Consider the following 123,519-nt stretch of genomic DNA (forward strand, 5'->3'; position numbering starts at 1 on the left):
AGGATCTGGAAGCCACCTCACTGGGAAAAGATGAAGGGAACTGAGTGCACCCTAAAGTGTGTTCCTTTACCAGTGTATCCATCACCAGCTCAGACTATGCCTCTGTGAAGAAAGTTGTGATTCTCTGGCTCTTCTGTTTTCTCCAGGGCCTATCCTGGGACAAATTTCCTTTCTCTGCAACATCTGAACCAGTCAGCCTTACGCAGGATTACTAGTAGTTTCCATGAGGCATGGAGCTGTCGTTTGTGGCTGTGTACAGCTTTTTCACAGGCAAGAGTTAACATATGCTGTGGGGTTTCCTCTTCTCTTAGATATTTCTCAAATTCATGAAGTTCAGCCCACAAGTGAGGCAAGTTTGGCATTATCCTTTCCACAAATGCTTTGTCCCCAGCCTGGCACACTTATGGGAAGGCAGACAGGCACACTGCATTGGTGCCTGGCTTTCTGTCAGACACAGAGTGAGAAACAGAATAAGAATGGCATATGTCATCTTATTTAGGACAGTTCATGTAGCGTATTAATACTAAGGATAGGAATGAACAAAGCCTAGGAGGTAAAAAGGATTTTCCTTACTGAAATGTACATTTTTCACATCATAGAGGCCCAGTGCCACATGAAAACTCAGTCCTGCAAATCTGCAATGTGTGAATGACCTTACATCTCCATAGAGGCCTTTTGGGTGACTTGAATTAATTAAGCTATGGAATTGCATAATAACTAGTGAAATTCCTCCAGCTCTACTAAAAGGAAAACTTCACCACTAGGGAGCACCAGTAGACAAAGTTTTTTTAGAGTTTTTCTGTGTTGAAATCAAACTACAAATATAAACTACAAAATGCATTTAACAATGTTACAATAAATACTTTAAATTGCACTTTTTTATAAGTACCCACTGAGAAACTAGATGAATCAGAAGTAATGGGGCAAGAGATTTTAGTTTACTTGATCACTAGGCAAGTCCTGTAAATGGACACCTACTAAGAGCCCTGCTGATTCATCTCTGCAATTCATGGATAATTTTTTTGAAGTTTCTGTATGATTGGTAACTTAATCATCATAAAAAACCACTAATACCAGGCAATGAAGGAGTCCTTCTCTACCAGAGATGAACTTTCTAGGTCAAATCCAAAGTACATTACAGAGCCAAGAGAACAAACAGCTTGTTTTTTTCTGTAGCAAATCAAGATCAGAGGTGCCTGTCAGTGTTTGGCAGTGACTCAGAGACAGACAAAGAAAATTCAGAGCTGTAGCTCAAATCTCAGTTCAGCAGAACTAACTGCCTGACCAGAGATGGTGGCTGACAGCTCACCCTCTATGCTTTCAGCTCCTCTTCCTCTTGCTGGAACAAGTCCTCCTTATCCTCTCTTTCTCTCTGAGTTGGTCACAAAACATCAGCATTGCTATAAACACCTGTGCAGAGTGGGATGACATTAAGGATGTGTCAGACTGGCTGTTCTGGTTTTATCTGTGTGCTCCATCAGCCAGGTTGCATCAGGGTGTTCAGGGGCCTCACAACAATGAAATGAAGACAAAGGCTCAAGTCAACAGAACTTTGTCTACTCAATAGCTTTGTGGATAGAGATCAAAGCATAAATAAACTGATCATTAAGAGAATATTTCAAATTTTATCTTCTGTTTCTGACACTAGAAAATGGAATTAGACTTGATAATTCAGGGACTCAGACTGCTGGTCTTCCTAGTCTTCATTTTCCCCAACAACCAGGACATGCACCATTTGAAATACAGCCCTGGTATACCTCACACCAATTCCCACAAAACAGAGGAGGTTCAAATGAAGGCTTTTCTATAGCCACTGCTCAAAGGGGACCTCCTCTGTGTTTGGAGGCATGGCCACAAGGACATTCTCCAAACAATCATGCTTGTGCCATAGCTGTGAAAAGATGGTGATGCAAAGTTCTACAGACCTGATGCAGTGGATGATGGCAAACTGAGCACTCTTGTGAAATCTGTACTGGTTATTTCATGGAAACTAACCTGCATTCATCAAGCCTGCCATGGTAGCCCATTTTCAGTTGGATTAAGGCTCTCACCTTCATCAGTGGCATGCTATTTCTTACCTTGTTCTTCCCAACAGTCACATCACTGTAGTGAATGCACTCTAAATATCACAAGAAGGTGTAATTGAATTCAGTAGGAAAGCTCCTGCTCACTTGTATATTGCAATGGCACTTAGGGTGACATTGACGATCACATATAGAGGGACAGCTTCTGTGCTGTCGTGCTGCTGGGCTGGCCAGGGGTGCCAATTGCCAGCTGAGGATGCCTTAGTCCACCCAGGCACTGTGGGTTTGAGGGAAATGGGAGTGGAAGAAGATGAAGTGGGGTAGCTGAGGGGAAGTTAAACTGAGAACAGTAGTTGCATACCTGATTATGTTTGATGCACTCTACATAGCTGGATAGGAAAAACCATACAGAGGGTGAAAGTCTTGAGGGTTTCTGGGCATTGTATGCACTGTAGAAAGCAGAAATTAAACAATGCCCTATGTTGGTAGACTATAATTATTTTAATTATTTTTTAATAACCTCAACCTCAACCTCAGCTTTGCACAGAGCCTGTGTCTGACAGGACTGCATGCCCTGCAAGGTCCCAGAGCCAGCAAACACAGCTTCAGCAAACAGAGAGAGGGTAAACTGCCAGGTGCACGTGCAGGCTGGTGACCTCTGCTCATTTGCACTCATGTACTGAAATACCCCTGCATGCACTAACACACCCTGCTTGCCTCATTCTGACCATCAGCTACCAGCATCTGCTCATAATTAGCCTTCTTCAAACAAAGCATTATACAGGTCCTACTGCATTTTTCCAAGGATACGGACTCCCCTTTACTGCACTCACCCCCATGGGAAGAAGGGAAATGGACTAAGCCATCTTTGCCAAAGCTTTTGGCTTTCCTGGACCACCCCAAGGCCGGGCCCCAGAAGCAGTAGGATCTGATGCTGGAGACAGGCTGTGTTTCTAGACATCAGCTGCTGCAGGACAGTGCTGTTTGCCTTGGCTCCAGCACTGCTGAACCTGCATTTTGAGACAGGCCCAGGAGAACAGGAGGCAGCCCTGACCTGCTGCTAATGAACTCAGTCACAACTGCATTGCTATAAAACTGTTTCAACACCATTCAGCTCAGATGAGATATTTTTGTTTCATGCTGGTGCAAGTGGGAAATGTTGAACTCTAATGTGCTTGCAGTGATTGACAGGCTCACAAGGGGATCCAAAGATATCTCACTATCTATGTGAGACAGCTTTTAAAATCGAGTTTACAGTAGTCAATCCTTCTTTAGAGACTTAATGAGTTTAACAATCATCCCAGTAAACCAACACTCACTTTACAAAAATAAACCCAGAGGGCAGGGAGTGAATTCAGGTTGGTTTCAGCCCCTAAGAAGGCCCCACTGAAGATGAAGTTTATGGTGTACCTGTTCTGCAGATAAGAAGGAGACTTGAGGTATTTCTATAATTACATGTGTGCCCTTCTCTGGAAGCAGTGGCTATTTTCATACCTCAGCCCAATAAGGGAAATGTGAGAGGCATCTGTGCTTTGTTTATAGCTCCATTAACCTTTCTTGAACTGTAAATTACTTGGCAGTGGCTAAGACAAAAGGGAAAGGCAGGGCTGGATTGCAAAGGAAAAGTTTGAGTTGCACAGCTATTTCAAGCATTTCAGATTTTACTGCCTAAAGTTATAGTTCCTTTGAAAATTTACTCCATAATTATAAAACTCATTAGAGGAAATCAGCACATTTAGTATATGATTAGTTGTAGAACAGACTACTGTAAAACACACTTTTTTCATATATTTTCTTTATAACCTTTCAACTATGATCATTTTCTGTGGCAATCTTCACTCTTCTCTCTTTCTTACTCTTCATCAGTTAGAGAATAAACTAATGAGTTTAGGCTCTGCCTAGCACACTTGAAATTTTCAGAGAGAAGGGAGTTAGGAGCAATAAACTGTATTCCCACTTTCAGCCCCCTGGTTTAACCACAATGACAACACCAGGAGAACATAAAGGCACAGCCTGTGAGGACCAGCAGCAGGAGGCACAGTGCTGTAATGGCATCTGGAGCATTATCAGTAGCACAGTTGTGAGTAATTGCATTAATTGCCTTTAATTACACTCTGTGACCTGAAGCAGGCTGCTTCCAAGAAACATGACACAATACTAATCACAATGGGTTTAGAAAGTAACTTGAACAAGTATGTGGTTAGATGTTTCTAATGAGAGCTGCAGCTGGAATAACAGGCGTGTGCTTGCTGTATTTGTGTACCCATTTTACATGTCACTCATAACACAAGTAGAGGAGGAAGCAGAAGATTTTTCTTCATAGAGTGAACCCTGTACAAAGGGCAAATCTGTACATGATGCTTTGCTTTCCTTTTCCTAAATGTGACGTCTTTCTTCTGCCATTAGTGTCACTATCCCTATAGAAAATCTTTAAAGATGGTGGGTTTCACCACAATTCCTGCTGGATAGTAACACCTTTGCCATGGCCACAATGCAAGTGGTAAAGGACCACAGCTTTCCACAAATCCTGAAAGGATTCTTTTTCTCAAAGTCAACTTTGTCCCCTTTTTAGTTGCAGTTCTGCAAACATGAATAAATGTTTACATGTATGAATTTTTGCATTGAGGCAAATCTGTTCAATGCTGGACAGAACTTCCTGATGCAAGACAAATGTAAGTGGAGTAAATTAATTAGAAAGGCATTCTCTAAGCTCTTCAGCCAAGTCGTGGGATGGACCTAAACTCCCAAAGCTGGGATGTTTGCAGGTGCACACGTGCCTCAGTGCTGGCAGAGAGGCATTTGAGATGGTCTGCTGGTGGAGCCAGCATTACTGTTTCTCTGTAATGACTCTCATGTCCTACAGCAGGATGGAGCTGCTGGTGCTGCCATGCCACCTTTACATCATCCACCTGCAATTATGGGAGAGGTGCTCTTCTCCATGACTCAGAATGTTTTATTCATAATCCATTTATGGTAAGACATCACACTCTGATGATACTGGAACTCCTTTGCATGCTAATGGCAAGGATTTCAGCTGTGAGTCCCTAATTCTCATGCTTTACACTGAAATTGCATGTTTGAAGGAGAGTTGCATTCTGAACCTGCTGCATGTGCACTGACCTGCACATGACCTGCATGCAGAGTGCAGCTGGCAGTGTAAATTTGGTGTGCATGGCTCAGTATGCAAGGGTAACTGCATGCATGACTCCTTGAACACCTGTATGAAGAGGGGGGTTAAAAATTATACATTATGTCTTATGGTTCAGGCAGTTTCCTTCTCACTCTTCCCATCGAGCTCCTTCAGAGTGGTGAGACCCACAGGCTGACCCAGCTCCTAGCTGGGCTACTTCTGAGCTGCACTGTAAAGCCTTCCATACCCAGGAAAATAAAGGGAGATTTATATTATGCCTGCATGATCTACCCATGCTGCTATTTCCTCTGTAGCAGACATAGGTGGAAACCCTTACAGTTAAACTGAAGAAGAGGGAAAACCAGCTTCTGCCTCACCCCTCATTTTGAATGTTCAGGCAGTCACAGGCTGTCCTTTCTCCTGCCCAAGGTGTCAGTAGATCCTGAGTGTGTTCTTTTTGAGTTTCTGATTTTCAGCCTTATCTGTACTGACATATCTTGAGGTGTTCAAAACATGGATCCAGTAGATAATTCTGTGATTTTATTGTAAGTCTATCCATCACATGATTCACCCATTTATTTTTAGTTGTCTTAAAAATGTATTGCAGGAGACATATGTACAGATTTATAAAGGGACTCAGTGGCTATATGCAAATGCCAGCAAACATAACAATCAACTGACAGCTTGACCAGGGTCCACATAATTCTTCTTACCTCCTACTCCAGAAGCAGGAGGCAAATAAAGGAACTTCAAATCCCCATAGCTACCATTTACAAGTAACTGAAATCTTGACCATTCTAATTGGTTTCAAAACTAACAAAATCATGCTGGAAACCAGCAGCAAGTCTCTGACTCCCTCAACTGTCCCTGAAAACCCTAATCTAAGGCCTTGTTCCTATTGTCATTGAAGTAATTAAACTAATGAAATTCAAGATAGGGCAGCAGAGGGAAGCGTAGTCCAGACAACCAAACACTGGGTTAGGAGCTACAAATTACAACACTTAGTCCCATACCTCCTTTTCTATGATTACACCAAGTCACTCACTTTTCTTGACCTTTTCTTCATCTATTTTTAGGCTCAGGGGTTTATTCACCTACTTCAAAAAAGATCTGTTCATCTGTGTATCCCCTACATGACCTTCAAGCTATTAATTTTCTGTGATGAAGACATCACTGACAGCCAGGTCTACTATTCATCACACATTTTGGAACAGCCTGGACTTCCCTTTTCACTGCCTGCAACTGTATGAACTCACACAAGAGACAAGAGAAGACAGTGCTGTGGAGGAAAAGGGAATATACCATGAAGGCTTTTGTTCTGTGCTTGTGAACCACAGGGACAGGATGCAAGCAGACTGTTGATGGAGGAATCTGGTGAAGATTCAAGCCTACAGTGCCCTCCAGGATTTAACCCCACAGGAAGAAGGTCTCATGACTAACACATCATACTTGGGCCCCTGGTGCATCACCAATGCTAACTACAGGCATTTTGAGGCTTGCTTTCCTACCCACACCTCCTCCTCTAAACCCACCTATTTCCAGTGTCTGGGCAGGGACAGCCCTGCTCCCAGATTGTTTATACATTCACAGTATATAACCAGCACAGCTGTAACACTCATCTTTCCTTGCCCAGATAATAATGCAGCAATGACTGCCTGTCGCTGTCCTCCATGGATCCCTTTTTCTCCAGCCAGCCAGTCCTACATGCACTCACTCAGTCCTTTTTGCAGAGAGGCTTGGCACTACTCTAGGCTGCCCTGACTATGGTTTCTCCTTCACAGGAGAAATTCACGCTGCCATCATGGCACCACAAACTTGGCACCACAAGCAGCATGTAGGCCTCGTGGTGATGCCATGGAGAAGTTACCTAGAACAGAGGCTAGACAGAGTTAGAAAACAGTAGGTATTTATTGAAAAGCCTTGGGCAGTGCAGAAGCCTCGCAGAGGCTACACCCAAGAAGGATGATAGTCATGAGTTTTGTCAGATGGGTGTAAGTTTGGTCTGTTAGCATATCAGGGTTTAACTGTTCAATTACAGCTTCAAGTAATGAAGTCACATTCCCTCAGTTTGCTCCCCACAATTCATTTTTGTTTATGCTTTTTGGGTCTGAGGCTGAGATGATGACCTTGGTTCCCATCTGAGAAAGGATTGTTTTGTCTGATCAAACTGTGGAGAGAACTTACTAACACTCTATATGAAGTTCAGAGTTATGCACTAACGCGGTACATGATCTGAAAAATATAGAGGGTAAAACTTAAGGCATAAATGGTGACTATGAAAGGGTATTCCAAGATAGTGGGTTTGGCTATACAGGTTCCCATTTCAATGTTTGAAGTCAGTCTTCGTGATAGAACCTGGAATAAGCCTGATACTTACTGCAGCATCAGCATATTGCAATTGTCAGCCACACAGAACATTATATGAACACTTGCTCAACAACACCTTTGCCCCATAAAGACAGTCATAATGAGAGGGTTTTCAGCACTGCTAATGATGGCAAGGAAAGCTGACTGCATTAGTGCAGTAATTTAGCCCAATGGAACCTGGAAAAACAAATGAGGCAACATATATCACAGATCTGCCTTTTTTCTTCTCCTCTTCACCCTGGCCAACAAGGTCATGCAAAATATCTTTCATTTCATTACAGGCAATTTGAGTCATTAACATCAAGCTGACACTGTAGTGTTAATTCTGCTCTGCAGAGGTAAGAAAATGGCCAGTGACCTGAATTTTGCATAGACACAGAGTAATTGCAATGATGCAGCCAAGATCATTTCCATGTCTGGGTATAAACAGGCTGTATCTTCAGAGGAGGATTAGAAAGGTCATGCTGTATTGGGTCTGAGTGAGGTGAAGTTCACAGCCCTTACAGTGCTGTGCTTTGCATGGGTAGATGAAGAGGTGTTGATAACAGACCAGTGTTTTGGCTACTGCAGAGCACCACTGTCCCTCTGACATTCCTTCCCCCAACCTGGGGTGTGGACACAACCACACAACCACACCAGCTTATGGATGCTAAATTCTGACAGTGCCTGTACAAGATTACAGGCCACACAGCTTCTCAGGCAGGGCCTGAGAAAGTAGTCTGGGAAAAATATGAGAAAGAATTAAAACAATCCTCAGGAACACAAAACAGCCTTGCAGGTGTTGTTATGTGTTCCTTGTTTTCCTTGCAGGAGAAAGTCAGGGGGTGGTGTACCCCACTGACCAATGATGGTAATGTAGCAGTTTACTAACCAATAAGAGTTTCCTTTCTGTACTTTCCACGTATCTGTCTATAAAGCAGGCCTGCTAGCAATAAACTAAAGGATCCTCTTGTTCTGACTCCCTCGAGAGTCTGTGTCGTTCCTTCCAGCCGTTCCCAATCGGAACGACACCAGCTGACCCAAATTAGCCAAAAAGATATTCTATACCATATGAGATGAACTCAAATATAAAGCTAAGGGAGAGAGGAGGAAGGGATGGGGAAGCATTCATGAGTTTTCAATGTTTGCCTTCCGTAGGAGCCATTATGCATGCTGAAGCCTTGCTTCCCAGGAAGTGTTGGAACATCACTGCTGATGGGAAGTAGAGACTGACCTTTGTCCCCTTTAGCTCTTGTGTGCTCAGATCTCTGCTTGTTTCTTTCTTTTTACTGTAATAAAACTGCCTTATCTCACTCTGTTGGTCATTCTCCATCTTATTCTCTTCCCTGTCCCAGTGGGAAAGGGAGTGATAGAGTGACTGAGTGGGCACCTGGCAGCCAGCCAGCATCAACCCACTACACATGCTTACAAGAAAGATCATGAACAGACATTGGGAAGAACAAAGGACCCTTCATTTAAAATTATTTTGGTATTTTGTGATCATACTGGCTGAATTTTTTTTCTTATTAAAAAAGTAAGAGCAAATCAAATTAAAAGCTTCTGTTTCCATCAGACAGACTCAATGAGTGTAACAAAACATGTCTATGAAGAGGAGGGATTAGTAAAGCAAATAGGAGCTGGAAGTTTGGAGAAGCTTATGACAGCAAAGAGGACCACATTCTGTATGACCAAGCTCATGAAGGAATTTTATTTATTTTTGAACAAGATATGTAAATAAAAAGGTTTTGTATCACTACATTAACTCAATTAACTTAGATTCATTTTTCCTTATGAATGAACCAGTCTCCTTGTGAATGAACCAGCTAAGATTCATAAAATCCTGGTGGGAGAATTAGAACAGTTGAGGAAAAAAAGGATCCACAGCTAAAAATAAAAAAATTACCAAAAATATGAGCAATCCATTTAAACATGAACCATTGATATCTCACAGTAGCAGTGCATATACACTGCCCTTTCTAGAATCCTCACAATCTGACTAAAATGAAAGATTATGTGATCCAGAAGGAGTTTTAGGACTACTAGATTAAATAAAGCAAGATATCACCAAAACTGTATATGGTGGATTTGTAAAGACACATTCAGCACAGTGCTGTACAAGAGGGAGCTTGTGCTGAATATTCTCCAAAGAGGAATCACAACTTACTCGGTACAAATATAGCCTTGAGCATGCGTGCATGTTTATTATAGGCATGCTTACTGTTTTCTGCCTAACACAAGACAAGAATGCTGAAGAGGTGCTACTATAATATTGATTTAGTTTCTTAAATGTCACTTAAAGTCTCACTGCACTATTCACTTAAGAATTTATAAATATGAGGAATAACCAATCTTTTTTCAAGTTGTTGGGGATAACCATGAAAGCCAGATTGGTAAGAATTCACAGCAGAACCTTGTTATCTGCACAAGGTAGTGTGATTTGTAGACCCACCATTACTCCCTGTAAGGGAAGGCAAACACTGCTATTTAGTCCCTCTATATTCAGTGCTATGTCCCGGGCTAACATATGGTCAGAATGTATGGATCAGTGTAAAAATTACTGTGTTTCGTAGATCATGGCAATATCACTTTTAGGTCACAACACTGCTGATTTAAGCACTAGACACTTAGAAAACAAGTCATACCACCCTTAACAGTGGCTGGCACTGGAAATAATGCAATGAGCACTTGCAGAGCAAGTTATGGACTTCAGCACAAGACAAGCATATCTTGTGTTTGGCTCCTTAATGTAGGATTTTGAGGGTTGCTGACTGCTGTAAAGCAGCAACTCATCTTGATTTAAGTCTTGATTTGTTCTAAGTATCACACAAGCAGGTTTCAATGTCTGGCTGGTGGCACTGAGGTACATTGTGCCCCCAGCCTCACAGCTGCTCACATCACACATTCTTTGTTTGTCAAAAACCCTTTTTCACCTGATTTGATCCTTGAGGAACACTGGGAAAGGAATTATCACAGACTGATGCAACCTTCTAAATGCTGTCAGAATTCAATGTGTTTTGGTTTCACAAGATTTGGGTAGGAAGAGGATGGAGCAGGAGGGGTCACTGTCCTGAAAGGTTTTCTTGAACCTTTCCCACAAAGAAAAATCTCCATGCTAGAATTACAGTTTGAAAATAGAAGAACCAGTAGAGATGCCTGAGGATAGCTCAGTTCATAATTAGCCACTGCAAAATTCCTGTAAAACTATCAAGACCATTGAAACAATATTTTCCTGGGAAATGCAGGTCAGTCTGACAGGGAGTATTGTGAACCACTGATGATTCCCAGGGGGAAGGATTCAGTTTGATTAAACATAAGTGAGACATAAACACAGATGAGACCCAGACAATAAGCTAATACATGTGCTGCTTCAGTAACAGCAACAGCACCACATGGATTTTATAATAGCTAAGAAGTGGGTTCTTAAAGCATGAGATTTGCACAAGCCCCAGTTTAGTCTGAAGAATGAGCTCATCACAGAGTCAGACATCTCTCCTGAATTTCCTGAAAGTTCTTTCAGTGATGCACAAATATCCTCAGACTTGCACAGTTCATCACTTTCAAAGCAACAGGATCAATGTAGCATGGAGACAGTGTTTCAAAGGAAGTATTCTTTCTGCCATCTGAACACACAGCAGCAACACAGGGGCACCTGGGCTTGCTGTGGAGCCATGCCTATATCCTGACATGACTGGATAGTATCAGGAAGGTGTTACCCAGATAGGAGAGCCAGCTGCACCCTTGAAGACAAACTTCCAGATACAGTGAGGAAATAGAAGAGCCATCTCCATCAAACATAAGCAGTTAACATCTCAAATAACACAGCTTAGATACACAGTCAATCAAAGAAAATGCTGATTTTAAAGACAGCTTGAAGGCATAGAAACTGACTGTCATGTTACATTGTAACACATAATATCTTTTGCAAAATGATGCAAAGCCTCCCCCAGCAGATGGGAAAGCTGTTTCTTCTCTACCTTGGGGAGCTGGGCATGTGCAGAACCCCAAGCCTTCACCACTGCTGTCCCCAGCTGTTTAAAAAATCCACAGAGAAGTTCCAATCCCCAAGGCTTTATGCTTTTTCCAAGTGAATACAAAGTGTTTGCAAATTAAAGCACCCATTTTATCTATGCATTTTGCAGAGGTATAAGTGCCTATGAGGCAAGCTCCAAGGCAAAAGGGCATAACCAGGGCAAAATCCTACTCCAGAAATGCCGTAAGAGGCAAGCACAAGACCATTACCAGTTAAAAGATCACACATGACTCCCCAACAGGGTATGCAAATACATATCAGAATCAACATCTGCTTGCAAAGGGTTTTCTGTTTGGAAGGACAATGTGCTCTGAATCATCTGCCCCAGAGATTTTGTACAGCAATTCAAGGTAAGATATATGAGAAAAAAACAGTAGACCAGTATGTTTTGTCATCTCTTCTCCTTTACTCATCTGAAGCTACCCATCCCCTCTTAATCACAAAATAACAACATGAAGGTTCACAAATAATTTTTCTCCCTTCCAACTTGTCCAATTTTTAGGAGAATATGGACTAGAATGAAGATATTCTATTTTCCACATCTATCAGTATTTAAGTGCTCTATGCAACACTAAAGAGCCACAGAAGGAGAGAATGGAAGAGCTTCAGACCAGTTGGCACATCAGCCTGTGCATGGGGAGTTGCCTGGGGCAGCTCAGTGATCTTGCATAGCAAAGATATTTGTCTAACATAAGACATGCTAACAACTTTGTGTTGAAAAAGCATGTGTTTCTGGAAACAACCTTCAAAACGGAAAAAAACCAACCCCAAATTAATACATAATCTTGTAAATTATAAAAACACAGGACAATTCATCTTTGAAGGAGGTCCTCTGTCTCCTTTAAGTGCATGGAAGTGCTCACACTTATGCACACATGATGCTTACATGGCGGCATCACTGCTTCTTTTTTTCTGAGACAATAAAATATATTAAAAATACACAGACTTACTGACAAATCTTTGTAAATATAGTTTGATTCAGCTCCTTTACATGGCTTCTCAAAAAATTGACAAAGTTCTTGCAACTCAGTAGGATAAATTCCAAATGCATCAAAATGGCACTCAGATCAATAATGTTTCATCTCTTTAGGTAAGAGGGAACTTCTACAAACCTGTGAATATATCCCATTTATGTTTATTAATAAACTATTTCTGAATATACACTGGGTCCCACCATATAAAACAGGCTGAAAGTTAATACTGATATTCTGCCTCCGTGGAATTCCACTAAAATCCTTTCTTCCACTCACCTGATCTAAGCAATTCTAAAACCCTGTAACAGGAGCTGCCAAAAATTTCCATGACACACCACTGGTTAACAGCATAAGGTTTTTGTCCCATTTATGTCCATCATGCACGAGAAAGAGAAGAAAAGAGTGCCTTGCAGCAGTAGCAGGTCCAAGCATTTTGTTTGATATGAAAAGGGAGATATTCCAGTCCAATCCTCTATTATTCTACTCAGTGCTATGGAACAAAAAGTTATTACAAAAATTGTGAGCGTAATTCTCCAAGCTATTTATTTAATTTTTCTTGAAGGTCAAGAGACTTCTTCTGAATTTCTGGGAAAAGGACCAATTAAAAAAAAGTAGTAGCAGATAATTTAGCAAAGTGTATGCAAGTTCTCAGGAACTTGGTCTTTCAAATTAAGCTTCTTTTTTACTCTAAGAGTTGTATTTATTTAATCCAAAAATCTTGTCTTCATTGCACAAAGAGAACAGCAGAGGAAATCTCCTCAGAGCTCTCCTTTGATAAACATTATGATTACAGGCAAATTAAAGCACTTTACACATACATATTTGTTAACTGCAGCCTTTGCACAACTGATGCTTTCAATGTACAGAAAGAACAGTCCTGAAAGCTGAAGAGCAGCTTCATTATAAATTGTTGATTTACATTTCTCTTTGTCAAGTCCTTTTAGTCCTAATTGAGGACTCAAGGTTTAATTAAAAATAAAGCAGAGTGAAAATTACAGACATTTGAGAGCAGCAGCAGCAGCCCTGTTTTCCCCCTCACCAGCAAACAGCACAGGAAGGATGCACTTGCATTTGCTTTTATCTGCTCCTGTTTCAGGTTTAAAATCATCAATTCCTCCTAATCAGGCCAAATTTTATGAAGTCAGAACCATTTATCTGAACCTGTAGAAACTTGAGCTCCTACTTCATGTGTGTTCCTCTGGACAGAGTGGATGGGTAGCCCAGGGCACTAGCTCTTAATAAATTATTTCAAATAGAAGCCAAAAGACTAAATTTCTTGCATCTTAAGTACTCTGTAATGGCTGGCTGGGCTTTTCCTGCTCTTCTGCACTAAATGTAACTAGCCTTAGTCCTTGTTGAGACATCAAGTGTACTTCAGCACTCGCTAGCAACATGTGGTATAACAGCCCCCATTAGCTTTCAGTAGCCTTGACATACACAAGCTTGGCCTTGCTGCTTTCCAAAGAGGGGGCAGCTAATGGCCCTGACCTGTACATCCTGCTCAGCTTTGAGCTTGCAACCTAAAAACACAATGTTCAGACTATGTGGTCAGTTCTTACAGTGGTACTGTCAGATTTTGCAAGAGGCTTTTTGAAAAAGCTTCCTCCTGTCTTCCCCACTACATACAGACCAATTATGCAGATGTACAAAAAGTTTCAGCCAAGTTCAGCTTGTTCATTTAACTGTTGCAGTAATGAGAATATAGATTACCTGATTTTCTTGCAGACTGTGTTGTCTGCACAAACAGATGTACAGAGTAATAATCCTCATATTACAAAAAAGCACCTGATCTGACCATATCAGAGCTTTAAGTGATTCAGTAATTTAAGTACATGACAAACTCTAAAATATTTGATTAATTGCTATTTTGCACAAGTCCATGAATCGTGGATATGACTACCTGTTTGTATAACTATGTAGTTAATCACCCCGAAGTAGTCAATGTGGAAGCTTGCTTTTGATCTGGAAAAGGCTATCATAGTCCTTGTTTACTTGAACATGGAGCAAGAAGACACAATAGCTTGTTAGATTAGACTGTGGAGACAAGGCATGTGGATCGGTTTGGTACCGGGACCTGTGACAAGTTGTGACTCCATCTAATAAAATACTCCTGGCTCTCCACTCTGCTCTACATTATATGCACAAATACTTAGCCCACAAAACTACTGTTACCCAAATGTGGACCGGGTAAATATCCAGGCAATCTTATGAAAATCAGTATATCAAACAGATGAACGAAGACACAACAAATTCTTTTCCTCCCAGAAAGTGTTTCCAGCACCTGATAATCCTGTCTAGCTAAGGGTATTAGGAAGGATTAAATATGGAAATAAATTAAGCTGAAGTATTCTGTGACCCTGTGATAACAAATCAGAAGGGTGCTCAAGGGGGCACTATCCAAGCTTATTTTCACATGCATATAATATGAATCAACTTCTTTTCTATTCATCACTAGACAAGTGAGATTGTGATTTGTGTGAAAGTTTACCTTATTTACTATCAAAAGTAATATTTGTTTCTGTTAAGAAACAACTGGTTCTAAGCACTCCTCCAGCACCAAACTATTCACAGCATTGGAATTCCATGAGATGAAGCCACTGTCACTATATTAGCAACCTTCAGAAAATCTATTTTTCATGAAACTGCCTAATCTTCATTTGGGCTTATGAAAACATTCAACACTCATCATGGTCAGAAGTGTTGTGGTGTAACTATCCAGCACATGAAATGCTCTCTTTATGTCTGCTCTGAACATGCCTCTGGAAAGATTCAGGCGCTGTCTCATCCTGTTGCTTGTGAGCCACCGCTTGCAGCCATGCCACTCATGGTTTGATAGCCAGCTATCCTCCTCATTTCCTGTCCAAGGAGTCCTGACTTCATCTTTCCTGAGCTGGAAATTTGCTGTAACTTTGGTCATCCTTGTTGCTCTGACTGAGTCTTTTCAGGCCTGCCACATGCTTCTTAATACTTGCTAACCAAACTGTGCTAATATTGATGGTACCTGGATGAACACATAATGATGCTCTACTTTGTTCCTATATCTTTCCCCATGATCCCTACTGTGATTTGCTTTTTTGACTGCCAAAGCAAATGAATTTCATTGCTTCATTATTTAAAGTTTGTTTCAGTGCTGATGGTAACAGTCGATAGAGGATTGAAAGGCAGACAGATGAGAAATCCACATTTCTCAATAGCCTGGAAAATAGACTGCAGACATTTGTTGTTTGTATTCACAGTTAATTGCATACTTCATTTCAGTTAAAATATAAAACCAGACACTTACTCTTGAAGCAATCCCAATGGGATTATTAAAATGTACTGGCCACTTTGGGAGCATGCAGTGAATCTATATGAGCAACAAGGTCTAAAGAAGTTAAAAGGGCACCCAGAATATTTTCTTTCTGACAGCTTTCACACTTTCTATTTCTCAATGCTGTAATTAGAGGAAAAGCAGAGATGTATTTTATAGGGTTGCAGATACATAACACAGTGGAAAAGATGTTTGTTCAGATTTTGGGTCAAGTGTTTAATGAACACCAGCAAATCTTTCCATTACTGCAGGAAAATAATGTGGTGGTTTTTTATTAAGCAACCAATCCTCTAAAACCTTTTACAAGATCTCTGATGACAAGTCAGATGACTACCAGGTTGATTAGGACAGCCCTAGAGAAAGGTGAAAGTGGCAAACCCTGGCTGGTGTCAGTGTTCTTGGCCACAGCAGATCACATCTGCTCTGGGGCAGGCAGGGCTTGGAAACTTAGGAACAAGGAATTCATTCAGGTATCCTCCAGTAACATAACTCCCTCTCCTCCTGGATTTGAATGCAAACTGAGAGATGAGTTCCACATTTCTGAGTTTCTAGAAAAGCAAAGCCAGAGGACTTAGTCTGCTGTCTAACAACATGCTTTTTTTTGCATTCTTAGGTAGTATCTATCCTGGTTGTTTCATCAGTGTGGAACCTGACATATCCAAAACATACCCCAGCTCATGCCCTCAAATTCTTCCTTGAAGTCTTTATAAGCTTCAAAAATGTGAAGAAATGTGATGGCTACTTAGGGAATGGAAGTGGTTTGTTCAGACAATAGTTTTGCTAACAAGGGTGGTGCATGCAACCTTGGAAACTGTACACGAACAAGGAAACAGAATGTATCTGCATAGATGGCATGACATTAATGAGAAAGGAGCATGTGTATCCTGTAAATCAAGCAGGAGATTTTAAAAACTCTCTTCCTTTTAATCAGAATGCTGTGAGGGAGAAATGGCTAGCAAGAAGCATTGCAAAATCCTACCTTACCTGCAGATTATTGTTTAGTCTTTTAAGTTTCTTTATTTTAATGGCTTCATCAGGCTCAAGTATTTTTGTTTGAAGATGAAGGTGCTCAGGTATTGGGCTGAATCTGTGTGATAGTGATAGAAACAAAAGAGGGTTGGGTCTTTGAGTGTTCCTCCCCCTCGCCAATAAATCCCCTCTCACTTTCCAAGGTCTCTGGTACTCAGTGTAGTTTGTCTAAGACAGGAACACCAGGTGGGTATTACAGGAGGAATTGTCTGTGTGACTGCACAAACAAAACATACCAGAGATGGGGGAGTTGAGATGTTTGCATTGACTTTGCACATTGACCTGCTAAAGTCAATATAGCGATGCCTATATAACTTTGATCAAAGTTACAAGGTGCTTATATGGCTTGAGTTATAAGATATCAATATCACCTGATATATCTATATAACCTGATATCAATATAATCTAAATCACGACCTTTTATGTATCTGTATAACCTGATACTTACATAACCTGAATCATAGTTTTTTATACCTATGTAACCTGAATCATAACTTTTATACCTATATAACCTGATATAAATAACTTTTTAGACAATGTAATGGCTAGCATATAGTTAACTGAATAGACAAAAAAAAAAAAAAGGAAAAAAAAATCACCAGGTGTATAGCTTTAGAGATATATAAGTATAGTACTAAACAAAAATTGGGAAGTGAAAAGCCAATTAGCCATAAAATAAAGAATTTAGGCTGGTTAGGACCAGACAGATCAAGGAACATTGTGATTGCACATGCTCCTAAGACCAAGTTGAAAAGTTCAGATGTGAAGAAGACCTTGGAAGCCTTCATCAAAGACCCCCCAAGACCCCTTAACTGGGGAGGCACAAGCGCAGTGCAAAAGAACTATCTAATAAACATGAGAGAGAACATACAATTTAAATTGGTTCTGGGATGTATGTGATGATAACACTGAACAATACTTACTGTATAAATAAACCACAGCACTTGACAAAGGTGAGTGAGTTAGGTGGACATATCCCCTTCACCACCAGTGCTGCAGTATACAAATACATCCTCTATAGACATCAGTCTGTGGGGATTTATTTCCAGCCTATCTTTCAGGCATCAAGGGTAGGAAATGCTGCTGGAGACTGGAACACCTGGGTCTTCCAAGATTTCAGACAGCTTCTGTGGGCATATTCCTCTACTAACCCCACCTCCACAGCTCCCTGCCCCTTCCCAGCAGGGATGTGTGTAGAGAACATCCAGCCTGAACATTTGCTATGGGATGTGTGAGTAAAAGCACTAAGAGCCATCATGCTAAACTCAACCCCAGGTTTGATGTTCCTTCCAGCTGACCAGCTGCTGCTGCAATTTGTGCCACCCCCCACATGCTCTAGTACAGCAGCACTACACTACCAAGAGCTGCAGATTTTTACTCCTCTGTGTATGCAGGTTGGCTAGCTTTTAATAACCATATGAAAATTTGGTATCACTTACAACATTTTAAAGAAGAGATAAGAAACTTTGTTGATTGATTCAAACTAAAGGCTACATTTACTGTTTAGTAACCACTTCAGCAATGGCAAAAAATTTATTCTGTGTACTGACCAATTAACATGTTTTACTGTTGGTAAAACAGTACTTAGGGTTTCTGCAGGGAGTCACTGAGAGGCTTGCTCATCTTCCGTGGCCTCTTCTACTGCAGCCCTGCAGCTTACACCTGACTCCTTCACCCAGGCCAAGTGAGAGGTCACAAAGAGTAGGAGGGCACTGCACTTAAGCTGGGTTTGCCTGTGACACAGCAGGAGAAGTGAGCCGCAGAAGACTGTCCTGGAAAACAAAATTTCTGGCCTTGCTAGGAAGATTAAGTAACCCAAACCTTAAACTTCAAGCTTCTACCATGCAGAAAGGCTTTAACACGCCACAGCCAGCTCTTGCAGGAGGCTGAGTTGCTTGCCCTGCTCAAGTGTACAGAGCACTCTTGCCAGGAAGTTGCCTGTGCCCCGTTCTGAGGGGTGTCCCCACACCGCATAGGAGACACCGGGGAGGGAAGTTGGAGGACTCACCTCCTCGCTGGCATGTCCTGGAAATCAGACAGTCTGCTCCATTGGACCTGCAGGCAAGTGGGGTCTGGTTTGCCTCGATGGTGGGCAGTGCTCACCACGGGCAGCAGTGTGCGAGGGCCCAGGGCCCAGGGAGACAGGAGTGCCATCTCCCGCCTTCCAGAGACCGCCAGCGGCGTGAGCCAGCAGGCCGCACCGCGGGGCCTTGTGCTTTGCTGCTTCAGGCAAACCGGGGCTGGAGAGCCCTGCTGGGAAAAGAGGTAGCTAAGAGCTCACTGTGTCTCTGGCAGCATGGACACATCACAGCATCCTCTGGTATTCAAATGTCCCTATAAAAACCAAGTGGAAAGGACACTCTCAGTGCAGTGCCTTCATGGGGCAGTCCGTGTACATCCCTAACAAAACAGCACAGCCTGTGTCTAATATATGGCTCCAACCCATAACCTCAAACTGTGCTTAAAAAGCCTCCTACATGAAAAGCCTTAAATGAAGCAATGAAGCCATAAAACAAGAATACAGGTACCAGAGCTTTATTAGATGTTTCACTGGATACAAAGAAACTGGATTTTATATTACTTTTTTTACTCTAAATACACATTCTTGTCATAAAAATTCACATTTGCTATACAGAACTGTAGGCATTTTTAACACAACATTTATTAAAGTACCATTAAACAGATCCTAAAACGAGAAGGTGCAGCTCTGTGAACCTTTTTGGGCACAACACACAGGGAGCTCCATGTTCTCAGTGTTACACAATCATCCTTCCCACCAAAACGGAGACAAGCCATTCAAATGCATTAATGCTCACTGGGAATAATAAGGCTTCTGTACAGAGACCCTGAACAGTGTCAGGAGGCAGTGTGGCAATAACATGCTAATAATCATCACCTAGATGATACTAAACTACTGATGACTGAGGCAGTCAAAAACTTAACTGTCCTGGCAAGCCCACGTAATTTTTGTGTTTAAAATTGTGTTTTTAACCATATATTTTTATTTTCAGTAATAGTAATTACACAAGTCCAGGATTCTGCTTTAAGGATGCCCGCTTCACAGCAAAACTAATTGCAGCTACTTGAGGAATTTCTTCCAATCAAACTCTGACCTTTGTATGACCAAAGGCTGAAGGAAGAGATTAATACGTGCCATCTTACTGCGGAAACAAAAACCCTCAGTCCACCTCCCTCTGAGGAGATACTCACTGGCCAAGGTGACACCTCTTTAAGAGGATGTGTGTGCATAACTTGGATTGTGGAGATAAACCATCATGGGACATCAGATGAGGCCCTCTACCAGCTTTTAGCCCCACACACTTAACATCTTATACAACCATGTGGACTGCTATGAAGTGCTGAGGCTGACAAATATCTAATATGCACAGCTGGCAGGTAATGGGATGTGTATGCAGAAGTCCAGATAAGCAGCACCGAGCAGAGGCAAAGGACAGAAGGGAGAAGATGCTGCATTTTAACTGGGCAACTGCATAGGCTCTGAAATCAGACTTGTGCCTTCCCTCAGTCACTGTTCAGGTGGATCGGACTGAAGCTGACCTCATACCAGATGTGCTGCTGGAGGGCAGGCACCCTACTCCAACCAGCCAGGCACAAGGTGGAAACTCTATGCTTAGTTAGTACCTCTTTCCTAATTACTCTTGGCATCAGGCATCTTAAACATAAGCCATGAAGGGGGAGCTAGACCTGGCTGTGGGAATAGTACAGGAGTCATACCTGTAGGCAATGTAGAGATTCCTATGTAGATCCTGCAGGAACAGGGAATTATAGTTTTTTTTTTTTATTTGAAGCTGCCACAATCCCTGAAAGCAGAATGCTGTACATGGGCAGGCCAGGCCATGCTGATTAGCCTATGGTATTCACAATTTTTACATAAGGATTTTTTTTTTTTTTTTTTGATAGGTCCAACCTACACTGGAGCAAAGTTCAAAGCTCTTCCTGCAAATTTAAAGCTATATTCCAACACAGGACATGAGCAGTATTGCATAGCATCCAGGCACTTCCTTAAAGCCAGGATATCCCCATCCTCCTATCATGACTATATTCCAGAAGATGAATTTTAGGCCACTCAATTACATGATCACAATTCCTGCTGACATCAGCAGGAGCTGTGTGTGCGCAGAAGTGATTGGATCTGTAACACACTGGAAACCATGTCTTTGCCACCTTGTACAGTCAAGGCAGTTAATCAGGCAAATATTCCTATTCTTTATCTACAAATCTGTAAGTGAGCTCCACGTAACTTCAAGTTTAACTCCTTCGTGCCAGAAAGTGAGGGAGTCAGCTCTATGGACAACCCTTGCTAACATCTGAAACGGAACCGATAATTATGAGATTTAACAATACTATCCTAATGCATTAAGGCAGGTCACATAACTGCCCCTTTCCTTTAGGATTAATTACTGTTTCCTTGTACACTGTAGACAATCCATAATCCGTTTACACACATACCTACAAAACAGCAGCACAGTAAAAACTAAATAGACCACTGAACTCCAAATACTTGTAATCAATACATTACACATACTATACAGCATATTTTAGCCTCATCATTGGGTAAACACATACAATTCAGAACAACATTGACTGTATGTAACACAGAAGCTACCACTGAGATATGACAAATACATCTTATACTATTAGCTTTTACTTCACTGAAAAGTAATTTAGAACTTTGAAATGGTGTTACCCAAACCCTTGAAATCACCAGATGGCCTAATCAGTTGCTAATACCTGGTGTTTCTTATATTACATTGAGGATAAAAAGCACTGGAACTGTGGTTTTCAGGGCACTTTGTTTTCTTGCTTTATTTTTTTTTATTTTGTGGAATTAAGCTCCACAATTTTAAATTTCATTTGCAACACAGCCTATAATTACTACACAGTGACTATCTGCTCACTCTTATCTCAGGGAAAAGGCTTAGTAACTCCTTTGAAGTTAGTAGAAACTGTCTAGATTTGTATCAGTATGACAAAAAGATTAAGCCCAGCATACAGGAGCATACATTCCCTCTCAGCCATGCATGCATATATATTTATATATACATACATGTGTACATTTAAAATAATGTTTTGAAATGGCAGGACCTACAAAACCAGTAATGTATCCAACAGCAAAAGAATGCAAAGAACCCACTAATTCTAAAACTACGCTCCTGTGGTCTGATTCCAATTTACTCCTCACCATACAAGGCAGGAATTGCACTCCAGGAAACCTCCTGTTTGGACTGGATTTCTGCAGGTTAAATCAGTACAGAACGAAGATGTCTCAGTATGTGTAAACTGAAAAATGGAGCCAGGTGGGTTTACACAGCTGAGAAACTCCATGTGTGCAGCACTGTCGCCATCTTTCAATTATGGGTGAAAAGAAACAATCAAGTAATCACATGAAACTGCCAGAAAACAACAGTACTCAATGTATACATGATGAACATACTGAGGGGGGAAATAAGCAGAAGAAGCGAAAAAATGTTTTGGCAGTGAATGACATGACAATTTGAGTAAGTAGAAGCTTATACAGATCAATAGTGTAGACAGGTATTTTTTCTTGATGGGCTGATTACAGTCAACTAATTTCCCATGCAAGATTCCTTGTAATACATGTGAAGAAACCTTCCAAGTTAATAGGATCAGAATAACACATCTGACCCAACCCTGCAAGCACATTTCTGGTTGAAATAAAAGACAATTTTAGCTGCATATGGGTGGCAGAACTGGAATGGTCCAGTTGTGCTGCATAGTACTTTCTGGCTTGTTCTTTTTTGGCAAGATCCCCAAACAACATCAACAGGGAGTGCATCTCTATCAGGACTTACAGTTTTAGGCCCTCACAGATGAAATCTTCAGAAGAGCATGGATAGTATATCCCCACATGCACTTTTTTCTTTTAGTAATTAAGGCAAGTTTGTTTACCTGTTCCTACCATAAAGTGCTGTGCTTCTCCAATAGAAAGATCAACAGCTAAATGAAAACATATTTCTTCTGACCAGAATTTAACATTTTGCTAGTATTCTTCCCAACTAATGGACAAATGATACAATTTGTCTATTCTTGTTTCTTGTCAGAGGACATTTTTTTTTGCTTTGCTTTTATTTTCTATTTATTTCCAATTGAGAATTAGAATAAAACTGACACTAAGCAAACATTTTATAACAATGCTAACAAACTCTAGAAAGCTCTATACTTATTCATATATACAGGCACACACACATACACTTTTTAAAATATAGCAAAGCATTTGCCTTGAGTACACCTCTGAGCAAGCAAAAAGCCTGGTGTGTCTGTGTGTGTGTTTGAGCAGGGGTACCAGCAGAAATCTGGTGTTGATGCTCTCAGATGCAACAGAATTTCAGCCAGAATACAAAAAGAGAGAAACCTAATTTTCACTCTACCCAAGGATTCAGATTCCTTTACTGTATTAGAAGGCTAGATTAATTCTTTTGACTATATTTAAGCAGCTGAAGAATCATAGAAGGAGTCTGGAAACAACCAACTCCAGCTAAATGGAAAAAAGAGCATTTCACACCACACTGCCAATAAATAAGCAAACATTTTTACATTTCTATGTAGGACACCCACATAGGTGTGGGTTCAAAAATTTATTTTCATGTTTCATTTTATATATCTGTTACATAAATTTTACTTGGAGAGCCTGTGGAAACCAGAAACAAAGTCTATCAAGCCACTCTATAACTTGCTTAGTTGTGGATGAAAGCATTAAAGTCATACCCCTTGTTCAACAAAACCATGACTTGTCACTCTAAGTAAATTTTTGGTGCAGTCCGGATGAAGTCTAAATGCCACAAAAAACCTTACTAGCTTAGATCACAGATTTCACTGGGGATGACTCGTACAGTCCTAACCTATACAGAAGAGAATGCTACTGAAAGGGCCATCATGACTTTGTAACAGCTGCATGGGTTTTTTTCAAACAAATTTATAGTAGTCCTGTCCAGAACCCCAAAGATCATTATGCAAGTGTACAAGGATGTCTGTGTTATACACATACATTTAAATGTGTCATTATACTACACATACACTTAAATTATTCTTTATTCTACACTCACATGTGCATACACTTTTTCCAAGACAACCTCTCAGTACAAAATAGCAGGAAGTGTTCTTTTTATTCCACTCCCTAAACTAAAGCAAACAAACCCCCCATAATGCTTGTTATCCATCTGTTCAATATGACCATTTCTGAATTTCTAAACTTTGATGGGAGACAGTAGTCATTATCATCTGACAGAAAATAGCAATGGACTGTATGATGCAATTCTCTCTTCTTGCTCAACTAAAAGTTCTAGTAATATCAACAGAGAATTGACTTTAAATCCATCCCATAAATCCCTGCAATATTTCAAAGAGCATTTCCTTGTAAGATGTTATACTATTTATTGTTTTGTACAGATAAGATGTTTTACTTTCCAAAGTTGGGTATCTGTGTATTGATGTGTCCAGGAGATAGGACTGCCTGTATTTTATCCAGTTAGGTGTCATACAGTTGCAATGCTCTCATTTTATAAATCACTAAGTTTTCCATTTACTTTTTATATATATTTCTTTAAAACTATGATGATCAGTGATTTTGTTGCTGGAACAGTGTCATTCAACAGATTTTCAATCTTATGCTATGCAGTATTATATCCCACAGACAATTTAAGGACTGTAGAGTACTGCTATTACCTAGAATTGAACCACTACACTCTTTAGTACAGGAACTTTTCACTGATGAAACTGGTACTGATTCTTTGTAATCAATGGGAAAGTGTTCTGTTTATAAGCTTCTTAAAGAAAAGCTTAGACTGCACCTATTTTTAAATGCAGTTTCAGTTTTGCAGAAATCAGATTTCTACCATGGGACAAAATACTGCACATCATAAGAGTACACACAACTCACTTACCTTATGCACAATCCACACTAAACACACACTAAATTGAGTTTTCCTACTCAATTCAATGGATATGTGATCAGGCTCTTCCATAAGATTAATCCTGGGAAGAAGTGGTGCTCAAAACTTCCCTAACTGTATTCCTGCTGGAACCAGGGAAAAAATAAGGAACAGCAGCTGTTCCTTAGAGGTTCATATTGTGACCAGTGTTATTTAATATCTTGCTTAATGACACAGATGAAGAAATCTAGTGCACCCTCAGCAAATTTGCAGGTAACACCAAGCTGAGTGGTGCTGTTGACACACCTGAAGGATGAGATGCCATCCAGAGAGACCTGGACAAGCTGGAGAAGTGGATCCATGGGAATTTCATATGGTTTAACAATACTAAGTGCACAGGCAGCCCCTGGTGTCAGCACAGGCTGGGCATGAACAGACCCAGAGCAGCCCTGCCCAGAAGGACCTGGGGGTGCTGTGGGTGAGAGGCTGGACATGCCCTGGCCATGGCACTCACAGCCCAGAGAGCCAAACGTGTCCTGGGCTGCATCCAGAGCCCCGTGGGCAGCAGGGGAGGGAGGGGATTCTGCCCCTCTGCTCTGCTCTGCTGAGACCCAGCTGGAGCATCCAGAGCTGGGGTCTCTGCATAAAAAGGACATGGAACTGTTGGAGCCAGTCCAGAGGAGGCCATGAAGTTGATCAGAAGGATGGAGCGCCTCTCCTATGAGGAAAGGCTGAGGGAGAATTGGGATTGTTCAGTCTGGAGAAGAGAAGACTTTGGGGTGACCTAATTTTGGCCATCCAGTACCTGATGGGAGTCTACAAGAAAAATGGAGAGAGACTTTTTACAAGGACATATAGTGACAGACAAGCGGGAATGGTTCAGGCTGAGAGTAGGTTTAGATTAGATATTAGGAAAAAATTCTTTGCTGTAAGAGTGATGAGGCACTAGAACACGTTGCCAAGAAAAGTTGTGGATGCCCCCATGCCTGGAAGTGTGAAAAACCAGGCTGGATGGAGCTCTGAGCAACCTGGTTTAGTGAAAAGTGTCCTGCCAATGGCCAGGGTGTTGAAATACTTTGTGATTACAGAGTTAGGCCAGTATCACATATCTGCTGGCTTGACCTGAGGCAGAGACACTGGAAAAACCCATTTTGAGAATGAAAAGCAAGCAGGATTTTGTCTGTGCTTTGTGCAAGCTACACGGTACATCATGTTTACTGCCCACTGATTATGGTAACATAACACATCATGTTTACTGCCCACTGATTATGGTAACATAACACATGTTTACTGTCCACTGATTATGGTACATAACACATCATATTTACTGTCCACTGATTATGCATGTGTTAGAAGCATGACTTCGGATTTACATCACAAAGGCATTTAAACCTGCAGCTCATTGATAAATATGATCAGTTAAACCACCTAACAGATGAAATGTAGCAGCTTGAACTTGTCGTGCCAGATATACTGTCCTCAGTCTCCTGGTGCAATGCTCACACCATTTGGAATCCTGCTGTGAGCAGGAAGAGGACAATATATACATCCCCTTGCTCTGAAAACAACAAATTTCTTGGCACTGTTCATAACCACAGAAGACACATGAATCACATTTGGTACCTCATGGAGAACCTGTAAATGGCCTTCTTTTGTCAAACACTGTAAACATGTTTAGTTTTGCTCTTCACATTAAACACAAACATGAAAAAATGATCATAAATGATGAAAACATTTCCCTTATGCCCACCCACTAAAGCCCTAAACACCTCAGTGTGTTACAAGAAGATGAGTGTTTTACAATATAATCCTTTTACAATACAATCTTTCTTTTTTTTTTTTTTTTCAAATTCTGAATAATGCAACAACATACATATCACAGTACTATCAAGTAGTGTCATCTTCACCTTCATCCAGAGAATAGTTGAGCTTTATGACTGTGCTGATAAAGTCACCAAGTTCTACAAAATCTGCAGTGATAATATTCACACCACTTTCTCCTGCTTTCTGAGTTCGGACCCACTCCATCATTGCAGGAAGAGCCCTAAGGAGAAAAGAGGAACAATAATTACTCAAAAAATCAGAGAGACAAGTGTATCGAGGCAGGATTTACCAACAGTGTCTCCCATTGATCTTACTTGGTTCCTAAGGGAAAGAAACCAAGTGAGACAGGATACAGGTTACTGGTTAAGCTTTTTTAAAACCCTTTTTAATTTTCATTCTCTGGGGAAATAATATGTTGATTGCACTTCAGCTTCTCAGTAGGAAAGAATGGAAGGAAGATCATGCAGGCTTAGAGTAATTGTTGATTTTGCCTAAGGCAAAATTGGACCATGGACCAGATACTTTCTGATATCATCTGGCCATACGACTCCAAGGGAATTGCTCATGGAAAAACAAGTAACAGAGAATTCAAGCCATTTGCAAAGTGCGTTTGATAGACTCAAGGAAATGCTAAAAATAGTATTTTGAGGAACACAGAAACAACCATGATTCCTACAAGTATAAGCACAGCATACACCAAAACCCCTTTCTTCACCAGTACTGATACTCAAGCCATGAATTAGACTTAATCATAGACTAGTGGTTGATAACAGAAATAGAAAGCAGCAAAATCATATCAACTCTTTTCTAAGATGGCAGATTTTAATTATGTCAGATCCTTAGCACAGAAAAACTGGCGTCTAAAGGATATTTGCCTTACTGTGTTTCTGAGTATAAAGAAATTTTTCTGACATTTTTCTGTGAAAATACAAACTAGCAATCACAAGAAACATCTGTAAGAAAAATAAAAGGCTCCTTAGTCCTGCTGAGGCTGTCAAGCAGCAAAATCCAGTTTTCAGAAGAAAGAAGTTAACTGAGCTACAAAAAAATAAGGTACATTCTTCAGAGAAAGGGCATTTTTCTGAGAAAGGGTAATTGACCATTGGTATAAAATCCCAATGACTGTGACAAACTCTGCAGCACTTTGAGTCTTTAAATCTAGCTTGGGTATCATTCCAAAATTATACTCTTGGTCTACCTCAAGCTGCTGAGTTAAATAAAATAATCTAAGGTCTGGGCAGGGCTGCAGTCAGTTTAGATGAACATTGTGTTCTCTCTTTGCTCAAAGATCTATAAATCTGTGATTTCCCCTAAACCAGCACAGACACAAGGTACATGGAAAATTTTTGTCTGACAGTTATTTAAATGCAGGTGAACATGCTGAACCTATATCTTCTCTCAAAAGCTTTAGAAAACAGATTTAAAGAAAAGAGAACTATTACCAGACAGAGATTGTACCTGTTAGTGGCTACTAGAATCAGTCCGTTTTAAAAATAATTTAATACAGAATAAAACCCAAGCAGCTAAAATTATTTCTCTCTATGATTTCACAGGAGAATACCAAGGTTTTATTTCACCAAAATGTACTTGAATCTACTATGAGATCCACATATCAGCAATACATTTTATTTCAGTCATTGATTCAGTATGACTGAAGCACTTATATATATGCACACCAGCTAATAAAACCAAATTCAAGCGTTCTGCTGTTTATGAACCCAGCCAGCACCTTTAGATACAATTTTATGTAATCCCGAAAAGCTGCACTCCATAGCACTGTAACAGGGCACAGATCAAGCATTAAATACCTGGCAATGCCTGGCTGCTTGAAAAGATCTGCAAGCAACCAGAACCAGAACAGATCTCAGCAGAATAGCATAGACCACCAAGGTAACAAAAGGCAGCTCAGAGCAGCTGCAAACTCCACTGCATCTTCACATGTGAAAGCTACTGCTGAACTCCATGCAGAACTCATCAAGGTTGAATTTATGAGATGGCAGTACATTGCTTTTGTATTTAATAACCTATTTAAGCCCAAAGAGTTACAGGTCTAAAGGTGAACTGATTCCTCCCTCCCTCCCTCCCCCCCCTCCCCTTTGAGGCATAATTAACTTCTTTTTGTTCTCTTTTACTTGTTCTGAAGATGGTTCTGATGTAATTCTTTCTTCACACCATGGAGTTTACTGTCCATACACTTACCCATATTGACCAAAATACTATTGTCCTTTTCCTAATGTGTTCTCAGTAAGTCAGACTCCACCAAGCAGTCATACCTTCTTTTAATTAGTGCTTTATCCTAAAGTCAGCCTGCGTTGCCATTTCATCCACAGTTGGCTTGGTTAGTTGAATGGGTCATCTTTGTTTTACTAATTTTTCACACAGGACACAGTTGCATGACCCTCTGCTCACACACGAATTGCTAGATAAAGTCATAGAAATCTTTTGTTTGTGGGACTAGAGAGCATTTAAAGATAAGTCAGAAATTAATCACATTAGCAAACAAAAAGCCATTACTTCTGGGTACTCCAGTTGAAGGTAATGCATAGCAAAGCCAAATAACACAATCCTATTTAAAAAAAGATATCTGAAGTAAAGATTCCACCGACCTTAAAGATTTGATGCAGGATCTGTAGCTCTGTTTATGACAGAAGTCAATACAAAAACCATACAGACCATCTCTTCCCCACGTGCCATCTTGAGTGTGGACTACACCAGTGACTCTAAGGAACCACACGTTGCTCAGTTTCAGCATGTATCTCAAATGCCCACAATAATTATTAGAATTAGCCTGCTTTAATATTCCTTGGGACGCTTTTCTGGTAGCAGTACAAACCTTGTTCACCCTGCCTTGTAATTTCCAAATTGTGCCTCAAACGAGTGATTGTTCTCACCAAGGGTTTTAGTCAGGCAAACAAACCACCTACAAGACTAGGTGTCCTTATGTGGTTCTCTGTCAGACATGGGGGAAGCTTCTAGAAACTTCTCATAGAAGCCACCCCTGTAGCACCCCCCACTACTGAAACCATGCTATGCAAACCCAATTTATCTTGCTGGATTGGTCAGAAATGATTTTATGCACAAGCATATACACAGAAGCCTCTCAGCCTGCAAACCCTAAGAGCATCACTGCCTCCGTGTTAGACAGGTCCTGGCTCTCCTATGCAGGATATCTCTGCTTTAGGGTGCCTCCCACAGCTGGTACAGCCCAGCTCTTATGGCTACAATCCCATTTCACACAAGGAATAATTTCTAACCTCTATGGGTTCCAAAGCCACCATGTAACCCAGAACCACATGTGAAGAAGGTGCTGCTTGTCTTTGCCTAGAGCCAAGGAGGAGAGTAGGTGTGCTCCTCCACAAGACCTGTTCCAGGAGAAAGAGAGGAGTCCTCTCCTCTTACCTCACTTCCTGGGGCACTGTTTTCATCCTGCTGCAGCTCCTCTGACCTGGGTTGGAGTTGGCCAGATCTGACCCTACCAGGCTAGTGCAGCACTGCCCCAGAAACCAGTATCTGAAGTCAATTCGTTTTTCCACATCCCTAGTGGAAGCAGAGGGTTTAATGGCACCAGTAGTGTAGGGAGGATAAAGACTCAAGGGTGGGGAGCTTGGGCACTGGCAGGGAAGGAGACAAATGGCAAGTTACCTCGGTTTGACTGTGGATTGAGATCAGTAATCCTGGTGATAAGTTTTCTGGCCTGAAGGAATATGTAGCTTTTTTTCACTAACTGAAAAGTAGGAGGTCCCAGACAGCTGCCCCTCATTGCCAGGATGGTGGGAGTAAAGCCATGTGACTGCTTGATGTGGAAGGACTTCATGGGAAGGACTGTGGTCCAGCCCCAGCCACCACCACTGCACCTCCACATAAGAACACAGGTCCACCATCCATGATGCCCAGCAGTCTTCTGAAGCAGCATTTCCATCTGCCAAAGACTGCATGAGAATGGGGAGAACAGAGAAGATCTGGGACCTACCTATGCTGTACAACACAAAGTCATGCAGCTTTTATCTCAGGTGGCACCTCACTAGGTCAGTCAGAGCTACTCATAATTTATCAGTATGAGGATGGTTTACACCATGACTGCAAGCATGCTCTACACCACCATTTTCAGCCCCCCCCCCCCCTTTTTTTTGAGGAGCCATGTACTTTCTCACATAGCATTGCTACAGCAATTTTCATTTACAACACAGTAAAATCTAGACTCAGCTTTGACACTTATTTTATTACCTCTATTTTCCCTGTTCTGCTTGCCTGCTTACATAAGCAAAAATGTGCACATATTTATTTTTAAGTTTTTCTCTTCTTTCAGGAACCATTTTCTGATGCATTAAAGGAGATCTGCTGAGAAATACTGACCTCAACTACAAAACAGGCATAGCCCTTTTTAAAGTTACTGAATATTCAAGACCTCTTTCTTCTTTTTTTTTTTAATCTATCAAAGCTCTCAAGTGACTTCAGTGGCATTGAATTTTGTTTAAAAAATAATAATTAAGCATTCAAGTTGCATCAGTTTAAGCAGTAAAGTCGTGAGTCCCATTAAAAGCTTTCAGAAAGAAAATATGATCTAATTAGTTGTATTAAAATTTGCTTTTAAAAAACCATTCTTAGGCTATTTTAGTTCAGAAAGAGGGTTGGTTATTTGGTTTTTTTAATGTCTGAGTCATGAAAGCCTGACAATGTGACAGAAGACTAATGACAGCCGTGCTGTAAGACAGGACCTCCCGTGGTGGAACAGCCGTTCCTCTCTGCAGAGCTTTCACAGGAGAGGAGAGGGAAAAGCAACTTCACGAACACAAAACAGAATGGCTATTCACTATTTAACGAGAGTTTGATCACTATAGGCAGAGAACATGTTTTCTTCTGGAGTGCAGGGAGTCAGCACAACCTAATCCACAGAGAGAAATCGGTCCCATTCACAGGGTGTGATGCTGCCAAGCATTAAGTGCCCATTCCCAGTAACACCAGTGAGAACTGCAGCAGGTCTCTATGCTCAGGGCAAAGTGACATGTGGCATTTCTTCCCTCTCCAGTGGAGCACACACCTTGCTCCCTGCAGCCTTTTGCAAATAGGTGTTACTGCTGAACAAAATCAGCACCCCTCTGCAGGAGGCTGTGCTTACACAAGCCTGACTCATAGAGTCCCTATATTCCTTAATTTCCCCCCTCTCTGTTCAATATTACCACTGCCTGCAACAACACTGAATTCCAGAGCCATAATGCAGCATATGCTCACTTTGGTTTTTCAAGGACAAAGAGAATTCATCGCTCCAGTGGGAGCAGTGCATTTCCCGTGTGTCATTGAAGCATGAAAATCATGTCTGGAAAGAACTTTGAAAAGTCATCCAAGTTCATCCAGCCCACCTTGAACAGGATTGACTACACAAAGATCAGTGATGCAGATCAGTGATACAAACCACTTCTGGTTCAGTTTAATCTATTTACAAGACCCCAGAGAGGGAGATGTCACCTTTCTGTGTATTCAGAGCACTCCTCTACAGATATCCCTATACATCCTCATTACCTCCAACTGGAGTACCCAGAAGTAATGGCATTGTGGCATGCTGCTCAAGACTGTTCACCATGCCCTCACTTTGTTCCTGCTAAAGATTTACTCTGCATCTGTAAATAAGTTTCCCTGCAAAAGTTGAGCCTTAGGTACCATTCCACATTGCATCATTCTACCATAATTTTCTCTGTGGCAAAACTATGTTAAAAGGTCCTCCTCTTTTATATGCCAGCTATTTGTTTTCACTCCCTGATCAAAATTTACAATTCTCTCAGCTGTGCTAATAGACCTAATGTGCTAAATGTGTAGAGATAAAATTAATACAACACATGGAAATGGTCTGAATTAACAGAAAGAAAACAAGTGGTTTTGCTCTCCCTCTGTTCCTGATTCATAGACAAGTTGTGGTTTGTAACAGGTCCTTGCTAACTGTTGAAATGTGACAAACAAGGAACAAATGAACTGAAGCAGAGGTTTACACAAGCTTGGCACAAAAAGGCTGTAAAGGAACTCCTCAGATGCACTTGGTTCCCCTTGGATCCTCTTTAGGCAACTGTAGCATTGTCATAAAATTGGCACAACCAAGGTCAGACTGACTCAAACCAGAAAATTTGGGCAACACTGAGTAGGAATTTCTTTCCCTGGATATGACTGGACATTACTGCACATGAGCTGCCATGTTTGCAAGGACTACCTACATTAATATCTAATAGCCTTGAATTTATTCTTCTGAAAAATCTGTCTGTAATCCAGTCATCCTCAATTGCTTTATACAATTTGGAAATGCATCTATTCAAATGACAGACAAGCATGCTGGGGTCAGATGCATCTTTTAATGTAATTATCTTAGCAGCATACTCTGCAGAGTCACTAGCGGCAAGATGTCTTCCCTCTGGCATTGAACTGCTGTTGGCTTTCTGGGTTTCTTTTATAACGGGAGGCAGAAATGAGCTCAAAAGGAGTATTTCTGTCCTCCCTTCAGAAAATATTTCAGCTGAATTTGTTAAACCTACATCTTGTACAAAAATGCAATGGGAGATTTAATAGCAGCAAAGAGTGGTTTCTAGAAGTAAATAATGTTCAACATCCCATTTTTCCCTTATTCCCTGTTTTTAGCCATTGCATCTAGAGCATTAACTAATAGCATTAGAAATTCAGGCAGCAGGAGAAGGACTCAGTGGACTCTGTAGTATAAAAGATCTCATTTAGGAGACAACTCTAGTATTTTGGCTACTCTCTTGGTTAATGCAGTAGGGAACTGAAGTGGCAAAGACAGAGCTAGAAGTTTGAGCTGCTGCCATACAAACCATGGTAGTTAGCTTTTATATTAAGCCTGAAAAAGGCTTGTAAAACATGTAGTTACCCTAGTATAGAAAATACATGATAGCCAGAGGATTTAAAGGAAAATACTACTTGCTATGAGGATATCTCTGTTCAAAGGCTGTTTTTTCGCAGTGATTCAGCAGTTCAAATTAGACAAGCCCATCAACAGCTTCTCTAACCTGGAGTTGTGCAAAGCATTTGATATGGTCATGATATCCTTGTCTCTAAAGTGGAAACATAGATTTGGTGGATGGATCACTTGGTGGATAAGGAGTTGGCTGGATAGTCACACTATCTTTAGCTGTGGTCAATGGCTTAATGTCCAGGTGGAAATCTGTGTTAAGTGGTATTCCTCAAGGGTTGGTATTGGGACTAGTGCTGTTTAACATCTTTGTTGGTCACATGGACAGTGGGATTGAGGGTTCCCTCAGCAAGTTTGTTGATGACACTGAGCTGGGTGGGGCAGTCAACACACTGGAGGGAAGGGGTGGTATACAGGGGGACCTTACAGACTTGAGAGGCAGGTCTGTGCAAACCTCATGAAGTTCAAGGTCAAATGCAAGGTTTTTCACATGAGTCAGGGCAACCCCCAGGCTAGGGGCTGATGGGATTGAGAAAAGCCCTGCAGGGATGCACTTGGAGGTGTTGATGGGTAAGAAGCTCAACATGACCTAGCAATGTGCACTTGCAGCCCATAAAGCCAGCCTGGGCTGCATCCAGCAGTGTGGCCAGGAGGCTGAAGGAGGGGATTCTGCCCCTCAGCCCCAAGGGGGTGAAGCCCCACCTGGACTGCTGCATCCAGGTCTGGAGCTCCCAAAATAAGAAGGAAATGGACTTTGGAGTATGTCTACAGGAGGCCATGAAGATGATGGGCTGAAGAAGAAGGCTGGAGTACCTCTCCTATGAACAGTCTGAGAGAACTGGGATTGTTCGGCATAAAGAGAAGGCTTCAGGGAAAACACAGAGCACATTTCAGTACCAAAATGAGGTCTACAGGAAAGCTGAAGAGGAATTCTTCTCAAAGCATGGAGTGACAGGACATGAGGAATGGCTTCAAACTGAAAAAGAGCATGTTTAGATTAGATGTTAGGAAGCAATTTTTTACCGCAGGAGTGGTGAGGCACTGAAACAAAGAAGTCACAGATGCCCCATACCTGGAAGTGTTCAAGTCCACTTGAACGGGCCTTTGAGCAACCTAATCTAGTGGAAGGTGTCCCTGCCCATGGCAGGGGGCTGGCATAAGATGACCTTTAAAAGATCTCCTACAACACAAACCATTCTATGATTCTATGTTAATCAGTTATCTCTTGGAGATCACAGAGTGCTGTGTGGGATCACAGCTGGTCAGGGAGGTCAGAGTGGTGTTCAGTCATCACCCCTTTCAACCTCTGGTAGCACAAACACAAAACTTGAACACTCATTAACACAGGTACCTCGATGAGGCATATTTTATCTGCATGAGACAGTTGGTCCTGCTCCCAGTTCCACACCGAAATCTGAGTGTTCAAGAAATATTAAAAAATTCCCATAAATGACAATATGCATGAAATATGGAAACTGGAACTGGAACTGATTGCACTGTCTGTGAAACAGAAAACCTCTGCTTTAAAGACGAAAATATCTGTCACCAATCAAAGGAACAGCTACAGGTTTGGGGGTTTTTTTCCTCCCCGATCTTCTGGTTCTTAAAAAAAAAAAGAGTTATTATTTATTCATACACCCATTACACTTGAATCTCTGCATTAAAGCATTCAAATCAGGTGTTAGAATCTGACAACAGAGCTGGAACTCCTTTGTCACAGATGTATGTTGTAGCCCGTACCAGACCATTCACAGCCAAGGTTTCCTCCACCAGACTCAGCTAAGGGCTTTTTCTCCAAGAGCTGCCACCATGTGTTACCTCTTTACAAAGAGTTGTCCTGCTGGGGAACTTATTTGAGTAGTGAAAGTATAAAATTGTTCAGCTGCTCCCCATTTTGGAGTTTTACTTGCTGCTGCTGGCTCATCTTCTTGTTACAAAACTCACATTCTTGAAAAAGTAATATTTGATTGATTCAAGAAAGAAGACAGATTTAGAGGGAAAAAAAAAAGGTAGTGCATGGAGGAAATACTCTGAAATTTAATGTAGAGAACAATGAAAGAAACATCAAAGAAGGTGATTTTTACAAGCATTTAGCCCTGCCCAGAACCTTGTAACACAGATAAATTAGCAGAGTGATTATGAAAATCCAACTTTTGAGTAAAAGGAAAAGTTAGTAAGATGGTATGTAACATTAGCAGAGAAAGCAGAGCAGCTAGGTGGAGGGCAAGTTTTATTTAAGAAACTTCTGACTGCCAGCACTATTTCTCTGCTGTACACCTTGTAACAGAATTTCACACATCATTGCACTGTTTCCACTGAAATCATTACTACAACAAATCTATATTACGTAAGTAAATAGAAAAAATATTAATTTTATGTAGCCTGCAAAACTGTTTCTTCCTGCAGATACCTTGAAATGAAAGTGAATCTCACTAATATTTGAATTCTTTGCCATTGAATATAGAGACAACTAAAAAGTATAAATCTGCAGGTGATGCAGGTGACTGTTTGCTGTAGTACCTTATTCAGTATATTCCACAAGTTATTCAGACAGACATATGCAGAATAATTCATATGGAAGGCAAAGCTGAAAAATGCAAGGAAAATAACCATATTCAAGTAAGAGAAAGTTGCAGTAAAGAGATGCATCTTATGCTATTCTCGGGATCTTAATACTTTCTTACTGTTTAGAATAAAGGTGAAAATGTACTTTGTTCATGAAACATTCAGCAAACAGATTGTGATGAAGCAATCCACCTAACAAAGTTTAAATGGAAAATTATAAAACCAAGAATTACCTCTGAAGAAGGGAAATAGTAGTTTTTCATCCCTACTGCTATTTGGACAGCAAGAAGCAAAAAATATAGTAAGGGTTTCAGGCACCACATCCAAGTAACAGAAATTTGGCATAATTACAGCTCTGATTTGAATGATGTTGTGATTAAAACAAGTCAGAAAATTAGATGGTGGAAACAAAATTACATAGGAACACACATTTTTCAGTTAATTAAAAATATATTAAATGTGTAGCTCATTTTCAGCATAGCCAATTAAACATTCTTTTCTCACTCTTTCGTCTCTTAAAACTGTCAAAACACTTCAATATTTCTAAAACACTAAGGTGGAAAATATCACATGTAAATGTTTTCTTACATATTTTTCTCATATACAACTAGTCTTCAAGTTTGTCCCCATTTCACAAATAGAATCAACAACGTTCACAATTCTGTTTTCCCAATACATTTCATTTAGCACACAAACTCCTCTGCTGTACCTCTCTACATCTGAGGCATCACATCTTCTACTTCCTGATGTCTCTTTTCTTCTTCACCAAGACTTCATCTGCAAGGCTGGTTTTATCATTTCCCTTGCAGGGCATGTACCAAATGGATTCACAGCACATACAATAAGGATGCTTATTTCACTGCTGTCACAGCCACCTCTAATGCTGTGGTGCTCCACAACCCCAGCCTGGTGCCTGGACCACAGGCACACACTTATTAACTCCTCCACAAAAGCTGCTTCATCTCACCACAGAGGAGGTTCAAGCTGCTTATTATAATTTATACATCTTCTGGCTTCTAACTCTGGACTCCCACAGCTAAACCATCTTTGTTAATCAGCTGGATCCCAGAGGCACTATCCTCCTAAATAGCATCCTGGGCATTGCTGTGAATCATTTACCAGGAGCAGCCTTCCCAGAGCTATTCCTCATTCCTTCTACTTAACTTTCCTCACAGCCTAGAATTAACAAGCCCAAAGCATTCATATGATAAACCCTTTACTATGCCAATTATAATTATCCAAAATACAGTACCCAGGAGATATTACAAAATAGTCACTGCTTTTTTACAGTGAGAAATATTTGTCCCGAATACAGCTGGTGGAGACAGGCTCACCAGATTATCTTTCTGCCAAGGTATTCCCATGTCAGGGGAACCGTGCCCCTAACACAGACTTCTCTGACTTCTCAGCAACCAGTGGGGAATGAATACTGCAAGAGCACCTTTTTCCCCACCTGCAAATGGGAGTTCCCATCCCATGTCTCAAGACCAGAGTTCTCCTAGGGCTCCCACAAGTAGACCAGCAGGAAGAAGAACACAGTGAGGTCCTGTCCTCCTATCTCCAGTGACAAAGCAAGTGCCATGGACAAGACTATGCATAGCTGCCTTTGGTAAGGCAGGTTAGTAGCCATGGCATTCTCTTGTAGAATGGGGTCTGGGAGGAACTTGCTAACTAGTGATCTCTGTTCCTCTTTCAAGAGGATGAAGCTCATCTTAAAAGCAGTCATTTTTCTCACTCCCACTTTTCCAGCTGGAAAACTTCACTGTAGGGAGCCCTTCTCTCACTTCCAGCTTAAATTTATTCAGTCAGTGTATACCTGCTGCTTTTGTAAGAATGCTTGCCCTCAGCTTAAACTGTTTCTCCTCACTGGTGTTTATTCCCGTGATATTTACAGAGAGTAGGTAATCACAGAATCTCTCAGGCTTCACTGTGCCAGGATAAATAAGACAAGCTTTCTCAGTGTCTTCAGCAATTCACTCCCTGGTTATCCTAGTTAGTAGTCCCTCTCTGCAGCTGTGCAAGTTTTATCTACTCAGAACATGGATTACCAAAACTGCATTGAACGTCCAAAAAGGTATCCTACCATACCTCAGATGGTAGTATCAGCATCTTTCTGTGCATGCTGTAAATGTCTAAGTTCATAACACAGGGATACCACCCTTTCTTCTACACAGTTTCCACCGAGGGCTAAAATTTACTCAACCATGGGCAAGATTACAGCAGCTACCTTGCCTAGCAATCGCAGCTGATGAGATCCTGCCTTATGAGAGCATGCTAACATCATTATGACCTTACATTTTATACCAATGAATTTAATCTCACTTCTTCTGCAGGCATCTTGCTACATGTCACCCCGCAGCTTTCCTCAGTTACAATGACAGACTCTTACTTTGTGTTATCAGAAAACTTATTCTTTATAGCAGAATTCAAAGTCCTTAGAGGCAAAATTAGAGATGACCAGGGTCTTGGAGGAAAGCTACTACTTTCTATAGTCTGGTACTTCTAGCAAGTCCAACTTAATTTCTGATCTCCAAACTCCATTTCAGTTTATAATACTCTACACTTAACTCTACCAACTGCATTATACATTATTTACCAGCTGCACCAGGCCATACCAAGTGTGACAAACAGGTTAAGGGAGGTAATTATGCCCCTCTGCCCTCATGAGACCCACCCCTGGAGCACTGTGTCCAGCTCTCAGGTGCTCAGCACAGGAAAGACATGTACCTGTTGGAGTGGATCCAGAGGAGGCCACAAAGATTATCAGAGAGCTAAAGCACCTTGATGAATACAGTATGAGAGAGCTGGGGGTATTCTGCCCAGAGAAAAGAAGGCTTTGGGGAGGCTCTGGAGGAAATAATATCTGCTTCTTACATTCTGTTAGATAGCTCTGCTGAGCTCTGAGCCACACTTTTAAACATTCATCACTGGCACATTTTGTAATCAAACAATAATACTCATCCTTTCTTTTAACTTAGCCTTATAGTCAAGAGTTTTGAACCATCAAGATGATGCCATCAATGGCAGCATAACATGATGGACAACACAATTCAGATCAGTCAAAAGCTGCGTCAGACTCTTCCACATTGCATGGTCCTGAATAACTACCTCTAGACTACATCTGCCAATATGCTGTCTGCCTTGAGTTCAAATAATTTTAGATTTTAGAGAAGGAAGTTTGGTCATTTAACTTCTAGCCAAAATAAAGCAGTTGAGCTTTCTCAGAGAAAAATTAAGGACAGATTCTGATTTATTTCTCCTGCATAAAAGTAAAGGACCCTGAAATGTGCCAAAGTATTACTTAGACTATAGAGTCTCCCTGAAGAACTCCATCCTTCTACAGTGTTTTTTATTGTGCACACCATGTTAATTAATACTGTTAATAATATTGCAGCTTTTCCTGGCTGGTGGTATTCACCTTAGAGATAGCAGACAAAACTGTAGGTTCTAATAGTCATGAGAAAGTTAAAATGTATTTTGAGAATGAGAGAAAAAAACTCTGTCACTTGATCAGCTGTGATACCAAGGGGCAGGTGAAGGCTGGGTGCTTCAGTGCTAGACATCCACTGTGATACTAAACAGTTGGGAGACCAAGATTCTGAAACCAAGAGCTGCTGTTCCATTAAACTCCAGAATCTCAAAATGTGATTTTGTTTCATATTAGAAAGCAAAACAAAAATGTTGGCCTTTCGATGAAATAAAGTGCAAGACCAATTTCTGAATAAAAAAATGAAAAGCCGTGAATATAGAAACAGCTTTAAATATTGCAATTAAGAGTGTAACATAAATCTAAAGACAAGACAGATTAATAGGAGTGAAAATCAAAATGCTTTGACACAAAGTATTTTGCTAAAATAGATTTTTCCCTGGAGAAAAACACTGAAAGGAACAGTCCTGGGGGAGAAAAAAAAAAAAAAAAAAAAAAAGAGTAAACTTTAAAATACCTGCAGTTTTCAATAAGGAGCAGCATTGATGGGAAAAAGAACAAGTGGCTTTGTAATCTCTGGGTTGAAAAAATTTACAGAAATGTGCACCTGATGTCACATCTCAAAAACTAACAACTGTGGATCAAATTCTTAACAAAGGATATAAAATATTAAATAATATACTATTGATGTGATGTCAAATTAGCTTTAAAAACAAAAAAATATTTGGTGACTTAGAGCACTCTTACTGGTTCTAATCAGCACCAAAAATAGGCAGACATTGTAAGAAGTCTTTTATTTCCAGTAATACTGATAACTTTTGAATTGATCTCATATTTTATTTAAAGAGAACTCTACAGCAATGAACTGTGGTTGCCAACCATCAGGGAAAAGGTAGACTAAAAAATACATTATATATCTTGTAAAAATTTACCAGGGGACTACAGAGGATGCATCAGCAATAAAGTAAAATCCCCATGGAGAGAGGATGAGGGAAGTAGTTGGTTGAGAAACACTTTAGCAAAGAGGTCATGGAATAACTGAACTCTTTGGGTTGAAATGGATCTTTGAAAGTCATCTGAAGGACATAACTTGTTAATAATGTCCACCAGAACTCTGAGCTCTGGATATCTATCCAAGTCAGTCCTTATTCACCAAAGCCTACTGATCAAATTAATTTCTGATTCAGAGAGAAGGATGTTGTGAGGGACCATGTCAAAGGCTTTACACAAGCCCACATAGATGACATCCCCTGTCCACTGATGTGGTCAGTCCATCACAGAAGACTACTAGGTTGGCCAGGCAATAATTACCATCAGTAAAGCTGTGGTGGCTGTCTTGAATCACCTCCCTGTCCTTCCTGTGACGTAATGTAACTGCCATGAGGAACTCTTTCATCATCTTCCCTGGCATAGATGGGAGGCTAACAGGTCAGAGTTCCCAAGGTCCTCCCTTCTACCCTTCTTAAAAATGGGTACATTTCCCTTTTTCCAGTCACCTGGGACTCCACCTGATAGCCATGAATTTTCAAACACCATGGAGCAGCTTGACAACTCCAACAGCCAATTCCCTCAGGACTTTAGGACGCATCTCATAAGGTCCCACACACTTACATACCACCAAGTTCCTAAAAAGAACATGAATCTGATCTCCTTCTTATACTGGTTTTCCTCCCCTGCTTTGATGCCAATTCACTTGAGATATCTGGGAAGAAAGGCTGTCAAAAGAAGTCATTCCCTTCTCCATCATCATGGCATTGAGTCATGCTGCTTCATCAGCACAAGGAAAAGCAGACCTGCCACCTCAGTCGTACATGGCGCCTGAGAGTCCCTGCAGTGGCTCACACTCCTCTTGTGGAATTCAGACCAAGATGTACATTCATCACAGAGCTGCTGCAGTCCTCTTCCTCCAACAAACCTCTCTCACCAGACGCTGATGGTGGTCAGTCTCAGCTAAGCACCTGTCTTGCACCAAAAGACCAGACAGACAGACCTTGCATACCCCTGCCTCAGCACAGACATGGGTAGATCTGTTAGAACAACCTCTATCAGTGTGATCCAGTGCACTGGCAAGAGACATTATTTAAGAGACTACACAAGTTCACAAAGAGTGGAGAAAAACACGCACCACTTCAAGTAGCAGACGTGAGTCCATATCTCCAGAGATTCACCCTCTCTTCTCAGAAGAGCTGGGCAGCTGGTACAGTCATGTCTAAGGCTGCAATGCAAGGTGTAACCAAAAGTATGTGTTCTATTACCATCTGTTAAAGCCAGGTGGGGCAGTGTTCTTTATCTCTTCCATCCTCCCTCCAGAAGGATTTCTTCTGTTGATGGGCCATTGAGTCTCACTGCATGACTGATAAAATTACATCATCCCAATGTCAGATGCTCCACCCAGGGGGAGGAGCCAAGCATTCCTACCTGGATGTAATCTGAAACCTGGAACAACACAGGCAGTCCTTCTCCACTGGCTTCCCAGAGGGAACACCAGATCCATCTACACCACCACTGGATCCTCAGAGGAAAACTACAGCATTTCTACAGGATCATTGCTTCAACAGAACCAGGTCTGTCACGCCAGGAGGACTGCAGCCACCATGGTGCTACCAACACCCTGACCAACAGGGTGTCAGGTTGTATTCTGACTCTGTCAGTGGTTTTGTACTATTGCATTTTATTTCAATTTTCCTACTAAATTGTTCTGACTTATGATCTCCCCCTGGTTTCCTTTCATACCAGCACAGGTCAGTGCTGGCTGTCAGCAGGATAGGAATCCAGAAAGTTACCAAGAGGGAATTACAGTAACTAATCCTGGTTGTCAGTCCATCCAAAGCATTATTTCATAGAATTGTAGAATATCTTGACTTGGAAGGAAGACACAAGGATCATCAAAATCCAACTCCTGGCGCGCACAAGACAACCCCAAGAGTCACACCATGTGTGTGACAATGTGTGACCATGTGACAATGCCTGACAGCATTGTCCAAACTCTTCTTGGACTCTGTCACATTTGGTGCTGTGACCACTTCCCTGGGGAGCTGTCCCCTGACCACCCTCCAGATAAAGAACCTTGTCCTGATATCCAACCTAAACCTCTCCTGACACAGCTTCATGCCATTCCCATGGTCCTGTCACTGGTGAACAGAGAGAAAAGATCAGTGCCTGTCTCTCCATTTCCCCTTGTGACAAAACTCCAGTCTGCTACAAGGTCTCCTCTGCAACTCCTCCAGTCTGAACAAGCCAAGTGAACTCAGTCTTCATATGGTGTCTCCTCTAGACCCTTCAGCATCTTTGTAGCCCTCTTTTGGATCCTTATACTTCCAGTTATTAAAGGACAAAGCAATATCATTCCAGAGCTGAAAAGTATTTTTCAAACAGTCCACCTTGTATTTCTTGTAAGAAATGTCTTAGAAGAAAAAAACGAAACAAATATACCAGGTGTTCATCATATGGATTAATACCTCCACAAATGTACCTCAGATTGCAGAGCTCAAATGAGGGTGCTTTCCACCAAGAGAAAACCATTCAGCTGGATTTATGTCTCTCTTGTTCTAGCACAGCCAGACACTGACAGCAGTGAAACACCGCCTGATGGAGAGAGGAAGCCAGCAGCAAATGCTGCTAGGCGAGACAGATCATTATCAGCCAAATGTTCTGAGCTGCAATTAGCAACAGGCTCAGAAGAACTTGCTGTGCCTGGTGTGAGAACAGGGCAAGAGCATGGCTCTTGTTTGCAGTGCCACAGCAGTGACCTTGCTCACCTCTCTCAACTGAGTCCTATCCTTTACCTTTAGCATAAGGACGCTTAATAGATGGACCAAACTGAGCACAGACACTCCCCATGCCATGTGCTCCTGCTCTTCACAGGAACAGCACCAGTCTTGGACAACACACAAGGACCTTGATGACATTCCAGAAATAAGCTTCAGGACCACCCACCTGGCACCTGACAACAGCCTGAAACAGCATCCCTGGGTACAAAACATCCTTTCTTAAATCTTTACCATCTTAAAGGCTGGTAACACTCTGGCATCAGATTTATATTTTCACCCTAATTACCCAAACCCTAACCAGCACCTCATATGTGGCTAAAGTAGAAATGAAACTTCCTGGGCTGACTACTTGCAGTAGCTCAGAAGGAAAAAAACAAACAAATCTAAGTAAAAAGAGCATGTGGGAGGAGAGAGGTGAAGAAAGATGGGTAAGGAAAGGAAGAGACAACAGTGTTCCTTTAGCAGGGGCAGATCCTCCTCCTGACACAGGGTGGTTGGCACAAGATCCACACAGCTGGCCAGTTGAGAGAGTATTAAAAGTTGTGAGAAGCCAGTCCTCACTATTTCAGTGATTTTTTCGGCCAAAATTTCTTCAGCCATCCAGGGAACAGAGAGGTCCTGTGGTTGTTTTTCTCTGGTAGGACATGCAAATCCAAGACAAATTGTAATGAACTTAGCTCTGAGAAAAATGCCTGTTCACAAGGAGACAAGTTTCTTTTCAACACCCACTGAAACAGGAAACAGCAGTGAACACACTGGACAAAATGACCTTTCCCCATTATTCAAGCAACATAGTCCACTACCATACCTGCAAGTATCATTTGGGATCATAGCCTTGCCTCAGAGCTGTAATTTGAACAGGTCTCACCGGGAAAGCAAAGAAGCCAGTTTCAGACATCAGAGGATGTAAATAACTTGGGTGAGAGTGTTGATGTGCTGGAGGGCAGGAAGCCCCTGCAGAGGGATCTGGACAGGCTGGATCATGGGCTGAGGCCAATGGTGTGAGGTTCAACAAGGCCCAGTGCTGGCTCCTGCCCTTGGGTCACAACAACCCCAGGCAGTGCCACAGGCTGGGGCAGAGTGGCTGGAAAGGACCTGGGGGTGCTGGTGGCAGCAGCTGAACATGAGCCAGGCTGTGCCCAGGTGGCCAAGAAGGCCAATGGCATCCTGGCCTGGCTCAGCAATAGTGTGGCCAGCAGGAGCAGGGCAGGGATTGTCCCCCTGTCCTGGGCACTGGTGAGGCTGTACCTTGAATCCTGTGCCTAGCTTTGGGCCCCTCATTCCAAAAAAGACATGGAGGTGCTGGAGTGAGTCCAGAGAAGGGCATCAGAGCTGAGAAACAGTCTGGAGAGTAAGTCAAATGAGAAATGGCTGAGGGAGTGGGGTTGTTTTGCCTGCAGAAAAAGAGGCTCAGCACTCTACTTTTTGCCCTGTACAAGGCTTCACAGGTTGTAACATGGTGGGGTTGACCAGGAAACCTGCAACAGGACATGAGGAAATGGCCCCAAGGTGCACTACAGAAGGCTCAGGTTGGACATCAGGAATAATTTCTTCACTGGAAGGGTGGTTAGGGATTGGAAATTGGCTGCCCGAGGAGATGCTGGAATCACCATCCCTGGAAGTGTTCAGGAAACTATTGGACATGGCACTTTGTGGTAGAGTTTATTTGGCATGATGGTATTTGGTCAAAGACTGGATTCAATGATCTTCCTAAGCTTATTGAATCTTTGATTCTAAATCAAAGTAAGAAGGGAATAAAGATCCATGGCAGTCCCTCTTTGCTGCTAACAGTAAAATTAATGTGTCTGTTACCCAAGATCTAATTTCATATTTGATTTACTATACAACAGTGCCTGCTCACAGAACTGAGAGTGCAGGGTGCAGGTTTCAATATTCCACCATGAAACAAATCATGGTAAGGTTCATCCTTCGTGCTATAGCTCTGAAAACAAGAATGTTCAATAGAAAAGTGCCTGCATCTCACCATGGCTCCTATTTTACTCTAACTACTTAGTCTCCTTCATATCTTAATACTCTTTTATGATATAATACATTCTGGATGACAGTTGCTTAGCTACAAAAACCCTCAGATCAACAGCTACAGTATTAAAATATTGCCAAAGGTCAAATCCCACTGCATGATCATTCAGCATCTTATAGATATGTCTTTTATTATTTTTCTTAGTGTCTGAAATAAATACTGAAAGACATTTTAATATAAAAGACTATGCTCTCTAGGGCAACTGTACAACCCAGGACAATACATGCAATTATATCATTATAATTACAGTCAATTTCTTATTATAATCTTTGACAACATCAAGTTTGTATACTAGACTTAGCCCTCCCTTCCCGTTCCAAAAAAAAAATATATATCCTAGAGAAAAATATAATTATTAAGAATTTGCCTAAAAGTAAAGTTGTAAAGAAAAGATGAGTAAAATAAGGCTAGATATTTGCAGGATTTGTATTCATGAAACAAGCATCTTTCATAGTGACAGTGACTCCTTAAGAAAAAAAATGCATTACAACCCACAGATTCCTAAAGAAAAAACTGTATCACCTCTGTTTTAACAGTAGAAAAGCATGGGCATTTTTATATTTTATGCAAATTCTGCATCATACAGAAGCTGGTACATCAACAAGACCTTTGGTCTGGCTGCTTTCACTATTTCCAGCCCCCTGTCATAGTGATTTCTTTTGAACAATTGTGGCAGCAGTGTGCCAGAATCCCTACTGCCTCCTCTGCATGCTTTATCCAACACATCTCTGGCTGTAGCTTGTGTGGCCAACTGCTCATTGAGCCCACAAAGGCTACTTGTTTGTAAGCACAGGGAAGCATTTAACTAAATTAATTGCAGGCTTGGTCTATCTTCTGAGAATGGATTTAGCGGGTTTCTGTCTCTAGGGCTCCTTTAACACCCCTTCCTGCCTTAAATCTTTCCTACCAGCCAAGTAGAGGTACCCACTGCAGAAGCTGGGGATATGCAGGTGACTTCTCCAGAAACAGTGTGGATGCATCCTCTCCATGTTGCATTTGAAAGTCTTCTGAGGTTTTAGAGGCTACTGAGAATTACTCAAATCCATCAGAAATGATAGATTTCAGCATGTTCAACATGGTTTTAAGAGCTGACAGGATTTTGTTTTGACATTTCTATTCACATCCTACCCCTCTAGAACCGTGGAGCAGCTACAGAAGATTAAAAATTCAAACTTCCAAACATATAATGAGCATGTTAGTTCATGCAGAGCTGTCCAGTTCTCTGCTTAAACTTTGACAAAGATGTGCATATAGAGCTACTTATATAGTCCTGAAAGCAATGGTTTGCAGCACACAAGAGCTAGCTCAACACAGAGACATGGACGTTGCCATATCTACTGAGTTTGTATTTGCTTGTGTTTGTGTGAAACATTTTCGTTTTACAGAAGATTATTACCAGCTTGAACACCACCTTGTGAATACACCTGGACAAGCTTGTTTGTGTCAATCTCTGTGCTCATTTTGTACCTTATAAATGAAGAGCAGAAGGATCAACCCATCAAGGAATGATTTCCTTCACAATGAGGTAAAAGTAGCTACACAGACTCAGGCCCAACATTAGCAAATTTATTTTCCCTGGGGTCAGAACTTGTTAGCATCTATTAGCTTTTGAGTTTCCTTAGTGATCTGAGTAATGCAGAAAGATCAAAGAAATCCCAAGCAACTTAATGAGACATTTGCAATTTCACTACAGCAGCCGTAAAGATTGAAGTGTGAAATCTTTGAGACAAGTAGATGTTAGAGACAGCTTACAGCAGTGGAGCTGAGAAAATGAACATTTCCTTTTTTGTGATGAAAAACACTTGCTGCTGTCTGTGTGTGCAGGGTCACACTGTGCCCAGAGTGTTTCCTATGACTGGAAAACATAAAGTATATTTACAAGTAGTCACACAGCTCACACAGTAAATGTAAGCAGATATTTTGATGCCCAACATAATAAAACTCACAAGCACACCACACAAACGGAAAAATAGCAAGACACCCATACCTACCACAAGAAAACATCAAGACAACTACCCCAAACAAACCCAAAAGCCAAGCCACCGATCATGGAAGTCACCATGGTGATCACCACCAACCTTCCTCCTTCACCAAATCCCACAGGCTACTAGTGAGTACGTAAATACTTTAACAAAGTTATTAAAAATCTGTATTTTGTGACAATTTAACACTGTTCCAAGTTCATGAGCAAAGCCATCAGACACAACCACACAGGCCTTCCTATGGGAATGCTACACTGAAATTCTCATGCAGACAGATGGTCAGATGATGAAATGCCACTACACACACACAGCCCACTGGGCTTTGTGTTAACTGCACAGTTGTCATTGTGCAGGCCTGTTAACGTGGTAGATAGATTCTTCCATTGAAATCTCCCTGTGCTGTTCTGTGTGCAAACACAGGTTGTCTCTTGTGTAGAAGGACTGGAAAAGTAATTAAGGATAGTTTGAGGAAGAACAGAAATATTAAAGATTTTTCTGAATTGCCCAGAGTTCATTTGAATAGCCTACTAATATACCAGAATGCCATTTTGTGCCCTCTGTGGTCATGAAATAATAATAATAATAATTTAAAAAACCCACAAAAAACAACAACAACAACAAAAAAAAAAAAAAAAACAAAAAAAAACCACAAAAAAAAACCCCCAAAAAATCCCCAAAATAACAAAATAAACCAGAAAGAAAAAGATAGCCATGTTCCAAGGAAAACACAGTGTGGTAGGTGTGCTTGTACCACACACATTAGTGAGGGACTGAGTCTACCCTCACCTCTCAGCAGCTGAAGAGCTGACACATCAGCTTCTCAAGTCCTAAAATCAGAACCAGCTCACTGGAGCTTGGTGATCTCCTGCAGCCCATAACGGAGACAGACACTAAGGTTACAATCAGGAAGGATGCAGAAAATCAGAAAAAAACAGTTGCCACAGTTGCCATTTCTGTTGTTTTTCTTTTTCATATAAAATAGTTTAAGAATGGCATCAGTCAGTATGAAGTGTGGATTAAAAGATGATCAATTCCCACTCCTCCTGCCACATAGAAACTCAAAAATTCAGCTGACGGAGGTGTGGCATCATCAGTAACTGACTGAAAAAATCCCACTTCTTGCAACCTCAGGGATCATTTTTCATAAAATATCCATCTATTCCCTAGCTAAATCTGACTGTGCTTAGTTCATGACTGTACCCAGAGATGGATTTTCTCCTGACAGTTTCTGTGGCCTACTTACCACCCCTTCTGCTAATAGTGTGGATTGAATGCTTTGCCTCCACTTCAAAAGGTTCATTCTCATCTGCAGGATATTTTTTTTTCAAATTTGGTTTGGTTGCTAAGGAGGAAGCTTTAGCATGGTAGGCAAGGATTTAGTCATATGTGAGCCACAGAGAACATTATCCCTAGAGATTAATTTGGAAATCAAGTGACAATTGGCAGGGTATGTGTTTACTTTCTATTTTTTGAAAGCTTTACAAGTACCACAGGATTTCTGCATCTTCTGAAGGAGATCTATTCTTCTGCTATATTAATAAATGGCAGAGACAACAAAGAGAGTATCATGCTTGTCTCAAGTGTCATAGATAAAATTAGTAATATCACTGCAAATCAGAAAGCAAACTAGATTATTAGGAACAGCTCTACACTAATCAAAAGGGTGTCTCACAACCACCTTTCAGATATGCTGAAGGCAGCTGCCTCACTGTGAAGTTAATTCAATGAACACAGAAAATGCAATTCATTTGGCATATACTGTTTGCTAAGGAGAATTTTTTGGCATCTAAATTGTGTGTGTGATAGAATGTTAAGCCTGGAAACACACTGATAGTCCTCAAAGTTTTTCATCAAATCCAAGAAACATAATGTGCATAAATGCAAGCTATTCTCCTCATTCAAGTAAATGAAGGTGAAGTGTGTGTTACTGAGTTTTGTAATACTGAGCTGTGGGCCCAGGAAGACTTTACAAGAAATGGCTTTGCCCTCTTGTATTTGTGCAGGACAGAAAGCTTCACAACTTTAATTTCTCCTTCTTTCTAATTACTGTACCACAGAACACTATCTGCGATGGCAGCAAAGCCTGTAAACAAACATTATCAGTAGAAAACTCATGGTTTATATTCGCTGAATTGAGTCTTAGGAGCATGAAAATTTTTTGGGGTTTTTTTGGTTTGTTTGTTTATTGGTTGGTTGGTTTTTTTAATTGAGGTTATTTTGGGCCTCACAGCTTGCATATCTGTGCTCTAGGAAACAGGTTAAAGAATAACATCCCTTCTCCTGAAATATATTGCCTTGGAAGGCTGCTTTACAGCAGTGTGCATGTGAACCTCCACCACCACAGGCAGTCATGGAAAAGCCATTAAACCAACCATCTTGGTGACAGAGGAATATTTCACTGTGCTCTTTCCCAACATAAACTGCAAAAAAGCAGATTGGATTCTGGATAGAATTTCTGCTCGCAGATTTCCTAGTCCAATGGATGCTGTGACTGAGGGTAACTATGCTCTCCCTCTAAGGTAGCCACTGCTCTTCAAATCATAAACAATTTCATGACTAACGATTGACTTCAGAGACCAAAACCTGGTATGTTTTGTTGCATCTGAGAGGATCTAAGCTTTGCCCTATTTTCAAAACTAAGTCAATATGTAAAAGGACACTGTACAGGTGGCGGAACAAAACAAAAGAAATTACTACAGCTTTTACTCAACCATGCCAAAGGAACATTTCTTAAATGTAATACTTAATTTAGGGAAAAAACCAAATAACCCAACTGTAGAAGTTTAGATTCACCAATTTAGTTTCCTGGGACCCGCAGAACTCTGGCCAGCCTCGCTCCCGACCCCCGTGGCCTTGTCCGGTCTGGGGGGAGGCTGAACTGGAGCTCTGTTACCTCTTACACCTGGAAACCAAAGAGGGAAAAAGAAATTCCTGGCCTTACGTTTTAAAGAGTGCTGTTCACAGTTTGATCTCACTTTTCAATGGTCAAAACTACTCAGAAATGGCCAGTTATTGGCCAGGAGAAAAAACTCCCAGCAGCCTCCAGCATCCTTAACTTCCTTAGCTGTTTCTTACTTTTTTTTTAATTTTTTTTTTTAAATGCCAATCTATCACACCAACCAAACCCAAACCAAACAACAAACCCCCGCACCAAAATTATTTGAAAAATTCAACCTTATTCCTTTGCAGAATATCTTTTAAAATTCAGATCTTTTAAAATTCAATGGGAGGGAAGAACCCTATCCAATCATGGTTACAAAACTGCTTCAATTAGCAAGATAACTGCATTCTTAATGTAAGGCTCTACATTAGCCTTACATCCCCAGCATTTCTCTATAAGGTAAACAGTATAATATACAAGTCTATGCAGTAAATGGTAGCAAAAGTACGTATATTATCTACCTGGACATAAAGATGAGATTTAATTGGGTATTTATTCTGAAAAGGACAAAATAATATTTTTACTGCATGATGGTTCAAAGTCAGAAAAACAGCACAGCTGGAATGTACATCTCAGTACCTTTTGTATGGATTCCATATTTTTAAGCTACTGAAGTATTAAGGCAATGAGACTGAAGTCAACTGTACAAATTCTATTGTGTAAATTGTACTTCATCATTTAATTGCTTGCTTATTTATTTTTTAACAGAATAATCATAAAATATACTTGATGTTTACTTTTAGAGCAGTTAACCCAAAATACAGGTTCAGTTGCTGTCTACATTATCATAAATTCAAATCCTGTTTCTTCCTATAGTGTATTTTTGTATTCAAAAGAAAAATGCAAAATGAGATGCCACACTGGGAAGACTAAATATTAGCCTTGGAGATTATTTTGAAGGTCTATTTCTTTCATAATGGCTAAAAGAATTATGCAAAAAAGGAAAAAAAACTTTTCATGTGGCAGACGTGACTACACACTTGGGGATCATGTGAAAAATCTCAGTTGAAATCTGGCAAAATAACATTTCCAGGTTTTTATTCAATTATTTATTGACTTTTGAAGGTAGCTACAATTTCAAGATTTGCTGCTGGAAAGGCATAATAAGAGTTCAACAGCCCTGGATTCAAAGCCCAGTCAAACATATTCAGCATCTATTTCAAGTCTTTGTTTTACAAACAGCTTCTAAAAAGCACATTGTAAGCCAAAGATGAAGAAAATGGGGTTTGATGGCTATTTTATTCATACAAGAAGCTTTAAGAACAACCTGTTAGTTTCCGGATCGTGGTACTTCATGTTCTAAAGAACACTCAGGAAGATATTTACCAGAGGAAAAAAATCCCTTAACAACAAGGTATTATTGGTAAAATCCATCAACAAAGCAGTGTTTTAGTATGGAGAAGTGCTCTTCATACTCAGGAGAGAGGGAGCCTACCCAGTCCCATGGAGCCCATAAAACACAAAGGATACACCAAGTGCACTCACATAAGGACCTCTAAAAGGACTTCTAAATCATATTCCACTGCTCATAAAACCTTCCATGTTAGTGTTTTACCATGTCAGGTAAAGTTTTTACCTATTTTTTCAAGTTAACAGCTGTTTTGGAAAGCTGCCATAAAAACAGCTCAACCTTTCACAAATATGAGGCCTGTTTTCTTTGCAGACACTGCATCTTTCATCTCACAGAAGGGGATATGCTCCCAACAGACCTTCCTGTCACAGGCACATCCTGCAGAGAGCAAAACATTAGCAGGCCACTGACCCCCACTGTGAATTTTTTTTATACTCTGCAACTGTTCTTTATTTTTAAGGAGAGAAAGAAAATAGCTCTTGTGTCTCAGCATTAAATTTCAGTTTTCATACCAATTTGTCAAGAATATAGTCACATGCCTTTAAGCTCAAAATTGGCTGTGATTTATCTAAGTTAGAACAGTGTAAATAATGCATGTCTTGCACAGGTGGCTTTTTTTGTAATATAACAACTAATGGCCTGTCAACAAACTATTCCATGTACAGAACCTATACAATGGTCTGCAGTTTTTCCTGTATGATAAATGAAGAAAGCCTTTAAGGAGTCAAATTCTCTCTGATGGTGTCCTGCTGTCTTTGATACAATGTGTGATAGTATAGAGACAGAGAAACCATACATCTTTGGGGTGTGTAAAGGCAAATTCTGCATCAGGCTTTGCTGATGAACCACAACAAATTTTTTTTTTATCCAATATCTGAAGCTTGATGCACAAATAAAAGCTAAAATTATCTAGATCATACAGATAGATCTGTCTAGATCATACAGATAACATTTTCCAGTATGGAAATCCTAGACACAATATTCAGTGCTTATGTTATGTTTTCCACATTTGGAAAACAAAACAAATCAGCAAAACCTGCATCCAGAAAAAAGAGAAGGTTAAGCCAATCCCCTAATATCTCATTATGCTTCAGTTGCAGATTTTCTTTCAAGATGCAAAAGCTTGTCCTTCAATGTGTTTCTCTTCAGATATTTTAGGATTATGCTAAGTTCTGACTAGCCCACAGTAGAATGGAAGAAATGCATCAGCCAGAGTGTCTTTAAAGGGAATTGGAAAAACAGCACTACCAACATGCAGTCAGCACAGTCAGCACACCTTACCAGCCACAAACTCACCTTTCTGTGATCGTTTCTCTGAGACCACTTGCAACCCCTTTCACCACCGTACTAGCCTTTGGCGTCAGCACTACTTGAGATATGAAAAAGGAGCCTTTCTTTCTTCTTTCAGTGATTGATGCCTGCAGGAACTGAATCAGCTTTTCCGTATCTGTTGTGTTTGCCCAGGGAGCTGGCATCATCTGGCCTGGCCACAGAAAGGCCACCTCAACAGCCACTGGGCTGTGGTAGAACACTAGCACTTGGTGCTCCTTTTCCCACAGGTACTGGAGACTGACTTCATGGGCAAATATAGCGGGACACATTTTGTTTCCATATGTGTCCTTGAGCATCTGGACAAGCTTTTCATGATGGCACTTCTGCATCCCGTAGAAATGATTGAAGTCCAAGAAGACCACTTCTTTTGGGTGCTCAGTGAGGAATGCGTTGATCTCCTCCAGACCTTCTTTGACTTTGGCACTGAATAAACCATGAGCGAAATAGAGTTCATTGTCTGGGTCTCTGGGCTTGGTGGAAATTCTGAGATCAAAATACCGGATACCTGCCCCCAGCTGGCTGGTGAAGTTCATGGTCTGTGTAGCCAACCACTTCCTCATCAGCTTTTTAGCCACAGTGCCAAAAACTGACACAAAATTCTGGACTGTCTCTGGCTGTTCAGGCCCAACTGGAGAGGCTTCATCAATGTAGAAGCTAAAAGAGTCATGAGACCCTAAAAACACAAGAAAGAAAAATTATCAGTATTGTACTCATCTATTCAAAGCCTTTAGTAGGTTTTTCTCAATGAAAATCATTTTCTGACCTGTACCAACACTCACCAACCACCTCCCCTGCCATTTCCCTCAACAACAGTACATTTGTCTGTTAGCATTTGCCCCAAGAACACCTTGTAGGAACTTGAGAAAAAGTCTGTTTCACTGCTTGTCTGGATGCTCAGTCACTCTCTTCCAGCTCTTACTTATGCCTTTAGGCTCAATGAACCCAGTGGTCTCTGAACATCTAAGCAATTCTGGTAGCAAAGCTAGTCACACAATAAATCCCTTGAGCCAAGGAGAAGAGTTTGGCCCTGCACACTGAATCATGCACTGTCTAGTTTGTAGAAGCAAAGGAAAAATCAAAACAAACCAAAATCTTTCCACATACACCTTTATGGCCAGGTAAAATAGGAATTGGAAAAATGTCAAGGAATATAACCTTTCTGATCTTTATTTCAAGTCTCATATGGTCATCCACAAGGTTACTGAATGCTATTTTCCTTCTTAAATTTATTGCTAAAATTCTTTACTTTCCTTTGCTAAAAAAGTACAACAGAGTCAAGAATAGCATCACATTCCACTGATAAAATTCAGAAACTCTGCATGCTCTTCACAGGAATGGGACGAAAAATTTAGCATGCCTATGCACAGGAGTTGCCCTTTTCTACAACATACAAGTTGAATACAAATATGTAGAGCATTTTGCCATAAAAAATTCGCTGTCTCAAGGTATGTCCACCCTACAATCTCAAAACAAAAGCCACAATTAACAATGCTCAGCATTCAGATAGCGTCATTTAAGCAGTTTTATGGAGAGATGAGCTGACCCTAGGAGATGCTTATCACCTTTGTCAACCATTACCCTGCTGAACACCTGGTGTTTGCACATGGCAGTTTACACAGAAACACCATCCAGCTGCTGGCAGAGCCACAATCCTGCTATTCCGTAGGTGCTTCTGGTCAGACTCACTGCAGCAAGGTCTGCTGCTGAGCCTGACATACACTGCTTGCAAAACTTCTTCAGGGTCAGTAGGACTTGTATTCTGGAAATGGACTGCAGTACTAGGTGCTCAGAGATACAAATCCTACACCAAAATGAGCTCAGAGCACTAGTCTTGCCTGTCAGCAATGCTTTTGCAAGTGCTTTTCAAAATTACTTTCCAAAGCATGCATGCTGTACCAAGTAATATCACATTAATGAAATTCTGCTAGTCAGTCATTTCTGAGAGCAATGCTACTTTACCTGAACTGGAATAAACCCTATAAACTGAAGCAGCAGCTATAACATTTTCTTTTTTAACAATAAATGGAGTCATGACAAATCATCTTAGACTCTGGCTTGGATTTGGCTTTGTTTAATCTGAGAAATGTATTTAAATTTTGTACACACCTGCTTCTCATGGTTGACTCTTTGAACTACATTTTGCTTTAAATATTAGACAACTTTTCCATTTTGATGAAGCTTTCTACTGCTAAGTGTTGAAGTGATAATATATTTCTTGCAGAACCTGATTAGATCATGCAGATCTGGTTACACATTGATATCCTTAGGGACTAGATCTGCATACAGAATTCTAATGGTAAAATAAATTATTAGAGCAGTGACCTGTATATCAACAGTATTACAGGGAAAATCAATGAGATGCATTAAATGTTCTGCTCAGTGTAACCTGTACTAATCTAGAAATCAAAGTAAATCCAGTCTTGTTTAAAACAAAGCACAGATACAGATATTAGGAAGGGATGGATTTTGCAAACCCCCTGTTGTCCATTGAAGTCCATTTTATTTTTGTAGGGTTTTATGCCAGATTAAGTACCTGGGTAAATGTGATCAACTGATTAGAGCAGTAGGCTCAAAATGGTATTAAGACTAATTAAACCATTTGTCTTTTATCTTCTGATCTGCAGACAAAGGCAAGCTAAAGGTGTTGAAGAGGTAGTGGCTAAACTTGACCCCAGCACCGCCAGTAGGTATATATCGGTTTAAACCACCTCTTAAAGCTACTTTAGTCAAGAAAGGCAGCACAATTCTCACAGCAGAAAACTAAGGTGAGCAACCTGTCAACAGGTTTAGCTACTGGTAAAGAAAAACACAGAGAATTGTGTGTGTGTGTGTGTGTGTGTGTGTGTGTGAATACCACAGTTAGAAACACCTGAACACTGCAAGTAAGTAGGATCAGTCAGAAAAATATTTTTTCCTCATTAGAGTCTTCATGCACATATTTGAGCCTAAAAAGAGGTATTCCTATGTGGATGGTAATGAGAAAACTGCACAGTGCTCTGAGAATTTCCATGTTTTGTAACCCAAACAAGGAAACTGTATAGCATAATACAAAAGGGAAATAAGGATTAACTTGGTTGACACAAAATGAAACAGAAATCAGCTGTTCAAAAGTATGTAAAGATTCCTCCTGAACAAAAAATACAGCAAATATTTTGCCTTTCCACATGTATAAGTAATTCAAACAGATCAATTAAGTATTTATTTCCATCATGCACTCATCTACATTTCCTTTTGCCTTAATTCTGCACTTTTGTCCTAGACAGCTTATTTGTGTAACTCACAGAAATTCAAAATCCTTACACTTACCAGAGCAAACTAGGGTATGATATTTTCCAATATCAAGCCCAAAATCACTGTATTCCTGGTAATGAGAGAATCATGTACAAACATGGTTTTGGCAACCATGTTTAATTCCAAATCTTTCTTTTGTGCATGGGGACATTCCCCTCCTACATTACCTAAGGAAAATGTTCTTGGAGGTCCTCGGTACCACCAAACTTCAGCCTCCATGAAGAGAGGATGCAAGTTACATTTAGTAATAGAAATGCAGTGATGCCTGCAATATCTGGAAGGTGGCAGTGCTTGCACATCATCTATCTCTGTTATGGTAGGTTTGTACCACAGAGACTTCACAGTCTGAGACCTGGAGAAGCAAAGAGGGGAAATGACTCATTCCAAGTCATTCAGGGAGCAAAAGATGATATTCCTCTTATGTGCAAACATATTCTCTCGACAATTTATTTAGCGCCTAAAATTTTCTTTAAATATTGCATACTCTTTTCCTACTATTTCAACAACCCAACATATCACTGATTGAAGAAATCAAGGATGAAGGCTCATGGATCAGCATAATGGAGGTAGCAAACAAGAAGTTAACATGGTGTGCGCATACTATAGACTGCCCAGTCAAGACAAGAAAGTGGATGAAACCTTTAAAGAACTGGAAGAAACTTCATAATTAAATGTTTCCATGGGGTAATTTTGAGACATTTACTGTCAGAACAGAAGAGCAGATTGCAGGAACTCTGGAAAGGATCAGAGATATTTTTTTTTCTGCAGGTTCTCCTTTAAGTTGTGAAGCTGCACTGCTGGATGTTGTATGAATTAAGGAAGAAATGGATAGGGACATAAAGGCTGATGACAGCCTTAGACTGAGTGACTATGCAGAGAAATAAGAATTTGAAATACTCAGGAAAGTAATGAAGGCAAAAAGCAGAATAAAGATCCTGGATTTCAGAGCAACTGTCTTGGCTTGTTCAGGAAATTGGTAAATGGTAGCCTGGAAGAACTCAATTATCTTAAATGCCAAGAGACTCAGGAGAAAGGGCTGAACTTGAAAAGTATCTTCTCTAAAGCATATGAAGAGAGTGCAAAGAAACAAGGAGGCAAGGCAGGAGGCAGGTTTGGCTGAAGGGGTAACTTCTGAGTGGCATTAAACATAAAAAGCCACAACAAAGGTTTTAGCAAGGACTGGTTGCCAGGGAGGAACAGAGGACAAAGGTACAGAGGGAGTTAGGAAGGACACAGCTGGACAGGGAAGCCTGAAAGGGATGGGGAAGGCAGCAGACAGCTTCTGCTGATATATCAGCAGCAAAAGAAATCATGGAGAAAGCTGGTCCACTACAGAACAGGACATACCTCCTGAAGGATGGGACGCCAATCAGAGGGACCTGGACAAGCTTGAGAAGTGGGTTCATTGGTATCTAATGAGGTTTAACAAGGCCAGGTGCTGGTGCTGCACCTTGGGACACCCCTGGTGTCAGCACAGGCTGGGCATGAACAGACCCAGAGCAGCCCTGCCCAGAAGGACCTGAGGGTGCTGTGGGTGAGAGGCTGGACATGCCCTGGCCATGGCACTCACAGCCCAGAGAGCCAAACGTGTCCAGAGCCCCGTGGGCAGCAGGGGAGGGAGGGGATTCTGCCCCTCTGCTCTGCTCTGCTGAGACCCAGCTGGAGCATCCAGAGCTGGGGTCCCAGCACAGGAAGGACAGGGACCTGCTGAGTTGAGTCCAGAGGAGTGCCTTTGATCATGAAGATGATGAAAGGGCTGGAGCACTTCTAATCTGAGGACAGGCTGAAAGAGCTGTGGTTTAGCTTGGAGAAGAGAAAGCTGCTGAATAGCAGCATTCCAGTAGCTAAAGGGGTCTTAGAAGAGTGAGAACAAATTTTCACACAGACAGCCATAGGACACAGAGGAACAGTTTTAAACTAAAAGAGGGGAAATTCAGATTAAATGTCAAGAAGTGAGCAGTGTTACTCAGAAGGCAATGAGGCACTGGGTCAGTTTGCCCAAGAAAGTTGTGGATACCCCATCCACGAAAGTGTTCAAGGCCAAGTGCTGGGTAGCATTTTTAATCTGGTCTAGTGAAACATGTACCTGACCTTGGCAAAGGGGTTGGAACAAATTATCTCTAAGATCCTTTCCAACTCAAACTATTCCATTATTCTGTAAGAAATTATCAAGAGACACTTAAAATGCCTACACCAGCCATGAGTCAAAGAACAGAAGTTTCCAGTTTCAGCTACCAAGACACTAAGTTTTCAAAAACTAGGTATCAAAGAATAAATTGTGCAGTAACACTTAGATTGCTAGAAAACACCTGCTAGTACTTTTACTAGGGAGAACAGTCTACTGTTTTCTTTACTGGATTCCTGTAATAGGACAGTTGGGAATATTTAACCCACTACAGCTCACTGTGGACATATTTATGCCCATATTTATGCCTTCCCTGGAGGGCTAAATGGCTCCCGCATTTAAAAAAATATTTGGGCTTGGTGCTGAAAGAAGTGCCTAAGGGAGAATGCCTTTTAGCTCAGAATTGTTCCTTCAATCTCTTGGAGATTTACATAGAGACATGTTAAATCTACTACTTGTGGTGGCTAAGCTTAAATATATCATTCACAAAGCTGACAAGTGTAGCTGAACTTTGCTGTGCCTTCCCTTGCTTCCCTGTCAGCTCTGGCCATCCCTTGGAAAATACAGCCTTGTAAACAGCACCTATAATTGAACAGCACTGACCAATATGCTCCCAACAGCAGCAATCACACCCTGAAGATCTGTAACTATCAGAAAAAAACACAAACTAATAGAAGCAATAGTTCACAGGTTTTAGCATGCTTTGCTGTCTTCCTCTCCATCCATGGATTATCTTGTCTCTGTGCCAGTAGTTATCTGATAGCTGTTAGAAGTGGAACGTTTTACTAGTGCTTCGGTTGTAATTAAAAGCTTTACCCCTTGTCTTTCTGTATTTAGAAGATGTCATACCTTTTTGATTATTGCTGAAATGTCACATGCAGTGCCACACGATTTCATTAAAGACATCTGTATCAATGAAGGCTCTATAGTGACTGACAGCAGGTAACATGTTTCTTGGATGATGGAGAGAACAGCTAGGACAAAGTCTATGACCTTTGGTACACAGGAATTCAATGCAGACGTTCTTGGAATCTCATTTGGTCTGTTCTCCTTGTCTTTTTTAACCTTAAAAAATCAATCATTCAAGGGAGAAGCCCTATGATTTGTCAGCTAGTTGCACTGCCACTTCAAGGAACAGCAAAGCCTAGTCACAAGCACTAGAGTTAATGCACCTCAATATTGTGTTTTGCCTTCTTTTTGAGATGGCTGAATGCTGCTCTCTTCATCAAAGCCACAGCACATCTCAGGAAGTCAAAAGGTGCTGCCAAGAGAAATCTAATTCAGACTTAACTCCATTTCCCTTTAGCATGCAAACTGCTTGGGTGATATCAGCTTTGTTTGATAAAAGCAGTGCACAGGAAAACAAAACCAAAACTGGGAGAAACAGATTATAGACTGCCCGGTGTCCAAGTGTCCCCACATGTAACTGCCTCAATTTCCAGTTGTTCTTCCAGTGTGTATCACCAGCTGTGTGTCCCCGACCCCAGCTGAATGTCACAGGGCTTAGTCACATATTCACACTTGGAGTCCACAATCTAAAGGCATGGGAAGAGAGGTACACACTACCTCAGGTAAAGCAAAAATCTGAACAAGTCCAGAGAACAGGAATACTTGGATGACATTGAAAACTGACATACATGTATACAACTATATATATATATATATATATATATACATGTATACATACATATATATGCTGATATGCTACAAGAGATTGCACTCTTGTATCTTAGTATCTCATTCTGCCTTGAAGACATTGGTTAAAATGTGTGAAACAACAATGAAAGGAAACATTTGTTTCCTTCTTGCCTCATAATTTCCCAGAAGTGATAGGGCCCCCCCTCTCCCCCCTTCACCCCGACATCTTCCCACCACCAGGTTAGTTCTGGAACAGCCACTGGAATTGCACATAAAGGTAACTTGGACTCCAGTCCTATGCCTGGGAATACAGCACTGGGAGTCTGCACTGTACTGCTTTATTGGGACTATCCTGCGGACAAAGGGACAATCTGAGAAAACAGACAGGAGCACAGTAACCACTAAGCAAACATTTTAACATGGTTTGCTTGCAAGGGTGAGCAGAACCTCTTTTTTTCCAACCTCTGCCTGCGTTTCTAATGCTACTTCTGCCACAGGTGGAACTGAGCATTTCTCAGCCAAACCATCTCAGCTGGAGCCCCTCAGTCCACATCAAATGTCCGAGCACAACTTCAACAGACTCACCAGCTACTGGACCAATCTAGGACACAGCCTAGAACTGCATGTGCAAAACATTCAAAACCCAGCACAAAGCATCTGCTTCTTGCTCAGTGTAATACAGAACAAAGAGTTTCTTTTCAGAGGTTCACAGAATGGTTGAGTTTGGAAGAGACCTCTGGAGATCATCTGGTCCAATCCTCCCTTCTCCTGAGTGAAATAGAAAAAAAATGATGCAGAGTTTACAACACATGATTGAAGACTTCTCCAAAACACCTTGCTGAAGCAGCTTCTTAGCCAGGAAGAAAGCAGAACTGGTAGGCTGTCAGTCCAGAAATGGCATTCCATATCTAAAGACCAACTTTCAGACCTGGATGACTTTGCTTTGTCTTCCCTATAAAAAAATAAAATTTTCATGCAACACGAGAGGACTTTAAACAATTACTTGCTCTTGTTCCTCTTACATGTCCTTATTAACTGTGAAATACCTTGAGAATCATTTTGGTTTGTACTTTTGAACATGGCTATAATTGTTTCCAGAGGGAGCCCACCAGTGCTGATATTGCCAGTACTCCATGACCGTGAGGAAGTGCTCCTGACTCAGCCAAAGATGGTACTTCTTGAAGCTGTTAAGAAACAGCTTATGGAATATGGCTTATGGGAAGTGTTTCTGGTCACTGGATTGAGCTAAGATCAGTGCCTTGCCTAAGCACTGCTTCTATCCCAAAAAGAACTCCTGAAGAATAAAGCAGGTTGGGAGATGGGGAAGGATCTGCTTGGTACTAAGGCCCTGGGTAGCTAGTAATTATCACAGTATGATAGGCAAGCTTGGCTACAAATCTGATTAGGTTACTTATTATTCAATTCATACTAATACGTTTGGTGTACAGAAAAGTACCCACATGCAGTTTCTCAAAGTTCTCTCCTGCCAACAGAAAGACCAGCTCCTGTTCCTTTTAGAACACTGTTACCAGTTAATTCCGCTTTTCAAATTCTTAGAACTGTATTGAAAAGTAAAGGAATAAGAAAAAACAAGCTGTGATTATATTTCTAGCTCTCCAAACAGTGTAAGCACATTCACAACCATGGCCATCATAAACTCAAGTTTTGTTAAAGAAACTGTTCTTTAACAGTTTAGCACATCCTGCCCTCCTGAGAGTATTCCCTCTTACTTAGTAACTTCTTTACTATCCTGTAATTGTTTGTGTAGGATCAGGTCAAGTAACTTTTTCTGAGGCACTGTCAAGTGCAGCTGGCCTCCCACTTCTTCCCAGGCAAGCCACCTCCTGACAGATTTCCTTGGAAGCTTCATGCAGACAGCACTCAGAAGGCAGCATGGTGCAGCAGTACATGGACAGCAGGGGTTTTCTAAGAATCCCGGACTACATATTCTAAAAGCTCACCTTTTTTAAAGTGAATAACTAGTTAATCAAATGCAGGCTCTAAACAAGGCAGATTTTACCCAGGAAAATGTAAGATTAACGTTGCTAGAAACCAGCAAAAGGGCAGTAGGGCCAGGACACAGCACAGGGTGGAGAAGGCTCCTTCTCCTGATTGCCCAGCGCAGCAGAGCCCTTGCCCAGTGCTGCAGGAGCAGCAGGGCAGGCTCAGGGCAGCAGCACTGCTCTCCATGCCCAGAGCCATTCCTCACTGCTCCTCCAGAGCGAGTTAGGCCACCAGAACTCCTGCAGGCACTCAAAGGCAAACAGAAGTGTGCAAAACATTTTTGCATTATAGATGTAAAAGTGGAAAGGATCATGCTGAGGACTGAGAGATTCAGCTGGTCTGTCTTCTCCACTGTTTTTTTCCAAATGTGGTCTAAACCTCTGATCTCTACACAGAAGAAAAGGTGAAGAAGGAAGGCAGTGGTACTGCCTGTGCATATACCACATTAAAAAAAACAACTCTGTCCAACATTTGTGCACTGCGCTGGCAATTTAAAGCAGTGTAAAAGGCTTGAAACTTTAAAAACCTGCCCACAACAAGCCACTAGAAAAGTTATTTTTATTTGTTCAGTCAAGTGAAACTGAAAACATGATTTCACAGTATTTTGTGAGCAGACACATAACACATAACACAAATTCTGTAATAGAAGAAGGGTCCCTTCACCTATCAGGCTAAAAACCAGCAGGATTTATGGAAGAACTTCAACCCAAACTTACAAAAATCAGTAAATCAGCTTCTAATTTTTGGCAGAGCAAGAGCAAAAAAAAACCTAACAGTTTTTAAAAGCAATCATTTCATTAGGATTGATCAAGCACCTAAAGCATATAGTTTAAGATCATCAGAATTTGTAAGTTCAGCAGCAGACTAGACACACCGCCGCAGCTTGCATGGTGCAGGTCAAGTGCTGTAATATGCAGATTGCCATGGTCTTGTGTTTATGTGTTTGCATATATGAAGATTGTATAGAATATTCTAGATCACATAAATTAGAATTACATATAACCTTGTATTTTATGCCCAAGTAAAATTTGAAGACAAATTACCTACCAAATCACTTGGAAGTAAATTCACTGGGGCAGAGCTGCAGCTATTGTCTATTACCCAAACTGCACAAATGAAAATTCTTTCAAGTCTTTGCTTTTCTCTGAACTATGCAAACAAATCTAGTATTGCATCTTTTTTCTCTGCAAGCTCACTGCTCAGTGTTCAGATGCATGAGAGATCTCTATCAGATCTCGCATTTTAGTTAAACACTAGTCTCAGAAGTACCATAATAGCTATTTTTCATCTTAATTTAGGGACTAGCAGACAAGAATGTGAAGGAAGGAAAAAGGGAGGAAAAAATAGCAAGAGGTATATCTGATTCTAAGCATAAGATTATTGTGCCAGGAATAGTTTGGGGCGTATTTTGTTCCAGCACCAGCTCAATCTGTCTGAGTGTGTCATTAGCATCCAAGTCATATCTCCTGGGGCAATCAGAAGCACTAAAATTGTGAGCCAATAGCTCTGGGACTAGTGAGAGATTGTGATGATCCCAGGCAGCTTTGCTGAGCCTGCGAAAAGGCATCTGGCAACAGTGAGCACCTTCCAACCACAATTCTGGTTCATAATCCAAATGCTATCATTGACATAAAAGCCTTGAAGGACAGCATGCACCTGAGAAGGCTCCTAAAAAAGAGTGTACTCATATTTCTTCCTCTCCATGCACACAGAGAGGACAGGTAATTCAATGTTCACACTCTAAAATAGCATCAAATTAGACAACTTCTCCTTCTTGAGCTTTTATTTGGCTTACTTTCATGAAAAACATTCTTTGATACTCTTAAGCATGAGAAATTTCCCTTAAAGTAATTGCCTCTGATTACACTGGTATCTCTATTGCCACCTATTGTATCTTTTTGGCAACACAGGAGATTTTGGATACTTCATTTTTCCTTTCCCTCACCTCTTGCCTATGTCCTCTTCTTGGATTTTTTTTTCTCTGATATACAGTACAGCTTTTTCCTAACTCATGATTGCATTGACACATCTACTAGCCTCAGTATAGTTCTTATTTGAGCTCTCCTTTCTATTTTAAAACCAGTAATAGTAATTTAAAAAAAACCAACAAAATGAAAAAGGTGCAGTATTTTCTACTAAACCTGAGCATCCCTTCTAAACAGTTCTAGTGATCCTGAAGCTGACAGAAACTACTTGCACAGCATATATAGCTTCTGCATCTTCACCCATAATTTTAAGGCAAAAAAAAGGACGTCCAAGAGGTATGTGTCTGGATAAAATGAAACTGCATTGCAAAGCCAGTGGGAAGAATGATCCCTTAAATCAGGCTTCCTATTCCTTTTAAGACCTCTACAAGACAACCACTGCCATCTGAGATGGATCATCACAAGAAATTTCAAGGCAAGGTTCTTCAATTTTACAAATATCAAACTGTGCTGCAAGAACACCTGCAATGCAGAGAAAAAGGACTCTTCCTGAACTGTATGAGAGCACTGGCAGTCAGTTTACCAGAACTCTGGAATGGGACAGTCTAAAGACAATATGGATAAAGTTTTATATTAGCACACAAGAAATCCAGGCTAGTTTTGTTTTCTTTTTCTCGGTCACTGAGTTTGAAAAAGTGATGCAAATCTGAGCAGCTCATGTAATGCTTGGGGGAAAGGCTGCAAAATATTATACCCTTTCCAGAGTCAGTTTGCAAAGGCTTTCACAAAGAACCACTTTTAAAATATCCCTTTAAAAAGCTGTGCATATAGACTTAGCTGACCACACCATGCCTGAGAGATAACCAAAGGACGAAAAATATTGCAAAGAGGAGTAAGAGAAAACCTTGTTAGGTTTTTTATGTTTTGACCACTGCCCTTGCTAGGCACTCTTCCTTATCATTTGGTTGCCTCAAATGTTCACATTCTTCTACTTTTGTGCACTGCTTGGCAGATTTGATAAAGAGCTAGAAACAAAATAACTCCCTCAGCCAATCTGCTGAATGCAAGGCTCGTTCTCTGAGACCAGGTGCTCTATAAGAAGTCTCTCATCCAAGGTCTCCTCAACTATAAGCAAAGACATTGTAATGTTCAACTTCATGGGCTCTAGAGGAAAGCACTGAAGCAATTTCCCTAGGACCCTGCAATACAAATGGAAAACACTATGTCATTTCTGCCAAAGCATTTTTTTCTTGCCAAACTCTAGAAAAACGTCACTTAGTAGTTGAAGGCTGAACTTTTTGGAATTCACCAGCAACACATGCTCAAATGGAGCACCCCTCCAGCCTAAGGGTTCCCATGGAGTCAGTTTACTTTTCTGTAACTCAGGACTGGGCAAAAGAATGGGAAAGTGGAGCCGTACCACCACAAGGAAGCACATGGGCTCTTTCAGGTGGCCATAAATATAAGCCCTCTGCCAAGTTACCACACCATGGTGTCACTGGCCTTCTTAAGCCCAGAGGCCTGAAAATAGCAGCACAGCTTCTGCTCCCTTATGTACATCCCTGCTTTACAATATGACTGCTTCAGAAAGGAACAACAGAGAAAAGACCTTTCTAGGAGGCCTCCTCCACACAAGCGGTATTTATCTTTCACATCCAACTGCATAACAAGGAAAATAGTCTCATTCAAAGATTTTTGAGCATTCAAGTCATGGCATTCCTAAGATATCAGCTGCAAGGCCTATGAGCCATCAGCAATGATGCATTCTGAGCTTGCTGGCACCCAGGGTCCATGGCAGGTGTCAGAGCACATCCTCCTCACACAGTGCTGCCCTCACACCTTTCAGCCTGGTCCTGCACCATGCTTTTCTGCTCAGATTCTCACAGCAGTTCTCCAGTCATGTTTAGCCACTGTAGGCTGTCCTTTCCAGGAGCATGATAAAAATGTGACTTTCTACACACCAAATGAAGAAAAGCAATTGCAAAAACTGTAAAACACAGGATCAATGCCAGAAAAATAGTCTCCTGCTGTGAGGTGGCACCAAAACTGGAAGACAATGAGCCAAGAGGTTTTATAAAGAGAAGCAGCAGAGAGATGCACCCAGCTGGAAAAGAAGAACCCAGAGAAAAACTTCAAATAAAACTATTTATTTGTCGTTGCTAAATGGAAATATAAGCAAAAGTGAGCTGTGTTTTTAGCCATGAAAATATATCAAAAAGAACAGAAAACACAGCAAAACACCAGAGCTATCAATCAATCTCAATCAACAGACAGGAAACAGGACATACTTAGATGCTTTTTAGCCTGTAGATGAAATAAAGCCCAACCAAGCAAATTAAACAAACCACCACACTGAGATACAGGAAAGAATTACAAGTGCAACTGTCAGAAGAGTCTTAGCTAGGATTGCAAAATATCTATCTGCCTCGTCACCCGGACTATATCCTCACCAGCGCAGTAACATAAAGACACTTTTAATTTCATTTTGCAAACACAATGAAGACAAGTAAAGACACACAGAATAGAGAGAACTCGAACTGTCAATACCTGTCTTCTACACATCTCTTCTACCATCACTAAAGAGGCAGTTTAAAGGTCCACATGATCAATCAGCCTAGATTCCTGTCAAACACCTTCTAAGGCCTAGCAATCCAATTTCAATCAGTTCTTCCTGCATTATTTGCTGCTAACATTATCCCTGCTTGAGTCAACACAGCAATCAAATAAGCCACTACACAATACAGACGGCTACAAGAAATGAATGAAACCAGTTATAAAACAGTATTGATGCTATTTCATTTCCTAGGTTTCCAGCCTACAGTCCACACCAGATCCCCAGTTGGCATTTATCAGTATAGCTCTAATGACCCATTAGGCCAATTTAGACTGCTGCAGATCTGGCTGTTAGTGTTAGACTTCAGTATTAAGAAGTCAATGAAAAAGCACAGGTGGTACTATTGATTAATTGAAAAACAGACAGATGATCTGTCCTTTTTCCAGACTCAGGATACATCTAATTTACACTGGATATGCTTGTGTCTTCAAAAGCAATTATTAGTTTAGCTGTTTCATACTAACACTAAGTAAAATCCATCATTTCATAGTATTTTTCTAATGTGTAATTGCATACTATTGTTATCCTCCAACTAATTTCAATTCTTTTCAAGGCTTCAAAAGCTAACTTTAATTCAGTAAAACTTAAAATTAGTAAATGTATTGTAAGAACATTTCAAATAATCTGAAAATTAAATGTTTTCAGTCTTGCATATGCTCAGAAAAAGAAGTCATGTCTTCTGTGGACATAATGGCAATGACTGCAATGACCTAGACTGACAGTGGTTTGGCTTCAGTTTGACACACAGCATAGAAGTCAAAGTATTGTTAGCTGCAGTAATTCCACAGCTGCTACTGGTAAAGCTGAAGGTATTAGTAAAGCTGATTTTTACAGTATGGTGATGATGCCAGCACATATTCTTCCATGCTTCCTATGAATTCTCAAACAACCTATGTGTCACCCCTTTTTTCTGGATAGAGATTCCCTTTCTTACTTGGTCAGGAATATCACAGACCAAACTGCCTTAACATCCTCTTCCTCTCCACTTTTTAGGTCTATGACACCCTGAATATTTTCAAGGTACTTGCAAGGACTTGCTAATTTCTGACCCATGTGTTGTTACATGAGGATGCGAGTGGTCTGCATGGAAGGAGACCCTTTTCTTTAAATCATTAAGTAATTCTTCAGTGAAATGAACTGGCAGATAGCCTCTGTGTTCAACAGGTGCACCTGATAGCCAGAAATGATGGCAGCTGTTCCACAATGCTGCTAGTGCTGTTTTACAAGGAGACAATCAAACTTCCACCATGATTGGTGGCTTTTTTTTTTCCTCTCTACCTTTCCTCCAGTTATAAACATTAATTCAGCAGTTTGAAAAATACTGAGTAACTGAGATATTTTGAAAAATAAAGTCCTGTTTACTCGTTTTAGGTTCAGCTCTACTGGGTAAAATAAAAATACAGCAAGCCACTTGCAGTTACCTTAAAGAGGACCAACTGGCAAGAGACATAGATCTTCATGTAAGTCTGTTTAAAAAGTTTTTCCACAACTTTAACCTCCCTGTTGGATACAGGACAGTCCTCCTCCTAGGACATCACTGAAGCTGTGGGGCATGTGAAACCAAAGTTCCCAGGACCCTCCATCCCTCCAACCCACAGCTGAGATCCAGAGGGAGGTGTGAAAGACAAATTCAGGACATAGCTTTGGTGAAAAACTCTTCATCACTCGACAGTCAGTTCCAAAACACTGAGCTAATAGTACACTGTCCCCCATTAAAGGTGTCCTAGTAAGAAGTGTGACATAGGAACCAGATATTGCTGGATTTTTAGTTGGGGCAGTGTTTAGTGGTGCAAATAGACAGTCAATGTCTTCACAACATTCTCATTAATGCCAATCAATAAGAATATCTGTGTTGTCCACAACAGCGCAGCTGTACTGCCACCCTTCACCCTGAAGACCTGCACACCACGGGCAGCCAGGACCCCTCAGCACTGCTGCCAGTTCATCCAGCCAAAACAAGCCACCACAGAGCTGCTGAGCTTGTGCTCTGCCCTTACAGGCATCCGGTGCTCCAGGTGGTGTTGCAAGGACATTGTCCACCCCTTCTGCATGGAAGCATCGTGAGCTATCAGAAAGATCCCATTACAGCAGAGGAGATAAAAAACTTCCTTTTTGCAGAAGTTCATGTTGTGCTCATGACAGTAAACCATTCACCCTTGCACACAGTTAAAATGTTTAGTGTTTTGAAAAGGAAGTAAAAAAATAATTGCATGGCAAATTGTTTCTCACTTATGAAAACACCTAGTCTGTAAATCTTTTGTTATTAACATTATCACTGATTTGTAAACAAAAAAGAAACATCTCTTACCAGAGTGCATGTTTCTAAATCTAAATATATTCATCAGAAATAAAATTTGTAGGAAGCTCCAAAACCTTTCCTACAATTTTGTTAGGTTACTGACATATTTTAATTAGCTCTAATTCACAAATTACAATATAGAAAAATTGTGAGAAGTTTTTTTATGAAGAAGTTGTGCATCTTATCAACATGCAGTCACCTTATTTTTAGAGAATTCACTAATGGAAAAAAAGGTATCTTTTCCCATCATGAATCATGACATACCTGTCTTCCACGTAAGTACTCTGGTTTTCTGAAAATCATGTACATACTACTAGCTAAAGGCATTAAAATCTCTGTTCCCTGGAAACAGTAAAGAAAAAACGAAAAAAAAAACCCAAACAATCACTCCTTTGCTATAGGGACAAGCACTTTTCTCAAACAGATTTCCAGAGAAACTAATCATGAGTTCTTTTGAAAACAACTCTTGAGTGTATCATTCTATCTTTCTGCTCCCAAGGACCTCTGAGACCCTGACTTGTGGGATTCTGTCTATTGCTGTAAGTAAATGACATGTAGGCTCTTCCAAATGAGACTGTTTTAAGCCTGGTGGTGTTTAACAACAACATGCAATAATACTGCCATTGAGGAAACACAATTTTAAAATTGAAAATAAAGATTTCAACCCTTTTTAACAGTGATATAGCTGTTGGTTTTACTGAGTTTCAGGTCTCATACAGTTCTTCAACATTCACAGTTGGTTTCCAAGCATTGTTCCAGGCAGATTTGTTTGAGCTCAGTTTTCAAATGCAGAGTTCTATTCATCTGCTGGATCTGCTAGGTGAAATGTAATCTTCCTGAAGCACTAATAACAAAAAACAAACATGGTGCAGGTAAGTGCAAGCCAAAAGAATAATCAGCACAAAACCTTGAGAAGAAAGGCTTTCAAATTGCAAACTCTATTGTCTGAGAAGAGACTGACAATACAATGCCTTCTATATTTGCTGAAGTGCACTTGAAGCACAGGAACTTCTTGCTGCATGTGCTTAGCTACCCACAAAAGCAGAAGATACATTCCACCGTCTGCCTTATTTCATCTTGCATATCCATCAGTGACAAGGTACAAATCCACATTAAACACAAATTGTTTCCTTCTTCCACAAGTCTGCATCCTTTGAATAACTCCAGAAACAAGACAGTTCAATTATTTGCATACAAAAAGCCAGATTTCATGGCACTGACTGATTTTCACCAACCAAGAAGAGAGACACAAACTCTGGACAGTTAATGACATATTCAAGGATGACAAGCCAAGTGTGAATGCTAGACATGGGTTTGTGTATGATGCTGCACATCAACAGCCCATAAGGAGGGACAGGAGGCAATCTGTGCTGAAATCCACCCCTGCTGCATGCTCCTTTTAGTGGCTGCACACAGGCACATCATCCAAAAGACTCCCCCATCCTGTGCAGCAAGGGCAGCTGCAATGGAGGCAGAATCTGGCCCTCAGTGTAGGAGGAAAATGAACAGTGAGCAGAACAGCAGTTCCCACCCTCATGGCACCATTTAACAGTTTTGCTGGTATGTGACCTTTTGTTTGCCATCAAATCATCTCCCTAGCATTCAGATCATATGTTTGTCTATTCATCAAATCCCCTGAACATTCAAACCACATATACAAAGGCTGTTTGGATCCTTCCTGCCTCTATTGTGGCAGCTCAATAACTAAGACAGGGAGCTCCCAGCTGGGTATCAACAGCAGAGAAACACTCCACAGCCAGAGGGGAAAGACATGTTGGTAGAGCATACTTATATAGGGAGAAAATTAGAGTCTGGAAACTTACCAAAAAGTCATCCCTTTTCTTCTGAGTGTCATAAAAAAAGATGCTCAAAATAATTACTACGCTAGCAATGTTTAAATGCTAATTTGTACAGTACTCTGTGGAGCATACAGCTCTGATTGACATTTTGGCTAGAAAAGGCACCTTACTTAGCAATCTCTATTTGCTGAATTAAAGCAATAATAGAGGCAGTTTGATAAAAATTATGTCACCCTGTTTGAAACCAAGCCAAAGGAAAGATATGCTTTTATGACTTTGCCCCTGCAATGGTATGGTGATATTTAGATCTAGAGACTTTCAGAGGGGATTTGAATCCTCACCAATAAAAATTAGAAACTGGGAAATTGCTACAAAATTATAGCACTAAAACTGCCCCCAGCTGAAGAAGTTCTGTGTGCAGGAGCAGCAATTCATTGGGTACTTAATTTCATCACACAGAAGCACATCCACTTAGCTGGCCCATGCTTATCACACCAACTATCTCATCAAGTTGCAACCACTTAAAAATGAACCCTCTTGTCTAAACTGGTACTGGTTATCTAAATTCCTTCTGAGGTGAAAGAGGAAGACCTCTGATGTCTATTTACCTTGTTCACATATCTGTGACTAATGTAAGTTAGAATACTTCATTAGTGAAGGTGATTCTTTTTCTCCCTCTTCAAATGAGGAAAAAACAGTACACTTCAGTCAGTTATAATTAGGTGAGATGTATCCCAGCATACATATCTCTGCTATTAATGAATTAGTCTCTAAGGGGAGGGAAATACTATCCCTTTATTACTAATGGGCAAATTAGGGTCCTGAGAGGCTCTAAGTTTTACTTTCAAAGAATTTAAAGTCCATCTACATTGAATGTAGAAGTTTAAAGTCTAAAACTGTAACCCTGAAAAACCTTCTATGGCAGACAGGTAATGAATAGAAAGTCTTACTCTTTTCTGTCTCACAGAGGTCCAATTATGGTAGTTACATCTGTACAAGGCAGCTTGAAGAAGTCCTCAACAAGGACCCTGTCTGCTTTGGTTTAGGTAGGAGTTGGAGAAACTTCTACAGAGACATAATACAGGGATGTTTTTGTTATTGCTGAACAGGGTTTACGCAGACCCAAGGTCTTTTCTGCATTTTCTGCTTTTCTGGTTTTCATAGTGCCACACTAGCAAGGACCCATCATGGGAGGCTGAGGGGGACACACAGCCAGGACAGGTGAGCCCAGCTAACCAAAGGGATATTCCAGACCATATGACATCATGCTCAGGATATATGGTAGCGGGAAAGAAGAAGTGGGGGTATATTTGGAGTGATGGCATTTGTCTCCCCAAGTAACCATTCCATGTGATAGAGCCCTGCTTTACTGGAGTTGGCTGAACACCTGACTGTCTATGGGAAGTGGTAGATGTATTCTCTGTGTTGTTTGTATATATGGATTTTTCTTTCTCTTATAAACTTTATCTCTGAGTTTTCCAGCTTTTACTCTTCAGTTTTCTCCCTGATTCTGCTAGTGGGGCAATGAGAAAGCAGCTGAGTGGTACTGAGTGGCTGCTTGGGGTTAAACCATGACAGACTGGAATAAGACTCCCAGTCTGAAACACTGTTTCTCCATCACAGTAATACACAGAAGCATAAAAGATAAAAGATGATGGTGTTTTGTGGGAAATGCTAACTCAGGTTCAAGAGTAGAGGCCATTACTAAAGGGATGCAGGCAAGATCCAACTCTCCACAGTACCAGGACTCACCAGATGGGCAGAGGCAAGCTGGGCTCTGAAATCAGGTGTGAGCACCCTGTGTTTGGTGTTGTGGGCAGAGAGGTGTGCACAAGGACAAAAGGAGAAAGAGCCTACAAGACCAGAGTTGCTGCCACAGGTCCTGCAGAAACACCTGTAGGGAAACACACCCTTCTTCTGCATATTTGCTGTATGTGAGTGGTGTTGGGACAAATACACATGGCTTCACATAGCCCAGATACATCCACCACGACCCCCAAGTGTTCTCTGTAAGCTACAAGAAAGACAGGAACAGCATACCACCTATAATACTTTCTGTTTGACAAACTAAAATTACACAAGCCAACTTGGCATTTCTCCCACCATGACATGAGAACAATGCCCAGCTGGTCAGTCCTTGGTGTACTGAGGGAAAGCATTTTTTTGGAATACAGTCAGCACAAGCCAGGCTGGAATACACTCGATATGCAGACAGTAACACTTTCAGGTTTCACAGACAGAGCTATTCAGACAGCGTATATTCTTAAACAGCACTAGTATTAGTGTCAGGTTGAATTTTCATATATAGCTTGAAGTCTGCTGCTTCCATTTCAGGCCTGGAGAAAGCTTTCTACATCTAAAAGTTTATCCATTTTTTTCCAATTATAGCTGCTGGTCGTCAAAAGTTATTATCTTTCCTATGTGCCTGGGACCATCACAGTCATAAGGAAACTACTGCAATATGGGAAGATACTGAATTTGGTGTCTGAATAGAGATTGTCCAAAATGAAGAAAAATGAAGTCACATTTCCACTTAGTTCTCGAATTTCCACACCATGCCCAGAAGACCTATACTCCTAAACGTCTAACTATTACTCATTTTAACTACTATACACAACTAAGTAGAGAACTTCAAGCACTGAGAAATCATGTTTCACTCAGCCAACTCAACTCCACAGAAAATAAGAGAAACAAGAGAAGTGCCCCCAAACATTTAAGCATTCATGCAACAAAACTTAGCACTACACAGCAAACCCTATTACACAGCCAAAATAATCAGGTAACAGACAAAACAAGGGAAAAAAAATCTCCTTAAAATGAAAACACACACTGCCAGCAACAAATTAACTTGGAAACCTTATGAATGTGTCAAGAAATAACAATGTCAGGATCAACATCCTTGGACACAAAGTTAAGTCCTTAAAATAATTCTTTAATAGAAGGAGACTAATAAAAACCCATACCTCATAAACCTTTAATATTTTTTGTTAACCGTAAGATCTTCATTAAGCTGATCTCTTTAATGCCTGGTCAATAAAATCAACAGCCAGCTCTGAACAATATAGGTAACAAACAACACCCAGCAATGTGTGCTGGAAGTTTACATTTTCCCTCTACCAAGTACATAACCTCTGAACTAAGACTGATCTGATACCAAAGGCTCAATTTTCCAGATCGGAAAGAAATGACAGAAGATGTGTGAACTGTCAAGGTATGGAGGTGGCACTTTTTGGGAGGCAGAGCCCCTCTCCCCCAGTCACCTTCACCAGCCCTCCCTGCTCACATGACTGACTCCTTGCTCTGATATGCTATCGACATCTGAAGGGAGACACAGCCTAACAGGCAGCTCATGGTCCAACAGAAAAGAAATACATCTATAAATAAAAAGCATTACACATTGGCAAATGTGCTGATATTTCGTCTATGTGCATCTTCCCACCTGCACAGCACTGGAAATTAACATTTTCTTAATTTGCTTGAAGAAACACACAGAAGGTTGGCTCGATCTTGTGATTTCTATAGATTATATTACCTGACTTGAATGCCAAACACAGTTTGGTATTTCCAAATATAGACCTTGAATGTATTTTTCTGAAGTGTCTCAGTAAAGGGCTGGACAAAATTTGATTTTCCTTTTTCCCAAAACTGATTATGCTTGATGGCATATCCACTCCTATACACTCCCTCCATATCCCTCTCAATTTTCTCAACCTTCTGTTACCAGCAAAGAAATAAGAGGAAATTATAACAAACATCAGGCACATTCATTCAAGTGAACCCTGTAACATCATTTTTCCATAAATCAGTTATTTCCCAATAATTATTTATTTATGTGTTTAAAGCCAAAGAGACAATGGTTTGTATCACAAAGGGTGCAGAAAATGAACAGATAATTATTCAGTTTCTTAATCTGTCTGCATTCCTCCTGCAAAAGGTAGATTTAGCTTTGTGGAAAACATAATGCAAAGGTACAACGGTGAATTGAAAGGTCAATCTGACCTTCACTTTGACAGGTTTTAGACATTAAAGGTTAATACACCCAGAAGATGCTAGCTCTGTCTCAAAGACCCTTTTCCTAGCATGCTTTTGTGTACAGAAACAATGTTCCTATATAGAATCACAGAATCATTTATGCTGGAAAAGGTTTTTAAGATCATCGAATCCAACAACATTGTTGTCAACATTGTTGTACTCTAAGCCCACCAAAGAGTACAAGTACGAGCAAAACTTAAAATGACATTTTAACTGGGTTTAGATAAATTAATGCAAGCCTGTCAGAGGACACTGACACTGATGGACACAGCTCAGACTGTAGGACACTGCCCACACACTGTGCTCTTCCCCATCCACTCCACGAGGGACTGGCATCCCACAGCCACCTGCAGGCTGATGCAGGTGCCTCCCAACCCCTGCCTATTCCCTCTGTGCCACAGAAATGGTTTCATTAATGATACATCATAACCTCAATTTTCTTGACTAGGGTTCATCTTCTTTTCATCACATATGCAATAATTAGTTAACAAGAGGATCTGACACTGCTAAAAGACTAAGGTGTAAGACAGGAGCCCAACTGGAATGAACTATATTTTAAAACCAGAGTGTAGCCATATCATCTGTTGTTTAATGGCAGACTATGCAGCTCTCTGTCACACTGAAGTTTCTGCATTTGCATTTGATACTACAGATATACTTCCCATGCTGCACCTCCACCCCAGAAATAGATACCTCTAAAGGAAATGAAAGGAGGAGATCAATTCAAAGACAGGTGGAAATTTAATTCCACCAAAACTGGAAAATTTTGAAGAGAATATTTTTATCTAGGTAGTATTTGTGAGCCAGAACTCTGACAAGGACATATTGTAAACTCAAAAAAACCAAAAAACCCATTGCTGTTCTAAAATAAAAGCAGTGCTATTTAATTACTGCACTGATTTCTCCTCTGGCAAAAGCATCAGCTAAGCAAATAAAATATTTTAGTATAGAGCTGTGATTCCTTTTGGCTTAGGCCAGGTTGACAAATAAAACTACCATAAACCTCAAAACCTGGGAGGCAAACAGTTATCTCATTAAAGTGCAGCACACTGACTTGCCATCAGCTCTGCTGCGTGCTGTGCTGTGAATAAATTAAATGTGAATTCAGAAGAATTCTGACTGTCTGTGTCTGACAAGCTTTATTACTGTGCATATACCAGCAATCATCTCCGCAGTTTCCCAGGAAAAAAAAAAAAACAACACAAAAAAAAACATTAAGGAGGCAAAAACGAAACAGTCCAAGTTTGTCTCTTCTGGCAGTGAAGGTTTAAAAGCTAAACTTATAATGCCAGAGATGGCCTCACATAAATGCTTTGATGGCAAATGCATAAATGGAACCGATCTTTTGGACAGCCACCAGTGAAGCAGATATTTTGGTGATCTACCATTAGCAACTTCTCCTTGTGGCCAGACCTACTAAGAGTGTGTGGTCAAAGCAAATGCAATCCAAGCACTCTCAAACAGAAATGCAACCTGAGCACTGACTGATGGGTTTTGGCTCAGTCAGGCACACGGGAGGTCACTGAATAATATATTTTCCTGGGGTAGTAGGAAACCTTTCCTTGCCTTCTGAAGTTCTTTATCCTTTTTTCTTGTAGTGTTACTTTATCTTGGAGCATGAAGAGGCTCCAATATACTAGCTGTGTTTCATCCATTTCAATGAGACAACACCTGACCATGAAAAGCAGGAATTAGCATTTCTTTTCCACTATATTTTCTTAAGTTCTATCTCACTAATAAAAATCAGGATTTGTGACCATCTTCATGTATTTAAAAATACAAACATAATAAAAATTAATGCATTTTAATGAAGCAAAACCATCAAACAACCAAATCACAAATGAGGACAGAAGTGAGACAACCATCACTTTAGCTGGCTAAGGTCTCCCAAGAAACTACCAGAAATGCAAGTATTCAAGACTGGAAGCCATTGATCCAGCACAAAGAAGAAATATGCAACTACAAAACATTTATATCTGTCTTTACATTATATTATTTTTCAGATGTTCTCAAAAATATATTAATACATGATCTCTGGTATGAGCTTTTGAAGACCTTGTGGCTGGCTTAGCTCAATGGGTACAACATTGTGTGGTAAATCAAAGAGTATACAAGAGCAGAATTTGGGACATTGGCACAACTACAAATAGTAGCACATGGTAAGAAAGTCTTTGAGGTCCTAGAGCATGTCCAGAGAAGGGCAAAAAGGTAAAGGCTGTGGAGCATAGGTCTTGTTAGAAGTGGCTTAGGTAGTGAAGAGGTTTAGCTTGGAGGAGGCTCAGGGAGGATTTCATTGCTCTCTACAACTCCCTGAAAGGAGGGTGTAGCCAGGTGGGGGTCAGCCTCTTCTTTCAAGTAACAAATCAAACAAAAAGGAGAAATGGCCTCAAATTGTGCCAAGGTAGGTTTAGATGGGATATTAGGAAGGATTTCTTCACTGAAGGGATTGCAAGCATTGGAACCAATTACTCAGGGAAGTAGTGGAGTCACCATCCCTGGAGGTACTTTAAAGATGGGTAGACATGGCATTAAGGCACATGGCTTAGTGGTGAATCTGGTAGTTTTAGGTTAATGGTTGACTTGATAATTGTAGAGGTCTTTTCAAATTGAGATGATTCTATGATTTTCTTCTATTACACAAAGCACCTTGGCCTTTGGCAAAATAAAATCCTGTAGCTCCATGCTCATTTAACTTGCAGATGCATTAAACCATATAATGTCAGCAAGTCTCTTGGACAGAAGCTCACTGAATTTCTAGCAGCTCAGATTGATGGGGAATTAAATATTAACCTTTTACTCATCAATATTTCAATGCCCTATTAGGTTCCATTCAGTAGAGACTGTCCTTAGCACACGTCCTTACAAAACAATCACAGCAAAACTGGAGAGGATAACAAGCATTTAACTGAAGAAATTAGAAGGGCACAGAATTTGCCTAAAGCCTCCAGAGATATGGCCTGTTTCATAGCTAAAAGTTATGTTGCTTCAGATGACACAAGCTACTCTACAGATAAAATCTGTGCATTCCATAGAAGGTTCATTCTGATGTTGGTCAGAGGTTCTGAAGGAGCTCACCCTGTCCTGCTAACCACACAGAGATAGTACCTTCCCAGGCAACATTTTAGCTACTAAGGAGGCTTTAGCTACTTAAAGGGCAGAGAAATAGCCCTAAATTGATCTGTGGCCCTAAGTCTTACATCACAAGAGACAAAGCATGGACTCCAAGTCACTCACAAGGAACACGTCTCTGACAGGGTTACTGACCTGAAGCGCAATCTTGCAAACATTTAAATTCAAAGCATGGCATGCTGTAAGTGTCTGGTACCCACCTGCTGCAGGAAAATGGGTGTACCTCTCACACAAAGGACTTCTGGGGAATTAAACCCACCCCCACCCCCAACCCCCATAAAAACACAATTCCTATATCTTGATTTTTACCCCTACCAGATTTCTCCAGCCAAATCAGACAATTCATGTACAGGTGTTGGGGGAGAAAAAATAAACTGAGAGAAAGGAAATAACTATCAGGTACCTTTTAAATGAATCTTGTCCAGATACTATGTGATCTGGCAATTTAAATTAACTTCTCTAGCATTTACAAGTGGTAAAGAGGTCAAGATATGCAATACCTAGTAAATAATTTGCCTCGACAAATATGCTGGTTTTCTCTGGCAAACAGTAAAGGAATCACTAAAACATACCTGAGCAGACACAACTTACACAGGTTCTCTGAGAGGTTCTACATGAGTTCTTGCTGCTCAACTGCTCCTTCCCTACCTGGTGTAGGGCATCCATGTGTCCAAATGCCACACACACAGAAAACAGAGGAATAGAGAACTGCAGAATACGGTGACAATGTTTACACTGAAAAAGGACAGTTGAGCTTTTCAGGATTTCCTACAAAGACATAAAAGCTTTCTAAACAGGTCCTCCTTTTTTAACTTGTTCATCTATCACTTGATTTGTTCCATATTCTTTGTGCATCTTGCAAAGTAAAGTTTAATTTCATTCCTTATGAACTTTCAACAGGGAGTTGTCACTTGAAGAAAAATATATGTGCACAGATGCAAACACACCCATACACACATTCGTATTGGACTCAATGCAATGATTAACATACATCCAAACTATTATACCTACTAACCAAAAGATTACTTTACATCATGTGAAATCTTGCTCTTTTTAAGTTAAAGAGGAAATCTGCTTTCCTGGGGAGGAAAAGTTTCTCTTGTCTTCAAAAAAGGTAGATTTCAAAACAATCAGAGTTTTGCCCGGGAATAGTTTTTCAGCTCTTGTGATCTCCACTCTCTCTCACTCAATGCAAAAAAGCCCAGCAGCCAGTCCAACGCCAAGTGTGGCTTTGTTATCTTGTTTGGTTTTGGAGTGGGGTTTTTCTGTTTGTTTTGTGGTTTTGATTTGTTTTGTTGTTTATTGGGGTTATATAAAGAATTTAAAATTTTACTAAAATTACCCGTGTGTAGAACTTAATTTGCTAAGCCACAGGCAGTGTCTGCCCTAGACATCTTACATTCTACAAGGAGAAGAGATGAACAGACAAAAAACTGCAAAGGAAGAGAAATAAAACTACTGGTGGCAGCCAAAAATTGAGAGAAATTTCAAATCCCTGTTCATGTTAATATTAGTTTGGCCTGCTGTACCCTGCACAGGAAGAGTAACCCTCCTCAACTCTCCTACACTGACTGACGGTCTAACCTGACTCGAAGTGAGACCATGCTCATCTCTGACAAGTGTTTGCTTATGAAGACAGCCCTGCCTCTTGCAGGGGGTTTGGATGAGATCAGCTTCCAAGGCCCCTTCCAAATGAAACTATTCTGTGTCTCTACAGTTCTAAGCAGTTCAGAAAGATACGAAACAATGCATAACTATTCCTTTCAGCATGTGAGACCTGTGCCCAAGTCTAGTGCAGATCTTTGATTTTCAACCCCTCAAGTAGAACACTCAAGTTTGCACAGAGGGAAGAGGGGCAGGTTGGTCCTGTGAATCCATTTTTAACAATGTGTTTCAAAGATCTAACTTCTATAATTCAATAATGAAACCCCAGTGTCTGAAGCATCTCTTTGTAGTAAAAGTGAGTGAGTTGTCTTGAAGCCCAAGTATGACTGATACTAGTCCTTTCACCGAGATTCAAGGAGATAAGTTAGCTACAAAGCTCCATGTTCAGCTGGTTACAGTATTTGATAAAGAGAAGGTTAATCTTTCTGGTACTTTTAATAACCACCTCTCAAATCAGTGGCACAGCTAGTGTCTGACACAAAGGTAAGAATGCCAAATATTTCCAGCTCCAATGTATCAATTAAATAGTGATGACCTCTGAGAAGAAAAGGAGTACTGTGTTTTAACCTCTTTACCTTGAACAGCTGTACAGAGAAGATAATTAATTGAGCAGATCAGTATAGGTGAAAGCCTAACAAAACAGCTGGAAAAAGCCATGAATGAATGAATGAATGACATATACACCACACACATATGTATGTAAATATATATATATATGTGTGTGTGTGTGTGTATATGTATACACACACATTAAAAAAAAATCTTCCTCTATATATATATACATACATATATATATATACACATACATACATACATACATATATATATATATATATATATGAATTAGAAAGTTTGCAAGACTCTTTTGAATGTGAGCCTAAAGAACACCTCTGCAACATGTACAGACACCTTCAAAAGGCTAGGATGTATCCTTGCAATCATTTGTTACATCCTAATCCCACTTACTCTCCTTTCCAAGAATTAAAGAACACATGGTAAAATCAGCAAGACATCCAGACTGAGACAGACAGTAATCTGCCCTGCATTAGGGAAGACAGAAGCACCCTGAGCATGGTCACTGAATGCAGTCACTTTTAAATTGTCTTGAAAACAAAAAACTTCTTGTCCATAGGGGAGCCAACATGTATTTACTTAAGGTTCAAACGGGTCAGCTCAGGGCAACATGTACATGGACCTCAGCAGTGATGTAACTCTGACTTCTTGAGAGCATGGTTTCATGAATTCTAGATGCATTTAGTAATTAAAATTTGAACTTTTACCAATTCCCATGAACGTAAAATCATATGTCCATGTTACCTGAGCAAGCCAGCCAAAATCCCAAAGAGCACTTGTTAGATACGTCAAGTATCACAGAAAAATATCTCCATTCTATTAATCTTCACTTGATATTAAGTATGTGAAAGCCTGAAAATACATACAGATATTTGTTTCTTCTGAGGTCAGTGCTAGTCATAAGGAATTAAAAATATTTTCATTAATTTTACTCTTCTGCTGATCACCTACCAAAAAGATTCCCTGTCTTTATATGGCTTGTATGTTTTTATTCATTATGTTAAAGCTCAGTTGTTCACACTCCAAGCATAGGATTCACTACTCATACTGTTTATCTTAGTCAACAGTTTGCTTTCAAACAGTGAATTTGGCTGGGACTAATAGTACTGTCTGAACTTTGCAGCCTATTTATCAGTCAGATTCATCAATTTATTCTCTTATGAGTAGTGATGAGTAAACTCCCACAAACTGTTTTCCCACACATAATTGCTTTATGTAACAAAGGTTATGCAAGTGTTCAGGGAAGTTCACTTGGTCAGTGCATTCAAGAAAGACCTTTTTGTAATTTTAATTTACTATCTCACAAATGTTTGTAAGCTACTGAACCAGGGTCACAGCCACACTGCACCATATTCACATTCTGACTTTTCCTGTTTTGAGCATATGAGTGAGCATTTAGAATTTAAGCTTCTATCATCTTGAGAACAAAGTCTACCTAAGCAATTCTGATGATGAAAGGATTATACTTTAGATAAAAAAACTGAATACAAAGTATTGCTGCTGAAAACAGTGTGTTTTCTTATTGCTATGCCTTATTCTGTCTAACCCAATCTAACCCACTGCAGTCTATGTTTATAAATTCATTCTAAACAGTTCATATTTGACATCTTACTCTACTGCAGGGAATGCAGCAATGGAAAAATCCAAGAAAAACCCTTTCCAAACATTACTTTTTCTTCCAAAAAAAGGATTAGAAGATAAAATACTTAATTCCAATGTAAATTAAGAGTTTGATTTTTGAAATATTGAAGGTGAAAAATACCACAACTAATGTGAAAAGACAGTTAAGAGTAAGGAAAACAAAAAATTTTGCAAGTCAATGTGATTACACTATCTGTTACGTAAAGCAAGTAAGTCAAATAACTATGAAAGGAAGAAATAAAGTAAGAAAAAAAAAACTAGTTATAAGAAATTGTGGAAGCCATGATTAAATGTCCTTGATTAACTGTGCCACAACTACTCTTCCTTGTTCAGTCTGAAGAGCAATACTGTCCCAGCCCACAGATTCTCTATATAATGTCTAAGTGAATATTTTCAGCAATCACTGCCTGCTTCTGACTCCCAAAACCCAAACTTCTGCTCCTAAAAGCCAAAGAATGACTCAGTGCTTCAAGCATGTACAGGTGAAGTAATCATTTAGTCATCCAGGTGATACTCTTCCTGAAGCAGACAGCAAAATTGGCATTGCAGTGAAATATCCTTTCATAACCTTGTCAGAAGTAGCCTCTGTCTCTTGAAGAATTTCTTAAAATTTTATTTATTTAATAAAATGTAGTGGTAATGGTTTGGTTTCTGACAGAGTCTTTGCAAAGTGGTGAGACTACCATATTTTCCAGGTCATGCAGGTAACCAAAAAACACTTATTTTTGTTATACCTAATTTAACAGGTAGTCCATTTCCATAAAATATTTCCTATATTATTTAAGTCTCTAAGAAATAATATTAATTTTTTATGTGTGTTGAACTATCAATCTACACTTACACATTCTATTGTTCAAGACTGCCTGAAAGGTAGTATTTTAGAAGAAAGTAATTTTACATGGTTGGTTTACAGAACAGAACAGAAAAACCCAAGGGGATTAACAGACAATATCTATAGATTCACTACAAAATTATATTAGAATAGGCTGTTCCACAAGCATAGATTGCAACAACTAGCTCCGCAAGAGAAGTGGCTTTAAAACACTGGAGGCTGAAATATACTTTAATTCTTGAGTATTTCCAGCTCATCTTGGCTCTTTGCCAGGAGTTTCCATCCCACAACTTCTGTTTCTGATTGTATTACCAAAAACTGAAATATGTAACATAAGCAGTTAAAAAAGAAATTACAAAAAAAATAAATCTGTATTTCAGACATCACAGAAAGGGAAGCTTTCATTAATATGTGTAGTTTGACTAAAGTACAGCATTCTGTACAGCAGCATTCAGCCACCTGCAAATTAATCCTTTTCAAGAAATCCACTATTCATAATATTACCCAGACACAAGTTAGAAAACCCTCAAGATATGGAAAAACTCACAGAACAAAGAGGCTGACCTGAGAGACTTTCTGAGCAGAACTAGATGAACATTTCTCATGGCCTTCAAAAATCATGCATCTCTCCATTCAGCAGCACATAAAGACTTAGAAGTGTTTCAGTGAAACAAAAGCAATTTTTTTTGGTGAGTTTTAGTAGCTGATGTAACTGCAAGAGCATACAAAGCAGCTACCAGATCTGTTCTTGCTCTTGCTTTTCCCTGTAAGTCTGCATAAGGTCACTTCTTGAGAACAAGACAATGCAGAGGTAGCAGTACTGCTATTTACAGGTTACTTTAAACACAACATCTCGGTTTGAAGTAAATACTTTGGGTTTGATACAGTTTTCAATCACTGAAATAATACACTTTCAATGACTGAAGTAAAATTTTTCATTTTTGAGTGAGAGAATCCCTACAGTCCATTCCAAATGGAGTACTCCTTTTTTGCTAACTTTCATCAACTGCAGATGAAGAAATGCATTTGTTACTTTCCAAGTTATCTTCCTCATAATACAGGATTTATTGGAAAATGGACAACAGTAAGGGCATTTCAGATCAAGGTTTCTTTAGCTCTAAGGCCACAACAGGTAGTGGTTATTGATGCTGGGCTGTTGCCTTGCATGGAAGAAATCAGTTCAAGCCATGGAATAATTCAATTCAATAGACTCTACAGCAACTCTGAAACCTCACACTAAGATGAAGTGCTTTTTCTGGAAAGAACTCTGATCTCACTTTTAACAGATTTCTCTTCTCAATCCATCAGTTGTTGTAGCAAACTCATCAGTAAAAACATGCAGTTTAATTTCAAGCTGAATATATATGGAGAAAAATGACATTTATATTTCACTTCTTGACTACCCCCAGAGTATGCTGTTACAGTTATAATCCTACCAGAAAGCCATTCTGAAAAATCATTGCTCATATTCTTTAATCAGACTCAGAAACATTTTCATACCCTGTAGGAAGAGACAGCTCCATCAAAAATATGACTCTCACAGGGTCTCTAACACCAACTTTCTTCATGGTCTTGATGTAGCAAATGGTGTCTTCAGGATTTCATAATTTCTAGTATTGGAATAAAATGTGTCATTAAAAGCTTTAAAAGGACAGTTCATGGAATAACTTACAGGACATCATCTTCAGCTGACACCCAAGGATACAGAGACCGAAATGCAAAGGCGAGGAAAAGATCTCAGCATCTTCTGATATTGCCAGCTTCCTCCCCTTCCCTTTAGCTGGGATAAGGAATTCCTCATCATTTGCTCTTCTTGAGGCTTTAAAATTCAACTTTGATATACTAAAGAGCAATAGCCTCCTCCTAGGCAACCAGAGAACTGTGATTATGGAGCACAGCACAGACAAAAACATACTTTTATACAGAATGACACTGTCACATACCTGAACCTCAAACACACTTTGAAAGGCATAATGCCTTTATGAGGGTAAAAAGAGGATTGCATTAGGGGTGGAAGGGCTGTTCAAACAGAATCAACAGAGTAACAAATGCTGTTGTGATTGTGGGGTTTTGGCTTGATTCCTTCTTTCCTTTGCAGACACAGGGACATCTCAGAAAGTCAACGTCACTGCCTAAAAAAGATGATAATTTGGTATCATGTGGACTCCCAACAGGAACCCCGGCATTTTAACATACATATTCAGAAACTGTGCAAATTGAAAGTAGCAGGAATTCTTTTTCGGTGCATATTACAAGTTTCAGAGAGGGAGACACTAGTAGTTTATTCCATATCACCAGACCTTTCGTTTGTCTTCATGTTATGGAAGCATTTCTACAGCAAAAGATGTGACTAGCACCCCAGAACAACACGTGGAGAGATCAAATTTTCTCTCTGGATCTTGCAGAGGTTAAGGATGAAATGCTGCCAGAGAACAACAACAGTGTAGGCAGTACCCAAAAATAATAGTTGAGCCAGTGCAGCTGAAATCGGATGGTAAGTGAGCTACAGACAATAGCTAGCAGCTGTGGTCAGGTCTGTCCCATGGGTCAGGGACAGCTAACCTCGAAGTATCACCATATATTGAAAAGTAGTATTACTTTTAATTTTTAATATATTTCCTTGTGTCTTCCCTGCTTTACATTTTCTCTAGGATAGAATCTGCTTTGACTCCAGCAAATAACTAAAATGTAAATTTACTTCTCACCTGAGTTACATCAGTAACTAAGGCCCAACTGGAGGTTGTCATCCTCCAGTAAGGAGAGGTTTCTTATAGTATAAACAATCCTATCAGAAGGCTGGTTCATGTAAAAGACCTCACTGGTAGGAGAAAAAGAATCTAAAATTTGCTGCTTGATAAGTAGTGATTTCTCCATAATCATCAGGCTGTAATTTCATTGGTTCAGACTCTGCCACACACACAACAATCTAGACACAGGCTCCAAAGTCACAGATGTTGGCTCTTTACCAGACAGATCTACTCCTCACAAAACTGCACTATGAAAGAGTACTGCATTTTGACAGAGCTTAAGACGCCCCCTGCAGAGAAAAGCTCAGGGAGCAAGTCAAGTCATGTAAAAAAATTCAGTAATCCAGTGCCTCCCCCTTTCCATATGGCATAGGAAAACCATTTACCAAGGAATTCACAGCATCAAGTTTTGTACAACAGTAGTGGTAAATCACCCATAGTCTAGATTAGCAGCAAACTCTCTAAATTTACAATACACTTCCATACTTGACCCTGATGGAGAAATATAAACACATTTTAATTGCTTCTCTCTGAACTACTTCTTCTAAATGCTTTCTGCCAGAAAGTAATGTCACTTCAAGATAAATCAACAAGGCATGGATGAACACTTTTCATCTCTTGAGAAGTTTCTGGAAGTGTATTGTGGAGAGTTCCCTCATGAGTAAACCTCACGGACATGCTGCCAACCTGCAGCACACAGGTGCATCGGCTGGGACAGATGATGACCGGTGCTCCTGGAACCCATCCACGTTATCCAGCATAGAGTGCAATTCTTAGGGATGGTTCTGTGCAGGGCCTTGTGAGTCCTGTCCAATCAACTTATTCTGTGAATATTGCATCTCATTTGCAGCCCGACCCACCTCTTCTTCATTAACCATCATGGTTCTGAGCATGTGGCTAAGGACAGCAGTGGTGATTTCTTCCCAGCTTCCTCACCTCTCATAATCCCAGCCTCTATCACCTTCCAAGTCTCTTCCTGAATTTAATGTTTCAAATCCCTCTTCTGAAAAAAACCTGTCTTTCAGTTTATTTTTATCCAAATCAAGTCCATTTCTCTGTGAGGCAATAGAGGCCAGTGTTTTCATGTGCTTCTTTACATTGGTATTACTTGTATATTTCAATAATGAACTTGTTCTCAGCTAGGTTGTTAGTGAAAAAATATTAAATGAAATAGGACCCAAACACTGCAGCAATGAAGAAGCTCCCTGTTCAGTACCTAGTTTTACCAGTTCAGTGCTGCCTTGACCAGCAAGCCATTCAGATTGACTGGATGCAAACACTGCTATCAATATTTATTTTGGTTTTTTTAGGAAGTATCATACACAACAGGATAACTGTAAAGAAGTTTTAACCTGTTGCTTTGACAAAGTCATTAATCAGCCTCACTCTTCATCCCCAAACAAATTCCTTGAAGTTATTTTTCGGAAGTCATTGTGAATTCACTGACAAGAGCAGCAGGAAGTGTGTAACAGCAGGCATAGGCCTACTGGCAAACAACCTTTTAGGACTTCTGTAATTCGATATTCCAATTGAAATTAAAGCTATAAAAAATTTAAAGCTATAAAAAATTTTGTCAACAGTTTTCACTTTAAACATCCGAGCTTGGAACTCATGAAGTATTTCAATACTGCAACATTGCTTGATCGCAGCACCAAATTGTCAGAACACAGCTCCATTCTGCTGTGAGCTTGCAGAAACCATTTACCTGCATGGTTTATCATTTGTTTTACAAAAACTTCACAGCAAATCCTCTCACACTGACATTTTTTTAAAGTAAGGCCTGGGCTGCAATGGTATATAGGCAGCTCTCTCCGAACAGGGGTCCTGAGTACAAAATTTACAAGATAAGGGTATCGTAGCAATGCATATTTTCAGAACACACATAAGAACAGCAGAAGTAAAATAGTCTTTTCAAAGCCCATAAAAAACGTAGCAGCTGGTGAAATGCCTAGGTATATCCCATTATTTAGCAGTAAAATGCGAGCCTTTTTACTGTAAATTTCACTTATTTTCCCCAACAGCAGTGTAATTAATACCTGTGTCCCCTCTTTCTGAGCATACATTTTCCTTAACTTTTTCTGAAGTCTTCAAAGCAAAATCAGCTAACAAAAGACTCCTGGGATATGCTCTAGATGCTTTCTGAAGCAATGCTTTGCAAAGAGGTTGGGCTAAATCTGGCAGTGCTCACACCTAATCTACAGGCAGAGATTTAGGGTAGTAACCCAAACAGCTCATCTGCATCCCTCCAGCCTCTAGAAAATTTATTTATTTATTTTCACTTTATTCTCTCTCTTGCATCATCTTGGAAGCATGGATGAAACTATTGGTGCCTTCATGCTTTGAGGCAATGTTTATGAGGCTTCCAAGTGCTCACACCTTGCCTCTCTCCCCACTAAAATACATTAAAGATTACAGCAATACGCAACTTGCTTAATAAACTTCACATCAGGAATCAATCCCACACTTTGGTTCTTTGCACAGGTGACTGAAGGATGCAGATAAAACCAGCTGTCTGTGGTTCCCAGACTGAAAGGGGAAGAAGTGCTGCCAGATGCCACTAGAGAACATCCAGTACAGTGTTGAGGCAGTGCTTGCATATAACTCCAAGACAGCACATGCAACCCCCAATGTGATTCAGAATAAGCTGCTAACTGGCCTCCCTTGCTCTGCAGAGCTTGCAAACTTCCCATTTAGCTGGAGCTTCTGTAACCCTTTATTTGATTTTCAAGTGAGGCCAAAAACTTTATCTCCTGCAGCTCACCCTCTAATCCATGGAGATCTGCCAAACCACTCACAGCTTGGTCTCACCTCTGGTTGGTCCTTCTTCTCAGAGACAACTTCAGAGGTGGGTGATGCAATGCAGTTTTCTGTATGCCATAGCATTTGATGCACGTTTTGCTTTCCTGTGTAAAATGTTTCCTTCCCTTGCTGGTTTGACATAGTGCAAAGTACACAAATGTCATGTACAAGACATAAAAACCTGACATGTCTGCTGTCACGAGAAGCTGTGCATACCCTCTTTCTCCTCTATGCTTAGGAAAATGCATGGTTTAAAGGTCAAGTCACTTAATTAAGATCTATAAAACACAGGTTAATTTTCTATTCCTGCCTCAGCATCCCCAATTTTAATCAAGTAATTTAGTTTTCCTGTCAACAAAACATGGAAAAACATCCTGTCATAATAGAGAAAATGAATCCTTTATAATTACTGTTTAATATGGAGGCTATGGAGATGGTTAAAACATGCCCACACTTTCCATGCTCTGGACATTTCTTTCAGACAAGCTTTAAGCCTATGTCTTTGGCTCAAGCATCAGCAAAAGCCAGAAGTCAGAAGCCCTGTCCTAGCCAGCTTCACCACTAGTCACCAGTGTGACTTTTTACAAGCTGGTATAGAGCTGTATCTACTTGGCAGGAACAGTGTAGAAGTCACCATGTCTGATCACTTGCACTGTGATGTCTCAGGGATCTCCAGCTCTACTACTGTTCTCAGTGCCCAGTCCAGGTATCAAAACTCCATAAATCCTTACCTTCAATGCAATACAGAAATCCATGCGGTGTTTTTGACAGCTGCTCTTCTGTTCTCCCCAGCATAATTTAAACTATCTGCTTTTAAGCCACCACACAGTCATGCAACATGAAAATCCAGCCTAGATCAGAGACCAAAGGAAGAGGATTGGTCTTTTGGAAAAAGCTGTTCAAAAGAGGTATGATGAGCCTTGGTGTTACAAGCTTCAGAAGACAGAGCAATACTGCTATTATGAAACAACTGTATGCAGCCTCAAATAACCCAAATTTTAAAGCTCCTCCTTGAAGAGTATTTTCTGCTTCAACACCTATCTCAATTCCACAGTAATTCCAGGAAAAAAATCACTACATCTGCATTGGGAGAACAAAACCCAGAAATTTCAGCCTTTACATATCTTGTTCCAAGAGTTCTCCTGACTTCAATTGCATCAACATCTTAAAATATATGTTAAAACTTTGAAAAAAAGCTAGCTTGTTTTTGAAATACTTTGGTCTAAATATTAAAGCATATTATTACAAATAAATGCTAATACACTGTATTTTCTACAGTAAAAAGGAGCAAGTCTGTGAAAGGCCTGCTACCTCAAACACCATTACAATACAGATAAAATCCAAAGTATTACTTAGTGGTATTTCAGCCTCAAAATAATCAATTAGACTATATTCTATTTTCTTCTCTTCTGTACATAAGGGTCTGATCTAACACCATTAGTCATCACAGTGTATGTGTCAGCTGACTTTGTAATGCAGTAGTAAAATCCCCAAACCTGCTTTTCCTTTGTTGTTCTCTGGTTTATATTTAGGCAATAAGCAAAGACAATAGAATTTTTGGATAAAACTGAACCATAAATCTTGCGATTTTTTTCACTCTGAAAATACTTTTTTTTTTTTCTTTAATGTAGCTATTTAATAATGGTTCACTTTAAAACTATAAGCAACATTAAGCCAGTACTTTTCTTTCTGACAAATGCATTACATTGGGTATTTTAGAGGGCCATATTTAAGTTCATCATCTAGTCAGCATTGCTTTCTTCAGATGTTCAGAGCAATTTATTCATCAAGAGCTAACTGAGGCAGCCTCAGTTCCACCCTACACAGTGCTCAAAGTAAAAATACAGTTACTGCTCTGCTTTAGTGACATTTCATACAGATCTGCATTTACACATGGTATGAGGTAGTGGAAAACCAGTTATATTCACATTAAAATTTCTCCTCTCAGTGAGTGAATCTTGTTATCCAATAAACTGCTGGAAACTCATCCAAAGGGAAAAAAAGCACCCAAACCATGAATTGAGTTGAACTTAAGAAAAAAAAATCACTTTAAGCATAGTTAGTTCCCTTCTCTCCTCCTGGAACTTTCCTGGTTTGCCTGTAAATTGGTGTGAATTTTTAAAACACATTACTTTGTCTTATACAGTAACTTGTAAGCACTGTTTTAATCTAGCAGGCAGAAAAACAGGCATGTTATCCTATCCCCACTTTCACATATCATTTCCTAGTAGAATACCTCTCTCTGTCTCTATTGGTTTTACAAATCCCCTATTTCTGGCCTGTATTCCACACTTAAGACAGAGCTGAAGTAACACCTGATGGAAACCGAGATGCAAAAGGGATTGCATTTTGCTTCTCGTCTTCTGCGTTGCAAGAACAGCATGCTCCTGTAGACAATAGCAATTTCAAAATGAAAAGGTATTATCTCTCACTTGGCTTAGAGAAGCTGCTTTCAAGGAATTTAATTTGTTTATCAGCACTTCTGAATACCTTTTGAAATATGAAACCAATTAATAAAATCTAAAAATGACAACAAAACACCATCATCTTCCTCTGTAGGAAAATTCAAGGTAATTCACAGCCCAGGATCAATAGCTTGTAGATTAAGAAACCTTATCTCTCATATGGGAGAGCCATGCTGAATAAAGGTAAAATCCAGTTCTGAAAACTACACAGGCCAGAAGAGTAAAGGAATATGTGTAGGGAGGAATATTCCTTTATTCTCACCTTGTCCTTGAGCCTTTTCCATGACACAGATCAGAGATGACACCAGAGTCAAGGCACTAAACTAACTGCACCTTTGATCTCCCTTCAGCACAGCACTTCTCCCCCTGGCCCTAGACCTTCACCTTCACCCAGTTTAACCCTGTTTCAATTTAATCCTCATTCTGTTTATTTATCCAGATACAAACAGGACTCTCCTGCAAAACTGAAGTCACTTTCTGATAGCAGAGGTTACTCTTGGTTTTGTGAAGGATGCAGCCTCGAAGTAAACAGTAAGAATTCTGTGGTGTACAAAGCATACCAATAAGCAGCTAGGAACTGAAATCCCAACATGGACCAGATCATCCAGCCTTACAGTGACTTGTTCTCACTCCTGCAGGGCAGGAGGACGTGACAGCCAAATATATAATGGCACAAAAGCTAACCATTTCTTTGTGGTACCACCACCACCACACCATTCTAAGCTCTCAAAGTCAGTGTTTTTTTTTTTTGATTCACACCCTGTTTTCAGCAAGGAGAGTCTGAAGCATTGCTAGCCAGTTCATTAAAACTAGCATTAGAAATTCCAGTTTTCTCCATATTACACACTGTGATTTCTAAAGGAAACCCACCTCATGCACACCAGAAGCAACAGCATTCATTTGTACATGTGCTGTTCACGTCCTTCACAGTATCCCTTGGCTTGTTTCCCCTATAATACAGCTACATCCAAAAATTACTGAAGCTGGCTTGTTTTCTCCTTATGTATTGTCAACTTGTAAAACGTTTCTCAAAACACTCACTCAGCACATGCACTAAATAACACTTGGCTAAGGGCATGAGTCCAGCTCCCTCTCACAGCAAGAGCCTGCACTCCTAGATAAGCCTTGAAGCATGTCTAGACATGTGCTCCCCGTTCCCAGCCTGGACAGCACCTGTTTTGAGGTGATCTCTCCTACTTGAAAGAAGAATGGCTGTCAATTTTGCAGAAGCAGAGGAAGGCAGAACTCCAACCGAGCAATGTGCTGCAGATCACAGTTCATCAAAACTGAGTATTTCCATACCACTGGCAAAGTTTCGCTTCAACCATGGAAATGGTGAGAGAACTATACAAGGTGGGGAAAAGTTAAGCCATTAAAAACAGAACAAACTGAACAAACTAACATACAAACATGGCCCAAAACAGATAATTCCGGGTTTGTTTTTGTATCATCTGAGTGTCCTGAATTTAAACATACAGGTTTTCTATACCAAAAAAATACTGAAAAAGTGGGTTTTTTTTAGTGCAGTGAGGATGCAGATTAATACAGACAAACATAGCATATACTACTCAGTGTCCAAACTAGATCTTTGTCTCTTCCAATCAATATCCTCCTCCCCCTTTTTGTGGCTTAGGTTAAGTGGGGAATTTCTGTTCAAAACCAGCTTCATCCAGCCTGTTTACTCCAGTGAACGAATTACTCCTCCCATGGTGCCATGCAGAGTGCCAACACAATCTTCACTGCTTTCCAGCAATGGAAAAAGCAACTGGCAGGTGCCTACTGCAGCAGCTTCAAAGTGATCTCCTGATCTGCCCACAGGTGAGCCCCTTTGGAGATTCAGGCACTTCAAATCTGATGGAACCCATCCAAGTGTCTCACATTTTTGCATCACATGATGGGAACACACATCCTCACACATGAAATACAAGAGACACCACTACCTCAGCTTGCATGGCTTCTGATACAGTATTTGTGAACACAATTTAGAACATTCTTGCAAAATATGAGGGTTTCAACAGAAGTAAAGAAGACTAAGCAGCAAATCTCCTGGGATTCCTGTGCTAGCACCTAGAATGAGCACCTGCTCAAACTTCCCCACTGACAAAGGTAGCATGCACGATGGATGGAAAGCAGCACTCCGCCAAAAACATTTGTGAGCTTTGCAGTGTAAAACAAACACCCTTCCTTGCAAAGCACAAGGGGTCAGTGAAATGTTCTATAAGCCGGTGAGCAGACTACCTAATCCAGCGCTCCTCCTAAGAGCAAGGCCAGCCTTAGTATCAGTGGTATCTTTGAGATTACTAGACCCACCCTACAAATCAGAAAACATGGCAGAAATTTCCATCAGGAGTTTTGGGATTTCTAACAGCTGTCTTAAGACCATTCAGCAATTTCACAGTTAATGAAAATGTGTCAATAGATGTTAATTAATTATGTTAATGAAAATGTGTTTCCATTTCTCTTCTACCTTGTAATGGCAGGCATCTGAGTGAAACACCAGAAGACAATTCCAGTCACATGCTGGTTCAGGAGAGGTACAAACATGCCATTTGGTTTTGGTGCTAATACCCAGACTAGCCTGAAACATGTATTTTTGAAGCATGTATTTGGAAGGTCCAAGTTCTAACAGAAGGATTTAGCAAAACTAACAAACTAATAACCTTTGAAGATCTAAAGCATCAATTTGATTGCACAGCACTACATGTAACTCATATTTTCTACATTTTTCTTGCTCTCATTTAAATCCCAGTTTAGCAACCTTTCATAATTATAAAACCAAGCTGCATGGCTGCCAATGTATAAATAAAAGCCAAACGTTTAATAGGATTAAAAAAAATTATATTCAAACACAAAACCATTATGGATGACAGCATGACAACAAGGTAAATCATGAAGTACACTACTCATCTCACTGGAGTTCGTTTTGTTAAAAAAAAATAGCTGCAGAATTTATTAAAGGCTACATTAGTTCGGTGCCCTTTATCCTGGCTTTTATAAATTACGAGCAAAATTCATAATGCAGTAGACTTCATGGATAGGTTTTTGCCTTGATGGCAGCAGCACATGTCATGTATCTCCAATCATCTGAAACATCCTAAGTGACATACACAGAAGGCAGCAAAGCCTGGAACCACAACAAGGGAAATCCATTTCTTCTTTCCATCCTCTATCTTCTTTCAGTATTTTGCAAACTTTTATTTTCACAGTTGAAACAGTAAGTATTTAAGCATGAAGTATGTGAGCAAATCAGTTCAGAGATTGGATGAACCAAAGATTAACTTTATTTAATATGAACAGAGACATCATTTTAAAAGATGGCAAAGCATCTGAAAACTGTTTTAGTAATTTGTTTTAAATTAGATTATGGTGAAAGCTGAGATGGTGTTAAAATAGACAGAAAAATAGAAACCTGGACTTTCTAAAATGAAAGAATATATTTCAGCCTTTATGTATAGTTATTAGCTGACACTATATAGCTGCTCAAAATAATGGAAAAAGATTAAACAAAGGTTTGCTAGAGTAGGTCAAATGAAAAACCATTCCACTTTGCAAAAATTTAGATTAAAATCCAAACCTTCAGATTTTGAACCACATTTCTTCACAATTATATTGTCTGTAGTGTCCCAAGGGCTATACGGTAGGGACTGCACAAGGACATCTGTTCACAAATTAACACCTATAATTTGAACCTGCTTTGAACTAAGGACAAGATGGCAAAGGAAGTTATTCTCCCTGGAACTGGCTTCTCTTTGAAGAGTAGAATGGTTAAACACAAATCTGTCTACTAAATCTGAAGAGTATTTATAAATAACATACACTTAATTTCTAAAAAAGTAGTGAGCATTTTAATTATTGTTTCTACACATAACAGTAGAAGAGGTTGCCCAGCACTCTTAGGGAGTTTAAAGTTACAGTCTGCATAACTTTGTATACCTAAGACTTGCACTTTAAACTACTTACACAGTTGAGTGTGTCTCACAGCTGAGCATCTTCAAAGCAAGATCCATTCTGCACAAAAGAGTTCAAGCTACAGTATAGTAAGAACCATAGGAAATTACCAAATATAAAACACACACCAAACACAAAGTTAATGACTGTCAGAAGGTAAGGGCAGTTTGGATACAAAGAAGAGTCAAGAAATTTTCAGATAAGAAATAAAAAACCCCCTCCGTTCATTGAGCTGGAAAGACAGAAATAATTCCAGATGGCAACAAAGCTGTTCCCTCTGCCACACCTGCCACGGTGGCAGGATGCGAGGCAGGTTGGAGAAGGCAGTTCTGCTGAAACTGAGCTGCAGGAGACACAGTGGACAGAGACTGCTGGGTTAATAAACAGCCCCTGTTGGGAAACCAAGCAAAAGCAGTTTCGAATTACCTCTGGTAGCAGATGGGCAAGTAACCGAAGGGTTTGAACTGTTTGATTTTTGCGGCAGTGTGAGTAACCAAACAGCTTTATTTTGTGTGTGGTAGAAACATGTCACAGTAGGAGAAATTAATGGTGAATGCCACAGGAAACCGTATCACATAGAAATATTTTTGAAAGGGCTGGAAATTACACATTAGCATGTGCAAGGACAGTGAGAAACTGTTTTGTGGATAAAAGTGGTTGATGTAAAAAGACTAGCAACAAATTAGAAAAGAGCTATCCTAAAGGAAAGTTATAAGGATATTTGCTCATTTTCTGATAAGAAAAGAAAGAATAAGGCACTTATTTCTGGTAAAAAAACACTGAAAATGGAGTGCAAGGCACAACAGGAAAATAAAGAATTCTTTTAGGTACATATGTGTGTCAAATGCTAATGGGCAACTTGCATTACAGTTTTATTTATATGTTTACCTGCATCATCAGTTTACAGTTCTAGGCAAGGCTGATTTTGTACAGAATTGGACCCAGGCAAGTGAAGCACAGGTATTCTGCTGACCATGAGCAGACAAACAAGGGTGAAACAGTTCCTGCTTCCCTAAGACAATCACTCTTCACTCTTAAGCCAAATCCAAATCATCGGCTATTCAGAATTAAAGTGTTTCTTAATAACATTTAAACAGTGAAAATGCTGTGTGTCTACATAACCAGCAAGGAAGAACTTCTAGCCTTTTTTAAGATGAAAGAATTTCCCCATGGGGTGGAAAATGAGGAACGTCTACCCAAGAAACAAAATATCACTTGAACATTTTCAAGCTATTACAAGGGAAGTTAAAAAATTTGAAACAGAGCTGTTATGTCAACGCAGCAGTGCTATCATTCACAAATGAGGCTAAAATATTCCAGTTGCATTAAGTAGCTTTTCCCAAGTCTCCCCATACCATCTTCAAATATCGTAATACATCTTTGACATTTAACACTAACACACATCCTCCTCTTTGTAAAATAACTCCCTATGAGGTCTTGCTCTTTCTTTTCAAAGTATGATGATAGTGGGAAATAGAAATTTGAAGTCTCAGAGCCTTTTTATAAAGATGGGTGGTATTAAAAAATTCCACCTGACAACTGCTTCTTATTTGAGGTGAGACAAGGTAGCTCTGCTGTGTCTAGTAATTGCTTTCCAGCTGACAGACAAAGAACTTTAAATATAGTCAAAATACAAAAAAAAAAATAAATTCCCATCTGAAAAACCACAGAAGCCAATGAGGTCATGGACAAATATTTTTCAAGAGAATTGTATTGCTTACTTTGCATCCTTGAGCAACAAGAACACATGCCGAGGTCAGAGGTTTCATCTGCACACGGAAATCAGAAACTCTCCTGTGAAACAAAAGCCTGAAGAATCACAGCTCTGGAAAGTTATGCACTCGAGAGATATTCTAGGTCTTAAATTCATTCAGAAGACTTTACCCACACTATACAGACATGCCCCTAGAATGCATCAAGACTGCTCATATGGCAGATCTTAGGCTAGTATCAGTTTTGTTGGAGAAATGAGTTACTTATGGAAGAAAATACTCTTTTCCATCATAAATTATTCTTATGGACTTCTCAGAGTTGGAATATTAGCATCAGGGGAAAAGGCAACAATGATAACACAAATTATTTGTTCAGACTCTGATATTAAACTAGACACATATTTAAAGACTGTCAGTAAGAAAGTTTACTGATCAGTAAGTGGAACAATTCATAAGGAAATGCTGCCTACTGATGTCTATTTATTGCACTGCATGTAATTGATATGATCAGATTAAGCAAGGTGCATTGACACAGCAGAATATACAGGTTCTCCATACCTCACCTTTCAGCCTCAGCTTTGGAGCACAAAAAAATCAGTCCTATAAACATGCAATGCCTACAAAAACCTATTTCTTATCCTGGTCAAAGAGGCATAGACACTGACAAAGCCACATTTTTCCAACTAATGAAAGATATCCTCCCCCAAAGACCAAAATCCACAGTCCTCCACCTTCCTTTTTGCCAAAAGAGTTGAGAGTTTAGTGAGGCAGATCCTGTAACACAAGAGGCAGTTTGCAAGAATTAGAAGACTACATCTTGGCCCAAAGTCCAAATAATATACCCTTTCAGTATTCTAATAGTTATAGCAATAGAAGATTAAGTATGTGTGGCATTTTCTGGAAACAAACAGATTATTTTATTTCCAAAGAGTGTATACTGTTGCTTGCTACCATTATCACTTCAGGAAAATCTTCCACTTGCAGCATAAGAGAACTCAGACATATTCAGCTCAAGAAAGAAGAAAAACTCATAGAAAATGCATCATCTTCATACTTGGAAGAAACTCAAATAGAAAAGTTTCTGATGGACACAGCTGGCTATATAATGCTATATTAGAGATTTCTGTCTCATCTAGAGAGTTCCTGCAGTTGGGAAAACAGAAGGACCTAGCTCAAACTGTAGAGAATGAAATGAGTAGAAGAACTTACTGAAATACTATCAAAATCCTGCACAAATTTGTTATTTACAAAAGTATAAGGGGTTGTAAATAGTCCAAACTTGTACCTGCATAAGCTTAGCAACTGAACAATAGAAGGGTGTGAGCAACGCTTTTAAACATATTATGAACAGAACATTCCTTCAACATATTGTTTAAATACAGTCATGACTGAGTATTATGGGGTTTGTGCTTCTCTTTGCAACCGCTAAAACGATACACGCATGCCTGTGTAGAGACAACAGAGTGTATCACCTCAGTTCCAAGCATTCCTTCTGGACAATGAGAAATGTAGTGATGATTTCTAAAACAACATTCCCCCCTGATACAGTGGAACACCCTTTGTAATGGAAAATTCATTCTAACATTTTTAAGCTATTCGTTTGCTTTCTTCAACATTAGCATTGGACTGACTGTTGGACTCTGGCTCCAGAACTGAATTTCATCCAGCTGAATTAAGGTCAAAATCAGTATTCCTACTGCGCAAGTGAAGTTTAAATCCTGCTGGAAAAAAAGAATAAAAAAATGTACTGTTAACTTCTTCTGGTAAGGAGAAAAAAACAGGCAATGTAAATAAAATGCTATGAATACTTTAGTACTTAAACACAAACTTCAAAAACAGTAAAAAATTCACAGGTTAAAACTATAAAGATTTGACACATGAAGGTTTGGATTATGCACATTCCTTGCATTAACAACTTGAACACTAGTTATATGCTAATAGCTATTATGCATACATTATTAATGCTCAGCTGTAGATATACGGGAGAAAACTTTCATACAAATATTATGAATGTCTTAAAGGTTATTTCTTCTTAAAGGATGAAACCAATCCCATGTTAGCTCTTGTACTTAATATTGTGCATGTCCACATTGCATGTTTAATATAATAAAAAATCTACCATTAAAAGACAGTATTTAAACTGCACTGACACCTATAGTTTGTGTGCCATGCTCCCTTGCTGACAAATTCACATGAACTACATTCCCACCCTCCCCGTAAGACTCTATTTGCCAAACCTGGCATTTCAAAAGTGAGACAGGCATACAAGAGGTCTGTGTCAATTTACACTAACAGAAGGACAAATTTCAAGGGTCTTAACACTATGCCACTCAAATCATGTAAGCTTTTCTGCTAATTTCACAAAGAGCAGTCTGTGTGCATTGCTGTCACACGAACAAAATTGTTCTGCCAATGTAAGGGATCAGTCTCTGCACTTAGAGCCTTGCCCACTGCTAAATGCTATATTGGTATTAACTGGCACAGCCCACCGTAAGTTTGATTGCTTTGCTTGTTTTTAATTTCAACATGGTAACAAGGTGTGAAAGCTTGCATTATTACTGCCAAAGCTCTGAGAAATGTCCACTGCAGAAAAACTGTGGACAGTTTTTAGAAAGAGACCGTGAGAAAGTAGCAGAGAGATCTTGGTGAGATAAATGTACCAGGAACAGCCTCATGATGCTTCCTTTGGTAGAGGAAGCCACTTAATGGTGATGAATAACAAAGGCAATTTCTTGCATCTGAAAGCAAGTTGAGTTTCATCGTATCTCCTCAAGCCAGAAAAAAAGTCTCTGAAACAATACATGTTACATGAAAAACGGCCATGCATCCAAAAGAGAGTAATTTCTCATCATGCCAATAATCCATAAGAGCGTTCCACAGTTTGTGAGTTAATGAAAAGTTATTACACAGAAAGATTTTTGCAGCTCCAACTGAACTTGATGTAACAATTGCTGATCCTGGGTTCCTATGCTTTGAAGGGACACAATCTTATACAAGATATATTCAACCAACAGCAACACTCAGTGTACCAAATGCTAGATATAGTTTGTGTAAACCGTCAGAAACTAAGAGACACTTAATTTTAGAAGGGCACACTTGTGTCTAAATGAAACTATAGAAAACACATTCTCGGAAATATCAGCTGCTATTACATTGTCCTAAAGTGTCTTTAGCATTATAAAAACTAATGTAATATGAGTAGCTACTACACGAAACTTACAAGAAGTGAACATTTCTCCTAAGAAGCTTAAAAGACATTAGAGCTTCAGCATCTCTGAAACCTCATTCCATTCAGACACCCTAGAAACGAAAGATCCTGGAAAAGAGGTCTTGCAAAACCTTGAGGTGCTCCCTCAAACCAGAGATCATCTGAATCAATTACTGGTTTGCATTATAACACGTATTTTGCCTAAGTCTACAGCCACAGCTAATATCTTACAAAAGAAAACATACTGAAAAGACAGGAAAGAGTTCGTAGTCTGAACACCATCACCTGCCATCTCATCTTATTTAAAATTTTGTTGAGATCGAGCGTTTTCTGACAGCGACATGACATGAAGCCGCACACTGCCGCAGCCTGCCTCCCCTCCCGCAGCCGCAGCCCTGCGTCCGTCCCCGCTCCGACCGACCTCGCCGCACAAGTTTACGGGGAAAGGGGCAGTATGTGGCATTTAGGTCCAAGGCGAGGCTGACTGCTCGGGCTGTTATGCCAGTCCGGCGGTACAGGAACACACTCCCATCCCTCCCCGACACCAGGCAGAGCACTCCGCACCCGCCGCCCCACAGCCGCTCAGAGCGCGGGGCCGCCGGAGCCGCGTCCCGCCGGTGCCTCTGCCCGCACCTGCCCCGCTCGCTCCCACCCACTTCCCACCGGCAGTGCAAGGCAGCGCGGTAAGGGACGGGCACGGAGCCCCGCGGCAGCGCGATAAGGGACGGGCACGGAGCCCCGCGGCAGCGCGGTAAGGGATCTACCGCGGAGCCCCGCGGCAGCGCGGCCGGTGCGCGGAGCCTCCCCAGCGGCGTGGGGCACTGAACCGCGGAGAGCGCTTCGCCTTCCCGGCGTAGGGCGGCCGCGGAGCGGGGAGCCGGGAGCACCCACCGGGGATGGCCAGGTTGGTGAGCGGGGTGCTGTGGAGGCTGCCGGGCAGCGCTGCCATCCAGTCGGCGAAGAGCAGCTCGTTCTTTCCCTGTGACGAAGCCATGCTGCCGCCGCAGCTGTACCGCCGCCGCCGCTCGCTCCAACTCGCCCAGTCCCGGCCACGGCTACCGCCACCGCCGCTGCCGCTGCCACAGCCCCGCCGAGCCCCGGCCCCGCCCGCCTGGCACCGCCTCCCTCCGCCCCGCCGGGCCCCCGCCGCCTCCCCGCGGCGCGGCGGGAGAGCCCTCGGGGCCGGCACCGAGCGCGGCGTGGCCGGACGGCACTGCCGGGCTCGGCACTCCGCGGGCGGTCCCGCCCCAAGTACCGCGGGGGCTGGCGAGGGAGCGGCGTCACGGCCCGGCCCTGGCGGGTCCGCACAGCCCCGGCCCCGGGCACCCCGGCCCCAGCGCCGCGGCCCGGGCCGGGGGCCGGCAGCTGAGCCCTCAGGGAGCGCGGGGCTGCCGCCGGCCGGGCGCCCGTGCCTGCGATGGCGCTCGGGGCCCCGGTGGCGGCTGGTGGTCGTGGGCCTCAGCAGAACCTCCACGACCTTGGCGGTGGTTCGGCTCAGTGCCCCGCGCCGGGACCCGACATCCCTGGCAGCCGGCTCCCGGGCGGCTTCATCTGCCCCTGATACGAACGTCTCTTTTTGCAATGGGTTGTTCACATAAAAAGAAAAACCAAAAAAAAAAACCAAAACACAAAATACCACCCCAAAAACAAACCAAAAAACACAGTGCACCTTAGTTGAACATGCCGTGGAGATTGAATTTTTTGGCAATAATTTTTTATTCTTCTCTGAGGATGATCCAAAGTAGTATCTAACATTGTCATCTCCAGCCTTTGCAAGAAGCATTAGCATTGTAAGTAGGGAAGCATTTGCGTGGCTACCTCCAGACGGATGAAAGAATGAAGCTGATAAAGCTCTGTGAGCCATTTTGAACTGTTAGAGCAAACCTGGTCTTTTCACCTTCAGTATTACCCATTTTTGTGAAAGTTGTTTATACATGTGTAGAAGTTCATATGGTGGGGCTGTCAAAAACAGTGCCTGGAGAGAGTCATGATTGAGACAGGTTCTCTTTATCAGTTCACCTTGAATTCTTATGATGTCAGCTGTGAATCTGTAACTCGTGTTCTTACTCAAACTCTTCTATAGCTGGGTTTGAAAAGAAAACTTAAGGGAATAACTAATAATAGCCCTCCCTTCTCATTCTGAGTAAAGTTTCCAAGAGTATGAGAAACTTCCTTCTGCCAGAATTTCTTGGAAAGTGAGTATTTCTGAGGTATTTAAATAAAGGAGATGTTTCTGACTCACTTTTCGCCTTAGAAATAGCTCTTGAGGTGGGATTTGACTGGGGAAATGTGATCATATCATTGACCTTGGGGGATATATTGAGTCTGATTTGAACAATATGTGGAAAAAGGGAAGGAGAAGGCAAACAGCCACCAAGGCCTGTTAAGTTTTTGCAGTATTGCATCTTGTGTATGAAGATGCTAATCTGCCCCTTCCAAAATCACTGGTATTAGCAAGCATGAAAAGAAAGACAAATCCACATTTTGGATATGAAGACATAAACCCCCCTAAAAACATGGAAGATGTTACTCACGTAAAGATGGAAGATGTTACATTACATCATCTTCAAAGAACAGGAAGAAATTTTAGTAAAAATTTCAAGACTTCTAAAGAGCGTTCCAGTAAGGACCACTCAATATTTCTATCAACATGATTAAATAAAATAAAGTTTTTTATTTAAGGGGCAAAGTTATTCATGTATTCCACTAGTCACCTGGAAAATTGCTGCTGAACTGTTTCATTATGTGGCCTACCTTTTCAGAGAAAACTGAAGTATACATATTTTAGAAAGATTAAACAAGTTTTTAGTGCTGTTGTTGATCTTTTATGGTCTCTGAAGCTTTGGGGATAGCTCAGAACAAAATAAAACAAATACCAGCAAACTCACCATTTTAAATGTATTAATATATATAATGATCTAAAAAACTACCTTTCAATTGTGCTTTTTACTCTGCTGAAGACTGTAAATATCCGTCTCTGTGCTAACTAGAAACTTGCTGGCATTTGCTTCTGCAAGTAATTCAGACCTTTGTATCTTCTTTTTTTTTTTTTTTTTTTTTTTTTTTTTTTGTTTGTTTGTTTGTTTTTTTTTTAATGCCCAAAGTAAGGTTCTTCATAGTCTGGATTTTAAAACCATGGATACTCTGCTTCATGAAAACTGGCCCACTCTAACATGTCTCACACTGATCATGCTTGAACAGGTCTGCTTCTGTTTTTAGTGCAATGTAACTGATAGCAGTCTTAAAATCTGTCATTTAGTCTCTATGAACTTGAGAATCACAGGCTTAAGTGATTTGAAGGGAAGTGGGATAGGAAAGGAGACTTTAATGGGACAGAAAGTCAGAAACATTTATAGAGTAAACTAAGAAACATTGACTTGGAAGCTTTGACTTCAAATAAAAAGGTTTTTTTTTTCTTTTCAGTAGTATGAGACTTAAGCATTTGTCTTTGTATCTGCTTGGGATGTGTTTAACAAAAAAAAAGAGGGAAACCATTTATCTTTATAAAGAGCAGCTTACTGTGATTTAGTTTGAACATATCATTTTACTAATTTTCACTGATTTATAAAAAATGACAGCCTGTAAATCAAAGGCAGAGTATCCATACAAACTTTTGTTCCTATTTAAAAACAGTAAAAAACAAAAAATCACATTTTTTGGCCATATTACTGAAATTCTTGCACGTAGCAAGTCTCACCTGTTCAAGAAAGCAGATTCCAGGAATGAAATAATTAAAAATCTTAAAAACACCTGGTAAAATGAAAATTAAAAGCAGTGACAAGATACAAAAAATGCCATCTTTGCTCTTTTATTCACAGCTATGCTGAGGTCACTGAAGATGCTATGAAGAGATGTAAAATTGAAATTGTGCTATCTGTTCAAAATGTATTGTGTTCTCTCCAGTCTTCAGTGTGGATGAATACTTCCATGGCATGGCAAAATAGAGTAATATAGCCAATAGGAATGTTGCTTCAACATTCAGAATTACACTGTTAAAGAAGACTTTCTGTTGTTTTTATTCTCCCCCCAAAAATAGCATTTTAACAGTATACATTCACTGTTACACTTTTTCATTTTAACAATCACATAGTTTGCTTTTTCATATGTCCTTGGCATCTATTTTAATCATATGAAATAACAAAGGACTAAAAGTATCTTTTTCTGTAAATCACATAAAGTACATTCCACTCTGAAAGGTAAACCAAAAATTTACTTAATGGGGCATTGTATTTTTGTGACTATCCTACTATATAGAAAAAATATTTATTTACTTTAAATTTATTGTTAATTAATTCAAAATGAGTCTTGGAAGAATTAGTATTGTTTAAATATTTGAACTTTTTCAGTAGATTCTGCTTCTGAGGTTGGTTTCTTCCTCCTTCTTACTACCCCTTTCTATTAATAGAAGTTTTTCAGAACAAATCCTGGCTGCCATCCCATGTTTGCATCTCTCATGGCTTTCAGTGACTCTGTCAGTAACATTTGGGCAGTAAAGCCCTTCCAGTTGTTTGCAGCTGAGTTCCTAATTATATTCTTGTTATTTGGGAACACAGTGGATCCATGATAGTCTCAATTTTGCTACTTCTCATGGCTAACAGGTATAACAAGTAGAACAAGTACATAAAATCTCAGAGTCAAAGCAGATTGACTGAATGAGATAATTTATTCAATAGCCATATGGGTAAACAGAAGTCATGACAGGTATTTTGTTGTCATTTTATACTTTGTCTGGATACTTTGACAAGCTCACCCTGCATTCATTAAGCAATCTCTTTTTAGTAGTATTTGTCCTGTCAAAACAGATTACAAAATTCCTCGGTAGTCAGAAACCTAGCAGAAACAGGAAAACAGTATTTTCTTCGTTTTATGTGAAAGAATAAATCTGTTCCTGGTTTTCAAACAGAAGAAAATATGGTTTATTCTGTACTCTGACTTGTTATTCTCTACTAAGAAAGCCTGAGCATCCTTACTTGTGCCAGTGATGAATCTGAGAAGAAACAGTATTTGTTCTGAGCATCTGACAAATGTCAGCATGATGCTAATGTTATCCCAGTTCTCTTGGGGTAAATTATAGTGACTGGGAAGATGATGGGTTAATATAAAGGTACAACACATGTTTTTACTTGCATACCTTATAACCAAAGCAAAGACATTACAAAAATATGCAGAAAATGAAATAATTAAAAAGCATGTGTCAATTAACATGACCATTTGTTATAGTTAACCAAACTCTGGAAGCTTCAAATAAAAAGGATAAAAGGCAAATTAGAGTATTTTTATCCAGTCCTCAGATGGAAATCTGTTTCACCTTAGCTACTTTCTGAAGAGTATTTTTCAAGTTTCTGGAAGAAGGTTTGTTTTGTCTTTTTCTTTTTTAACTTTCTCAAGCAGAATCCTGCTGTGTCTTACCTAGGATGGCTGCATCAAAGCACAACAGTGACTACGTTCTTTACCTGGTTAAAAACAAAGAGGTATGGTTTTGTTGGCATTTTGAAGACTCTAATGGCATTATCCAGAACAGCAGCAGCAGAACATGAAAAACCCTATTTTCTCATAGCCAGTGCTATCAGATCACAGCAAAGTCTGCAATTTTGCTACAGGGAAAGGTGAGAAGGAGATTGCTTTTTATTTCTAGACCAACCGGACGATGTTTAAAGGGTTTCTGTAGAAGCTCATGAACATTTAGTCACGAATAAATGTTTCTGAGACTTGAACACCCCACATTTGGCATGGTTAAGAACTTGCAGATAAAGCTTGATTCAAGCATTTGAATGTGAGGAGCTCATTCTCTAGCTGGAAAACTGCTGCTTTATTGAAAACAAAAGCTAAACGAGATAATATAGTGGTGGGCTTACCACAGGCAATGCAGAAAGAAGCATCACTGCTGATCATAATCCTTGTAGCCTCCCAACACAGTGTTCACATGGTCACAAAAGATTTTATCAATATGAAAATGTCTACCTTTAGTTAAAAAAAAATGCTTGAAACACCCAAAGCAACATCACCCCTGCTATGTTTTCCAGCCATGTGAAAAAGGAATGAGAAGTTTTCAAGGCAGTCAGATATTCCTGTGACTCTACTTAGTTTTGGCAGAAAACACAGCCTTTGCATGAATAGTAAATTTTGAACAGTCTAACCAAAATCTTCACTAAAATGTAATGATAGACAAAACATTCCAGAAGATTTTTAGGATGATATCTGATCTCCTTTAGGGCTGTAACTAGCACAGACAAATTAGGAATGTTGAAGGCACGATAAAAACTGTTAAATATGCAAGACCAAACCAAATCAAATCAAAAGGTTATTTTCATTGAATACATATTGTGTTATCACATAGTGGTAAATAAAAACAAGTCTATACACAGAAAAATCAGTGAAAGTAGCAGAAATTAAATGGATGAGATAATCAGAAATGGATAGTGCTTACAGGATTTTACTGTGGACCACCAAAAACAGAAGATGCAATCTGCTTGTATGTGTAAACCATTTACAATGCAGTTCAGAACTACTGTGTGTGGTATTTCAAAAAGAGAGAAAAGAGGAAAACAGTGTTTCTAAATACATATTAAACTACTTCTCAATTTTTTGGGGTATGGAAATTAATTGCTATAAAAAGAAATACTCAGATTTTACAACTGTTTCTTTACCATCAAGATATTTAAATTGGCATTTTGTAATCGATCCTGCATTTGACTAGCAGTAGATATGTACTATTACATAGTTCCCATCTCTTTGCTGCATGATTACTTTTAAAGAATAAACATCTGTCAAACAGTAGTTTGTAGTAGTAGTAGTAGTAGATCTGTAGTAAGTGTTTTTTAAAACATTCTAAAAGAAATGAGAACTGCATTAAATGGGAAAACAGTGAGAGCAAATAAATGTGCAATGACTGCTTAAGCAATGAGTATTAGGCAATAATTAAGTATTTTTATTTCTGTGCCTGTTGGAGAATAGTCCAAAATCGGTGAGATGATGAAAATACTCTACTGAATTTGGATCGTCTGGATGTAAAGCTAATATCAGGTGGTTAATAGCTGATGCACCTACTGTGCTTAAATCCTAAGCCACTGGAGATAAAAATAATTTTCTGGTTTTAAGTAGATGACAGATGACACAGAAGACTTTCCAACAGTGGTCAGTTCTAGTCTTGGCAACTGGAGTCATGTTTCATGAAAGATGCATGTCTGCATCCCGGATGAGGCTTTCCAAACAAGCTCTTGCTGTTTGCATGGTAATGAAGCACTCCCAAAAGGTGTTGAAAAGAGTCAGCAGGACTAGTGAGATTTTAACATATGACTCAAATCAGTATGCCAGCCACATTTCACAAGCTGCAGCGGGTGCCTGCTGAGCAGCTGAGAGGTCATGTTCCTTTTTAATTACATGCACCCCATGATTGGCGAGCAGTGCAGTTGTTTCAGCCTGGCATTTGCAGGTTGGGTAGTACAGGGTGCAAGGCAGGTGTCTCAACCCCAAACAAAAGGGTGGTGCCATCAGACTTCTCTAGGGGAACAGGCAGGAAGCTGTTGGCACAAACACCAGAGAAAGAGAGGTGACAATTATGTGTGTGAAGAAAGCTTTTGCTTGGTCTGCTCTTCCCCACTCCACTTTGTGATGTGATGGAACACTACATGGTCATTACTCAAGGTGCAACAATGTAAAACTTCTTACCTGAAACCACAGGTTTTTATTCTTCTAGCACAAGAAAACTGTGTGAGAGAGAATAGGAGACAGAATAAGAGAATGGAAAGTGTGGGTGGTAACAAAGAAAGAAAAGGAATACCACAAAAGCATGGAGAAAGTTGATATCCAAGTGTTGTGGTATCACCAAGAGTTTAGAAATGAGGTTCTGGAATTTATGTCTGCTCCTGGATGTCCATTCTCTAGGACAATGGAATGGAGGAGCTTGTCTTGTTTTTCCTTTAGACAGTTTCGGTTCTGCTGTGTCGTGGTTTTAAAGCAGTAACAAAAATATTACTAGAAAACTTACTTATTTCTTGCTGTGAGATGTGGATTAGAACAAGAGCAAAACAGGCTTAAAACTTAAAAGGAATAAAGAAAATTAATTAACAAAACTACAAGAATAAGAAAACTAAAATAAAACTTCCAGAAAACCCTTTTCCCCCTACTACTTAACCATTCTTTTGTTTACATGACAACATAGAGACAACAAACTTTGGAACTTTGGTGTTTAAACAGTCCCCAATTCCTGCAAGAATCTTTTCGTCGGTCTTTGTAGAGAAACAGAAGTTTTCTTCTGCGAATCTATGGAGTTTCTCACAAGAAAACTATTTCTGTTATAGCTTTCTATTTTTCTGATGCCAGGTGCCCAGAAATCTGTCATCAGATTTTCTCCTCCCATTTCACGTCACTCTGAGGTGTGTTATGGGCCATGAGTCTAGGGATGTCATTTTTAAGGCTGAGTTATTCAAAGGCAAAAGTTCTCTTCATCTGTCTCTGTGAGCTTCTCTGGAAACAGAAGTTTTCTCCTTGCCTCAAGCAGACCCAAATCTTTAACTATTACTTCTTCCCCTCTGTTCTAGCACTTCACTGTATCACAACTACTCTACTGTTTGCTCAAAATCTACACTTTGAACACTCCATTCTTCCAAATATACTCTGTCATAAATTAAAGGAGTTTTTTCAGAACACTATTGTCCATCTCCATAGCTTTAACAGAAAAATATTTCAGCTTATAAAGCATCTCCTTATTCTCTCTTCTCCATTTAAAACTTAACTCTTTTCTTCACTGTCTTTGATGGTTTTATGATGTCTTTTTCATGTTGATTGTCTCTCTCTCTCTTTCTCTCTCTCTCTGAGAAAAAGGAATAATCTGTACTTCTCATCCAGGTAGTAAAAGAGTCTTAGAAAGCTGCAGATGTCAGGTTTCAGTTTGGCAGCAGAAACTGCAAACCAAGCCAGGCCGGCCGGCTCTGTTTATCCCCCCTGCCCTCTGCGGCCTTGTTCGGCCTGGAGAGGGGGGAGGAGGCCAAGACAGAGCCTTGTTACCTCTTCAGAAGCCAGAAACCAAAGAGAACAAGAGAACCCTGACTTTACATCTTAAGGTGGTGTTCACAAGTTGATCTCACTTTTCATTGGTCAAAACTGCTGTAGAAATGACCGATAATTGGCCAGGTGAAAAGACTCCCATCAGCCTCCAGCAGCTTCAACTTCTTTAGCTCCCAAAGCTATCTTAAAGTCACCCCATGACATGCTGCTGTCAAACTTCTGTTTTTTCTTGACTCATCTCCACATCTCACTGCTTTGAATTGCTGCCTCACCCTTGGCCTTCATGGCAAATTAAATTACACACCTAAGATGTTAATTTCATGACTGCACTGTACCTAGTGAATCATTCATAAATTTTGTAAATATTTCTAGCTAGAGATTGGAAATCAGACATCAGTTTCTGAAAGAATTTTCTATCTTCAGGACTGGGCCCTAATTGCTGTTCATTGTGGCTTGCTACTTGTTAAAAACAGTTTCATTAAACGCAGCACAGCTCAGGATTATCAAGATAATTAAGTTTGTAATGATCCATATGACAGAGTGAATAAAAAATATCAGGAATTCCTAATACGAGTACAATCCCCTTAAGACTAAAATTCATTATTCCTTGCAATATAAACTTGATCATTTTAGCCTCTAGGCCATAAAGTATTTTCCCAATTGTCTTGGGGAAAAATTTGGATTAAATAGGCTGAGGGATTAAATAGGATCAGAGGCTTTTCCTCAGCTAACCAAGAGGCACCATAAACTAATGCAAAGGACAGAAGGTGCAGTCTTGCCCTGGCTAGCCTCCTTCAGCAGCTCATGAGCAGGCAGGAGAGCCTGCAATTCACCCTCCAGTGTGCTGCATATGCTTCACAATCCTAGCAGCTCATAAAGGTTCCAGCTTTAATACATTGCTTCTGACAATCTGACAGCATTTTAGCATCATTTTCCCATTTTAACAATTTTTTACCTTTTTTCATTGGATACAGAAGCTTAGAAATCAGAATAATGCCTTCATCACTGAAGCACCTGCTAGGTTATAGCCTAACAAAGAGGGTTTCAGCACCTGCTTTTTGGGATTCAAGACCTTAAAGTCTGGTTGTGTTTTCCTGAGTCCTGTTGAAATATACACATTGGCCAAATTAAAAGTCTTTGGTCATCAACTGAGGCAAATGGGGCCTGGGGAAGACAGGTCCCAGGAGCACAGCAGAGGGAGGGATGAGGCCATTCAAGATGAGCAGCTGGGGGAAACAACAATGCTTGCAGCCTTGCCAGCAAGACTAGCATGGGGCTGGGAGAGTGGCGGTTTCTGCCTTATCCCCACAGCAACCACTGCAAGCACTTTGGGCCTTCCACTGTATTTATTTAAGCGAAGAGGATTCTCAACAAAAATGGAGTCTAAATTCCAAGGCTTACTTGCAAATCCAGAGCATCACCTCGATGATCAAACAAAGCCCCAGTGCTTCCCACAACCTCCTTTCCTTGACACATAGACTGAATTCAGCATACCATCACTTTGCCTTAATATACATCTGAGTTGTTCTGGGTTTTTTTTCAGATACTCCATTTTCTATTTGCAAGTTTTTAGGGCAATAGAGAAAAGCAGTCCTTTACAGAAATAAATATTCCCTGTCCTGTCCACAAACCAGCCACTTTAACATGTGCTTTGCAAGGGCTGGACAGGTCAGAGCATGACTGTGCTATAATGTGCAGTGTCTGCTCTTCTTCACGTTGGCTCCAGGCCCTGTGGAGATTAGTGGGGGCTCAGCCAGACAAGACAATGAAAAGCAAAAGAGTTCTGCAGGAATCTGCACACAGACATACAAACCTCACTGAAGTAGTCTTTCTTCTGTGTGTGAAGCAACAGATTTCCAATTTCTGTTCCTGTGAAAAAGAGAAACTTAATTCAACCAATGCACATGCTGTTTTTGTTCACCTGGGGGAGACCCAAGGTATTTGTCTCATGGTAATTAACAGCTTTGCAACCCCCAAGTGCCTGCAGAGGCACTGTGAAACAAATAAGGCTTAGATGGACTTGGAGGAGTGGAAGAAACTGGAGATGAAAGCCCAGTGTTCAGTTTCATTAGTCTGCAGACTAAAGAAAAAACCTTTCATTTCAGAGCACAGTGGCAGAACGTAACGAAGTATTTATTATTGTGCTTAATTAGTGCTAGGTTCAATCTGAAGATTGTTAAGTAGCCTTTTGTTTTCACAGGATTCTTTTCAGTTGAAATGTGGTGCAGTTCTGTGCAAATCAACAGATTTTTGCAAGTGTACATATGTAATCATGTCAAAATCAGAAAACACGTATTTATGAGTAGAAGAAAAAGTACATTGATTCTAGGTATAAGTATTCTGTTTGAAATCTCTGTGTGGAAATGATTCAGCAGCAGCTGAATTCTAAAGGTAGAAAAACATGAGCATTGATGTGCTATTCCACAAGCCATATGAAGGGAGAGAATCACCAAAACTCTGTCCCATTTTTAGAATTCAATTTTTGGAAGAATTTTCCACCGCTGAAAGGGAAGTAGCAGTGGGAGTTTTGTGAATGGTCTAGATAATAAATAACTCAAATCACACACAGACTGAGTAGTCACAGTGGTTAAGATCCTCCCCCCTCTGAAGTTGATGGGAGACTCCACGGCTGAATGTGAGACGCACAGCCTGCACAAGTGCTGTTTTGACTTTCCTTGCAATGTTGCAGGAGTTTTGTTGATCAATTTGTTTGCCAAACAGACCAAGTGTTGTGTAAGGAGAAGGAAAAGCAGGAGCTACTTTTTCTATTGCAAACAACAGTCAGAAATGCTCATTGATCTGCATCAGTTTTCTTCCCTGGAACCAGACTTTGGATCTCAGGTTGAAAATTTTCTTGCATGTGAGGAGACATGTCCTTAAGACATGAAACTAAAGAAAAACTTTGAAACCAAACTGCCCCCAGGAAGAACAAAGCCAGGAAGCAAAGCCATTTTGGAAAACATGAGTCAAGCACACACACACACAGTTGGAAGCCCATCTAGATGTGGTTCAACACTCACACTAAAGGAGTTTCAACACTCTGAGAGCATAACACCTATTAGTCACCACCAGAGCTCTCTTTTCCAGTACTTCTTTCTACAAAATATTCTAGAAATTCTCCTAATAGGGAGAAGCTGTTTGAACAACTTTAAATAAATTAGAGAAGTTTAGTTGACATTGGTTTGAAGTGCCACCTTCTTTCTTCTGTGTGCAGAGGAACCATAGGACAAAGAAGAGGGATAATTAAGAAAAATATGAGACCAAAGCATTTTAGAAGTTTTGTGTGTGCTAGCAGTGGTTAAATGGTTTGCTGATTGAAATATAATTCTTTGGGGAAAAAAAATCCTCACAAAAGTACTTGGTATAATCTGAATGTCCTTTTACTGTGCACCCAATACTTGGAAAAAAAAAGGAAGTCTTGCTAAATGCAGAAGAAATTTCTGGCATTTCATGTACACACATTAAAAAATGTTTGAAAACATTAGTATGAAAAGGCAATGAATCTCCCTGCTAAAACTGTCTGTGTCTGTGAGAGATAAGAGGGCAGGAGGAAGGAGAAAGAACAGTAATTTCTTTTAAATTATTCTTGTAATCCATTTACTTACAGCACAGCACCTACAAAACACCTTGCAATGACTGGGCAGATGCTCTGGCAGAAATAAAGACTCTCACTGTTCCCTCACTTTTCCATTTCCTTGCAATTCACTTTTTTTTTTTCTAAAGCAGTGATTTCTTCAGCTCAGGTATTATTCACAGTGACATGCTAATAGAGACCTGTACTCACCAGTGCAATAGAAATTATTAACAGGAAGGAATTATTAGCATACCAGCATTCATGTGTGTGAAGTCTGGTGGGCTTTTGTTTTGCAATGTCTACAACTCAACTTAGTGGCTCCTACAGCTTCAAAGTTCTCTGTGGGGGAGAAACCTGCAGAACCCACCAGTCATCACAAGGACTGGCCATTCAAGGCCTTGCCCTGCACAAGAGGGGAGGAATTACTGGAAAAGATTTGTCTTAACATTTTTGTTTTGCCCAAAGGAAGATATTCTGGTCAAGCCTATGGAGCCCAGCTCCATTCCAGAATTTTGAAGGAAAAACTCAGAAGGACGAACAATGGGTATTTAAGCTAGTGTCTTCAAAAGATTCATAAGAGGGAGTAAGTGTTGCTTGATAAAACTTGGGAAGTACAAAATATATCTCAAAAGTTATGAGGAAGGTTTAGGGACAGTCAGGCACAAGCAGCAGCAGGGACAGTTGTGTCAGCTACAGTAAGTTCTGGGAGCTGAGTATGAGAATGAGCAGGGCAGGGGGTTCCTGGAGTCAGGGACACCCAAGCCAGGGCCTAGAGAAGTCATACAAGGAGCTGCTGAGTTCAGTTGGCTTGTTCAGCCTGGCAAAGACCTCACAGCTGCCTGCAGCTTCCTCACAAGGAGAAGCAGAGGGGCAGGTACTGATCTCTGCTCGGTGACAGAACCCAAGGGAACAGTGGAAAGCTGTGACAGAGAAGGTTCAGGTTGGGTGTCAGGAAATGGTTCTTCTCCTGGAGAGTGGTTGGGCACTCAAACAGGTTCCCAAGGGAAGTGGTCACAGCACCAAGCCTGACAGAGTTCAAGAAGCGTTTGAACAACATTTTCAGGCACAATCCTTAGGATGGGGCTGTGCAGGGCCAGGAGTTAGACACAATGATCCTGATGATTCTCTTCCAACTCAGGGGATTCTGTGGTTGATTGAAGAGCTGAGAGACCTGGAGGCAGCTCTCTCAAGTAGGGTGATGTGTCAAGGGTGTTGCTACGGGTAACTACGGCAGATTTCAGTGACACAGGAATCTTCAGCTGGGGAGGGGAGCAGTAACAGTGGTGAGTAAGAGTGGGCTGGGCAGGAGGAGAAACTGGGCAGGAGTGCAAAGAAAGGACAGCTGGTCGAGGTTACATACAGGCTGCTGATCAGGAAAAGTCTGCTGATGAGGCCCTCTTGCTTTGGCTGCAGGGCACATCATTCTCACCACCTCTCATCCTCATGGGAGGGTTCAACCACCCAGACACCTGCTGGGAGAGCAATACAGCCAGCTGTAAACAATCCAGAACATTCTTGGAGTGTGCAGAGGAAAACTACCTGGTCCAGGTATTGGCCAGACCAACCCAGGAGGAGCATGACCGGGCCTGGTGCTTACTGATGCAGATGAGCTCATTAGAGGAGTTAAGTCTGGACACAGCCTGGGCAGCAGTGACCATGCCCTGGTGAAATTCATGATCTCCTGGAGTGTGGGCCTGGAAAGGACAATGGTCAGGACCCCGAAGATTAGAAAAGAAAAACTTCAACCTGTTTAAGGAGTTTGTGAATTAGATCCCTTGGGAAGCTGTCCTTACAGGCATGGGGGCTGACCAGAGCTGGCAGCACTTTAAGGTCACTTTCCTAAGAGCACAAGAGCTCACCATTATGATGTGTAGAAAATCTTGCCAGGAAGGCCAGAAAATGGTATGGCTGAGCCTCAAAGATCTGTTCCTCAAATTGAGAAGGAAGAGGAAAATGCACAGCCAGTGGATCAGGGACAGGTGACTTGAAGAGAGTATTGGGATATGGTTCAGATGTAGGGACAGCATGAGGAAAGCCAAGGCACAGATGGAACTGGGCCTTGTTCACAAGACATTTGAAGAATAGCAAGAAGTAATTCTATTAAGGATATAGGGAAGAAGAGAAAGGCCAGGGAGGTAGTGGTCCCTTATAAGTGAGAATGGAGAACTGGTAACAGCAGATACAGAGAAAGCTGAAGTACTCAATGAATTCCTCCCCTCAGTCTTCACCAGCTTGTAGTCAGCTTACCACATCTCTCAAGTTCTTGAACTTTAAGTGGGTGTTGGGGGACTGAAGCTGTGAGCAAAGAGCAGGTCCTGGACCACTAGATGAAACTGAACAACCACAAGTCTATGGACTCTGTCAACATGATCCCAGGGAAATCCTGTCCCTGAGGGGAAACTGAGTGCTGCTTTGGCCAAGCGTGAAAATTGATGGCAGTGAGGCAAAGTACCTGGTGACTAGAAAAAGGGAAGCATTGCTCCATTTTTAAGAAGGGAAGTAAGCAAGGTGTGAGGAATTGCAAACCTTTTAGCCTGACCTCTGTGCCTGGGAAGATAATGTTGCAGATCCTCATGGAAGCACTGTTAAATCACACATAAGACCAGGAAGTGATCTGAGATGAACAGCATGACCTTACAAAGAGCAAATCATGACTGACCACTCTGCTGGCCTTCTATGGTGGAGTGACTGCAAGAGTCAAGAGCTCCCAGCCAGTACAATTTGATTTCACATCAGTGCTGTGAGTGAGCAAGTAGGCAGCTTGATCCTGATCTGAACTCCTAACTCTTCTGCTCTGTGGCAGCCCTAGTCACAGAGTGTACAGAGTAGAAGACAACTGTAGTTCAATAAAAAAAAATTGAATAGTTTATCTTGGCACAGTAATTAACTTTTTGGATCACCTCTGTCTTACTTGAAAGTAACGGTATCCTGGGTCCACCATTGTTTTCAGTGATTTTGGTAGTCTTAGGATGTCAGTTGGAATCTGTAGCCTGTACTGACATTAGGGGCATTAAAAGTGAGGCTCTACACAGAACATTCCACATAGTCTGTGATACAGCAGAGTAATTGTAAATCAAAAACTTCACTTTTCACTGCCACCTTGTGAGAAAATTGGTAAGAAGAGAAGATATTCTGGGTGATATTTGGGGTAAACTGTAAAAAATGGGTGATGTGGAAGGCCAAGATGCTTTCCACTATGCATTGATGTTGTTGGCACCAGGGCAGAAAGAATTTTTCTCCTTTTGTTTTCGCTGATCATGGCATGGAAATGCAATATAATGAGAAATGGCACAGCAATAGGAAGCACTGAGTATAAGCTCTTATATAGATAAGTGTAACATAGAACAGGATGAGAAAAGCAGCAGGCTAGTTTCTAGCCTGTTACCCTCGTAACCTTCAGCATCATTGCAAGGGTCTCTAGATTTTCCAGTGCATTTTGTAACAGACATTAGATGCATGAGTCCAAAATCTAATGGTTGGAATGGACTTTATTTTTGGAATTTTTAGTAGGACCAACTTTCATGTGAAGTACTGTAATTTGTGACACACGTAGCAGGACATACAGTAGTAGTACCCTTCTTGGTAGGGTGTGCTACCTGCCCCGGTGCCCCTCAGGGGTGTGGGATCTCCGCCGGGATTGACGAGATCGGCTCCCTGTTGCCCGTGATTCCCATTGTGCCCGCTGACGATGCTCACTCCTCCCCATGCGCACTGGGACATCCCGTTCGTGCCTTGCAGCTTGATCCCAACCACGAGAAGTTTCAGAAGCTGTGCTGTGAGCCCTGCTGTGCTGCCATCTCCCGCTGCTGGAGGGGTCATAACTCCCAGTCTGCTGACGCCTGCTGTGGCCATTGTGGTTCCGCCTCCGGGACCTGCTGCGGTCCCTTCTCCAGTCTCTGGCACGGATGCTGCTGCGCTCTTCGCTGGAAGATCTGTGGTGACGATGGCCTGTGGAATGATGCCACCTCCTTTCTGCAGAGTGGTGATGACCTCTCCTTCCTCGATTATATCTTGCAGAGCTTGTGTAGTGCCCTATCGAGTATACCTCATAGTTATTGTCTCCCACTTTGCGGAGGAGGTATCGGAAAGGCTCCCGGCAGATGGGGCACACAGCTCTGTTGCGGGACCATTCCAGTATGCAAGGAAAGCAGAAAGCATGGCTGCACCAGCTCACTGACACTTGGTTGTTAATGATGTCCAAGCAGATTGGGCACATTTGGTTCTCTGAGTTATGTGGAGACTCAGCCTGGAGCACCTGATCATTGCTGGCAGTAGAGGAAGAGGTGCCACCTTCTGCCAAGCCCTTCTGCAACGCCATCTGGCACTGCAAACCAAAGAGACACGAGGCTCCTGGCCTGGCCTGGAGACACAATCCAGAGATGCAGTCTGCAGATGGCAGCCAAAGAGCTGCCCATTCTATCTCAAGGCTGTGCTTGAGCTGCCACAAGGGCCAGGGACTATGCTGGGGCAGACAAGTGACACCAGAGGTGTCTCTGCATGTGACAACTCTCAGGGCAGGGCAGTGACTGACCTCTCTGATTTGTGCAACCAGGAATTGTGAAGATGTAGAACAGTTTCTGGCCTCTCAGCAACAGCAGCTGAAGCCTGAGAATGTGGCAGGTTGGGACCAGCTCCCCAGGTCCTGCTGCTATTGCTGCACTGCTCTCTATACCCTCAGAAAGCAGCCAACAAGATGGGGGTCCATCCTTCCCCCACCTGCCGATGCCTGTCCTCATTGGAGGAGGGCAGGCATTCTGATCCTTCAGGGCTGCCCCACACTGCAAAAGGGACTGGTGTCACACATGTCACAATGAGTTTCTGATGACACCACAGGGCTTTCAGGAACTACCAGACAGAACACACAAGCTCTGGCCTCAGGGAACAAAAGCTTCCCAGGTAGCTTGTCTCATTAGGCTGCCTTGCTATCAAGCAGTATTCCATTTCTGTATTTTTTATATAAAGTCACAGGTTTCACCATTCATACCCAGCACTACCTTCCGGTTTAGGAATAAACCAGTTCAAGGTGTTTTTTCTAGCTTCTACCTTCTAGCTTGTTATTCTGCTAACCTGGTCACCCTTACAGAGGTCTCTAGATTTTTTGATGTGTTTTCTGATGGAGAAGAGATTCTATGCTCCAAGCTTGATGGTTAGAATTGACTTTATTTTTGGAATTGTTATTAGGACCAGTTTTGGCGTAAAGTGCTACAGTTTGTGACACAAGTAATAGGACATACAGTAGTAGTCTTCTTGGTAGGGTGTGCTAGCTTCCCCTGTGCTCCTCAGGGCTGTGGGATGTCTGCTGGGATTGATGGGATCGACTCCTTGTTGCTTGGGGTTCCCTGGAGGAATCCCATTGTGCCTGCTGATGGTCCTCACTCCTTCCCAAGGAGTCGGGGACATCCTGTTCATGCCTTGCAGGTTGTCCCTCATTGTGATCCCTCCTCCTCTGCTCTTCTCTCTGTGTTTGTCGTGAAGCACTATGGGACCTGCTCCGAGATCGTCTGCTTGTTGCCCGTGATTGCCTGGATGAATCCCATTGTGCCCACTGACGATGCTCACTCCTCCCCATGCGCACTGGGACATCCCGTTCGTGCCTTGCAGCTTGGTCCCAACCGCGAGAAGTTTCAGAAGCCGTGCCGTGAGCCCTGCTGTGCTGCCATCTCCTGCTGCTGGAGGGGTCATAACTCCCAGTCTGCTGACGCCTGCTGTGGCCGTTGTGGTTCCGCCTCCGGGACCTGCTGCGGTCCCTTCTCCAGTCTCTGGCACGGATGCTGCTGCGCTCTTGGCCGGGAGATGTGCGGTGACGGTGGCCTGTGGAATGATGCCACCTCCTTTCTGCAGAGTGGTGATGACCTCTCCTTCCTCGATTACGTCTGGTAGAGCTGGTGTAGTACCTGTCTCTTATACACATCTTGAGGGAGAGCCAGGGGCACCTGGTCGTTGCTGGCAGTACAGGAAGAGATGTCACCTTCTGAGAAAGCCCCCTCCAAAGCACTGCAAACCAAAGAGACACGAGGCTCCTGGCCTGGCCTGGAGGCACAATCCAGAGAAGAAAGCCCCCTCCAAAGCACTGCAAACCAAAGAGACACGAGGCTCCTGGCCTGGCCTGGAGGCACAATCCAGAGATGCAGTCTGCAGACAGCAGCCAAGCTGTCCACATCAAGCAGCCAAAGAGCTGCCCATTCTATCTCAAGGCTGTGCTTGAGCTGCCACAAGGGCCAGGGACTATGCTGGGGCAGACAAGTGACACCAGAGGTGTCTCTGCATGTGACAACTCTCAGGGCAGGGCAGTGACTGACCTCTCTGACATGTGCAGGCAGGAACTGTGAAGGTGTAAAAGCAGTTCCTGGCTTCTCAGCAACAGCAGCTGAAGCCTGGGAGTGCATCAGGTTGGGACCAGCTCCTCAGGTCCTGCTGCTGTTGCCACATACCAAATCCTCCTGCACGTATAGATTTCCCCAGTGGAGGAGGGCAGGCATTCTGGTGCTTCAGGGCTGCCCCACAGTGCAAAAGGTACTGATGTCACACATGTCACAATGAGTTGCTGGTGACATCACAGGGCTTTCAGGAACTACCAGACAGAACACACAAGTTCTGATCTCAGGGAATGTAAAATTTTCAGATTCACTAGGCTGCCTTGCTATCAAGCAGTATTCCATTTCTGTATTTTTCATATAAAATCACAGGCTTCATCATTAATACCCAGTACTATGTTTTGTCAGAAATAAATCATCTTGAGGCATTTCTTACTCTGCTGACTTTGCAGGTCTGATTCAACTCCTCCTGATCAGCGCTGGTAAGGCAATACCTGGAGTACTGTGCCCTTTGCAGGACTCACCCTCATGAGAGAGAGGTGGGTGTATGGGAGAGCACCAGTGAAAGTTCTACAGGATAATGAACAAACTAGAGCATCTCCCCTGTTAGGAAGTGCTGAAAGCACTGCCTACAGACTCTTCAACCTGAAGAAGACTCTGAAAGAGGTAATTTTTGAAGGTATATCCATACATGACAGGATGGTGCAGAGAAGACTGAGCCAGGCTTTTTTAAGGGATGCCCAGTGACAACAGGCACAAAACAAAACACTGCAAAGCAAAAGCCTTCCCTTTGAACATCAGAAAACCTCTTTTTTGCTCCCACAGTGACTGAGCAGTGACAGATCTAGCCCAGGGTGCTGATGAGATCTTCTTCTTTAGAGAAACTCAGAAGCTGTGTGACTGTGATCCCTGGCCACCAACTTTCAGTGGCTCTGCTTGAGCAGGGGAAGTTGGACCAGCTGACCTCTAGCAGTCCTTTTTCACCTCATACTGAGGTGATTCTGTGACTCAAAGCACGCTTGTGCAAGCTAAGAAAGCATGTTTGGGCTGCCTGATGTGGGAAGATCTCAATGCTCATCATGCTCATGAAGTGTCATGTTTGCCTTGTAAACGTCAATCATCCATGAATCTGCTACTTTTCCCATCTGTGGGCTTTATCAGTGACTGGACAGAAAACTAACAAGCAGATTTCTAACAAGAAAGCATATGTGCTGTAAAGAGTTAAACATCCCCCTAATGTTACTGGTAGGTTTTCATAGCATGCATTGCATGTGACCATAGTTTTCCCAGGTGCTCATCAAGTCATCTAATTCAACTTGCTGCATGTCAGTGCTATGAGTGAGAAAGCGGGCAGCTTGATCCTGGTGTGAATTCCTTGATGGCAGCATTCTAATCCTTCTTCTCTGTAGAAGTCCTAGTCATGGAGTGACACAGAGAGTATAGAGTCAAGGACAACTGTAGTTCACTACAAAAATTGATTATGGTTTGTATTCAATCAAAGTTTGGATCACCACTATCTTTTGACAAAGCTCCTCTTCATACCAGTCTTACTGAAAGTAAAAGTTTTCAAGACTCACAGTAATACTGTTGAAACCTTACCTCCATACACTTCCAAACTGAACCCTGTGTGGCCAGCAAAAAGTTCTTTTTAGGCCTTTGTGGTCCCTCAAACAAGTGGAATTATCAGCACAGATTAATATCTGCAATTAAGCCTGCCTACTTATCATTGCTTAGCACATCTTATGCAGGACGGTTTTCACTGTTCTGTGGACCACCCTCACCACTCCAAAATGATCAAGGGGAGATGTCTGGTATCCTGGGGACAGGATCAGGACTGCTATAGAGCATGAATGCTGAAGTCCTAGTAGACAAAATAAACTCAGTACCAAGTGTTTTATACCAATTGAAACCAATTGCTCTTATCAGGGATATTACCTCAATGGGAAAGAATTGATGAAAAGGATTTCCAACTTGTAAGATGACTGTTCTAGTTACTGCCTGTACTAATAACTATTAGTGGTATCCAAACTCAATTGTGGATACAACTTCCTGCAGCAGCAATTATAAGAGAAGGCAATGTACCTTTCCAACTAATATTCATAAAGTAATCTGGGATAATGCAAATAATTTCAGAGATAATTTCCATTTTGGTGGCATCTAGTTAATTTCACCTGTGATCCTACCAGTTAGTAAAGAATTTATTCTAATAATACACGCTGCTTCAGCTTACATCACATACCAAATCATTGCACAAGGATTAAATAATTGTGGAATTATTCCGTATCTGATATAGTACAGAGTATGGGTCCAGCAAAATGGGAGCAAATAGCAAACTGTTCATATTGATGCATGTGTTGCATGGGAACAACAAGGATTTATTGGTGGAAATAACATGATTAAGGCACAAGATATTTGTCTTGACACTGAACAAAATGTTTGTTAGTTTGAAATCCGTCCTGATGAAAACCTTGGAACTGTGCTTATATATGTTGGAAAGAGATGTGTTTGTGTGAGAATTATTCCTGATTCCATATTGAGAAATAACATCTCTACAGAAATAAGCAAACATCTGCTTTCATAATTTTCCCTAAATTAGATGATTCTGTCACAACCCACGAATTGCTGCAATCTAGCTACACATCCTGTCAAGATTTATTGCCTACCCCCATTGGAATCAACCTTGCACTGGTGAAAAAACTACTGCAGCACGACAACATGTGTTGACTGCTGGAACTTGTCTGAAGCAAAGGACAATGGACACAGAACTTAATCACTGTACATTCTGCTATAGAAGAGGTACACCACATCTTGGAAAGAATGAAGAAAGACTAGAAGACATCACTAGTGGGGCATTTTGTTCATCTGGTCACCACCAACAGCTGAACAAATGTTGCACACCATCAATAATTTTGCTGTTTTCTGTCACGTTAAGCTTATTGTTAAATATTGTTTTATATGTTAGAGTTTGCATACTAGCACTATTGCATGCATCTCCTCACATAATATTGTTCTACCACATTCCACAAGGTCTTCAAAGAATTGGATCTGGTAACCTGATAAAAAATTTTCTTCCATTTATAATTGGAGCATAATATATATCTGTTTACAACCACAGAGGCAAGAGGGTGACCATTCACTGAAGCAAGAGAAATAGTGACTTTATTCATGGATTGTGCTGGTGCTGGGGGGAAACTCACTGCAGAGTGACAGATAAATCCCTACCACCCTTCCTTGCCTTCTCAGGTGCCCTAAAACAATTGGTATAAGGCTCTGAAACTTGAGGGGCAGGCAAATGACACAGTAGATGAAGATCCTTATGGGGGGCTAGTCAGTTAACCCCATTAGCATTACAACTGATTCAAGTTCAATTTTTGCCAAAGTCAAGTTTTTAGTAGAAAAAACTGGTTTTCTCCTTCCTTTGAAACTCCATAAACATTTGGTTGAGCAGCAGGCACTGCTCTGCAATTTTAAAAGCTTTTCAAAAAGTTTATGGAATTTCATGCCCCAAATCCAGATTGTGTCTAATTATTTTCCTCTATCACACAACCTGTTCAAATTCTATGCTTCCAGTGATCACCTCCAGAAGAATGAAAATTCAGTATTTTTCCCCCAGGGAAGCTGTTACAGATGTGCATTACATAGTTTCCTTTTTTTTCCTTTTTTGAAATTAATGCAATATTTTAAATATTCTGAATATAAATTTCTCTCTTTTCTCACTTACTACTAGTTCTGAAGGAAAAATAGGAGATGGTCTTATTTCCTTAGCAACAGAGTCAGGTGTGATTTATGCCACTGTGTGTTCCTGCAGCTGTCTCCAAGCAACAAAACAAACTGCAATGCCAACTCTTGTAGGCACAATGTATGGAGAGGGCTGAGGGAAAACTTTGGAGCCCAAATACCTGTCCCTGGCCTCAAACAGGAGGTGAGACTGAACAGATGTGGAGTTTTCGTGGAAAAAGAAATAAATTGAATATTCTAAACATATCAGTTCAGCCTGACAAATGCTCAGTATGCAAGGAGTAGTCTATTTTAAACCAGTGTTTAGGAGACAGCTGTAGATGCGTCTTAACATTTTACCAAGGTTTTGCCTTAGCTTATGAAAATGGTACCACTGTGCTCTCTCTGAGCTCAGAGGAGAGTTCTCAGAGTCTCTGCACAGCAAGAGATCTTGTGAAAAACAGAGTAATTGCAAGGAAAAAAAATCAGTAATAATTCACTGTTAAAGTAGTTGCCAAAATTTGCCAAACTTAATTTGCCATTTCAAAGCTGTTTCCTCTTTGAAGTCAAGAGGCTTGCATCTACAATTGTATCATGTTGGCAAACACTGTGTCTCTAAATAACAACTTTAAAGCTAGTGAGGCTTGCCAAATGCAATCATGACAGATAACACTATTTTCCTGAAAAAAAATTACAGTTTTCGTTAAGGTGAAATTTGCTTTGGAATCTGAGATTTTATGAGCAAAAGCTGCAGTTTCAGTGCATCAGTCTCAGCAAGCCAATACCTTTTAGGTGCTTGTCAGGTGCAGAGCTAAGACCTGGGTGGGTGGGTGAAAGCAAGAAAGCAAGCAACCCTCCCTTGCTTAAACATTTCATCTCCACTACTATCTTACTCATACTGGAAACCCATAAAACCTCTGAAATACTGGGATTTCACTGGTGCTGGAGGCAGTGCACCCATATTTCACCCCCTGAGCACATGCTGTCCATGCCAGCCCAGATGCAGAGGAAGAGTGGGCAGAGAGCATCACCCCGCCCTGGAGTTTCCCTGCCATGTCACTGTGAACTTGCTGTTTTCTTTTGGCCTTTGAGAAATGGAAAATACCCACAGGCCAGGGCCGTCCACATGCTGGATGCAGCACCAGCATCTATGGCTTGTAATACCAACAAGAAGAGGGAAAGACTTTGTAAAGACCACTAAACCAGCCCTCATTTTTATGGATTGGCTTCCAAATGGCATGAAGATGTAAGAGCTGAGTCGCTGGAGCCAGGTTTGTATCTCTACCAGAAGCACAGGTCAGGGTTCATCCCAGCCTGGTAACCAATTAACTGCAGTTTCTGCCTTCCACAGAGAGAAATCGATTTACCATCATCATTCAAACTTTCAAGTTTTCAATTCCTGGGCTTCTGCCTAAGCAGGTAGGTTGCTCTGAAGCCAGCCTGCCTCATTTCAGCACATTAGGCAATAGCCATCTTGCCTGGTACTTGTGAAAATTGCTAGGGTTTATTTTCAAATTTTTGTGCTAAATGGTTTCTTCCTCCTTTCCTTTCCCTTTCCTTTCCCTTTCC

The 123,519-nt window shown here is 40.8% G+C and overlaps 1 protein-coding gene across 1 annotated transcript; it reads right to left on the reverse strand.

Annotated features, from left to right (window-relative positions):
• Positions 1-25,381: 25,381 nt before the first annotated feature.
• Positions 25,382-100,413, reverse strand: PLCXD3 (phosphatidylinositol specific phospholipase C X domain containing 3). Its single transcript, XM_015652097.1, has 3 exons — positions 100,231-100,413; positions 52,858-53,566; positions 25,382-26,797 (listed from the first exon to the last, which is right to left on the reverse strand). The coding sequence occupies exons 1-3, from the start codon at positions 100,331-100,333 to the stop codon at positions 26,641-26,643; spliced, it is 969 nt and encodes a 322-aa protein (XP_015507583.1). The 5' UTR covers positions 100,334-100,413; the 3' UTR covers positions 25,382-26,640.
• Positions 100,414-123,519: the final 23,106 nt, after the last annotated feature.

The sequence above is a fragment of the Parus major genome, chromosome Z, assembly GCF_001522545.3.
Source record: "Parus major isolate Abel chromosome Z, Parus_major1.1, whole genome shotgun sequence".
NCBI classification, from domain to species: Eukaryota; Metazoa; Chordata; class Aves; order Passeriformes; family Paridae; genus Parus; species Parus major.

What these genes read in the sequence shown, in the direction of transcription:
- PLCXD3 (XM_015652097.1), bottom strand. Translation starts at nt 100,333, where the DNA reads ATGGCTTCGTCACAGGGAAAGAACGAGCTGCTCTTCGCCGACTGGATG. An exon ending in CACCAACCTGGCCATCCCCG is followed by an intron (nt 53,567 to 100,230) that starts GTGGGTGCTCCC and finishes TTGTGTTTTTAG; the next exon opens with GGTCTCATGACTCTTTTAGC. An exon ending in AGAGAAACGATCACAGAAAG is followed by an intron (nt 26,798 to 52,857) that starts GTGAGTTTGTGG and finishes TTTTCTCCTTAG; the next exon opens with GGCTCTTCCTGCAATGATGG.